Here is a 144,179-nt window from a genome sequence, read left to right on the forward strand (position 1 = left end):
TTTAATCAGACTGCGAATAAAAACCACTGAATATTATGTGTCAATAATACGTTATAGATGTGTTATAAATATAAAAAAAAGTGCATGCCCTTAGTTCATTGCATATTAGTTCAATAATTTCAATAACAATAAAATTTGAAGAAACTCGTTTCATATGATTTGACCGAGCTCCACACTAAAATTACGATCGAAATGAACATATCAATAAACTGGTCCTGTAGATTTAAAGATTCTGATAAGAATAAACGCTGAAACTTTAAGGTATGATTTCAGAAAACGAGCAAAATCATTGCGAATCATTATCAAAATTGCAAATCACGACATTCATGTGTCGTAAAGATTAAAAAGAATCTAGCATGCTCTAAATGTTGCTATGCGTAAAATACAAAGTCATATTTAATTCTTTTTATTTGAAAGGGTAAATAGTTCTACAAATTTTCATCAGAAAATAATTAACATTATCCTAGATCGTGGAAAACACACCTTAATAAGTTTGATATAAACTAGTAGTATCAAGGACTGCAAAGATGTATTGTCGTGTTCTGGAACAAACACGTGTTTAAGATGATAGATGGTACAATTTATGTATAATAATAAGCTGATTTCAAATATTAATTACAATTGATATTTATTTTGAAAAGTGAAATACATTAGTCAATGATAAACGTACTCAATTGTCAGCTAACAGTTTTGATATAAATATCGGATTTACTGATTTTGTATCTATATATAAGTGTTTTGGGAATAAACCCACGTATATAAGCTGTAGGTATTTCAATTTTGTTTTAAATTATCACGTGTTCTTAAGAGAAGAAAATACAGCTTCAAATTATATTGTCACATTTTGATATGATATGGTGATATAGATAAAATCTTCAAAATTCATTTCATAACAAAATTACTAAATGTTACCACGTCTTTATTTTTGCGAAAATTGACAGAGTATCAAAAGTTTTGTTTTGGAGAATTCTGTTGAAATATATTTGTATAAGATTGGCAAAAGGTGGATATTGTTTTTGGTTCAAATTGGTTTTACTAATACTGAAGAATCCTAGGTACTATGTTCACAGGATTTGTACTACGTGACTTCTGTCCTCTTATTAAAAATAATCATTCTAAAGGATTTTGGCCTAAGGTCAAAGAACATACACAAAAGATTAAACCATACAGGTATTTCCCCTATATGTCCTCATATCATGAAAAATATATATGTGTACCCTTATTCATATTTTGAATTTGACTTCTTTTACAAATATGTATTTTATATGGCAATTACACTACGGTTGTGGTTCAAACTAAAAAAAGTCACAAATATTGAGGATTGATAATGTTCAATTGTACACTAGCAGAAGGCAAAACACCTTTTCAACCTTTGACTGACAATTTGTTGATGCGACCTAGGAATTGGCATATTAACATATTTATGATATATATCTGTATATTACAGCTGTTAAAATGAATGTATTCATGCTTAAGCAAAATGGCACATAACAAATGTAGGAAAGTACTAAAAATGTTGCATAAGTTAGATTTTCAAATAAATCTTAAACCAAAAGTATCCACAACAAAGTTGATGATATGATACCAATTTTAGTGAGCCTTCCGACAATAAAGGCCTCTTCAATTTAAGTTGTTGAAAATCCATTTTTTTGATTATCGACAAACCCTCAAATTTGTTCTTGAAAGTGTTTCACTATTGTCGCCAAATTATTGGGGTACATAATTTATTAAAGATTACGCAATGGATATATGAAATGAATTTGACCTGCATGTTTAGCATAATTCATCATCCTTTGTTTCTTCATCTTACAAATTTTCAGAAGAGGGTTTCTAGTTGTTAGAAAAGGAAGTGAGTAGGGTAAACACGTTTCAAGACGTTTAATAATATGCCCTTGTATGAAGTAGGTTCACTTTAGATAAGTGATTCCTGGTATAAACCGGGACTTGACATAAATGACGAAAATATGTTGTCATATATATATATTCTTCGAGCTAACTGTATTTTTTTGTTGGAGATGTTTTTTTCAGAGAAAATGAATAAATGTGATGTCCTGTTAGAGGTTAATTTGGATTATATACGGGCGTCACTGATTAGTTTTTTGTAGACGAAACATGCCTGTCGTACACAATTCTAATTATTAATAAAATTGAGAAAGGAAATGATGAATATGTCAAAGCGACAACCACCCAACCATAGAGCAAACAACAGCCGAAGGCAACCAATGGGTCTTCAATGTAGCGTGAATTCCCGCACCCGTAGGTGTCCTTCAGCTGGCCCCTAAAAATATGCATAATAGTACAGTGATAATGGACGTCATACTAAACTCCGAATTATACATAAGAAACTAAATTTTAAAATCATACAAGACTAACAAAGACCAGAGGCTCCTGACTTGGGACAGGCGCAAAATTGCGGCGGGGTTAAACATGTTTATGAGATCTCAACCCTCCCCCTATACCTCTAGCCAATGTAGAAAAGTAAAAGAATAACAATACGCACATTAAAATTCAGTTCAATAGAAGTCCGAGTATCTTTGAAGAGTTTGTTAACAACCATTGGTCGATGCAACTGATGGTGGATGTTTCCTCCCCCATGTGATCCCCATCCCAGTAGTCAGTACTCGTATGTTGACATAAATTAGCAATGAAATGGTCAAAATTATGAATTTGTTTTTTCAACATTTTTTCATCAATAGTTATCAAAAATACCAGGATTATCAAAGGGGACGGATGAGTCTTTTAAAACAAAACTTTAATTACAGGTTTATATGATTAGTTTATATGCCACCCATGACATCATGTTTGCCAACCACTCAGCTTTGGATCCTTATTTTCATGATAATTATATTGACTTCATTTATAACATACTTTTTCCGTTAATAAGATTTATTAATTATTTAGAAACTATGGTTCAAATTTCACTCCCGGTTTTTATTGGAGTTCGTGTTGTTCCTTAATTATTATAATTGTTGATGTAAATGTCCTTTGGTTTTGTGAGTCTTTGTTTACTCCTTGGTTTTGATTGTTATTGTCTATTTTTTTATATGTTAATGTTTAGTCTCACACGGTGACTTATATTTTCTTAACCGCTTGATTTTAAAGCCAAACTTAAATGTAGACAACACATATTGTATCGTTTACATAATACAAACAGCTGAAGGACGCCTACGGGGTCGGGATTTTCACGCTTCATTGAAGACCCATTGGTGGCCTTCGGCTGCTGTCTGCTCTATGGTCGGGTTGTTGTCGCTTTGACACATTCCCCATTTCCGTTCTCAATTTTATCTCACATAGAAAAAAATAAAAAAAAAAAAATAACAAATAACAATAATATAAGGTAGTAAACACAACAGTTTATCAAAAGCAGTTTTATAGTGCAAACACGTCATAGAACTACAACATTAAAACCAAACAAACATAATATTGCTAGAAAGTAATTGTGATATGTACGCGTATTAAATAATATTGTTTTGTTTCTTCAAATCTTCTGTAACTATAAGAGGACGATTAACCGGGGATCAATGAAGACATCAGGGTCGCACAGTTTTTAAATATGTTTGGTTTCTGCAACATTTTGTAAAATGTCAATACCAAAGTATATAAATGCCATTTTAAAACAAAATGTCAACCTTTATAATAAACCAATTATAAATAACCATTGTTCCATTCTTAGTTGACAATCAATAGTGGGACAACAGCTCAAACTGTAAGGTGCCGTAATACTGATTTTTCCGAAGACTGACCTTGTTCAACGAGACTTTTGCATTCTAAATACTCACTAATGAGAAAAGGCTCATATTGAAGCGAAGACAGTCATCGTTTTTGCTTAGTTGATAGTGTAGTTTTAATAAAAGCCAACATTACTTGTTTCTTCGGCTTTTAAAGCAATCTAAAATTCTTGAAAACGTTAATGACATTACAGATTGTAAGAAAACCAGGATTGAAGTCATGAGCTGCGGACGTGGTGTCGATTCTAATTTTACTGGTGGCACACTTTTTTAGTCTGAATACAGATAGTCTAGATTAAGACTATCGTATGGGCGAATAGTTAACGTATTGTCTTGTCTAACCTGAATACAATACCAATAAGGTAAATTCGGTACATGTTTTAAAATTTATAAATCCACAAATATAATGGAATCTGACCAATGAAATGAAAATGTGCCCTAATAATAACAAAATAAACATTTTGCGATTTTGCACTTAGACGGATTTGTTGCCTTTGTTAGTCTTCTTAATCGACTCATAAGATTTAAAAATCGGAACACAATTGTGTTGCCTTAATTTACGTGTCAAAGTGAAGTAGATATGTGTGTTTTTAATTAAGCTGTGAACAAAGTCCTCTGTGGTCACCTCTACCACCATCTACTACAATTTCTATGTTATTCTTCCTAACTTTTATTTGAGTTTGTAATTTTGTAACTCTTGTTCTCTTATAAAGGACCAAGAAGATCCCATAACAATAGCATAATCACTATATCTTTTGTTAATTTCACATATCAGCCAATATATTTAAACCAAGATACACATAATAATTTTTTCATATCAAGGAGTACATTTGTAATGAGTAAATTGAGATCAGGAACATTACATAAATACAATATATAATGTTTTTTTCTGTACAAAATTGAAATCAACCTGAAATTCACATTTGTGCACATTCACATTCTAGTCATTGTCAGAATCAGTTTGTATCTTATATTTAGTGGTTAACACAGTAGTTTTGAATACTTGATAAATAGCCTGCTGTTTAATCCATATCGCACAACTTTGATGCGCACCCTTAATCATACCCTTTATCACACCCTTTATCACTCTTACCCTTTATCGCAGCCTTTATCACACCCCTACTAATTTTTTTCAGAAGTTTTGTCCCCTCAAAATGTGTCTTAAATAAACGGTCATTCGGGCGTGACGCAATTTATTGAATGAAGTCATTGTTTGAAATGTGACGTCACAAACGTAGAGTTTATTTTATATTTATGACATACGAAATGAAACTATAAAAAACAACTCGATAAAATACCATGATACAAAACACAAAAAAAAAAATGTAATAAACAAAATAATTTTATAACAACAGCACGCAAATTGAAAGGTATCCCAATGGCAGGTACTTCGAATTAGTAGTTGATCAGTTCTTTTAAAGCTTTTAAAACAAGACAAGAATAGAACTGAAGGTAACCCAGGTGCCAGGGATAAGAAAGCAGTTCATATATACTCTCCTGTTGAAATGTATGATAAAGCGTATAAAACATGGCAAAATATGTATATATTAATAAGAATCTTAGGGCAAAGAACACTTCATTTACTAAATTGATATGACCTCATTTAAAATCTTGACTTTACAAATATATGTTTTTTAGTTTTAAAGTGCGTTAAATACAAAATTTGGATCCTGGAATCTCTTATGAGTTTATTTAGTGGTTAAATTATTCATTTATTAAGTATGTGCATAAATTCGAAATCTAGACTTCTTAAGAAAGTTCGCTGCTCAGTCTAAAATTAAGAAATAATTCTTGCATGCCATGCTCTATGCTCATTTTAACATGGGTAGGCATTATATTTGTTAATATCTTAATACCGAGCGTTAGCGAGGTATTAAATGTTTACAAATATAATGCCTACCCATGTTAAAATGAGCATAGAGCATGGCATGATAGAATTATTTCGATTCTAATAGGAATATTTTGAACTTTTGTACTTCGAAGCGGACCTATAGTAGACGCTCGAAATGTCGCCATTTTGATGTGGTGAACAAAAACGTTATAGAAAAATCAACAGTTTATCAATAAAAAAAGAACAAAAACATTTAAACTTACTTTTAGAATGTTTTTATTTAATTTCCTAGCGAGCAACACCATAAAAAATGTCCAGTTTGATCTCTGGCGTTGTTCAAAATTCATTTGACGTTGCAATTTCAATTGTGACGTCAATCACGTGCAGCCCATGTTCTATTCGAATTAGAACATGGCTTTGTATCCAAAGCTAAAGAAGAACGTCATATTAGAATAAATAACTTTCCTTAACACTGCTGGATATTGTTGGGGGATTAATTGTTGAATCAAAAATAAAAATAATATAGGGGTCAATGTGCTTGTGTTTGAGATATAGCCATTGGAATTTTGACTAATACTCATTTTTTTTCTCATTTTTACATAAAGTCTGTTTCAAAATATGCCAGTTTCTTCAGAAGATTTTCCCCCTCAGAATGTGTCCTAAATAAACGGTCATTCGGGCGTGACGCAATTTATTGAATGACGCCATTGTTTGGAATGTGACGTAACAAACGTAGAGTGTTTTTATATTTATGACACTCGAAATGAAACTATAAAAAATAACTCGATTAAATACCATACAAAACACACAAAAAATACAATAGACAAAATAGTTTTATAAAACAGCACGCAAATTGAAAGGTATCCCAGTGGCAGGTACTTCGGATTAGTAGTTGAGCGGTTCTTTTAAAGCTTTTAAAACAAGACAAGAGTAGAACTGAAGGTAACCCAGGTGCAAGGAATTAGAAAGCAGTTCATATATACTCTCCTGTTGAAATATATGGTAACGCGTATAAAACATGGCAAAATATGTATATATTATTAAGAATCTTAGGGCAAAGAACACTTCATTTACTAAATTGATATGACCTCATTCAAAATCTTGAACTTTACAAATATATGTTTTTTTAGTTTTAAGTGCGTTAAATACAAAATTTGGATCCTGGAATCTCTTATGAGTTTATTTAGTGGTTAAATTATTCATTTATTAAGTATGTGCTTAAATTCGAAATCTAGACTTCTTAAGGAAGTTCGCTGTTCAGTTTAAAATAAACAACTTAACACTAGTGTATATTGTTGGGGTATTAATTGTTGATTCAAAAATTTAAAAAAAATGTAGGGGTCAATGTGCTTGTTTTCGAGATATTAGCCATTGGAATTTTGGTACGAAAATGTTCTCTCTTGATTTTTCAAAGCTTTATCAATGACGTGTCAAAGTTCTCAAAAACTATTAAAAATAAATAAATTTTAAAAGACGAATATAGCGAAATCCTTATTTTTTTTGTTGAATTATACCCGCGATCCCCCTTATATAGAATCAATCCTATTTCAAGTTATTGTATGGGTAACATTCAATGTCAGATTCAATTCTTGTTTTGATATATAAAAGAATAGTGTTCATATATTGAAATGCTCTGTTAAAGTAAAGTAACATTAACGTTTCGTAGAAACCATAATACAATAATATGTGGATTTCCGGACGGAAACGATGTACTACAATTTTTATGAGAATAGTTATCAAAGGTACCAGGATTATAATTTAGTACGCCAATACATTAAATTCTTAAGGAGTATTACACTTCTTAGAATTTATGATGAACTTATTTTAACTCATAGCATGTGATGGAAGTTTATTTGTGAACTTTCTAGTTAGATCTTAGGTACTATTTTTTTTATATATATATTTACAAATAGTTGGAATAGAGCTGTAATAATTTAAAAAAAAATTTAATATTTTGTTTGAGAATTTTATAAAAGACTAAAATTTTTGAAAATTTGATGTAAAATAATGGTTGCAATGAATTTAATAATCAAGCTAAATTCGAAGTTAGTCATGATACCGATAGACTTTTACTTCTAAAACAGATTATAAAAATATTATTTCAAAACATTACTTTTCTGAGCATATTGTAGTTATAAATAGTTGTTAAGGGGGCTCGCGGGTCTATATGATTTTTTTTTATTTAATATAGGATTTCGCTATATTTTTCTATAAATGAACTTTATCTAATACTTAATGGAAAAATGAAATAAAAAATGGGGTCACCATTCATTTACGCTCACAATCTGCCTTCAAAAAAAGGATACATTTTTGTTAATGATCTTTTTCTGTTGATCTAATTAGAGAAATAGCGGTAATATCGAAATAAAAAAAGAACTAAATGACAGAAATTTAAATTTTACAATTATTTAGTTTATGTACAGCTTCGACGAAAACAACAATAAAAATATAGGTCATCGATGATTTAAAAAAGATATTTCAATTTTAATGTCAAAATATGGCATTTTTGCACCAAAGGGAGATAATTTGGAACTTTTTTCAATAATATCTACATTTTAAAAGTAACCAGGGGTCAACACAAATTGATTTTTTGGAATGATTTTTGTATCATATCATAAAGTAACAACTACTAAAGGTAATGAATAAAATTTGTAATGAAAAATAAATGTTTAATTTTTATCTAAAAATCTTATACCCGCGAGCCTCCTTAAGTCTGGTATTTAAGTATTGTCGTCTAGGAGAGAATAAATACTACCGTTTTCCAAATATAGTATAGAATGAGGTTTAAGGTAAGAAAAAAAAAGCTGATATTATTTACTATAATTGATATTTAAAGTAAAGTAGATTAGTCAATGATATAACGTACTTACTTGTCAGCTGACACACATAACAGTACGTGATTTCAGATCAGTCCATTATAAGTGTTCCGGGAATAAACCCACGAGTATAAGCTGAAAATACTTCAAGTTAATTAAATTAGCAAGCCTCTTAAAGGGAAGTCGATATTATTTCATATTGTATTGTCAGTTTCGTGATTTTGAGGTATGTTGTACATGCACTGCATATTTCAATATTCCTTCCATAATTTTCTTCATGTGTTTAGAGAAGAGAAGTTTCTTGCAATACGCCTAATTTTTGAAAAGGCATTTATAAAAATATAACATTTCTGGACGTTCTATCATAATTATATGCCTTTGTTTTATGTAGGCACGCTTTAGAAAACTGATTTAATAGTACAAACGGGGTCTTTACATAAATAATATTTTTTTATCATACTGTTAAATGCAGGTTCGTGTTATTTATTCTTTAGTTTTATATGTTGTGTCATGTGTACTATTGTTTGTCTGTTTGTTTTTTTCCTTTTTAGCCATGGCATTGTAAGTTTGTTTTAGATTTATGAGTTTGACTCTCCCTTTGGTATCTTTTGTCCCTTTTTTCATGTGAATAAATAAGTAAACTTTCTACAGGAGGACAAGATATCTCTATTTTTATCCGAAGTAGAAGTCATTCTATCAACTTATGTACTTAACGGGATAAACAAACAAAAATCTTATACATTTCTTAAAATAGTCAAGTATAATATTCTGCAGCTATCCATATATATACTTCCCTACTGGCTTATCTAAATTGAAAAACCTAAAAAAATATTTTCTTCATTGAAGATGAAGAGTATTACAATGTATCATATTTTTGAAGCATTGATACTCGTCATGGCAACCATAACACGGAACGAGTGTAGTTAATAAAAATATCAATTTGAAGATGTGATATGATATAATTGCAAATATTTAGTAAATGGGAATGTTATTTTTAGAAAACTTTCTGAACCATTTCTTTCGCGAATAATTATCAAAGGTACCAGGGTAAAATTTGATACGCCATACGCGCGTTTCGTTTTCATAAGACTCATGACAGACGTTCAGTACAAAATCATAAGAGAGCAATACATGCATAACTTGAAGAGCATTGAGAACCCAAAATTTCAAAAAAAGCTGTGCCAAATACGACTTATGGAATCTTACCTGCGATAAAAATATCCTTAGTATTTCGAATAATTCACATTTTATTGAACAGTTAAATTTTAAAAATGACCATATAAAAAGGCAACAATAGTTTACCACTGTTCGATATAATTGATATTCATGTCAACACCAAAGTGCTGACTACTGGGCTGGTAATACCCTCTGGGACGAAACGTCCACAAGCAGTGACATCAACTAAGGGAAGCATATAGTTATCTCGCTTATAATTTGATACGCCAGACGCGCGTTCCGTCTACATAAGACTCATCAGTGACAGTGAGTGCAAGACTGTAAGATAGGCAAAAAAACCCCAAAAAAAAACGGAGCTATTCATGAGTCTAAAGAAAAGATAAAATTCAAGTGTTCATTAGATATCAGATCCTCAAAAATATTTAAGACTGCAATTTCCTACATTAAGACTGAACCATTTCCTGGATATAATTTGAAACCGGTCTGTCAGTTGGTCCCAAGTATCATCAGTGATAACCCTGAATTTTTAAGTCATCTTTCTGATGAAGTAGGTTAATCTTTAACGTTATAAGATAAGGTTTTAAGTTCATAACACAATTTTTACTGGTATACCCCAATTTTTTAATTTTTCATCTATTGTTTGTATTGCTTACGCAGTGCTGTCAGTATAAAAGGTATAATATGTGACTGACATACAAGTGCAATGTTCAGTGAGCTATAAAACCATGAGTATTCTTCTATTTTCTACTAGAAGAAATGCCTGTGATAAGTGAGAAATATGACAGTTGGTTTTCATTCGCTTGATGTGTTTAAACATCCATTTGAAATTTTCTAATTTGATAAAAACAAATTCCGTTTAAAGTTCGGTATTTCTGGTACTTATCTTTATCATCCAATCATCTGGGACTTGGAGACACACATGTTTGGTAAAGCGGGGTTTACACATTGCCGATTATTGCCCTCGTTTGAGATTAGACAGCGATACGACACGAAAAGTGAAAAATTTTGATTAATATCCTCAATGATCTGGAATGTCCTATCATTGTCTGAACGCAGTTCTTTAAGATCGTAACAGATTCCTACGGGCCGAAAAGGGTCCGAATAGTTCGGCGAAGCACCTCGACAGTTAAGTGCGTCCCGTAACATTCGATTTTTGTCTAGTCAGATTACAATTGTGCCTATGTCGTGACAGATTCTGCTGTATCGGATCAAAATTCTAACAATGTTCTGTGTATTCTGGACGATGTCCTATTGAACGGGAATGATCTGGAAAATTTTTTTATTGCTGTTTTTCTGCCAATTGAGTTCAGGTTGCCTCCAGATCTTATCGATTGCGAACCGTTTTTGCCAAAACCGTTCCGGAACAGTCCCGTTATTAATAAGAAGTCAATGATACAGACGTAAGAGTCCCGACAATTACAGAATACAATACTACTGACACCAGGCAAATGCGTTTGCAATGCGATAGAGCGGACCGTGATACGATTACGTTCCGACAGTACCTGGTCATCTCGAGTATGCCGACAGTTTCAAACGGATAACTTCCATGAGCGTCGGTTCACTGTCTAGTCACTTTCTGATCTCTGTCGGATTACATTCGGTAGAAACGGGACGCAGTCGTGACAGGCTCGGTCGAATTTTACCTTTTACCTGGTGAAATATACAAATCGGATTAGAAGCGGATTGAGAACGGGGATAATCGGTAAAAATTCGCTTTGAACGTGTGAATATCGACGCTTCCTGAACAATATATAATTGTTGTCGTGATTAAATTATTTGTTTTACAAATTTTAATTAAAGTTTGAACTTCCATCCACGATTTACAGGATTTTGATCCGACTTTTGACTAATTTTAATCGGGAATGGTCCTGTCAAGGACGACATTAAATATCATGAATGTGTGACCCCAGCTTAAGATCAGCATGACAGATTTACTACTTATAGTTTAGTAACTGCGATTGGTATGAAGTAGCACTAGTCGACGCAACTGTAGTACTACATCATAATGTATCTACGTTGAAGACTATTGAAGCGTATTCGCGTGGGACAAAGTTTAAAATATCTGAATATATTTCATATTATTCTCAAAAGCATACACCCGTTCATTCAATAAACTGTAGATCAAAACGTATCTATACCTACATGTTTAGATATACTGAGTGAAAGATAGTGAATTTTGGTACATGTAGATAGGAGTCCGGCAAGAACTATTCGTCTCATATTAAGTCTACAAATGAATACACCTCATTCCGTTTAACTAAAATAATATTAATAACACTACCAAACATTTGCTTAATCTCTGAGATATTAAATGTGTTTTTGGTTTTATTTGATTGGTCAGGTTGATGAAGATTTTTCAAAAAATTATTATGTTCCGGACCATATTATTATTTGGATCAAATTCGTATTCTCATATTCTCAAAACGCGTTTGATCGGACAATATACTTGTATGGTAATTAACAGGACGGACCATATGAGTAATTATAACATATATATATTTTTCGAAAATTAATTTTGCCTTTTCAAGAACACCCATCTCATTCTATAAACAACCCTAATACACAGATGCCCAAAACACACTATTTTCTATGTTCAGTAAACCGTGAAATTGGGGTCAAAAATGTTTTTTAGCATTTAAAGTTGAAAGATCATATTATAGGGGACATGTGTTCAAAGTTTCAAGTTGATTAGACTTAAACTTCACCAAAACAATACCCTGACCAAAAACTTTTACCTTAACCGGGACAGACGAACGAACGGACGAACAGTTTAGACACATAATTCTTCTCTACTATCGTAGTTGGGGTATAAGAAAGCACGAAATTATTATCTTTTTTTTATATTGAACATATTGTCTGACTATTTGTGTGTCTGTCATCTTTTATTCACTTAGATTCTATTCAAACCGCCCGTTAGTAAAACCACACGCAGTATGAACATGAGCTGTCTGCGCAGTTTTCTTAGTTTTTAAATTGTTATTTTAGAATAAAATTAGAAGAAATTATAATTACGATCTTACAATGACAGTAATATTAATAGAAACAAGATAACACCAATTGAAAGAAAATAAGTATTCACGTTCCTATAAATATTATTGTCATGGTAAGATAGTACTTATTGGAGCAAGAACACACGAACAAATAAATTAAAACATTAAGATTTTTGTTAAAGAAATTATGACGAACTAAAAACAAATTTATACACTAAAGAAATAAAAAAAGAAATTATTAAGTGTATGTGATTAAACCAATGAACTGATTGTTTTACAGTTAATTTAAACATTTCCTGAAGTAATTCAAAGTCGACAGATTACTAATCGTATAGTCAAATTAATACTGACCATCTACATTTTTTTTTATATTTCAGTAATAATCACTATATTGCAACAATGACTAAAACATGATTGAATAAGTCAACATTTAGATTTTTGAAAATCTTAATTCATGTTACACTTTTTCAACGTTGATCGTGCGAGCAACCCAGACCATATGAGTATATACGCAGATGGTCATGACTATACGCGTATGGTATATTTATATGGCCCGGAACATATACCTATCTACTTCTCTGGTGATAAAAGTAACAATCGTCATAGTCTTGTTTCCTTAGGGTTTCAGTTAATGTCTGTAAAATTAAAAGTAGATTAAATGTTTCATTTTTCAAATAACATTTATATATTCCATTTGTAATTTATAGAAGTCTGATTTTTATAGTTTGTTTTTATGATATACTGTGTCATATACACATCTGTCAAAGGTTACATGAATATTTGGCGCTAGAAAACCAATTTTACCCTGTCACATTTTGTATAAGTCAGGATATAGCTAATATTGATACAGAACCAGAAATTCCTGATAAAAAAGAGCCTCCTCCATGTCATTTAAATAAATTTGTCATCACTAAGAATTTTTTTTTAGATCAATTAAAAATCTTGAATGTTAACAAACCTGCTGGTCCTGACGGTATCAGTCCTAGAATTTTAAAAGAGGTTGCTAGCTTTATTTCTAAACCATTAACTAAGTTATTTAATATGTCTCTATCAGTTAAACAGGTTCCACTGTTATGGAAAATTGCACATATTAATCTTATTTCTAAAGGAAAAGGTAGTCCACATTCAGCTCTAAACTATCGTCCAATATCTGTTACTAGCATTGTTTGTAAGATTATGGAAAAAGTTCTATTTAAACATTTGTATAATTATATGAGAAGTAATAACCTTTTGTCAAAGTTAATTGAAATATATCACAAAATTATTAGTAATATGGACAGTGGGAGGGATGTAAGGTTTGTATTTTGTGATGTATCTAGAGCTTTTGATAAAGTTTGGCATAAAGGACTTTAATTTAAACTTAAACAATCTGGCATAAATGATCAGCTCTTATCTTGGATAGAGAGTTATCTTTCATATCGTCAACAAAAGGTCGTTTCAGAAGGTTTTTCGTCAACTCTAAGAAGTATACATGCAGGTGTCCCCCAGAGATCAGTTTTATGACCCTTTCTGTTTCTCATTTATATAAATGATATAGTGAATGACATTTCTAATGATATTATACTTTTTGCAGGTGACACCTCTTTATTTGTTGTAGTAGATGATGATCCTGCTGTAGCAGCTGCTTCTTTGACTGATGACTTGGATGTTATCTCAAATTGGGCAAAATCATGGGTTGTTCATTTTAACTCTAAGAAAACTAAAAATATTGTATTTACTAGAAGGGAAAGGGAACACCCACCTGTATTTTTTGGAAAAGACGGGGAAGAGGTTGAGAAAATAAATATTCACTGTCATCTTGGGATAACATTTTAGTCATCAGCTTCATGGAACTCGCATATTGATATTATTTATAAAAAAGCATGCTCTCGTCTATCTGTGCTTCGTCAAGTTAAATATTTATTAGATAGGAGTTCACTTATACGTATTTATTATGCTTTTATTAGACCTTTATTAGAGTATGGTGCTGTTGTATGGGGCAATTGCTCCCAGCACGAGTCTGAGCTTCTTGAAAGTATTCAGATAGACGCCGCTAGAATTATTACAGGCTTACGACGTAATTCCTCCAGACAAAAACTTTATATTGAATTAGGTTTAGAAACTCTGGAGAACAGACGTAATAAACATAAGCTTACACTATTCTATAAAATATTAAATAGGATGACACCTGCATACTTATATGAGTTAGTCCAGCCATATCTTCCCAGACAAACCCCTTATACTTTGAGGAATGAAAATAACACCTTTCATCCGCCTCTTGCTAGAACTAGCTCTTATTTTAATAGTTTCATTCCTTCCACTATAAGACTTTGGAATAGTCTTCCTTTGAGTTTACTTAAATCCCCAAGTTTAGGTATATTTAGAAGTGGACTGGAAAAGTTTTATAGGACCGATGATATATATAAATCTTTCAACTATGGGATAAGGAAACTTAATATAAGTCATTGTCAACTCAGAAATAATGCTAGCAACCTAAAATCTTATCTGTTTAATCAGTTCTTATCAGAGAACACTGTTTGTGTAAACTGTAATTACCCTGTTGAGGATAACAAACATTTCTTTTTCATTTGCCCTAAGTACAAAGATGTAAGACAGATCCTTCTTGATTCCATTAACTCCATTGCTGACAATGTTGATATACATATTGAATTATTACTTTTAGGAAACAGATTATTTTCATATGATATGAATATTTCTATTTTTAAATCTGTTCATAAATATATCAGTGACACTCATCGTTTTGTTTAAAACTTACTTATTTTTTGCTTCATTTAGTTTTATTTTTTATTTATTTTTTCTTCTCCACTTAAACATTAATTCATTTTATCCACTAAGCAAGCCATATATATAGTCGTGTGGTCTAGCGGGACGGCTGCAGTGCAGGCGATTTGGTGTCACGATATCACAGTAGCATGGGTTCGAATCCCGGCGAGGGAAGAACCAAAAATTTGCGAAAGCACATTTACAGAACTAACATTGTTGGTTTGATGTTTAGACGAGTTGTATATATATATATATATACAACTCGTCTAAACATCAACCCAACAATGTCAGATATATATATACAACTCGTCTAAACATCAACCCAACAATGTTAGATCTGTAAATTTGCTTTCGCAAATTTTAGGTTCTTCCCTCGCCGGGATTCGAACCCATGCTACTGTGATATCGTGACACCAAATCGCCTGCACTGCAGCCGTCCCGCTAGACCACACGACCACCTGGGCTCTCAAAAAAGGAGCTTTCGCTGGCCATGTGTTACCTTTCCACGTCAGTTTTAATCTAGCGGCGTACTACAGTACATGATATATAAGGCATGAAGATGTTATTGTTATTGATCAGCTAAATTATCTATAGTAAAGGATCCTACAAATTAATGTAAGATACAGTCACAGAAAATAATTGTATTCATAAGTACGTCTGAGTCAGTGACAACCCTACAACAGATGTATCCATCGGATCGCCATCAATGATAGTGATACATGGCTGTGTACATAATGTTTATACAACTCGTCTAAACATCAACCCAACAATGTTAGATCTGTAAATTTGCTTTCGCAAATTTTTGGTTCTTCCCTCGCCGGGATTCGAACCCATGCTACTGTGATATCGTGACACCAAATCGCCTGCACTGCAGCCGTCCCGCTAGACCACACGACCACCTGGGTTCTCAAAAAAAGGACTTTCGCTGGCCATGTGTTACCATATATATATATATATATATATATAGAGATTACTAATAAATCCAATCACCTGAAGATTGTTATTTAAACATGAAAGTACTAGTGAATTAAAACTATTCATACCGGAAATGTTGGATTTATTAGTAATCTATATATATTTCTATACACAAGAACATTTATTATAGTGATCTTTATATATATATATATATATACAACTCGTCTAAACATCAACCCAACAATGTTAGATCTGTAAATTTGCTTTCGCAAATTTTTGGTTCTTCCCTCGCCGGGATTCGAACCCATGCTACTGTGATATCGTGACACCAAATCGCCTGCACTGCAGCCGTCCCGTTAGACCACACGACCACCTGGGCTCTCAAAAAAAGAGCTTTCGGTGGCCATATGTTACCTTTCCACGTCAGTTTTAATCTAGCGGCGTACTACAGTACATGATATATAAGGCATGAAGATGTTATTGTTACAGATCAGCTAAATTATCTATAGTAAAGGATCCTACAAATTAATGTAAGATACAGTCACAGAAAATAATTGTATTCATAAGTACGTCTGAGTCAGTGACAACCCTACAACAGATGTATCCATCGGATCGCCATCAATGATGGTGATACATGGCTGTGTACATAATGTATATATAACTCGTCTAAACATCAACCCAACAATGTTAGATCTGTAAATTTGCTTTCGCAAATTTTTGGTTCTTCCCTCGCCGGGATTCGAACCCATGCTACTGTGATATCGTGACACCAAATCGCCTGCACTGCAGCCGTCCCGCTAGACCACACGACCACCTGGGCTCTCAAAAAAAGAGCTTTCGGTGGCCATATGTTACCTTTCCACGTCAGTTTTAATCTAGCGGCGTACTACAGTACATGATATATAAGGCATGAAGATGTTATTGTTACAGATCAGCTAAATTATCTATAGTAAAGGATCCTACAAATTAATGTAAGATACAGTCACAGAAAATAATTATATTCATAAGTACGTCTGAGTCAGTGACAACCCTACAACAGATGTATCCATCGGATCGCCATCAATGATGGTGATACATGGCTGTGTACATAATGTATATACAACTCGTCTAAACATCAACCCAACAATGTTAGATCTGTAAATTTGCTTTCGCAAATTTTTGGTTCTTCCCTCGCCGGGATTCGAACCCATGCTACTGTGATATCGTGACACCAAATCGCCTGCACTGCAGCCGTCCCGCTAGACCACACGACCACCTGGGCTCTCAAAAAAAGAGCTTTCGGTGGCCATATGTTACCTTTCCACGTCAGTTTTAATCTAGCGGCGTACTACAGTACATGATATATAAGGCATGAAGATGTTATTGTTACAGATCAGCTAAATTATCTATAGTAAAGGATCCTACAAATTAATGTAAGATACAGTCACAGAAAATAATTATATTCATAAGTACGTCTGAGTCAGTGACAACCCTACAACAGATGTATCCATCGGATCGCCATCAATGATGGTGATACATGGCTGTGTACATAATGTATATACAACTCGTCTAAACATCAACCCAACAATGTTAGATCTGTAAATTTGCTTTCGCAAATTTTTGGTTCTTCCCTCGCCGGGATTCGAACCCATGCTACTGTGATATCGTGACACCAAATCGCCTGCACTGCAGCCGTCCCGCTAGACCACACGACCACCTGGGCTCTCAAAATATATATATATATAAAACAAGTCAAAAAGGGTACAACATCACCATAAAATAACTATAAAATATACAAATATTAGATATTTCGGATAACAGATATCCTTCTTCAATAATAGCACGATGTCAAATGAATCATGTCAATTCAAATTGAGACTCTATCAAAATCTTGATTTATACAATTTAAGCGAACGCTGGAACAATTTTGAAATTTCCAAACACACCGCAAAGACTACAGAAATATGCCAAAAATAAAAAGTAGTTATTTACAATGTGAAATGGCACAACTTTAGATTTCAAAAGGATGTGACAGTTGAGATGTAATAACTGCATTGAGGGCAGTCCTCAAACAAAAAAATCAAAATAATCAAAAATGTCCTTACCGATCAAGGATGGTATAAATTAGACAACGGTAGGGCAATTACAACGGAAACTACATATTAAAGCCTTCCGAAACGAATAGCAGTCTAAAAGTGATTGAAAAAATAGGTTTTGTATATTGAGCTTAAATAATTGAACGTGGCAACGTACTTATACATCATCCCGAATCAATGAAAACCTGCAATTTAAACGGTAATGTTAAAAATAAGTTCGAACTGTAAAGCCAGTACTAAATCCGGCGTTGTTTGAAACAGGTGGTCACAGGAAAATGAGGGACTCGTTTTATGTTTTTTCATTTATGCCCTCAGGGGAGACTGTCCGTAACTTTCTTATCCAAAATCTTTCCCGAGCGACTCTGTCGACCTTCGACCAACACTCGTTGTGGTCTATGATCGTGATGGTAAGGTTTTTGAGATCAGCTTGTGTGTGTCCAGGTGATCTCAAATGACGACTTACGGGTAGGTCGGGCTTGCAAGTGTAGTCACTTCGATGACCATTCATGCGTTTGTTAAATGGCTGCTCTGTCTCGCCAACATACTGCATGCCACATCGACACTGAAGGAGGTATACAACATTCTGGGTTTTGCAAGTTACATTGCAATATATAGTGTACACAGACCCAGTCGAGTGGCAAGTGAATGTTTGGGTATTCAGTATTTGTTGACAAGTCAGGCAACGTCTGTTACCACATGACTTGCACCATCCTGCAGTTGAACAGCTTTTATTTGAGGAAACGTCAGCTCTAACAAATAAGTCTTTCAGACTTGCTGGTCTCCGAAAAGCTAAGACAGGAGGATTGGGAAAGATCTTGGATAATTTAGGGTGTTTGGCAATAGTTTGCCAATTGGCACGGATCAAACGTGAAAGGTTATTAAAGGCTGGATTGTATGTAAGAACAAACGGGACTATTTTGCTGCGCCTCTTCCGTTTGTACTGTAAGAGGTCATTGCGGCTGTTATTGTTAGCGCGCGCAAACCCCTTATCTATGTCCAATTTCTTATAACCTCGTTTTGTCAAAAATCCGCGAAGTTCCTGTAACCGTTTCGTGACAGCCTCCTCAGAGGAGCAAATCCGCTTGACTCTGAGAGCTTGACTGTACGGTATACTTTTTGTACAGTGTTTTGGGTGAAAGCTTTGGGGAGAAAGGTATTGATGTTTATCTGTGGGTTTACAGTAGAGGTCTGTTGATATGACACCGTCCTTTATAGATGTGGTTGTGTCTAAGAAAGATATCTTAGAGTCGGAAATTTCATACGTAAATTTAATTGAATGGTGGGCGTTGTTTGCATGTCTGATGAAATCATCCAGTTTTTGTTGAGATTCAATCCATTTCATGTCAACATCATCAATGAAACGGAACCAAGACAAAGGTTTGGATAAAGATGTTGCAATAATATGTTTTTCTAATTTGCCCATGAAAATATTGGCGTAAGACGGTGCCATTTTCGTCCCCATCGCTGTCCCGTTAATTTGAAGGTAATGCTCACCATTAAAGGTGAAATTGTTGCATTTCAGGACCAGAGTAAGCAGCTGGACTAAACATTCAGTAGGTGGTTCTAAAATGTTGCGCGAGTCCCATATTTCCCTACAAGATTGTATGCCGTCATCATGACGTATGTTGGTATACAATGAGGTGACATCTAAAGTGAAAAGGAGGGTTTCCGGAGGAAGAGGGTTCATGGATTCCATTTTACGAAGATAATCTGTAGTGTCTTGAATGTGGGAAGGAAGATTTTCTACATGAGATCTTAAATGAAAATCGACGTATTCCGAGATTTTCTCAGTCGGATGGCCGTTTGCGGATACAATGGGTCTACCAGGGTTGTTAACCTTGTGTATTTTGGGAAGAAGATACAATCGACCAGGCTTGGCATTCTCTGGCTTTAAATAACCAATTGTATCCTCATCTATGTGACCGTCATTGTACATGGTTTGTAACGCAGTGATAATTTTGGAGCTAAACTCGGAAGTAGGGTCATAGTCTAGCTTCTTATAAAATCTCTCATCAGAGAGCTGACGCACTGCTTCCCCGATGTAGTTAGCTTTGTCCATTATCACAACGGCACTGCCCTTGTCTGCTGGTTTTATCACAATATCATCTCGGTTTCTCAGCGATTGTATGGCTTTTTTCTCGTCAGGAGAGGTGTTGTAAAATTACGAGTACTTGTTGCTAGCTAGATGAACAACATCCGATTTGATTTTGTCGATAACATCTTCCAGTGTAGCAGATTTACTAGGTTTTGGAATCCATGAACTCTTCTTTTTAAAATGCGGAATTATGATTTCTTCCTCCGAGTCAGACGTGTCTGTGTCCTCCTCATTATCCACCTCTTTATCCTTGTTACCAAAATATTCTTTGATTCTGAGGGTTCTAGCAAAGTTATCAAGGTCATCTCCCAATTTCATATATATATATATATATATATATACAACTCGTCTAAACATCAACCCAACAATGTTAGATCTGTAAATTTGCTTTCGCAAATTTTAGGTTCTTCCCTCGCCGGGATTCGAACCCATGCTACTGTGATATCGTGACACCAAATCGCCTGCACTGCAGCCGTCCCGCTAGACCACACGACCACCTGGGCTCTCAAAAAAAGAGCTTTCGGTGGCCATATGTTACCTTTCCACGTCAGTTTTAATCTAGCGGCGTACTACAGTACATGATATATAAGGCATGAAGATGTTATATATATATTTCTAATGACTTATAAAGGATATTTGCATGTTTCAAGGTTCTTGAATATATGATGAGTAATTGCCTATATATACTTAAATATACTTTGCATTTAGTAAGTAAAACTGTAAACATTTATTTTCTCGTGTGGGCTCATAAGTAGCATGCTTGTTCCACTATATTGTATTATTTTAAATACAGTTGTTATAATTGAATTATACATTGAACATGTAATATGGAGAGAGCTTTTATAGGTTGTGCCTGTTGCTCAATCCTTTTCATATCTTAATGTTTAAAATATGTTTAAAATCAAAATAAGTCAGGCGCCTGAAACTCAGTAGTTGTCGCTTGTTATATGTGTTGTGTATATCGTATTTGTTTTTCTTCCATTGTTTTATACATAAATCAGACCATCAGTTTTTTGTTTGAATTATATATCATTTATAACTTGCGGGCCTTTTAAAAACTAGTGTTAATGTTGTGGTGAGGGTTTTGCTTATTGTTGAAGGTCATATGGTGGCAAAGAGTTGTTTACCTCGTTCTCCGTTTGTCAGTTTGTTTCTAGTTGAGAGTTGTTTCAATAGAAAGTATACCACCTCTTTTTTTTATACTTATCATGCAGTAGTGGTCACATCAATTTGAAACTTAGTATACTTAGTAAGGGAATTTCTTGCTGCATTGAAGACCTGTTGGTGATCTTTTGCTGTTGTCTGCTCTATGGTCGAGTTGTTGTCTCTTTGACACATTCATCATTTCCATTCTCAATTTTATGTGCATTATGATGAGAACTTTTTTTTAAATTCTTCAAATAAAAATTTTGTCGCATATTTTGCGGTTCACTGATAAGGTTTAAGGTTTGTTTAAGTAGATAAAAGATAATGTGAAAATAATTCCACCATATTTTTTCTAGGCACATCCATTTGAAACTTCGTAAACAGTCTCTAATTCAGTGGTTGTCGTTTGTTTCTGTAAATTTTAATTGTTTTGTTTTGTAAGATAAATAAATAAGGCCGTGTTTTTCTCTCGTTTATATTGTTTTATTTAGACTTTGCTCAGATCACACAGCAACCTATAATGGGCCTAAAATAACTAGGCTAAGAGTAAATCAATTCAAACAGGAAAACAAACGATCTAATCTATATACAAAGCGAGAAACATAGAAACCACACCAACAAACTACCACACAAAAGGCTCCTGACACCGGACAGGTGCATATAAATGCTGCGGCTAATAGGACATCAATTTAAATGTCACGAGTATAGAAATGTGATATGCGAGCAGGACAGGGTGTGTCTATGATAGAAAGAGAGTTTAATATTACCTTAGGATATGTACATGTACTTATAAGAAATGTTTACGTAAAGTCATGGTAAAGCTACGTTTGTTTTCCAGGGATATTCTTGAGTGACAATGCTTTTGGAAGTCGCTTAAAATCACCATTCACAACAATGACAGAAAATGAAAGTTAAGAAATAAACTTGCAAATTCAACAATATGAAGGCAGATTCACATTTGAAAAGAAAATTATCAATAAAGAGAAGTTTGGCAGCTATCATAAACAATGAATTGCAGAACACTCAAAACAATACATAAAGTACCAGCCATTGTTTTGGTTATAAAAAATAGTTTGTATGTAATTTCAAATTTGAATATTATTTTTTTTTACAATACGTTTGGTAAATAAAAAGTGAATAAACAAAAATACCGACCTCAATGGTACATTCAAATTGGAAAGTCCGTTATCAAATGACAAAATCAAAAGCTCAACCATCAAGTGAACTGTCATATTCTGACTTTGTACAGACATAACCTTGTGTTGAAACGGCTTGCCTACTAAATTTGGAATGGATAAGGTGTATGTGAAAAGGAGACAACAACCCACCAAAGAGAAATCAAACTGCCGAAGCCAAGAATGGGTCTTACAAAAGGTCTTGGTATCCTCCGATGAACTGTTGATATAAGACGAGTGGGATCCGTCACATGTAAGATTTTTTTTGCTGCATTATTCTAAATCAAGGTTCTGCAATGCTTGATAATAGCACTTCAAACAAGTAAAAGTCTGAAACTGCATTGATCTATAATCGACCTTTCTGATTTTAACTCGACTAGTCTGTTTTGGTCTGAGTTTTACTTAATATTACTCGACCCAGTCTTACTATCTCGACTGTACTGATTAATACTTGATCCTTATCCTGACTATTTAATATACTCAGAACTATTATTTGACCAGCCTAAAGCAGTCTTAACCATTTCTCGACTTTTACTCAATATTTGACCAGCACTCGACTGATTTTTTCAGTTTGAACCGTACTCGAACAAAGATCTGAACAATACTCGACCAGTCTAAACCATATTTGACCAATTAACCTACATAAAAAATACACCATTCTGTAAAACATTTATTACAAGAACTTTTGAATTCAACATATAAGCATTACATGAGTTTAAGAAAAAAAGTTTTTTCAACCTGTAAAAAAAACCTGTAATAACGTTTTTAAACATCAATAAAAACCTTCTTGTATGCAAAGTTTTAATTTTGACAAAACGTATTTAAATTTAATTACGAAAAATGTCTACTGCAACTTTGGAATACATTTTCTTTTCTTAAAGGTTATCAAGAATTGCTATGATAATTTTGTCAATATCAATTTATCAAATGATTGGTTTTACAAAACAAAGGTGTCAATTTTCAGGTAGCTTTTAAAATATATTTTGATAAAAAAAATGAAAGTTCTTGTTTCTTTTTAATGCAAATAAAGCAATTTATCATGAACATGTATATAAAAACATTTTTAAATCCAACCAGAAAATGAAAATGTTTGAGTTTAAATCAAAACAGTCAAGTAATGATATAGGCCATTTCAGACCTTGACTGGTATGTGGTGTAGTTGAATACTTCATGTGCAATAGTATTTGTGTAACTCAAGGATAACATTGAAACAGACTGATTAAGAAAATTAAGCGGAAATTTAGATATATCCATTGTGATGATGGACAGTGCTAATATCAATTGCATTAATTACCCTATTGATAAACTGAACAGGAAGGAAATTCCTCTTTTCCTCATGTAACGGTTCCGATCTTACTGGTTCAAAAAGACGAAAAAGAGCTACATCGCAAATTATGCTGACCAGTCTATATATTGGAGAAAATGTTATTAAGTCTTGTGTAAAATTTCTCAAACATTTTAGAAAATAAGCAGGCAGTGACAAAAGAATAGCTCTAATGTAATGTTACTCTAGCGGATAATGGAGATGTGAACGAAGGTCATCATAGATCCTAGATAAGGAAGACTTTTGTTACTTTGAGACAATGGAAATGTTTTTGCCAATGCCAACGCTAGTGTTTTGGGGTAGACAGTATTGAATATGTGCATTACTTTTACGTCAGGGCAGGATGGACTTTACAAATTTCCTACTCCTTTGCTGTTATAATTGCAATCATATGGCATTACAGAACCTAGTTCCCTTATACAATGTTGCTATCATTTCAGAAAAGAGTACTTAGTATAGAATATTGGTATAGGTGAAAATAGATATAGATACAATAACATGTGGCATAAGTGCCAATGCCTCTTCATCCAAGTCACAATTTGTAAAAGTAAACCATTATAGATCAAAATACGGTCTTCCACGCAGAGCCTTGGCTCATACCGAACAGCAGCTATACATGGCATAAAAGGCATTTGATACATATATCGGAAAAATCACGAAATCAAATATCTGCAAAAACGTAAGTTTTTTTTTAAATCTAAGAATATTGATACCCATGAAAATAAATGAATCCACAGTATTTATTTGTTGTTTTAGTGTTGTCTGTACATGTTGTTGTATGTCATTTACAAAAATCCCGAATATCTATCTATTCATATGATTTTAATGCAAAATTCACTTCTTTCAAAAAATATACTTGCGTTATTCGGTATTGATTGAAAAGAATACTTCAAACTTTGAATATAAACTAGAGACTGTCAAGGGCCTGAATCGCTCACCTGTATTTACGGATGCTTAGGAAATCATGTAAAATAAGGTTAAAATCATAATTTATAGTATAAGATATAATTAGATACTATAATCATATCTAAGATAATAGCCAAAAACTGCAAAATTTCCATAAAATTACTAACTCAGGGGCAGCAACCCAACAACTGGTTGTCGGATTTTTTAAAAAGATTTCAAAGCAGACATATCTAAATATGATGAACATTTTTGCCACCAGTCAGATTCTATCTAAAGGCTTCAGTTTCAGAGATAGAAACCAAAAACAGCATTTTACCCTAAGTACTATTTTTAGCCATGTCTGCCATCTTGGTTTGCGGGCAGGGTCATAGGACACATTTTTAAACTAGATACTCTTATGATGATTGTGGACAAGTTTGGTTACATTTCGTCACAGTAGTTTCAGAGGAGAAGATTTTAAAAGAATACAAAAATTTCAGAAAAATGGTAAAATTGACTATAAAGGGCAATAACTCCTGAAGGAGTCAACTGACCATTTAGATCATTTGACTTATTTGTACATCTTACTTTGCTGAACATCTTATTTTAATTTTAGTTTCTTGTTTACAATTTGGAAATTAGTATGGCGTTCATTGTCACTGAACTAGTATATATCTGTTTAGGGTCCAGCTGAAGGACGACTCCGGGTGCGGGAATTTCTCGCTTCATTGGAGACCTGTTGGTGACCTTCTGCTGTTGTTTCTTTATTTGGTTGGGTTGTTGTCTCTTTGACACATTCCCCATTTCCATTCTCAATTTTATTACTGCTGTTTACAGTTTATCTCTATATATAATAATATTCAAGATAATAACAAAAAACGCTAATATTACCTTAAAATTACCAATTAAGGGGTAGCAACTCAACTATAGGTTGTCCGATTCATCTGAAAATTTTAGGGCAGAAAGATCTTGACTTGATGAACAATTTTAACTCATGTCAGATTTGCTATAAATTCTTTTTTTTTTTTTTTTTTTTTTATTTGTTTTTCAGTAGTCAGGCTTTTACAATCCCTTTACATCACCACCTGACTATGGTGTTAAGACGTTTGATATATATATATATACAACAAAAAAATTACTACATTTTTTTCTTCTAATGTGAATATATATTATTTAAATATCAACATTATAATAAAAAGTGGAAAAGAAAACAATCCCACACACATACACACACTCTCGCACTTGCATTAACATAACATAAATCAACTTGTGTATTGCAAAGAAAAATGTTATCGTTGTAAAGATCTGCTCTTTATGAACTGTAAGTTTCATTTTTTACTTTATGTGATTTGAATCAAAAGTAATGGTGACTAATCAGTAAAAATGTAATCTTATGGGGCCCAGAATTTTTGAAAATAAGGTGTGGTACCATTTTTCTTTGCTATATAATGTTCATTTTCCTGATATTTTCTTATTTTTGCTGATAATCCTATAATACTTGGTTTCTTTTCATACAATTTACATTTGTATATATAGTTCTTTGCAATAATAATAATCAAATTCAACAGTAAACTCTCATTTTGAAGACCAAGAAAAATGTGCTTCTTAGATAATGTAAAGTTCACAAAATATCTTTTCAATTTTTGTGAAAAAGTTTGCCATATAAAATGTGTTATTGGACATTCATAGAATAAATGCTCCATGGTTTCATCAGAAACCTTACAAAAAGTACAAAGCTTTGAATCTTTAAGTTTAACTTTATATAAGAAAGTGTTAGTTGCAATTATTCTATGTAAAAATTTATATTGAAAAGTTCTTAAATAAGTGTCTTTACATGATTTTCTTAAAATAACATAATATTCTGACCAATCTGCAATTTCAATACCTAGTGATTCCTCCCATTGTAAGAACTTTTCTGTTGGCAGTTGCACATTTCTGTCAACAAGATCTTTGTATACAGACTTTGCCTTTTTGTTACACAATAATCTTTCCAAAAAATTATCAATACAGTTAAAAGTTTCAAAATTTACATGAGCAATCTTTTCTTTAATATATTCTCTCATATACTTTGGAATGTTTGCAATGAGACCATAATACTTTAAAAAATTATTTGCTATAAATTCTTTGGTTTCAGAGATATAAACCAAAATATACATTTTACCCCTATGTTCTATTTTAAGCCATTGCGGCCATCCTGGTTGGCTGGCCGGGTCAATGGTCACAGATTTTGCGTCCCCGAGGGCATCACCAGCCCAGTAGTCAGCACTTCGGTGTTAAAATGAATACCAATCATATGGTCATTTTTATAAAGAAGTAGGTCCTTTTTTTGCCTCAAACTTCTGGTTCATCTAACGAAAGATTTTGGACACTTTTTAAACACTGGTCATTTTTATAAATTTCCTGTTACAAAACTTTAAATTTTTCGAAAAACTTAGGATTTTCTTATCCCAGGAATAGATTACCTTAGCTGTATTTGGCACAATTTTTTGGAATTTTGGATCCTTAATGCTCTTCAACTTCGTACTTGTTTTGCTTGATAAATATTTTGATATGAACGTCACTAATGAGTCTTATGTAGACGAAACGCGCGTCTGGCGTATTAAATTATAATCCTGGAACCTTTGATGACTATATACACAACTGGGTCGATGCCACTGCTGTTGGACGTGTCGTCCCCGAGGGTATCACCAGCCCAGTAGTCAGCACTTCGGTGTTGACATGAATATCAGTTATGTGGTCATTTTTATAAATTTCCTGTTTACAAAACGTTGAATTTATCGAAAACCTAAGGATTTTCTTATCCCAGGAATAGATTACATTAGCCGTATTTGGCACAACTTTTCAGAATTTTGGATCCTCAATGCTCTTCGTACTTGTTTGGCTTGAAAAATAGTTTGATATGAGCGTCACTGATTAGTCTAATGTAGACGAAACGCGCGTCTGGCGTACTAAATTATAATCCTGGTACCTTTGATAACTATTAAACAACATACTCTAATGATGATTGTGACAAGTTTGGTTCAGTTTGCCTTAGTAGTTTCAGAGAGATTTTTGTAAAAGTTTAAGAAAAAATACGAAAACTTGTTAAAAAATCACTATAAAGGGCAATCCCTCATTAAGGGGTCAATTGACCATTTTGATCATGTTGACTTATTTGTAGAAATTACCTTGCTGAATATCATTACTGTTCACAAATTACCTCTACCTATTATAATATTTCAATTATGGCAAAATTTCTTTAAAATTACCAATTTAGGGTCAGCAACCGAACAATGAGTTCTGCGATTTATCTGAAAATTTCATAGCAGATAGATCTTGAACTGATTAACAATTTTTCACCATGTCAGATTTGCTCTAAATGCGTTGGTTTCAGAGATATAAACCAAAATCTACATTTTACCCCTATGTTTTAAAATTAGCCATGGCGGCCATCTTGGTTGGTTGGCCGGGTCAGCGGACACATTTTTAAAGCTAGTTACCCAAATAATGATTGTGGCCAAGTGTGGTTTAATTTGGCACAGTAGTTTCAGAGGAGAAGATTTTTGTAAAAATTAATGACGACGGACGACGACGGACGCCGGACGCAAAGTGATGAGAAAAACTCATATGGCCCTTAGGGAAGATGTGGTTTGATTGCCCATGAGACAACTCTCCAAAAAAGACCAAAATGACAAAGAGATTAACAACTGTAGGTCACCGTACGGCATTAAACAATGAGCAAAGCCTATACCGCATAGTCAGCTATAAAATGCCCCGAAAGGATAATGTAAAACAATTCGAACGACAAAACTAACGGCCTTATTTATGTACTTATTTTACACGCTATATATATTTGCTCGCTTCAGGAGACTTCAGTTTACAACCGTTCAATACTAAAATGCAACTGTATGAGGAAACTCAATCTCTACACTGAGAGTAGTGGGAGTACATGGAGAAAACCATCAACCTTCAGAAGAAAAACTGACTGACTGATTTGAGTCAGCCACAAGAGCATGATTCGAACTCACAACCTTAGCGTTGACTGATTAGTGACTTCTCTTGTTGAACTACTCAGACCACTCGGCCACAAATGCCCCGTGAATTGATTGTATGGCAGTATTATCATTTAAATCATAGTTCATTACAAAATCATGTAAATTAATATACATTGGTTTTATTTGACAAAGAAAATAAACAATTAACAAAGCCCGCATGTTTTTCTACACTGCTTGTTTATAACATAGTCTGTTGTATGACATCCGTGTATTATAACGTATTGACTGCAACTATGATAAGTATCCCAACAACCTAAAAAAAAGAAATATTCATTTTCTACATTTATTTATTCTTACAATTGTTTGTATTAATCGTTGATTCTTTTTCTGTACACTTGACTGAAACTGTCAAAAGTATTTTAGATAATAAGAACGATACTAAAAATGATTTGATATATATCATTATATTTCATCTACAAATTCATTTAGGCCTAAATCTTATTACTTTATATACCATTTTATCTTACCTCCTATACATTTCTAGGAATATGATTGGTTAAAAGCGTCCACGTGAAAACCGTGTATATTCAATATTAGGTTAGTAGGGAGGCAGGGCTTAATTCAATACACGGTTAGTAGTGGATTTACGACTTTGGCACTGTTTTTTTTTATTTAAAAGTATTAAAAGTTCTTTTAAATATTGTTATATCAAGGTTTTTGATAAAAAATAGTTATTGTTTGTATTAGGTTTTAGTACAGACCAATTGGAGAAGGTTCTTAAAATTGAACACTTGAACACTTTAAATTAGAGATAAGAAGATGTTATGATTGCAAATGAGACAACTCCAGTCTAAGTTCAACAAATACAGATAGTCGGTAAGATAAATTTGTTACATAGTGTGCTAGTGACCTAATATGATATATACGGGCTAAGTAAATTCTATTAGGGGTTCGGGATTCGCTCTCACACGATATGGAGTTTACTGACCCCGTTTATATCATATTAGGTCACTAACGCACTATGTAACTAATATTATCGGTCGTCCCTCTGTCTATATCGCTCTGTTCAGCTCTTAATATTATTCCGTATCATGTCTTTGTGGCGTCAAATACGTAGACCCGGCCTTCATAACTTTGACCCGGACTTATCAGCGACGTCATAATGTTTGAACCGACGTTAATAACTTTGACCTGAACTTATCAAATCATCTTTTGTGTGCTGGCGAAACAAAGCAAACACTTCCGAAACACGCAAATATAGCCCGATAAATCGATTATCAGATTATCTGCATATTGATATTGTAAAATATCAGCTGCTTGGCATTATATGAAGGCTTTTTGATCTCGTTCGCTACGCTCACTCGACAAAAAGCTTCATATCATGTCTCGCAGCTGATATTTTACGATATCAACAAGCAGATAACCTGTTAATCGGTACGTATCGTTTTATTCTTATTCATTGTTCATATTACAAAATCATATGGTTGGTTAAAAAAACTTGGTTTAATGTATATCTATAATTGAATTGTTATAATCATAGTTTGTTATTAATCATGTAAATTGTGTTTGAAAGAGAACAAACAGCTAATTTGGATCCTAATATCTGTATATAAAATTACTATCATTCTGAACTTGTTATCAATTCAACAGACATATGAACTTGTTAAACATAAAATGTTCGGTGTCAGTTAAAATTAATCTAAAAACAACATTTGAGTCCGTTTTATTATTGTTTAATACATGTTTTTTGAAATCGGAAGAGAAAATGAACCTCACTAACAATGCTTCATTGGTAGAGGCGTAAGTAATAATTATTATGTTAACACTTACTATGAGGAAGATAAGGCGTGAAACAGTTCTCTAATTCCCGTCTGTTACCAAGACATGTACCTGCGCATCGTCGTCTACGGTCACGGGTTCCATAACCAGATGTCGAAGAGCATCGTGACCATTGTGACCATTCTCCAAAGATTCCGCTCCCTACAAGTTTTAATCATATATAGTTCTCTATTTATGTCCCTTTAGGTGTAATACCACCAAATCATGGTATGTCACATCCGGTTGTATACGAAAGTAGGTCGAAAAAAATATTCCCTTGAATTTGACCGTTATAGGTAATTAATCCTACATTTTATTGCAGTAAAACTATTTCTGTGTCATAAACATGTCTTGGGTATTTCAAAACACCATTATTTTTTATTTGTGATTTCTATAGAAAATTTTGTAATCTTGAGGTTAAATGGTGACTAAACCTTGTGCACAAATAGAATAAGGGGAGAAATTTGATTGGTAAACTTCTAATGATGGTTATTTGCTTATATGCAATGAAATTTTATGTGAAAATTTTTCTGTAGAACTGGACAGGATAAAAATTTACTCATGCCAAGTATTTCTTTATTTGAAACAAAGATAAATTCTGCACAATTTTTTGAAAAGTGCAAATTTAACAAAGACTAATAGGGAAAAATCAATGGTGGTATTACACCGTAATGGATATGATACAAGCACGATTTAGGGTTTAAAATGATTTATATCTAACACCATACCAACACTACAAGGTATCAGTCTTAAAACGTGTATTAAGTGTCCCCTCAAGTTTTTCAATCTGTGCATTGTCTATTTAAAATTTTGGTTGTAATTAAACTGATGTCGAGTGTTCGTCAATGAGGCATAAACCTTAGGATGTACCACTAAATTAGATTTAAGAAATGCTTATTTCCGATCTTTGTCTTCCATGTTGAATGTATGTACTACCTTCCCGTAGGATGACATTATGCGTAGCTCTGATTCCTCGTCAGGATTTGGCGTAACGTATGAAGGGCTGTATAAGCGCTTAAACATTTGTATGAGGGTTCTGATTTTCAAATAATTTGGCCGCCAGCATTTAACTGTTATTATTTTTTTTTATTGTGCTGATGTTTTGAAGGCGGAATGACTTAATTATGATTTACTTAATATGCATTGTGTATGAACGTGTTTTTTTACTACAAGGATAGCAGTGGTTTTATTGCATTAATCTTTTATATATTTATATGAATGCGACGTGATAGCGGTATATCAGGTTCACAAGAGATTAACAGCTTGGAATTGAAAAAAAAATATACAAACGATGGTAAATGTTTAAAATGTCCTTTTTAATTGTTACATCATAAGTAAGTATGTCTCACGGATCCTTTGTATGGCCTACAATATAGCAGTTTCAATGAGATCTTTTGTGTTCATTCTTAATATTTAAATATAAGATATAGGGAAAACGGTAGTATTACATTTCCCAGCATTAGGTTGGCCTTTTGTGTACCAAAGACAGGTGAAGGAAGTCAACCTAGGAGCGCTGTGATTGGATGTAAGGGTACAATATATATTTTTTATTTATCTATGAATAACTGCAGTGTGTAAATTTACTAAATAATTTAAAAACTTATATCTTAAATATTTTCTATAGAATTATTTGAAAAGACTTTCAAAATTTCATAAATTTGGTGCAAAATGACGGTGGGCATGGATAACATAAACAAACTCCGTTTGAAATTGGTCATGATACTATTTGGCTTCAATTTTTAGAATACAGTAATAAAGTACTAACACCACACATAACTGTTTTATTCAGGTTTTTATTATAAAAACTTGTGAATTTAGAAAATGTTAGTATTGTCGCCTATGGCAGAATAAATAGTATCGTTTTCCCTGTAAGTTATTGTTACTAATACTTTTTTTTGTTTTAGGGCCATCTGTAGTCCGTTACGTGATTTTGGCTCTGTGTTGAACCCCATTGATGGACTTCTGCTGTGTGTTTTACTTTTGGTAGGGTTAGGGTCTCTTTAACATATTCCCCATTTCTGTTATCAATATTATAAAGCATTAAAAAGATTTCCATGAAATGAATTGTAAGAAGGGGTTAATGAGGTAGCTACATATACAAAATAGCTAGACACATGTGCGACCTATGCCAACGATATTAAACCATTACGGAAAAGTAAATGCAGTATTATGTCATATGAGTCAGTTTCTTAAATCGTATCATACAATCATATACAAACAGTTCTGGATAGTTATGGATACAAAAGCGAGACAGATAAGAAAAAAGAGGCTCTCAAGAGCCTGAATCGCTCACCTTATTTGTTTTGGTTAAATCTCTCATCAATGATTATTTTGGCTTTCCAATTTATTTAAATGTTCTTTGAATCGTCCTATTTTCTTCAAAAGCAAAAAAAAATTCATTTTCTCCTATGTTCTATTTTAGCCATAGGAGCTATGTTTCTTGACATACAAGAAAATAAAATAAAAAATTTATACTAAATACTCTGAAACTCATTTAGCCTAAGTTTGGCTGAAATTGATACAGCAGTTTCAAAGGAGAAGATTTTTTAAAGTAAGTCAACATGATGAACAAATTGTGAAAACAGTCTTTAAAGGGCAATAGCTCCTTAATGGGTCAATTGACAATTTTGGTCAAATGACTTATTTGTAGATCTTACTTTGCTCAACATTTTTGCCGTTAACAGTTTATCTATCTACAATACTAAAATTACGAGGTCCAATTTGTCAGCCGTCATCACATGAAAACGACGAATCAAAGAATTCAACTTTATATACAACGTATATAGTACAAAGGTGTAGATTAAAAATTACATCACCCCAGGCCCTTTTGTTTTCCATGTAATTAATATTGCCAATAATTAAGAAGTTCCGGATCGAGTCCGATACCGATACCAATAGTATAATCACCTGTTACTTATTACCTTAGCTGTACGTTCCGCATCAGACAGGGGCACCACCAAACAGTGTATGCAGGATTAATATGCTATATACACGGGTCATAATCACAGGGTTGACACTACCAAATTGTCAAATTTTTACCTATTGTAGTATTTTAATCAGTAATACTTTCTAAGATAACAATACGAATACTAAAAATCTGGACTAAAAAAAGGCGTATAGGTACAGTTTTCAATTTGTTAGCGGGCATGAGTGACGTAAAACAGCGAATCAAAGAATTCAACTTAATTTATAACTAATATAGGCACCATATAGGACAATGCTGTTGATTAAAAAATACTCCATTCCAGGACCTTTTGTTTTCCAAATAATTAGTATTTATCATGACCAATAATACTTAAGTTCCAGTTCGACGGGTTCAAACAGAAAGATTTGAAAGCAGAGAAAACTGTGTATCTTATAATCGGCATGATTTTATCAGATGGCAATACTAATACTAAAGTAAGGCTTGCGCATAGTTATATACTTTAATTCAGTCACGGACCCGCGATGTCACGGGTGTGTTCTAGTATCTATAATAATAATCAAGATAATAACCAAAAACTGCAAAATTTCTTGAAAATCATCAATTCAAGGGCATTATACCTGAAAACCCAGTTTCACAATTCGGTTGAAAATTTCAGGACAGGTAGACCTTGACCTAATAAATACTTTAACTTCTTGTCTTATTTGCTCTAAATGCTGGAGTTTTTGAGATATAAGCCAAAAACTGCATTTTACCCTGTGTTCTATTTTTAGCTATGACGGCCATGTTTTTTGACGAAATAGAAAATAAAACACAAACTTTATTGTTTATACACCCTACTGATCATTCAGTTGAAGTTTGGTTGAATTTGGTTGAGTAGTTTTAGAGGAGAAGATTATTTAAAGTTAGCAAATATGATGAACAAATTGTGAAAAATTTGTGGTCAATTGACAATTTTGGTCATATAAACTTATTTGTAGATCTTACTTTGCTGATAATTTTTGCTGTTTACAGTTTATCTTTATCTATAATAATATTCAAGATAATGACCAAAAACTGCAAAATTTCCTTAAAATTACCAATTAAGTGGCAGCAACCCGACATTGGGTTGTTTGATTTATCTGAAAATTTCAGAGCTGATAGATCTTGACCTAATGAACATTTTTATTCCATGTCAGATTTGCTGTAAATGCTTTCGTTTTTAAGATATAAGCCAAAAACTGCATTTTACCCCCATTGTTCTATTTCTAGCCATGACGGCCATGTTTTTTTCACAAAATGGAAAATAAAACACAATCTTTTTTCTAGATACCCCAAGGATCATTCAGCTAAAGTTTGGTTGTAATTGGTTCAGTAGTTTCAGAGAAGAAGATCTTTGAAATAGTTTACGACGACGACGACGACGAACGCCAAGTGATGGCAAAAGCTCACATTTCCTTTTAGGAAAGGTGAGCTAATAAAGGGAAGAACAGATAAAAGACCCACATAGCTGAATACCGCCCGCAATAGGAAATGGGAATAATAATCACTTACAAAATAGACAGAGGTAAGGTATGGCGGTGAACGAAATATTGGAAGCATACTTTTAATTGAGATTGTTAAACATCTGTCATAGCGATCAAAAAGGTCACAATTAAAAAAAATAGATAGCAAATATTTAATGCTTAATGATGAAAACAATTTAAGATTACTTCATTGAAAAAATATGCAAACACAAAATTCATACTTTTGTGAGATGCTATATTTTTATTAATCAACCTATTGGTAAAAACGAAAGATGAGTTTGTGAGATGTTGCTTAATCGGGTTCACTAAGGCCTAAATATTGGAAATATAAAACAAATGTATATTAGCAGTGTTTATTCTGCTGTTGTCTGATCTATGGTCGGATTGTTGTCTCTTTGACACATTCCCCATTTCCATTCTCAATTCTATCAAATATTTGTTGTTACCTAAAATTATATGAAAATATAATAAACAATATGTTTAAATGACAAATCAACCTTAAATATATTGTTACATCATAATGTGTGAACTATCTGCATCTTTCAATACTTATAAATTACATTTTTCTATAGACATAAATATAATTCTTAAAATACATGTATCATTTCCAAGGAGAAAATTCTAAGTTCAACACTTACCCGTTTGGCATGCAGGTAAGTTACAGAACTGTGCTTCCTGTCCATCACCGTAACATCTACCATGTCTACTACAATCCCTTGTACGAGTTCTACTTTCATCCCCACAAGTCTGTGTACACTGCGACCAAGCGGACCAATTTCTCCAGTATCCAATATCTAATCAGCAATTAAAATGATTAGTTACTCCTTCAACAACACAAAGAGAAACTTCAAATGCATTTCGATGATAAAATTGAACATAAAAAGTTCTACTTTTATCTGCAAAATTCTGTGAACAATGCGATCATGTCGACTAATATCCCCTGTATTTTGTATATAAATGAATCATAAATATTTTTCAAATTGAGAATGGGAATTGGAAATGTGTCAAAGAAACAAACTGTCAAGAGAACACAAAACTACCACGGAGGCGGGCTTCAGATGACCCATAAAATATGTAATAGTTCAATAACAATGGACGTCAGACTAAACTCAAAAACATTTAAATAAACTGAAATTAAAAAGCATACAAGACTAACAAAGGCCAGGGGCTCCTGACGTGGGACAGTCGCAAAAAATGCTGCTGGGCTAAACACGTTTAGGAGATGTCAACCCTCCTCCTATACTTTCTACCCATGGTAAAAAAAAACCACACAGCCATACACACAGTAAAACTCTGTTTTAAACATTCTGAGGCAGAATAAGTATCAAAGGAAACTAAGTAAAATGACAAAGATACGTATATTATCAAGGGACTACTAGCAGTTACTTACATGCCAGCTCCAGACCTCAGGGACCGTTCAATATTAATCAGATTGATGGGCTGGTGCATTATTAATAAAGTTTCATTAAAAAAAGTTAATGCCCATCATTTCAAATTCTGAAAAGGGCCTTGCCCATCTAAAAAAATCTATAATAAAGTCCTTGCCCGCTTAAACTTTAAACAATCAAAAACTATTTAGGTTCCTTTTCTGCTTTAACGTTTGCATGTTTTTGTCTTGAAATCAAAGAATAGACTTTGGTGTAAATACAAAATTTAAAATATGCTAGTTAATTCCATTTATATACATATATAGATATTTATGTGTGTATCAAACCCAAATATTATATTGTTTTTAAAACCAGCATGAATATACATGTATATAATTGATTTGATATTTACAGCCTCAGATACAACATGTACAATATTGATTTAAAATAAAGGAAATAATTCAAATTAAGGAACAATAAGTCTTGGACTAGTAAAAATATTATCATATGCTGAATTACTAAGTATTAAGTATTACTAAGTAAGTCTTATTAAGAGAGCATGTTTAATATAGTTCTAATATCGATGTCCCTTTATATGAGTTATATGAAATTCTAAGTTCATTTGAAAAAGTTATAAAATAAAATTAAAAACGACTATCCAATGATTTCGCCTAAACTGAAATGTTAAGCTTTTTTTTAACCTATTTATTAAATTCATAAGAATGACACCAATACAGCAAACTACCAAACAACTTATACCTGTAAGATCAATATATAAATGAAATAGCTGAAGGGTTTTATGGAAATCCAAGTTGATTTGAAAAAGTTATAAAAGAAATTAAAGATGACTGTCTGGATTTGGCCAAAACTTGGAAAACTTAAGCTTTTTCTTTTAAACCTATATATCAAATCCATACAATGACAGCAATACAACAAACTAACAAACAACTTTGTATTCTGTAAGATCAACAGTTAAATGAAATAGCCGTAGAGTTGTGATTCTTTTTTAAAGATGACTATCTTGAATTAGCCTTAACTGACAATTATTGTTGAGACTAGGTCCCTAATGTGTTTTGTACAAAAGAAATTTCCTACACACCGAAAAAATGAATAGCAAATATTTTCCAATAAAATAAGTTCTAGCACATCAAATATTCAAATTAAAAAAAAGTTCTCGCACATCCAAATATGTCCACAAAAAATTGCTTGCACCGTCCTATTTTGCACCGGCCCATCCATCTGATAAATAATTAACGGTCACTCAATTAAACTAATTAAGAGGTTATGTCTTTGTCATGTGAGAATAAAATAAAATTCCTCACGTTGGTTGTATAATATCATACCATCATAAAATATACGAGAAAAACCTAACCCGTGACATGCCAACAATTGTTTTGTTAACTCATTCTACGATAATTAAATGTTAATTATCTTAAACCGAATTTCTATTGATGAAATTGAACATTTGCATTATAGGTCTAGAACACTGTGAATTTTCTAAATTGCATGCTGTGTCAGCAAGTTACAAGCGCTTTTTAATTACCTTTTATGACTACACTTATTAATTTAAACAGCGAACACATATTTTAATACCAAAATACCAGAGGTTTTCATCCTGACAAAATCAACAATATTTAGTGTCTCAGTATGGTGTCTGAGTGCTACCTGTGTCACACATTATTCCTCGATTCAACATTTAATATAAACATAAATAGTAATCTGAATCTATTTGGAACAATTTTATTGAAAATGTTTGGTCAACACTCACCACATGCTGGTAAGTTACATTTCTGTGTCTCCTGTCTTTCGCCTGTACATCTACCATGTCTACTACAAACCCTTGTTCTAGTTCTATTTCCATCTCCACAAGTCTGTGAACAACGCGACCATCTCGACCAATGACGCCAATATCCTAAATGTAATGAATCATAAAAATGATAAGTAAATCAATCTATAACATGAAGAGTAACATGGAATTAAATGTTATTGAGGATATTGAACATATTCATTAATGGACTTATAGATCTTCAATTTGTTCACATTCTATGAACAACAAAAATATTTTGTTGATAAAAAATATTTCCCTTCTCTATTTATACTGTATAGTTTACAATAAAATTATTTTCATTTACTTGTATACATTATTCTATTAGGCGGCATTTTATTCAAGGTTTTGGTTGTTCAGTTACAATAAAGAACAAAAGAAACAAGTAAAATGACAAAGATACGTAGATTAACAAGGGGCTACAAATTGTCACTGTCATGCCAGTTCCAGACCTCAATTAAACTAATTGAAAGGTATGTCTTTGTCATGTGAGAATCACACAAAATTCCTCACGTTAGGAGTTTAATATCATACCATAATTAAATATACGAGAAAAACAAATCCCTCTCATGCCAATCAATGGTTTTGTTAACTCATTCTACGACATAAAAAGTTACTTAATCCGAATTGCTCTTCTTGAATTTGAACAATGGAATTAAAGGAATTAAACACTGTGCATTCTGAGCATGTTTTTAAAGCTTACATTAATTAAGTTGATCAAAGTATGACAAACCCGTTTCATGCGTTGTTAACAAAGTGCAACGGCTGCAAGCATAGTTAGCTAAAATTAATAGTTGAACAACACTAATCCACCAAAAAACAAAGAACACCAAAGGGGACTACAGGAAAATCACCAAATACAAAGAAGAAAACTCTAGGGGCAGCATCCAAAAAAACAGAGACGATTTACATGGTTTACTTAAATTTGCCAAAGATTTAGCCACAAACACCCATTTAAATGGCGATCTTTCAATAAAAGTGGGAATATTTACTATAACGCCACAAAACAGAGCACCATCACAGGTATGCACGTATATACATCTTCTTTCATCATCTTTATGGATATAATGCTAGAAAAACTGCCTAATAAAATGCAAGAGTTCTTAAAAGACAAGATGAAAATGGACCATGTCCCCACATGCTACGCTAGCTTATGTTAGGGGTTCTCTTATGTTATCCCTAAGAGTCTACATTTGGTCTTCTTTGAATGTACAAAAAAGACCGGTTTTTAAATTGGTCCCAGTTCCGAGCTCAGGTGTTCTCTTTGAATTTAAGTACGCTGCATATATAAACCAAACAGTTCTTGGGGGGTATTTGCTACGTATTGGGGTTCATTTACCATATGATATCTCTATTTTAAAGCAATTAACGGAGAGGATTGTAGCTTTCATTGCCTACAAATGAAGCACAGGCGTGCAAAAAATAAAGGTTCGGCGGTTTGTACTTTTATCCTGCCTTATCTTATCTGCGCAAAACATTCATACTATGGCCATGTTATTTCAAATTATTTGATTAATATATTTATCTTTGAATATAAAATAAGAAACTATTACAAAATTATCCGAAAAAGGGAAACGAAAGCAAGAAATTTTGAGGCATATATATTAAATAAAAACATTTTTTTTTTTATCTTTGATTAATTCATTAAAACAGCGTACACATATTTTAATGAAAGAACAAATAAAACTAGAGGCTCTGAAGAGCCTGTGTCGCTCACCTTGGTATATGTGAATTAAACAAAGGAAGCAGACAGTTCATGACAAAATTGTGTTTAGGTGATTGTGATGTGTTTGTACATCTTACTTTACTAAACACTCTTGCTGCTTACAATTATCTCTCTCTATAATGAACTTGTCCGTGTAGTTTCAGTGGTAAATATTAGTAAAAATTTACAAATTTTATGAAAATTGTTAAAAATTGATTATAAAGGACAATATCTCTATCTATAATAATATTCAAGATAATAACCCAAAACAGCAAAATTTCCTTAAAATTACCAATTTAGGGGCAGCAACCTAACAACGAGTTGTCCGATTCATCTACAAATTTCAGGGCAGATAGATCTTGACAAGATTTTAGCCGTAGCGGCAATCTTTGTTGGTTTGCCCGGTCACAAAACACATATTTTAAACTAGATAGCCTAATAATGATTCTGGCTATGTTTGGAAAAATTTGGCCCAGTAGTTTCAGAGGAGAAGATTTTTGTAAAAGTTAACTAAGATTTACGAAAAATGGTTAAAAATTGACTAAAAAGGGCAATAACTCTTAAAGGGGTAAACTGACCATTTTAGTCCTGTTGACTTATTTGTGAGTCTAACTTTGCTGAACAGTTTTGCAGTATACAGTTTATCTCTATCCATAATAATATTCAAGATAATATCCAAAAACAGCAAAATTTCATTTGAATTACCAATTCAGGGGCAGCCACCCAACAACGGGTTGTCCAATTCATCTTAAAATTTCAGGGCAGATAGATCTTGACCAGATAAACAATTTTACCCCCATGTCAGATTTGCTCTAAATGCTTTGGTTTTTGAGTAATAACCAAAAACTGCATTTAACCTACATGTTCTATTTTAAGCCGTGGAGGCCATCTTGGTTGGTTGGCCGGGTCAAAAAACACAATTTTTAAACCAGATACATCAATGATGATTGTGGCCAAGTTTGGATTGATTTGCCTCGGTAGTTTCAGAGGAGAAGATGTTTTGTAAAAGATCATGGAGATTTACGAAAAATGGTTAAAAATTGACTATAAGGCAATAACTCCTAAAGGGATCAAAGAGCATTTTGGTCATGTTGACTTGTTTGTAAATCTTAGTTTGCTGAACATTATTGCTGTTTACAGTTTATATTCATCTATAATAATATTCAAGATAATAACCAAAAACAGTAAAATTTCCTTAAAATTACCAATCCAGGGGCAGCAACCCAACAATGGGTTGTCTGATTCATCTGAAAAGTTTAGGGCAGATAGATCTAGACCTGATAAACAAATTAACCCTGTCAGATTTGCTCTTAATGCTTTGGTTTTTGAGTTATAAGCCAAAAATTGCATTTTACCCCTATGTTCTATTTTTAGCCATGGCGGCCATGTTTTTTTAATGAAATGGGAATTAAAACACAAACTTTATTCTAAATACCCTAGAAATCAATCAGATGAAGTTTGGTTTGAATTGGTTCAATAGTTTCAGAGGAAAAGATGTTTGTAAAAGATAATGGAGATTTACGAAAAATGGTTAAAAATTGACTATAAAGGGCAATAACTCCTAAAGGGGTCAACTGACCATTTTGGCCATGTTGACTTATTTGTAAATCTTACTTTGCTGAACATTATTGCTGTTTACAGTTTATATCCATCTATAATAGTATTCAAAATAAACAGCAAAATGTCCTTAAAATTACCTATTTAGGGGCAGCAACCTAACAACGAGTTGTCCGATTCATCTACAAATTTCAGGGCAGATAGATCTTGACCTGATAAACAATTTTACCCATGACAGATTGCTTAAATTGCTTTGGTTTTTGAGTTTTGAGCCAAAAACTGCATTTTACCCCTATGTTCTATTTTTAGCCATGGCGGCCATGTTTTATGATGAAATGGGAATTAAAACACAAACTTTATTCTAGATACCCTAAGAATCAATCAGATGAAGTTTGGTTTGAATTGGTTCAGTAGTTTCAGAGAAGAAGATTTTTGTAAAAGCTAACGACGACGGACGCAGGACGACGACGACGGACGACGGACGACGGACGACGGACGCCAAGTGATGAGAAAAGCTCACTTGGCCTTTTGGCCAGGTGAGCTAAAAAGGTTTTCATAATAACATATCAACCCTATTCATTGTGTCATCATGGCGTCTGAGTGCTTCCTTGTGTCAAGCAATACTCCTCATCTAAACATTTTATATAAACATAAATAGAAATCTGAAAATATATGCAATAATTTCAGTTGAAATATTTGGCCAACACCTACCACATGCGGGTGAGTTACATTGCTGTGTTTCCTGGCTTTTACCTCTACATCTACCCTGTCTACTACAGACCCTTGTTCGAGTTCTTCTTTCATCTCCACAAGTCTGTGAACAACGCGACCATGCCGACCAATGACGCCAATATCCTAAATGTAATGAATCATAAAAATGAAGAGTAACATGGAATTAAATGTTATTGAGGATATTGAACATATTCATTATTGGACTTATAGATCTTTATTTTGTTCACATTCTATGAACAACAAACATATTTCGTTTATTCAGTAAACTCTACCGAAAACGTTGATTAATAAATTAAACAAGACTAAAATGTGCTTTACCAGGTCTACATCTACATCTACATTCTACGTTGATCTGTCAAACTTGACCAATACTCAACGCTTCCGGTGGGCGCAAGAAAAAGAGTAATTTTGTAAAGTAACCAAAGAATATACAAGCGAGTATAAAGTATTAAAAAAAGTAAAAATAATAATAAAAGCAATGAATTAAAAAAGGGGGGGGGGTTCCCATTTGCTTTTCGTTCATCTGGCCTGAACCAATCCGGCTTCCGTGGCGGTACCAGGGAAATTAATCCCCGCCGGCACAGCTCCAGTCCATCATTTGACTTACTTGGCAAATGGGGGACTGCACAGATTAGATAGAAAGGATTGAAAGCTCCCTCTTGAAAGATACCAAGGAGGGAGCCTCAGCTATAGTTGCTGGTAGTAAATTCCAAACTGTCACTGTTCTTGGGAAAAAACTGTATTTGTAGCCGTTAGTCTTGGTTGAGTATTGCCGGAACTTCTTGGTATGTGATGATCTTGTTCTCGATGACATTGGTGTTAAGTATGTGTCGCATGGTATGTCCACAAGATCATTAACCACTTTGTAGAGTAATGTAAGCTGTAACTTAACTCTTCTGTTTTCCAATGTTTCCCAGTCTAGTTCTTCTAACATGCTGACCACACTACTGGTGTTTCTATAGCGGTTGGTGGCATAACGGGCTGCTCGACGCTGGACCATTTCAACCTTTTTAACTTGATCTTTTTGGTGTGGATTCCATACTGTTGCGCAGTAGTCTAAGTTGGATCTGACCATTGCAACATATGCATTTGTCTTGGTTTCGCTGTTGGATGTTCTTAGGTTGCGTTTTAGGAATCCTAGCATGCTGTTCGCTTTTTTAGTTACTCTGTTGATGTGCTGTTTCCAGGAGAGGTCGGATTCAATGTCGACTCCAAGGTATTTAGTACTTTTTGATCTTTCTAGCACTTGTCCCTTAAGCGTGTATGAGTGTAATATTGGTGAACGTGATCTAGTAGTAGATTGAACACTACACTTCTGTGGGTGGAAGTCCATGCCCCAGGTTTTTTCCCATTCTGCAAGTTTGTAAAGATCTTCTTGTAGTATATGATTATCAGCAGTAGATGTTATCGTTCTGTATACTATACAATCGTCTGCAAATAGTCGTGTGTTGGATGTTATGTTGTCAGGTAAGTCGTTGATGAAAAGGAGGAATAGTAACGGTCCAAGTACAGTCCCTTGGGGGACTCCGCTGACCACAGGAACTTTCTCTGAAGATTCTCCCTCAACGATGACTTGTTGGGTACGTTTGGCTAGGAACGATTTAATCCACTTGTGTGTTTGTCCTGTAACTCCATAGTGCTGTAGTTTGTTTAGCAACCGTTTATGTGGGACACGATCAAAGGCCTTGGAAAAGTCAAGGATAACCATATCAATCTGCTCTCCTTTATCTAGAGCTGATGCAAGCTCATGACAAAGCGTGATGAGTTGGGTTTCACAGCTTCGTCTTGCTCTAAAACCATGCTGACAGTTGGTAAGTATTTTGTGATTGTCTAGATGTTTCAAGGTGTTACTGACAATGATATGTTCCAGGAATTTACAACATAGACAGGTGAGTGAGACGGGTCTATAGTTACTAGCATCATATCTGCTTCCTTTCTTAAATATTGCTGTTACATTAGCTTGTTTCCAATCTTCTGGTACTGTACCGGATCTAATACTGGCATTAAATACAATGCATAAAAGGGTTGCTAGGTCGTCAGCACATTCCCTTAAGATTCTAGCTGGTATTTTATCAGGGCCACCTGCTTTACTTTCCGCCAAACCGTAGTTCCATGTTTAGTGCAAGAGTTGTCGTTCTTTTCACAACAAAGAAGTTATTTCTGAAATACGGGATTTAATTCCGGGTGTGCTTATTGAAATATTGTTATTATGGAATAAAACTATTTATTGTATATAATTAATGGTCATGCATATTTGTCAGTGTAACGATCGCGTATATGAGATCCGCGAAATGTAAGTAATTACGGGAAATAGTCCGTGATAATGACATCTTGGTTACAAACGTAAACAACTTGGGAAGTTGAAATTTAACTGTCCCAGAGATCGGATGCTTTTCGTTCTCCTAACCTATTTATTTCACGTTTGGCATTGTGAATTGATTTAAGAAGTAAAGTTAAGCTATTTTAGCATTTATTTACACATCTTCAGATATTAGTTGTGTAAAGAGACGGTGAATTCCGTTACACATTGTATTTGACGGTGGCGTTTTTGCCGTGAAGCAATTTTAGCCCAACCCTGGCCTAAGTTTGGAATTATTCATTTTATTATCGAAACGTATATTTATTGCTATTTTTATTTTTGTCTTAACACTGACATTATGCAGGTTCTTTGACTTGGTTTAAATTGTGTGAATTATATATTGACTTTGAAGAATTGAAATTAATATTCCTGCATACTAAAATATTTTATTTAGAACTCTTTGTTAATTTGCAGCCTTGTATACTATTCCGCTCGGTAGTTACATTTTTACAACAATATCATACCATAATTAAATATACGAGAAAAACAAATCCCTCTCATGCCAATCAATGGTTTTGTTAACTCATTCTACGACATAAAAAGTTACTTAATACGAATTTCTCTTCTTGAATTTGAACAATGGAATTAAAGGAATTAAACACTGTGCATTCTGAGCATGTTTTAAAAGCTTACATTAATTAAGTTGATCAAAGTATGACAAACCCGTTTCATGCGTTGTTAACAAAGTGCAACGGCTGCAAGCATAGTTAGCTAAAATTAATAGTTGAACAACACTAATCCACCAAAAAACAAAGAACACCAAAGGGGACTACAGGAAAATCACCAAATATAAAGAAGAAAACTCTAGGAGCAGCAGCCAAAAAAACAGAGACGACGCTTAAAACATCATGATTTACATGTTTTACTTAAATTTGCCAAAGATTTAGCAACAAACACCCATTTAAATGGCGATCTTTCAATAAAAGTGGGAATATTTACTATAACGCCACAAAACAGAACACCATCACAGGACGGGTATGCACGTATATACATCTTCTTTCATCATCTTTATGGATATAATGCTAGAAAAACTGCCTAATAAAATGCAAGAGTTTTTAAAAGACAAGATGAAAATGGACCATGTCCCCACATGCTACGCTAGCTTATGTTAGGGGTTCTCTTATGTTATCCCTAAGAGTCTACATTTGGTCTTCTTTGAATGTACAAAAAAGACCGGTTTTTAAATTGGTCCCAGTTCCGAGCTCAGGTGTTCTCTTTGAATTTAAGTACGCTGCATATATAAACCAAACAGTTCTTGGGGGGTATTTGCTACGTATTGGGGTTCATTTACCATATGATATCTCTATTTTAAAGCAATTAACGGAGAGGATTGTGGCTTTCATTGCCTACAAATGAAGCACAGGCGTGCAAAAAATAAAGGTTCGGCGGTTTGTACTTTTATCCTGCCTTATCTTATCTGCGCAAAACATTCATACTATGGCCATGTTATTTCAAATTATTTGATTAATATATTAATCTTTGAATATAAAATAAGAAACTATTACAAAATTATCCGAAAAAGGAAAACGAAAGCAAGAAATTTTGAGGCATATATATTAAATAAAAACATTTTTTTTTTTATCTTTGATTAATTCATTAAAACAGCGTACACATATTTTAATGAAAGAACAAATAAAACTAGAGGCTCTGAAGAGCCTGTGTCGCTCACCTTGGTATATGTGAATTAAACAAAGGAAGCAGACAGTTCATGACAAAATTGTGTTTAGGTGATTGTGATGTGTTTGTACATCTTACTTTACTAAACACTCTTGCTGCTTACAATTATCTCTCTCTATAATGAACTTGTCCGTGTAGTTTCAGTGGTAAATATTAGTAAAAATTTACAAATTTTATGAAAATTGTTAAAAATTGATTATAAAGGACAATATCTCTATCTATAATAATATTCAAGATAATAACCCAAAACAGCAAAATTACCTTAAAATTACCAATTTAGGGGCAGCAACCTAACAACGAGTTGTCCGATTCATCTACAAATTTCAGGGCAGATAGATCTTGACAAGATTTTAGCCGTAGCGGCAATCTTTGTTGGTTTGCCCGGTCACAAAACACATATTTTAAACTAGATAGCCTAATAATGATTCTGGCTATGTTTGGAAAAATTTGGCCCAGTAGTTTCAGAGGAGAAGATTTTTGTAAAAGTTAACTAAGATTTACGAAAAAAGGTTAAAAATTGACTATAAAGGGCAATAACTCCTAAAGGGGTACACTGACCATTTTAGTCCTGTTGACTTATTTGTGAGTCTAACTTTGCTGAACAGTTTTGCAGTATACAGTTTATCTCTATCCATAATAATATTCAAGATAATATCCAAAAACAGCAAAATTTCATTTAAATTACCAATTCAGGGGCAGCAATTCAACAACGGGTTGTCCAATTCATCTTAAAATTTCAGGGCAGATAGATCTTGACCAGATAAACAATTTTACCCCATGTCAGATTTGCTCTAAATGCTTTGGTTTTTGAGTAATAACCGAAAACTGCATTTAACCTCCATGTTCTTTTTTAAGCCGTGGAGGCCATCTTGGTTGGTTGGCCGGGTCAAAAAACACAATTTTTAAACCAGATACATCAATGATGATTGTGGCCAAGTTTGGATTGATTTTCCTCGGTAGTTTCAGAGGAGAAGATTTTTGTAAAAGATCATGGAGATTTACGAAAAATGGTTAAAAATTGACTATAAAGAGCAATAACTCCTAAAGGGGTCAAAGAGCATTTTAGTCATGTTGACTTGTTTGTAAATCTTACTTTGCTGAACATTATTGCTGTTGACAGTTTATATTCATCTATAATAATATTCAAGATAATAACCAAAAACAGTAAAATTTCCTTAAAATTACCAATTCAGGGGCAGCAACCCAACAATGGGTTGTCTGATTCATCTGAAAATTTTAGGGCAGATAGATTTAGACCTGATAAACAAATTAACCCTGTCAGATTTGCTCTAAATGCTTTGGTTTTTGAGTTATAAGCCAAAAATTGCAATTTACCCCTATGTTCTATTTTTAGCCATGGCGGCCATGTTTTTTTTAATGAAATTGGAATTAAAACACAAACTTCATTCTATATACTCTAGGAATCAATCAGATGAAGTTTGGTTTGAATTGGTTCAGTATTTTTAGAGGAAAAGATGTTTGTAAAAGATCATGGAGATTTACGAAAAATGATTAAAAATTGACTATAAAGGGCAATAACTCCTAAAGAGGTCAACTGACCATTTTGGTCATATTGACTTATTTGTAAATCTAACTTTGCTGAACATTATTGCTGTTTACAGTTTATATCCATCTATAATAGTATTCAAAATAATAACCAAAAACAGCAAAATGTCCTTAAAATTACCTATTTAGGGGCAGCAACCTAACAACGAGTTGTCCGATTCATCTACAAATTTCAGGGCAGATAGATCTTGACAAGATTTTACCCTGTCAGATTTGCTCTAAATACTCTGGTGTTTGAGTTATAAGCCAAAAACTGCGTTTTACCCCTATGTTCTATTTTTAGCCGTAGCGGCCATCTTGGTTGGTTTGCCCGGTCACAAAACACATATTTTAAACTAGATAGCCTAATAATGATTCTGGCTATGTTTGGAAAAATTTGGCCCAGTAGTTTCAGAGGAGAAGATTTTTGTAAAAGTTAACTAAGATTTACGAAAAATGGTTAAAAATTGACTATAAAGGACAATAACTCTTAAAGGGATAAACTGACCATTTTAGTCCTGTTGACTTATTTGTGAATCTAACTTTGCTGAACAGTTTTGCAGTATACAGTTAATCTCTATCCATAATAATATTCAAGATAATATCCAAAAACAGCAAAATTTCATTTGAATTACCAATTCAGGGGCAGCCACCCAACAACGGGTTGTCCAATTCATCTTAAAATTTCAGGGCAGATAGATCGTGACCAGATAAACAATTTTACCCCATGTCAGATTTGCTCTAAATGCTTTGGTTTTTTAGTAATAACCAAAAACTGCATTTTACCTCCATGTTCTATTTTAAGCCGTGGAGGCCATCTTGGTTGGTTGGCCGGGTCAAAAAACACAACTTTTAAACCAGATACATCAATGATGATTGTGGCCAAGTTTGGATTGATTTGCCTCGGTAGTTTCAGAGGAGAAGATTTTTGGTAAAAGATCATGGAGATTTACGAAAAATGGTTAAAAATTGACTATAAGGCAATAACTCCTAAAGGGATCAAAGAGCATTTTGGTCATGTTGACTTGTTTGTAAATCTTACTTTGCTGAACATTATTGCTGTTTACAGTTTATATTCATCTATAATAATATTCAAGATAATAACCAAAAACAGTAAAATTTCCTTAAAATTACCAATTCAGGGGCAGCAACCCAACAATGGGTTGTCTGATTCATCTGAAAAGTTTAGGGCAGATAGATCTAGACCTGATAAACGAATTAACCCTGTCAGATTTGCTCTAAATGCTTTGCTTTTTGAGTTATAAGCCAAAAATTGCATTTTACCTTATGTTCTATTTTTAGCCATGGCGGCCATGTTTTTTTTAATGAAATGGGAATTAAAACACAAACTTTATTCTAAATACCCTAGGAATCAATCAGATGAAGTTTGGTTTGAATTGGTTCAGTAGTTTCAGAGGAAAAGATGTTTGTAAAAGATCATGTAGATTTACGAAAAATGATTAAAAATTGACTATAAAGGGCAATAACTCCTAAAGGGGTCAACTGACCATTTTGGTCATGTTGACTTATTTGTAAATCTTACTTTGCTGAACATTATTGCTGTTTACAGTTTATATCCATCTATAATAGTATTCAAAATAATAATCAAAAACAGCAAAATGTCCTTAAAATTACCTATTTAGGGGCAGCAACCTAACAACGAGTTGTCCGATTCATCTACAAATTTCAGGGCAGATAGATCTTAACCTGATAAACAATTTTACTCATGAGAGATTGCTCTAAATGCTTTTGTTTTTGAGTTTTGAGCCAAAAACTGCATTTTACCCCTATGTTCTATTTTTAGCCATGGCGGCCATGTTTTATGATGAAATAGGAATTAAAACACAAACTGTATTCTAGATACCCTAGGAATCAATCAGATGAAGTTTGGTTTGAATTGGTGCAGTAGTTTCAGAGAAGAAGATTTTTGTAAAAGTTAACGACGACGGACGCAGGACGACGACGACGGACGACGGACGACGGACGACGGACGACGGACGACGGACGCTAAGTGATGAGAAAAGCTCACTTGGCCTTTTGGCCAGGTGAGCTAAAAAGGTTTTCATAATAACATATCAACCCTATTCATTGTGTCATCATGGCGTCTGAGTGCTTCCTTGTGTCAAGCAATACTCCTCATCTAAACATTTTATATAAACATAAATAGAAATCTGAAAATATATGCAATAATTTCAATTGAAATATTTGGCCATTACCTACCACATGCGGGTGAGTTACATTGCTGTGTTTCCTGGCTTTTACCTCTACATCTACCCTGTCTACTACAGACCCTTGTTCGAGTTCTTCTTTCATCTCCACAAGTCTGTGAACAACGCGACCATGCCGACCAATGACGCCAATATCCTAAATGTAATGAATCATAAAAATGAAGAGTAACATGGAATTAAATGTTATTGAGGATATTGAACATATTCATTATTGGACTTATAGATCTTTATTTTGTTCACATTCTATGAACAACAAACATATTTCGTTTATTAAAAATATTTCCCTTCTCTATTTATACTGTATAGTTTACAATAAAATTATTTTCATTTACTAGTTTACATTATTCTATTTGGCGGCATTTTATTCAATGTTTTGGTTGTTCAGTTACAATAAATAACAAAAGAAACTAAGTATAATGACAAAGATACGTATATTAACAAGGGGCTACAAACTGTCACTGTCATGCCAGCTTCAGACCTCAATTAAACTTATTAAAAGGTATGTCTTTGTCATGTGAGAATCAAACAAAATTCCTCACGTTAGGAGTTTAATATCATACCATCATTAAATATACGAGAAAAACAAAACCCTGTCATGCCAATCAATGGTTTTGTTAACTCATTCTACGACATAAAAAGTTACTTAACCCGAATTCTCTTCTTGAATTTGACCCAAATCACCAAATATAAAGAAAAAAACTCTAGGGGCAGCATCCAAACAAGAATGTGTCCAAAGTACACGGATGCCCCACTCGCACTATAATTTTTCATGTTCAATGGACCGTGAAATTGGGTAAAAAAATCTAATTTTCCATTAAATTTAGAAAGATCATACCATAGGGAACATGTGTACTAAGTTTTAAGTTGATTGGACTTTAAATATCATTAAAAACAAGCTTGACCAAAAACTTTAACCTGAAACTCACACTTTCATTTTCTATGTTCAGCGGACCGTAAAATTGGGGTCAAAAGACTAATTTTGCTTTAAAATTCGAAAGATCTTATCATAAGAAACATGTGTACTAAGTTTCAAGATGATTGGACTTCAGCTTCATCAAAAACTACCTTGACCAACAACTTTAACCTGAAGCGGGACAGACGGACGAATGGGTGGACGGACGAACGAACGGACAGACAGACGAACGAACGGACGGATAGACGGACGAACGGACGCAAAGACCAGAAAACATAATGCCCCTCTACTATCGTAGGTGGGGCATAAAAAACAGGGACGACGCTTAAAATATCATGATTTACATGGTTTACTTAAATTTGCCAAAGATTTAGCCACAAACACCCATTTAAATGGCGATCTGTTAAAAAAGTGGGACTATTTACTATAACGCCACAAAACAGAGCACCATCACAGGTATGTACGTATATTCATCTTTTTTCATCATCTTTATGGATATAATGCTAGAAAAACTGCCTAATAAAATGCAAGAGTTCTTAAAAGACAAGATAAAAATGGACCATGTCCCCACATGGTACGCTAGCTTATGTTAGGGGTTTTCTTCTGCTATCACAGAGAGTCTGCATTTGGTCTTCTTTGAATGTACAAAAGAGACCGGTTTTTTAATTGGTCCCAGTTCCGAGCTCAGCCGTTCTCTTTGAATTTAAGAACGCTGCATATATAAACCAAACAGTTCTTGGGGGGTATTTGCTACGTATTGGGGTTCATTTACCATATGACATCTCTATTTTAAAGCAATTAACGGAGAGGATTGTAGCTTTCATTGCCTACAAATGAAGCACAGGCGTGCCAAAAATAATGGTTCGGCGGTTTGTACTTTTATCCTGCCTTATCTTATCTGCGCAAAACATTCATTCTATGGCCATGTTATTTCAAATTCTCTGATTAATATATTTATCTTTGACTATAAAATAAGAAACTATTATAACATTATCCGAAAAAGGGAAACGAAAGCAAGAAATTTTGAGGCATATATATTAAATGAAATTTTTTTTTCATCTTTGATTAATTCATGAAAACAGCGTACACATATTTTAATGAAAGAACAAATAAAAAAAGGTTTTCATAATAACATATACACCCTATTCATTGTGTCATCATGGCGTCTGAGTGCTACCTGTGTCACACATTACTCCTCGATTCAACATTTTATATAAACATAAATAGAAATCTGAAAATATATGCAATAATTTTATTTGAAATATTTGGCAAACACCTACCACATGCGGGTGAGTTACATTGCTGTATTTCCTGGCTTTTACCTCTACATCTACCCTGTCTACTACAGACCCTTTTTCGAGTTCTACTTCCATCTCCACAAGTCTGTGAACAACGCGACCATGCCGACCAATGACGCCAATATCCTATATTAAATTAATGAATATTTTTAACGACCAGTAAATCATTCCACAACACAAAGAGCAGTACGACAGATTTTCTTTGATGAAATTGAACATTTACATCACTGGACATAAACACTTATCATTTGTCTGATATGCAAATTCCTTGCATTTTTCTTATCATTAATGACTACTATAATTCATTCACACAACGGTCACCTATTTCCATCAAAATTCAGTAAAAGAAAAATCACAAAAATCCTTAACTCCCAGGAAAAATCAAAAAGGAAAGTTCCTATTCAAATGAAAAAATCAAAAGCCTAAACACATCGAACGAATTGCTAACAAATGTCATATTCCTGACTTCGTACCGGCGTTTTCTTATGTAGAAGTGGTTCATTAAACCACTCCCTTGTATGACAGTTGCATCAAATGTCTTTATAAATGTATCTATAGACATAATATAAATATAATCATCATAGATACTAGAATTGAAATTTTTATAAATTTTACTCCTTTCGGTTCGTCAAACACCAATTTATTGTTTTATCAATCTACTACTCAGTTTTAGGAATAGAATGATATCTTAAATAGTATTATATATGTGTGTTGGAACCTGGTCCACTACAGACTAAAAGTTTGGAAATCCAAACAAAAATATAAAAGCTGTATCGAATGATAAAGTTTTTTCCCTAGATTGTTGCTTTATCAGCGAATTTGAAAATTATCTACAAATACGATATAAATTGGGTTTTTAAAGACAAATCAACCCTATATATATGGTTACATCAAAGAGGATGGACTATCTGCATACTTTATTACTTATAAATTACATTTTTCTACATTCATTGATAGAATTTTTAAAGTTAATGTACCAATTCAAAGGAGGAAATTATTCGGTCAACATTTACCACTTCGACATGCGGTTAAGTTAAATTGCTGTGTTTCCGGTCTTTCACCTCTGCATCTACCCTGTCTACTACAAACCCTTGTTCGAGTTCTACTTTCAAATCCATAAGTCTGTGAAGAATGCGACCAAGCGGATCAATGTTTCCAGTATCCAATATATAATAAATCATTAAAACCAAAAACACTGCTATACGCACAGTAAAACTCAGTTAAAAAGAAGACAGAGTCAGATAAGGAAACAAAAGAAACAAGTAAGTAAAATGACAAAGATAATAAATTAACAAGGGAGTAATATAAGTTACTCACATGGCAACTCCAGACCTCAATTAAACTGATTGAAAGGTTTTGTCTTTGTGATGCGGGAATAAAAAAAATCCATCGCGTTAGGAGTTTATATGAATAAACTCATCATAGATACCAGGACTAAATTTAGTATATGCGCCAGACGCGCGAATTGTCTTCACAAGACTCATCAATGACGCTCGAATTCAAAAAGTTAAAAACGCCAAATAAAGTACGGATTTGAAGAGCATTGAGGACCACAATTCCTAAAAGTTTTGCCAAATACAGCTAAAGTAATCTATGCCTGAGGTAGAAAAGCCTCATAGAACGTATGATAAAAAACTCGTTTAAAACCAACAATGCTTTTGTTTACTCATAGAAAGTAACTAAAACCGACTTTCTTTTGATAAAATTGAACATTCGAATATAAAGACTCAAACACTGAATTTTCTAATAGAGGAACGAAAGATACAAGAGGGACAGTCAAACTCGTAGATTGAAAATAAACGGACAACGTCATGGCTACAAATAAAAAGACAAACAGACAAATAATAGTACTGAAGACAAAACATAGAAAACTAAAGACTGAGCAAAACGAACACACCAACAACTCTGGGTGGTCTCATGTGCTCCGGAAGGGTAAGCAGACTCTGCTCCACATGTGACACCAGTCGTGTTGCTTATGTAAAAACAAAGCGGATAAATCGGTTAATTCAGTTGGTCACAATCGTGAAAAATTAAGGACATTGTTGTTACTACATGAGAAAAATATCCGATATTATCTGTGAAACGGTTATTCCATAACGGTTAACCAACTTGTGATACCGTCCGTAAAATTTACGGAGGGATGTTTTCAACTTCACCATTTGTTACCCTTTGGTTAGTAGCTTTCATGTTGGCATAAATCCGATATTTAGGAAATCATGATAGGAAATGCAAGCCCGGGTATATCGTATCAATTGGGAGATATATACTCCGTATACATGCACTGATGGAATGTTGCTACATAGAAATAGAAAGGTCACAATAAGGAAGTTAAAACCATCCCTATATCGTCAAGTTTTGTGTTCAACCCACCCTCATTGTCAATATCTAGATGTATGTCAAGATATGAGGTAGACTTTACTGTATCTGTAGTATATTTTATCTCTAGTTCGATGGGGTAGATTCACTCAACATAGTTACCAAATTTTGTATTATTTAGTGAGAGAACATCATCTATTTAGCGATTAGTAAAGTTAAACGAAATTGCTAGATTCGTATCTTTCTTCCTAAGACATTCCTATAAGAAGTCAGGTATGGGCTTTGCTCATTGTTGAAGGCCGTACGGTGACCTATAGTTGTTAATGTTTGTGTCATTTTGGTCTTTTGTGGATAGTTGTCTCATTGGCAATCATACCATATCTTCTTTTTTATATAGACTCGTAAAGAAACAAGTCGACAAGTACAGGCTTACCATTGGTTCACATTGGAATTCCGACAGTCTGTTGAAAAACACGTCCTCCAAACGTAACAAATATGTTGTATCTATGATGAGTTTATTGTCAATCAAAAAATTAAGAAATCTTGATAATGTCAGATTCATAGACTGTTTGAATCAGAGGAATTCTTTACAAAGTAGAATTTAACCCTCCCCAAGACAAGATACTTGTATGTATGTTTGACATCCTTTTTAATGAAACAAAGAAATACCAACTCTTTCAATTTGTCTTTCAGATTGAAATGGGAAATGCTTGTGGAAAGTGTAGAAAAGTCAAATTTTTTAATACTTTTGCAAGATGAGAAAGTCTTAGATTGTATGTAATCTAAAATATCTTTGGATATTTTTAGTATCCATATCTGATTTAAACCACCTATAGAATAGGCAGTTTAACAATAACTTTGGAGCCCGGCTTTGATTTCTGATAAACTAGATGTTTATTCTTCAGAAAAAGGTTTTGCGCAGCACTTTGATACCCAGCTTCCGTTGTTTGTAAAGACTCTAATGTAGTTTAGGTATCCAATACAGTGATGGAGGATCCAAATTGTCATGTCTGGTTGAAATTCCAAAGGAACATAGAAATTGATGTAGCGTAGATATTGATAAACCCATTTATGATTAGTTTCAAAATTTCAAATTTTTACAAACGATCTCACATCCGTACTCAATTTGGAAATAGTATCTACGTCTTCTCACGTTTCGCCCATTGCCTAAAATAATCCTCTACTGAATTCATCAGTATTTCGAAGTTGTATTTCCAATTGATGGATTAAGATTCACGATATTTCCGAAATTTGGATAACAAAATTCGCAGTGTTACTTTAATGTTGAGGTCTCCGATAATAACGTGGCCATCCAGATTATATGTTTATTGGGAACTAGCTATAGCACAGAGTCAATGTTGAGATCCTGCTAACGTGTTTGTAATTGGAAAACTTTAGTTGAAATTGGTTTGGTACAGGTATAAGAAATTACTGGTACAGTCTGATATTTAAAAGAAGGTGGTATTTCCGACTGAACTAATCTATGATGAAGGATATTGCCTAAGCTGACGCCATCCAGACCTTTGTTGCAAAGGAAAGTTTAAGAAAAAATCTTTTCTCTTTTCCATCTTTTCTAATGTGAACTGGTGTGAAAAGTCAGTGACACGCAATATCCGAAATGATAGCTGTAAGTTGTTATTGGTTTGAATGAAGGTTTGTAACAATGGTTTCCAAATATAAATTTAACAAAGAATAAAATTTTGAAACTGCTTGATGTTTCAGTAAATATATATAATAACCATAAACTATTATTTCATTTCAATTATCAATTCAGGAGCAGCAACCAAACAACGGGAGGTCTCATTCCTCTGAACATTTCAAGGCAGATAGATCTTGACCTGATTAACAATTGCACCCCAATGTAAGATTTGCTCTAAATGCTTAGGTTTCGGAGATATTATTCACAATCTACATTTTTCTACTATTTTCTTTTTTGAGCAATGGCAGCCACCTTGGTTTGAAGGCCGGGTCATCGGACTTAAACTAGATATCCTAATGATCAGTGTTGCTAAGTTTGACATTGCCATAAAATTGGGAGGTTTGGCATATCACAAAACCAAGTTCAACCCACCATTTGTTTTTTCTTGAAATGTCTTGCCCCAAGTCAGGAAAATTGCCATGGTTATATATAGGTCGTTTTTGTGAATGTTACATTTTAATGTTGTGCTTTTTTTGTCATTGTTCTCCTCTTATATTTGATGCGTTTTTCTCAGTTTTAATTTTAACCCAGATTTGATTTTCTCTATCGATTTATGATTTTTTAACAGCGGTATACTACTGCTGCCTTTATTTACTTGTTCTTTCTTTTTTGTTTTTTTTATAACTTTTTACAATAAATTTTTTACATAAATATAAAACACGGCACAAAGAATACAGCTACATGTATATATAATTACATACCCGTTAGAGGCCATTCACACGTGTGACCACATCCATTATTACAACATATTTTTCGGCCGTTACAATCCGTGTTATTTGAACACTGTTCAACACAGCGACTTTCCAACGTCGTTGGACATTCACGAGATCTTTCTGTTCAAAAGAAAATAACACAAATACTGTTGTGTATTCTTTACCTATGATATATTTTTTGAAACTAACTTATTACACATCTGAGCAATATAAAACTACTTACTAGAATATCATATGATGAAGTTCGTTCGAATGAGAAGATCTGACATTAATTTCAACCTAACATTTTGACAAAATCACTATCAAAATATGTTTCGAAAAAAGTATATAACTCCAGTTTCATATCTCTGTGTTTTCATATCAAAATTACATTTTTTAAACATATCGTAAATTGTTTCTCACATTTTTAAAATAATATTCTTGAAGTAAAGCAAAGACTATTACAATGAAAAAAATTTGGGTTTCGTGTCGAAATTGTTTTTCTAGATAAAGGAAACCCTTATTATACCTGTATATCCCACTTTACGTTCTTAGCAATACATGATAATTAGATTGCAGTGAATTCTTAATACAATATCTTTGTGCAGCTGTTCCCACGGTATATCAAAACAATAAATAAATTGCTTCTCTTACCTAATTTAGCTATGGTACAAACGTTATTAGTTGCAACGCATATTATCTCCCCTCCCCCGTTGTAAAATTCAAGTTCATAATATACAACTTGTTCATTTACAAGTTGTAGATTACATTGGATTAAACACTCTTTTTTCTTTATTTGGATCAGGGCGCACATGGGTTTTGTACAACTCCTAAAGAAATAAGGATAACAAAAATAAGAAAGATCTGTATATTTTATATTGAAGTGTGTTCGTTATAGATATTGTTGGGCACTATTCCCGACGCATGTCAAAAACTTTTTTTTTTTTTTTTTTTTTTTTTTTTTTTTTATTAATTTAGGTATTGTACGAATGTTAACAGTTTTTATTTGCCACATCATAGTATGTCCCCCTGTTGTAAAATTCGGGTGCTTAAATATACAACTTGTTCCTGTACCGTTTGTAGATTATATTAGAATTGACATAATATCAGATTATTACATGGCATTTTTCATATCGCATGTATTATCAGCCCTAGGTTCAATATCAACACAAGAACCGCATGGCTTGAGGGCTGATATTGACAGAGGGCCGATAATACATGCGATATGAAAAATGACATGTTATGATTTTTTATAATATGCTTCAACAATGAAGAAAAATAACAGATTCATATATCGATCCTTTTACGTGGTTCCCAAAAACAAGTTCAAAGAATGAAAAGTTCACGGACGTCGGACCCCAAATCTAGTAGATTCGATATGAAACCTTTCAATCAAATACCTCAACAGAGAAGAAACATACTTTGATATATACCAATCGAAAAAACAAAAATTCAGCAATAAACATAATGAACACTGTTTGGAAAAGTTAACCTTTTTTTTTAAAGTATCTTTCTAAATTATGTATGAAACTTTAAAAAAAATGCCTTTATCTTATAACATATTTATTTTTATTTATTATTATTATACACAATATACTGTCCAGTATCCGAATAATTGTTTTGTACGCTACTTTGTAATGTTTTTTCACTGAAAACTAACATAAAGGTGTATTTTCCGGAAATTGCCGAGTACTACCAAAATGCCATGCGATAACGCTACGGAAAGGCATGTGATAAAAATCGAAGCATGTGAAAAACTTTTCATATCAGTCCGCTAAGCACCAATTCAAAAAAATTGCAATTTACGTTAAGATAATGCTATTATCATACAGTAAAACTCATATGTTATTTAATCTTAGTATATGATAACTAATTTGATCACGTGAAATTTATTTCCGCATAATATGAATGCATCGTTGTGCGTTTTATTTTCCTTCACTTTCTATCCTTATGTGTTGTGATTTGATAGTGATAAAGTACTTTAATGTGAAGTCTATATAACACTCCGGTGTTGACCTGAATATCAATCATGTGGTCCTTTTTCTAAATTTTCTTTTTACAAAACTTATTTTTTTCGAAACAATAAGGATTTTCTTATCCCAGGCATAGATTACCTTAGCCGTATTTGGCACAATTTTTTGGAATCCTCAATGCTCTTCAACATTTTACTTGTTTGGCTTTATAAATATTTTGATTTGATCGTCACTGATGAGTCTTATGTAGACGAAATGTTTAATTGAAATTTAAAATTGATATAAATGTTAAGAACTATGAAAACGTATGACCAAATATATTGTGTTGCAGGTAGATAGCTCTACTGTCATAAAAATAAAACCAAGCACATACCTGTCAACACTGAAGATCCACTATTTCTTCTTGATTGATCTGTAGAAAAAAGTCGTAAACATTTTCATGTAGCGTTTTGCTACAAATTGTGATCAAACATTAATTTCTTCACATAAAATTTATTTTGGATAAAATGCATCTTCTTTCTGTCTTTTTTTGGGGACAGGGGGGGATGGGTTTTGTACTACGTCTCTAGAAATAAGGGTAAAATAAATAAGAAAAAGCTGTTTTTCAGTAATAAAAGAATTCATTGGATATCATTGTTACCTCTTTTTGTTAAAGTGATGTTCCGTTTAAATGTCATGTTTTCTATGTATTAGGTCTATTAACAGTTGTTTTAGGGTTAGCCAAATTTTACATAAGTTTTAACAATACTAGGTCTATATATATGCTGCTGGATTATCAACTACCGAGGGTATCATCAGCCCAGCATAACTGACATGATTAATAGAAAATTGTTAAAATAAGATTTGATTAGAAACTAGGGTTTCATTGACCTAAATAAATACTGGAAGATGTGATGTGAGTGCCAATGAGACAATTTGCCATCCAAATAATAATTCATAAAAGTAAACCATTATAGGTAAATGTACGGCCTTCAACATGGAGCATTTGCTCACACCGAACAAAAAGCTATAAAGGGCCCTAAAATTACTAGTGTAAAACCATTAAAACGGTCTAATCTATATAAAAAACGAGAAGCGAGAAACACATATAAATAACATAAACAAACGGCAACTACTGTACATCAGATTCTAGACTTAGGACAGGTAAGATTGATGTGGTTTCTTTTTTTATGTCATTTTGAAAATATAGTTTTCAACTGATTCATTTCTTGTACATCATTGGTTTCAAATACTGTTAATTCAGAAATTATTGCGTGCATTTATTATTGCGATTTTTGTCATTTAACGCTTAAATGCGATTTTAAGTATTACGATTTTGAAAAAAAATCCTTTTAATTCATATAAAATATTTCAAAATGCGAGTTTAAATAATTTCGTTTACAACTCTTTTGCATTTTGGCAAAAATAAAAACCTCGAAATAATTTCTGAAATTACAGTATTCGTCTTTGAGCATTCCCGATGAATGTATAATAATAAATGAACAATGTAAGATATATAAACTCGAAATTTTGAATAAGTATTCGTGTGTATTTTAGTTAAATTAACCATCGAGGTGACCTTCCGAAAAATGCGGATGGTCATATAACCCATTACAAACATAAACATAGATATGAATAGTTAGCACTCGTGCAATTGTATTTTTCTAGGTCTGTTTGATTTTATATAAGAAGATAACACACTATGTTTATATTCGTTTTCACTTGTATAAGAATGGGTTTTTGTAGATTGTATTAGTCAACCGAATGTTTTACCATTGTTTCAATTTCAATGTTGATATTAGTTTTTCTAGTTGATCGCACATAGTTAATGCGTAACTCATCTGTAGCTTTGAAATCTAATTGAAGTTCACATAAATACGAATTTAATGAGATCGAATTATTGACTTGCAAAGGAATAATTCAGTAACGATGTTTATGTCCCCTTTTGACAATATTCTCTCTCTGATATATCGAATACTGACCAGAATTGTACGCATCAGAAAATAACCCCTTTTGTTGAAATAAAACTGTATACTCATTGAAAAAAGTGAATTATTGTATTCATATTGGGATTAATTTATTACAGTTAAGTTATAGGTCTTTTGTGACATTCTTACAAATGAGTTTTGTTATTTATAAATTAACCTATACATTTAAGTGCCAGTCTTTGTAAGAATCAGGCAATTTAGGTAAAAATTAAAACATGATTAGAAAAAATCCACCCAGCTAATCATGCTATTCAATACTAACCATTATCCTGAGTTAAAAAGTATTAGTCTTGCGTTAGTGTGTGTCTGGTAATATCAAATAACTTGGTTAGAAAATTGGTTAAAATGATAGCAAATAACAGAGTTATCTCCCCTTATTCGTTAATTACTAGTGCATTTCAACCAAATTGTATCTTCTATTACCAGAAAAGAAAATGGAAATGAATGGTTTTTTTGTGCATAACTTCATATTATCAGTGTCAAATTGGGTGGGTTGTTTTTGTCATGTTTTCACCACTGCCTGATCCTTAGGCGGACTGGCACTTAAGATTCAAAATGTTTCTAAGTTTAATGAATATAAGAAGAGCTTACTTTCTACTAAAACTACTCGGATATGACAAATGAGTAGTTTTGACAAAAACCTATAAATGATAAATTTATTTGCCGAAATAATTAATAAACGCTACAACGGAGTTAACTGTGACTTCCAGTTTCTCAGAACTAGTGTTTATTATAGTGACCGCCCCCAAGTACAGGTCTTTCTTGATGTGTTTTTCTATTATAAGGTCGGGTTGTAATCCACATTTTTATTCTCAATTTAACATAATCAAAATTTATACTAGCACAACCACAATGATATAGTTTTTGAAAGACCTCTAAAAATATCTTCATTCAAACTTAGTTAATCTAATTATAATTGGGAACCAATGCCGATTTTTTGCTTTTTAACTCAAACCTTGAATTTAAACATACATATCAATAAAATGTATATCTAATTTAAACAAATAGTTTGTTCTCAAATTAAGTGTTAAGTTGAACATTTCGACGACAAAAATAAAAAACAATAGAAAACACAATACCGTGAACTTTAAGTACATACCTGTTAGAGACCATTCACACGTGTGACCACATCCATTGTTACAACATATTTTTCGTCCGTTACAATCCGTGTTATTTGAACACTGTTCAACACAGCGACTGTCTAATGTTGTTGGACACTCTTGCAAATTTTCTGTCATAAAAACAATATTACACATGATGTTGTATTTTCTTTTGCAAGAATATATTCTTCAAAACAAACCAATTTTATGTTTTAGCAAAATCAAACTATCCATACATATCATGAAGGTCATACGAATCAGATACATGTTTTATTACTTTTATCGAACAATTTTGGTATGCAGTATCGAAATATTTCCAATGATGTGTTGAGCTTTTGCAAATGCCATTTGATAAAAAAAAAAAACTTTTTGGATTGTCTTGGAGTTCGGTACTTATTCTACTTTTTGTCAATGCAAATTAAAGGATAATTATGAATTAGTATATACCGTTGATTGATTCTAAAAATTTCGACAAACCATATTGTTTTGTAAGTTGTTGATATGTTATATCATTTATATGTTTTGAGGTATAGTTTGACGTCCATAATGACTTTACTAATTAACATTATTAGGAGGCAGGAGTAGCTTGTCTCCAGTTGCGGAATTTCAAGCTACAGTGAGGATCCATTAGTGACCTTCGGCTGTTTCTACTCTTTGGTTGGGTTTTTGTCTATTTGACAAATTCTTCATTCCATTCCCAATTTTATTTATTAAGAAATTGAGGTTTCGTGCGCTAGTTTTTTGTTTGGGGGTAGTGGGTAGAAAATTTGGATGTCCAAGTCTACATGTGTTCTGATATATGACATTGCATTGTATTCTTAAAAGACCATCTGAATTATCTGAATTATCTGACCTTACATTTGAGTTGCCCTATTTTATTACGCAAATATGGAAAAAAATAATCAAACAAAAGTATAAAGATTTTTGTAAACGACAACCATAAATATTATAAAAAATGTCATTTTCTATTTTGAAAAGACAATTATAACACATGAATAACCTACCACTCTCAAAATTTGCACATTTTATAAAAGATCCAAACCGATTGTTTCTGGTATTCCAAAACCCAAGACGGAAAAGATACCCTATATACCGAAAATGTCATGAGTTGCATCACATTGTTGATAATTTTTTATTTCTGTATATCATTTGTAAAATTAATACCTGGCTCTTGCAGAGGTCTTCTTATTTGTGGCACTGGATCTACAAATAAACCCAAATAATATAAAATAATAATATGATTAACAGCAGAACTTAAAACCATTCTTCCTCATTATAACATTCAACATTTTTTTATACATTTTTCTACTTATATATGATTTGCTATATAAAGGCAACATTAGTATACCGCTGTTCAAAACTCATAAATCCATGGACAAAAAACAAAATCGGGGTAACAAACTAAAACCGAGGGAAACGCATTAAATATAAGAGGAGAACAACGACACAACACCGAAACGCAACACACACGGAAACGGACCAAGCAACAGACAAAACACCAAGAGAATAACAAATATAACATCAAAACCAAATACATGAATTTGGGATAGACAAGTACCGTGCCACGTCTTATCTCAATATATCAAAATTGCTATCAGAGTGCAATGCATTGTTAATGGTTTTAATCTGATGTGGTATGCCCTTGACAAGAAAAAGAGAAGGTTTGTACAGACGTCAAAAGTATTACATACCCACTAGTACTACATTGTGTATCTGTGGTTATCAAACTTTTTGTACCGTATATTGATCGTTGTTGTTTTGTTTTTTTTCATTATAAGGGGTGCCAAAATCAGTAAAAAATACTGATCTGGAGACATTTATTTATTGTTTTATATATCTAAGACCACTAACACATGTTGCTTATCATTTAAGACACAAACACGCAGTATTCGTTAAGAGTGGAGACTATTATTATTATGTTGTGTCTATTTGAGTAATTTTTGTCATAAATCTGTTGTCATCTTCTTTTCGTCAGGAGCACATGGTGTTAATAAAGTCATTATAATGGAGTGGCGAATGCTGAAAAAGTCAATTAGTTAACGAGTTTAAATTACCTAAATACCTCTTGGAATTTTAATGTCTTGAACTATCTTTCGATTATTCAGTTTCAGAAAAATGTTTGTCGTAAATATCAAATCTGGTACAAATGGCGCTAAAATCTTCCTTGATGTTACCCAACTTACAACGACTATCCCACTGCTAATTCGCTTGACAAATCTCATTACTTACCCCTTCTAAAAATATTTTGTGAACAAAATTGGTAAATACAGTTAAAGTAGTTATATATGTGAAGTAGTAAGCATCTGAAAATAGTTCAAAATAACGCGGAAAAAAATCATCGTTTTTAACCTGGCACTATTTCCACGTGCAGTATAGATGTGTATTAAAGGTACCACAGGAAAGCCGCCATATTATACTTCAATCGACCCGATTTAGCTTTTAAAGTTAATGCGTAAAAAGATAAATATTTGGCTAAATATCTGCTTTTATTAAGACTTCTAGTCCGGATGTTTGTCACATTAACTGAAGCTAATGTGATTTCTAGTTATATGCTCTTATTAGGCCATTTAGCGAAGATCATTTGTAGTCATTATCTACTTATTTCTTGTTCATTTTAGAATTTCCGAAGTCTTTAAGTTTTCAATGTTGTTTGGCATTGATGTTTATTCGTCAAAAAATATTCATACCCGCAATCCCCCTTAATTGACCATCTTTTACATAAGAAAATGATTGTCCCAAGTCATGAATATGACAGTTGTCACCTATTCGTTTGATGTGTTTGAGATTTTGATTTTGTCACTGGAATAGGGACTTTCCGTTTTGAATTTTCCTTGGAGTTCAGTATTTTTGTGATTATACTTTTTGCTTTTGTTAAAATAAAACAAAAACTTAATAAATGAATACATATCTGATGAATATCTAAAAAGCGTAAAATGTATAAACGAATTTACAAAATATATGTTAATCGAACCTAAATAACTTTCTGTCATTTTTTAAAATAAAAATACTTACTTTCAACTCTGCTTGGTGAAGCTTTAAAGCGATGTGTACTATCAACTGAGGAAAGATAAGAAACGAAAAAGTTTAATATAAGTTTGTTTTTATCAATTATAGTTTACAATGATAAATTACTCTAAATAAGGAATAACAGGCAGTTATCCAGTTGAATCATACACAAGAAATGGAAGTCCTAATGAGGTAGTGTAAAATACCCATATTGGTATATATACAGTGGTCACATTTTTTTTCGTTGTGCTCAAAGTTTAATGTAGGTGCATAATTCAGGATTTTTTGGCATCTTATGTATGTGTTTGAAATATATTTTAAATTATAGTATGGAACATCGAGATCTTTGTAAACTTTTGAATCAAAAATAAATTGTAAAACGTAATATGTAAAAATGAGTTCTTCAAACTATATGTTACTTATACATGAATTGTTTGCCTTCCGTTGTTTACAAATAACTGAAATACACTTGTCAGTGATGACGAGATAACATCTCGTAGCCCATCAAATGTGAAAAAGAGATGAACACTTTTTAAATAGTTGGGTCTTTCATCAATTGTTTTGATAAGTAGCTCCAAAAATAGAATAACAGGCTTCTATCCAGTTGAAATTAACCAAAAGAAAAAAAGAAGGTGAAAATGCCAGGTTGGTATATCTTTGTTGTTCGCATCTCTTTCTATGGTCTTGACGTTAAGTGTAGGTACATTTTTCAGGATTTTATTGCATCTTATGTACGTTAAGATCCATTAACCTACTGAGTTAGACTGTCACAAGGTGTATTCTAACATTAGCAACACAACACAACGAGTGCAACATGTTGATTAAGATTTGCGTACCTTTTCGGAGCAACTGTGATCGACCCCAGTGTTTTTGTGGGATTATTGTTGCTCAGTCTATAAGTTTAGTGGCAGCAACCCAACAGTGGGTTGTTAGATTCATCTGAAAATTTCAGGGCTGAAAGAACTTGATCTATGAACATTTTTATCCAAAATCAGATTTGCTCTAAATGCTTTGGCTTTTGAGATATAAGCCAAAAAAATTGCATTTCACCCCCAACGTAAAATTTTCCACTTTCAATTTAAATTAGCTTTTTCATTGATTACTTAAATTTATTTAACAAAAATATTAATTTTAACTTCTGCATTGATGAAAAAGCTGTGTTCTCTTAATGTTTTTTTTAGTATCTTTTATTTACTGGTATATATAATGGATTTATTTACGAATTTTCTCTTTAATACATGATAGTTAAAAATGTCTTTATCTTAATATTGATTTTGACTTCTCCTGATATTGTGTGGGAAATTTAATAATGAAATTAAAAAAGTTACTGACAATAGTTATCATAGGTTCCAGGATTTTAATTCAATACACCAGACTACAAAGGACTCATCAGTGACGCTCATATCAAAATAGTTATAAAGCCAAACGAGTACAAAGTTGAAGAGCATTGAGAACCAAAAATTCCAAAATTGTGCCAAATACAGCTGAGGTAATCTATACCTGGAATAAGAAAATTCTTAGTATTTTGAATAATTGATACTTTTGTAAACAGAAAATTTATAAAAATGACCATATCATTGATATTCATGTCAAATAAAGGCAACAACGACACAACATTAAAATGTGACACACACAAAAACGGACTAAGCTTTATACAAAATCCAATGAGAATAACAAATATTACATCAAAACTAAAATACATGAATTTGGGATAGATACACCGAAGTGCTGACTACTGGACTGGTGATACCCTCGGGGACGAAACGTCCATCAGCAGTGGCATCGACCATGTGTTCGTCATAGCAAGCCAATATTTTTTCAGATGAATCTAACCCTTTAAGATAAGTCTAATTCTATTGTGCTTACAGTATAGAAAGAAAAACTCGCTTGCTCGTACTTTTAAGATTTGTAAGGAAACTTAAAAACATTTTCACTTTCAAAAAAATATTAATGTATCATCCGTCATGATGAATCACAATGACAAAATATCTTTTTTGAAAGACGGTTATGTTCTTTATTATTTCTAAATCACGTACTTGTGAACTTTATTTCATATAACTTCGTCAAGTTACTGAATTAATTCAAATCATGGAATTATTCAAAATATAAATGAAATATTTCTAACCAGTATATTATGGTAATATTGAATAGCATACATTAATCATTTAATTATAAAAACCCGAGAAACACGTTTTTTAAATAATTTTTAAAGAAGGCCCTTTTCTTATACAACTCCTATTTTGTCTTCAACTTATCAAATATTTGGATGTTTAATGAATGGCTATTATTTATTTTGATTTTATTGAACCATAAAACTAATTTTTGACCCTTCACATTGAATAATCCGCGAAGCGGATTATGTAAAATGTGAAGAGTCAAAAATTAGTTTTATGGTTCAATAAAATCAAAATAAATCATTGCCATTCATTATAAATAAATTTCTATCAAAAATAAGGCTCAAAGAACTTTTTATATTATTTATATTAACAATAACAAGCGTACACACATGTTGGCGTATGAATACTCAACGTCAGAGTGGGCGTGTTGCCATCAAAATTGACAACATTGAAAATAAAACTAATAATTTTAACCAATCAGAAGACAGTAATAACATCAAATTTATTTATTTCCCAATATAAGCAAAAAGATCTACCATAAAACAACAACACAATGATGAGATTTACAAGTACCGAGTAACGACAAGTGGACATCACCAAAAATAGACAAGACAGTGCCTCTTGATTTCATCGATGTCAACTATCCTAACGTAAATCTTAAAAATATATATAATTTTTAAATTATGTTACCATCTATGATGCGAAATATACGTTTTTCATTTTAAATTGGTATGAAAAATTACCTTGATCTGCAGATGGTAGACATTCATGACGAGATAAACACGTATATCCATGAATCGATAGACTTACTGTTTCTACTGTGCCGTGGTCTGAAACGGAAATATTGTTTTTATCTTAATGCGTTGATTTAATCTTACTTTTTTTGTATCAATAATAAATGTTTGACATCTATTCAATTAATTTACATTTACTAGTATATGTATTGTATACGAACTTGCGAAGAAAGCTGAGCTTTGATAAATTAATTTAATTTATTGTTTGTCTGATTTATTGATTCATAAGAGGAGTCATGTTCATGTTTTTCTACATTTTTTTCTGAATTGAACTTCCCAAGGATTTTATAATAATTATTTCAACTTGCCCCTTGATAATAAATGTTGACGATAAAGTTATGGTATATAAGTTTGAAACTAAATTCAAAAAGGTAACTTATTGTTTATATGTTGTAAACAGATTCATTACATATCAACAATATTAAAGATGTTTTTTGAAAAAAATCATATTTCAAAGTAAATTGCCATTGGAAAAGGCTCAGATTTCTTATTCTTTATTAAAAGTCTGATTTAATTAGATAATTCAAATATCATTATTTCCAAATGAGGGAAATCAAACGTTGGTTGAACATGCATTAGACGTAAAATCTTAAACTTTAATAAATCAGTTTATGTCTTCTATAATTTAAATAAACATACCAAGACTTTTATTAAACATAGCTGTTGGTTCAAATCTCCATTGTCCTTCCGGATTTTCTCCCCACAGTTGAACTGTTAAAACAGTTATGTTCATATTTGTAGTAGGATCTAGACCTCTACCGGGAAGAATTGTAGATTTTGTGCCATACGGAGAAACTAGAACCCATTGTATCTGGCCAGCATGTATGTGGTTTACTTTTAATGATATTTCAACATGTTCTATATAATCAACAGCGCATTCAGTAATATCAACCACAAAATGAGTGGGGTCACGATTTAGTCTTAAATATAGAAAAATCGAATCATTTGTAATGGATCATTTGTACATCATCCTTACGTGCATTTGTAGTATATGACATTGTACAGTTTAAACATACTGTGGAGTATACATGTAAATATGTTTTTATTTTAATGAATGTAGTACGTTCATCATATTGGGCATTCCTTTGATAAAACAAACGTACAAATCAATGTTATATATCGAGATTGGAAAAAAACTATTCCTTTTAAAGTTTATCTTGTTCTTAGTTAACACTCAATCAAAATATTATCAGTATACTAATTTGCCTTGATGTATAATTATCAACTTGCAAGAGTCGTTTGGTTGTATAAAGTATTCTTCATTTACCCGTTAGATTATAGGTCTGTTACATAATTTACAGGTATGTTATAATGAAAAACTATATTATAAATAGAAGATATTTTGACTGAAATGACAAACATTGGCATATTATTCAGCATAAGAACAAATATTTATCAAGTTTGATTTCTAAATACATATAGAATTACTTACGAACTGTCAAATGTTTTTCTTGTAATACAAGTTTCTCTTGGTGGGACGTTACTCCAAGTTTTACTCCTATCAACTAACTTGCCAATATCAAGTAATCCAAATCCAAAGTATGATGATACTAAAATTAAAGATTGATTTCCAAATAAATCTTATGTTATACATGCAATATTGAAAAAAAGCAGAGGCATGTAAATATATTTAGGAAGTGGATTTCTCATCAGGACAACTGAAATTAAGGATCGACATTTTCAATCTTTTTTTTTATTAATGGAAAGCGATATATTTGTTTGTTGTCTTTTGCAATATCAAATTCATTTTAACTTTGTTGCTTTGTCAAAAATTCATTGTTTCCGATATTCTTTCATGATGTTGTACGACAGCAACGCATTTGTTTCATTCAAAAAACAAAACAAATCACACAAAACGTGTCTTGTTTGTTGTAAAAATAAGAAAATTAAACAAAACTTTATCAAATAAGTATTGCTATTTTTTGCCATTTATATATTTGAATGATTGAGTTATGTATATACTTGTCATATGTATGGTAATATATATATTTTTTTTTTTATTAATGTATGAATGTTAACTGTTTGATTTCACACACTAGTCAACATTTACTAAATTATATCATCGGTACAAGGACATGATTCGTAAATATAGCTCAACATGCAGACTTCTTATACGTTTATGTATTTCACATCCAATCTTTAATGGTAATATCCTTTATCAAGCACAAAAATGTCAGTATTCACCTCAGAAACTAACAAAACCTTTAAATAGACTTATTAAGAATGGATATAGTTACGATACAATTTTCAGGTCTTTCAAGATTGCATATTTTGACTTTAATATTGATTCACTTATAGGTCTTTGCATCGGAACTAAACACATTTATTTTAAAACCAGTTGATGGCATGGCACGGGTTATGTTCTTCTCATATATGTTATGATGTTATGATACTAAACCCTTAATGAGAGGGATTTTTACCTGAAATTCATATGATGAAGACATAATCATTCAATTAGTATAATTGAAGTCTGGAGCTGGCATGTCAGTTAACTAATAGTAGTCTGATGTTATTTATGTATTATTGTCATTTTGTTTATTTTCTTTTGTTACACCATCTGACATCAGACTCGGATTTCTCTTGAACTGAATTGTAATGTGCGTATTGTTATGCGTTTACTTTTCTGCATTGGCTAGATGTATAGAATGGTGGGTTGAGATCTCATACACATGTTAAACCCCGCCGCATTTTGCCCCTGTCCCAAGTCAATAGCTCATGGCATTTGTTAGCCTGGTATTATTTCTAATTTTAGTTTCTTGTGTTTAATTTTGAGTTTAGTATGGCATTCATTATCCCTGTACTAGTATATATAATATATATATATGTGTTTGTTTAGGGACCAGCTGAAGGACACCTCCGGTTGCGGAAGTTTCTCGCTGCCTTAAAGACCTATTAGTGATCTACTGCTGGTGTCTGTTCTATGGTCGGGTTGTTGCCTCTTTGACTCATACCCATTCCATTCTCAGTTTTACTGTATGCATGTATATTGTTTTGGGGCCTCAATGAAAATTAGACTAGTTCTAATTGAGGTACCCTCTTTGATTGAAGAATTTATTGTTATAGTTATGATTATTATGATTATTATTATTATTATTGTTATTATTATTATTATTATTATCATTATTAATATACAATTCAGTTTTTTTGTTCTCTCCGAGTATCCGCATGTACAATCCTTTATATCAATTGTAAGGTTGTACGGGTTTGACAAAAGATATTCGTGTAGAACATACACAATGAATGTTCGCTTGACAACACCTATTTGAATATCTATTCATTTTAATACATGTATAAAAAAATCTATTAAAAGGGTAATTTATTTCAATTTTTTATTCTTTAAAAAACTGTATGATATTTTGTATTCTTAATATTTACCTTTGATGTTTGCAGCATTTGTAAAGAACTTTGATTGATATGTTTGATCTTGGAAATCACTTCTTGACGTCTGTACCAGTAAATGCATAATGTCCCGATAAGTTAAAGCTGAACTGATAGAAAAGAATATCATATTAATACAATTGAATGCTATGGATCATAAGGGATACAGACACAATCTTATTTTCTATGTTTCATTCTTCATTAATATAAAAATGTATCTTTATACATATTCTATTTTCTTTTAATGATTGATGTGGTTTGTGTTAAGTTTGGTTTAGTTTTAAAAAATGTATGAGAGATGTGAAAGTTTGTTTTTGATTAATGATTACTTAACGTCCAATATCGAATATTTCAGGCATTTAAACAGTAACAAGTTCAGAGCATATCAATGTTGAAAGTTTGCCGCACAGCCCTATGTTTTGGCCTTTGAACACAATAGTAGTCGTGCATAGTCAGCTTTCTATTCTAGGATAAAAATTTCACGAAGGGAGTTCAAAGGGAAATTGTGTTGTCTTTATTTTCATAAATGCATCCCGTATGATCGAAATGCGCATCTGGTGCAACAAATTTGGTACCGTTGATTTTATTATGAATTTTAGTATGAAGAAAAGTGCGAAGTTGATAATTACAGAATAGCTGTTGTTATCCCTTCATGTCTCAATAAATTGAGTTCAAATTCCCATGAAAAACAATATAAATATACAAGTGAAAACAATCAAGTTCGAAACTATTAAACTATAATAATGACGAAAACGTTCACACACCTAACATTTGTAAACAAACATATTCATGCAAATATATTCGTAAAATTTATCAAATACTTTGAATTTACTTCTGTAATTTAATTTCGACTCATTACTGAAACTTCATAAAAGTCATAAAACATCTCTATTTATTTTTAAATAGAATGATGTAGATAAAGTTTATGACAAGTGTTTGTCTCATATTGTAAAATAACAATTCTTATACATTATACAATTACAAAATTATAACAAAAGTATGAGTTTTTGGTGGCCCTAATGAGATGCATTTACTCTTTGCATTGACACACTTACTTGGCACTTAAAGCAAGAGCTACAGCACCTGATACCATTGGTGCTGCTGCTGAGTTCTGATTAAAATTGAGGGTAGTTCTTCCTCCAATATCTGTTGTTTTCTACGGAATAAACATTTATTAATAGTGATATGTGTTTATCATATGGATATTTTTTTTCAAATATACATGTTAATGCCATTTTTAAGTAATGGGTAAAGTCGTTATAGTTTTCGTAACAGTTACATCTAAGGGACTTTGGATCCACATTTCTAAATATACACTAATGTTAAAACAAAATTCATTTACATTAAATTCAAAGTAGTAAACCAAATGTGGTGTTATTGCAGAAAACCAAATATTAGTTAATCAACAATATACAATTATTTTTGGTGTCACAGAGTTCTATAAATAATCATACAAACCACTTTATATAAATTCTCGCCCGCTTTTGCAGTAAAGGCTGCAACCATCATAGCACTACAAGCTTCGCCGTTTGGAAGTTTTTGAAGATTGTGCTGAATCCCTTTAAAGATAAACAAGAAATATAAAACCATATTATTGCTACATTATCAGTCACCCTTCTATATGAATTACATTTACCTTTACATTATTCATTTTTCATACGTTTTCTAATTTTGCAATTCACCATTTCATCATGAATATATGTTCAATACTGTTATTTAGACAGTTGATGACATTTTGATGGACGAAACTTTCAGATGTCACAGATTTCAGTAAAATTTTGCATACAACTTTGATTCGATGAATTATATACAAAAAATTAAAAAAAATCGAAAAATAATGCATTTATCTAATTTGTCATTTGAAATATTACTGATTGAATTCTTTCAAAATGGGTGAACATTTATAGAAAGCATACAAAATCGGCTAAAAACCTTCTAAAATTTGTCTTAAAATCACAAAATTTCTAATAATACTCCATAGATTTTTCTTCAAATACTATATGCTGTTGATACATTAATTTCCGTTTTAAAGGTGCGAAATAAAAATAGGGTCACCGACTTCGTTGTTACGGTATACACCATTCACAGTCGTGTTCTTTGTGATAAAATCCCCCCAAAAAAGTCGATATGATAGTAACGTTGTACCTTTTTGACTTTTTTTACAATCAACAAGGTAACAAATTGATAATAAGACAAATGACCAAGTCGGTGACCATATGATTACTTTATATCATTAAACCAGAAATTAATGCGCAAGCAATTTTCAGTTTTTTAAGAAAAATCTATGGAGTTGATTTAGACATTTTATGTTTTTAAGCCAAACTTTGGAAGATTTTACGCCGATTATATGTGCTATCTAAACAAATAATCACTCATATTGAAAGAAACCAATTTGTAATATTTCAGATTATAAAAGAGATAAATGTTTTTTTCTTCGATTATCTTTTGTAGTTCAACCAGTTAAGGTTGTGCAAAAGTTTAGAAAAATCTGCGGTATAGCCCATTCACTATTTATTGACCTAAACCGAACCTTTTGACGCAATTTTAAGAAAAAATGAGACGAAAGACATTTTGATTTTCATTTGATATCTTGACAGTTATCTGTAAACCGTTTACGAAAAGGTATTACAAAGGGGTTGAAATTTACAATGAATTGTTTTTAAAGTAAAATCAATGTATAATAAATTGAAAATTTGATGGTTTTAATACAAGTTTAAGGTGGTTTGGGTATCTTTCGCCATTTTGATTTGTAAAAAACAGAGACTTTAAGGACCAGATTTTCGATCAAGTTAGCAAAATTTGATGCAGTAATGCAGATTACTAATGTCAATTTTCATTTCAAAGAAAAGAAAAGAATTATAAGATAATCACTTATAAATATTTTTACAAAAGAAGATTATGTTTGGTTGATTTTTAAAATTGGTATTTTACGAGGATGTGACTCTTCAAGGGAATTTTAGCAAGTATAAACAAATTCCATTATTTTTATTTTACACTCCTATTCCACCTTAATTAGATATAGGAAGATGTGGTGTGAGACAAATCGCCATCCAAACAACAATTTAAAAAGTAAACCATTATAGGTTAAAGTAAGTATGTTTTTGGTGATTTTATGTGCTCTCTTCCTGTATATTTTATATAATAAGAAAGACAAATGCATTATTTTTAAATGAATTGTAGGTTAACAATTGAAAAACAAATATTTATAAAAAAAAAAAATAAGCGAATACCTGCTACAGAAATCACGTATCTATTAGTAACCAGTCTGTCATAAGAACAACTATCACGAAAGACATCTGTTTCTTCTCCGCCACTATTTCCAGTAGCAAACACATAAACAGATCCACGACCACGTCTTCCCTGGTCATATAAAAATACAGTACATCATTTATATCCAGTGTAATGCTAGATTACAACTTTCAAGCAAGAACCTTAGCTCATAATGACAGCAATGAACTCAGAATTTCGAATCGGGAATTTTCGGAGAGCCGACAACCTTGCTACGAACGTTTGCAATCATACAATTACTTATGTAATATAAGAGTTTAAATGTGTATAGGGTAATACAGTATATGCCTGAATCTTATGCAGATGAATCGATTTGTTAATACAATTTAATGATAAGAAGATGTGGTATAAATACAAATGAGACAACTATCAGCCGCAGTTTAAGGTAGATCGGGTATGATCTTTTTTTTTTTACCTAAGCGTCCGGTCTGTCTAGTTACAAAAATTCTTTTGTTTGTTTTAAGATAATTTCACCTATAATCATTCAATAAACAACAACATTCTAAAAACTTGAAAAGATTGAATATCAAAGAATGTTTGGGTATTTCACGAAAATGAGGCCCGTCACCCAGAACGCGAAAAGGGAATTAGACTATTTACCGAGTTTGTAATAACACAAACAACACGACGGGTTCAACATATGGAGCAGGATCTGCATAGCGGATTACCTGAGATCACCCCCAGTTACGGTTAGGTTCGGGTTGTTTAGATTTAGTTACCTTAGTTGTGTTATGAACTATTATTTGTCTGTTTGTATTTTTTCTGTTTTAGTTATGGTGATGTCAGTTTATTTTCGGTCTATGAAGTTGAATACCTCTCTTGTAACTTTTGAAAAACATTCATTGTATGTATCAGACACATCATTGTACTTTCTTGAACAATTCTAATGTTTCAAAAAAATATGAGTTAAACGAATAATGTTTTTTTTTATCAATTTTTTTTTTGGAATTTTGGTACCTCAATACTCTTTAACCTTGGATTTTTTTGGCTTTTTAACTGTTTTGGTCTGAGCGTAACTGATGAGTGTTATGTAAAAGAAACGTGCGTCGGCGCATTAAATTATAATTCTGGTACCTTTGATAACTATCATAAGGATGAATTATCTTCATGATATGGTTCATCAAGAAGAGATTCATCGCTTACTACAAATGAATATATTAGAAGTGTGGAATGCATATAACATCTAAATAAAGTTGTCTCATAGATATACACATTAATTCATTGTGTACCTTATTCAAGATAGACTTACATATCATTAAGGCTATGTATCGTATTTTGTAATATTTCGAGAGTAAGAGAAAAGGTAAAGATACCCAAAAGTGGTACTAAAAGTCTCATGTCGAAAACAAGCTCACAATGTAATTGTGAAAACCGATAACGTACCGAAAGACTAAAAAAATGATTGTAAAACCCGTTTATAAGAATAAACCGAAACGTCACATTCCAGGAAAAGAGGATGTTTTGTTAGATAATTAATAATAAAACCATAACAACAGTATTTTACTGTTATGTTTATATATAGTTACATGAGTTGTTCCGTATTCCAAGGCATGTTGTTGATTGGGAAGCAGAGGATATGTCTTAGTTCCAGTATGGAAGTTAGCAAAGCTACAACTGTAAACATCTATAACATCCCTACGATGTATAAGTAAAGCCGCATTAAAACTTTCAAATACTGCTGATGATGCTATTGTTATATCTACAAAGAGAAACAAAATGATTTTTAGATTTATTATGAACAAAATTGTCAAAATATATATCATGCTTCAGCACTGTTGATTGTTGATAGAATCATATTCAAAACAGTGTGGTCCTGGCCATTGATTGACGACCTAAATTATCCCATTGACTGGGACAGATTAGGTGAACGTTTGTCGGTAACAATCACTGCTCAATATGTACTTGTTAAAGACACTGAATCTGTGGGGTCACCAAAAAAGCAATTCGAAAAACGAATCCGGAATAATATGATGTGTTGATTTATATCAATAATATAAATCAAAACATAAAGGTTATTCCTGGATAATTTTTCGAATTATTTTATTATTAAAGGCGTTAAAAACCTTTGGTGATCCCACAGTTTAAATTCTATAATAAGTAAGAAGTGAGCAATGGTCGTTACAGAGAAACGTTCACCTAATCTGTCCCAGTCAATGGGATAATTTAGGTCGTCAATCAATGGCCAGGACCACACTGTTTTGAATATGATTCTATTTTCATTTCTTCTAGTCAAACGAAGGACACTGAATAACTCAAGAACGATTAGAATGCTCAAATTTCATAAATTTATCACAGAATATTTCTTTTTAGTGAAACTTTATCATGATTTGAATGATTTCCACTGTAAATAAACTTATCACATATACCAGGCTTATAATTTTGTAAGTCAGACTCTAGATTCATCTTAAAAGAGGGGCTGAAGATACCAGAGGGACATTGAAACTTATAAAACGAAACACAATTGTCAACTTCATGGCTCAAAAGGAAAAAAGACAAAAATAACAAAAAGAACATAACGTACATAATGACCAAACATAGAAAAATTAAGACTAAGCAACACGAAATTCCTACTAAAATTTGGGTTGATCTCAGGTGCTCCAGAAGGGTAAGCAGATACTGACCCTTATCTGGCACCTGTAATGTTGTTAATGTTAGTAAAAATTTAATCGTTTGATCGCAAACAGGATTGTCATTACGACATACGGAAAATATTCGGTATTATCTGTGAAACGGATATTCGTAAACGAATTCATGATGAGTCCATAAAATTAATGAAGGAATGATTTCAGCTCCACAATTTGGAAATCTTGGTATTATAGCTTCCGCGTGAGCAGCAACCCTCTGTCAAAGAAATCATGATAGGAAATAAAAGCCCGGGAAAATAGTATCAATTTGGAGATATATGTATGCAGGTGCTGATGGAATGTTGTTACAATGACATGGAAAGTTATTAATTGGAAAATTGAAATCATCTCTCATGTCGAAAGTTTTGTCTTCAGTCAGTCAATTTCTAAATGTAATTTAAGAAATGAGACAGACTTAACTGTGTCTTTTTTATCCTTTATCTCTAGTTCGATGAAATAGATTCGTTCAACATAGTTATCAAATGTTGAATCATTTAGTGATTATCTGAAGAACAAAATTGTACATTTTGGCAAGTGTTATAGACATATGTTTTTTTTATTTATTTAATCAAGGTATTGTTACTGATATCTGCAATGCCTTTATTGTGTAGTGATTTTAACTATTATGTTATAGCCACAATCCACAATCGTAAAGGAGTTCAATTCATTATAACGATATTGTAAAATAACCAATTATTCCTACTGAGGTAAATGTTTTATTGTGGTTTTTTTTCCATTTTTCATATTTTTATATTGTTATATAACGATACTAAAAAATCTACCATTTGCCTTAACAAAGTAACAATCAAAAAATATAACAAATCAAAATAATTGGAAAAGAAAATAGACAAAATAAAAAATTACAGATTGAGAAGACAATAATCGATGAGATAGACAACCTGTTTGTTGGCATGTAGAATATAGTTCAAATACTTATTTATGTCGGAACTCATCTAGTTTTATCATGGATAGACTAAAAAATGCAATGATGAACAATGAAAATACGTGAGTTGGAACCCTAGTCTTTCATTTGAAACTCGTTTTGAGAGGATAAAAAAGGAGACAATATCGAAAGTAAAAAGTTTTCTTAACAGTGGTTTGTTGATTCTTATAAAAATTATCTACAGTAGGAACAATAATCTGACGTCCGTAAGTAAGTTTGGTAAGGACCATTTTGGTCTCAATTATAAAGTTCAATGTTACAAGATAAAAATTATTTTAGATGATTTAAAGATATGTGATAAAGGTAAATAGAACTATCACTGTTAACCTTTTTATTTTAAAGCTTAGATAGTTACATTCCAAATAGGTCAATATAAAAGATTTTGGCGACATTTGACAAAATCTGCCAGATTGCAGCCATATTTAGGACCAGGAGAGCACAGGCGTCGACAAACTAAATACTCAAGCAGGACATATAAAATATCATTATAAACATCATATTCAATGATCTTTTTGTCGACGTTTGTGCTATGCGTTTTTTCTGTCCAATAACCAATGGAAATTTACCCATTTTCATAGATTTTTTTTGTAGAAAATCAAAATGAGTACTATTTGTGACGTCATAAATAGAACGCAGGAAGGAAACTTTTCAACAAATAGGCTTATTCCCTATATAGTCAATTTATAAACTGTATACTGTGATATTAGTCAATAAATTCTAATTTGTCATTTTAACTTAAAAAAAAAAAAAAAGGAAGTAATTTTAAGGTCTCATCGAACCAACTTCTTGGTTAAAAGTTGAAGAAAAAAGAAAAACTTGCCAGCAATTTCAGCTCCAAATGCAATTCCAACTATACCATGTCCATTTTGTTTCGCTGCCACAATACCGGCTACTCTTGTACCATGTCTTAAAAAGGGAAGTAAGGAGTGTTAATTATCTTAAAAAGTATTTCTTATAATCCGGTAAATAAATGATCTATTCAAATAATCATTTTAAAACCATATTTTTTTTTTTAAATCACGAACTGAATTACTGCCAAACAAAACATATGATATTGCAAATAACGGTTGCATATGAAACATATTTATTTGAGGTAACAGTAGTTGTTCAATTCTCCTAAATCGAGTGAGAAGACATTTAAAAAAAAAAAAATCCCCGGAACTGAGTGAACTCGAAAAAATTTAAACAGGGTCGGACAATATGGGAAAAATTGACTTCTTCAAACGGAAAGTGTTAATATTAAATATGGCAAGTTTGATGTACAAAATATTGTTGTTCAACAACATAAAAAATTCTGTTCCTGTAATTTGTCATGTTTCTCTGTCCTTGATTTTTCTTCCATTTATTTGTAATGTAGTCCTGTCATGTAATGTTGTCATTCTAATGTTATAATTATCATTGCCATCAAAGTGGGAGGTTTTGGAATGCCACAAAACCAGGTTCAACCCAACATTTTTAAAAATGTCGTGTACCAAGTCAGGAAAATGGCCATTGGTTTATTATAGTTCGTTTCTTTTCCTGGTACATTTTTAAGTTGTGTTTCTGTTGTGTCGCAATTCTCTTATCTTTGATGCGTTTCCGTCAGTTTTAGTTTGTAATCCAGATTTTTTTTGTCTCTATCAATGTATGAATTTCGAACAGCAGTATACTACTGTTGTCTTTATTAATAAAAAATCTGAGGTTTACTGAAAAGTCATTAGAAATTGGATTGAACATCTGGAAAAACTAATTATCAAAAAACTGAACCAATTCAAGACTACGTGAGTTGCATATTTTGTTGATCAGTTCAAACTGTAGATTTTTGGCTTACTTAAGTGATTCTTGTTTTCTACGCTGTATGATGTTGTGAGCAGAATTCCATCTCTGTTGAGGTTGTCCATTGTAACCATATCTCCATCTTCGCTGAGGTTGTCTGTTGTAACCAGATCGCCACCTTTGTTGATTGTGTCTGTCCTGCTCCTTTAAGATGATAATCATTATAAATTTATGAAATTTCAATATATATGCACTACCACAAAAGGGTACAAAACAGATTAAGTGTATGAAAAATCGAACATTAACCTATTGCCGAAATTATTTGAAAACAGAACTTTGATTCAGATACATTTGTTTGTTTTTTTTAAGATTCAGATATATTTGTTATAATACATAGAAATTTATACATGATGTTTTTTCACTAAATAATTCAAAATTTGGTGACTATGTTGAACTCATCCATCCCATCGAACTAGAGATAAAGGATACTACGGATACAGTTAAGTTGGCCTCATATCTTGACTTACATCTAGAAATTGACAATGAAGGGGGGTTAAAACAAAATTTTACGACAAAAGAAATGATTTCAGCTTTTCAATTGTGCACTTTCCATTTCCTAGTAGCAACATTTCAGCAGCACCTGCACACTGGGTATATATCTCCCAATTGATACAATATTCCCGTGCTTGCATTTCCTATCATGTTTTTCTTGGTAAAAAGTTGCTGCTCACACGGAAGCTATTAAACCAAGTGTTCCAAATGGTGAAGCTGAAAACATCCCTTCGTAAATTTTACGGACGCCATCACGAGTTTGTTGACCGTTGTCGAGTAACCGTTTCACAAACGATATTAGATATGTTCCTTACGTCGTAACTGCAATCCCCTTCCCTTAAATGAATGTGACCTACCGAACTAGACTATTAACCGAATTTGTTATCACATAAGCAACACGATAGGTGCCACATGTGGAGTAGGATCTGCTTACCCTTCCAGAGCACCTGAGATCAACCCTAGTTTTTTTGTGGGGTTCGTCTTGCTTATTCTTTAGTTTTCTATGTTGTGTCATGTGTACTATTGTTCGTCTGTTTTCATTTTTAGCCATGGTGTTTTCAGTTCATTTTCAATTCATGAGTTTGACTGTCCCTCTGGTATCTTTCGTCCCTCTTTTACAAAAACCTTTCATGCCACGGTGATGTAGTGTAAATCATGCTTACTATGAATAATCAGATACGTTTGGCTTGGCTTAAAAAGGGACCAAATCAGAGGCATGGAATATAATCCCGGTACTTAAACATTATCTTGGTGCATTTTATCAAAGAAATTATATAACAGTTTTCAGATTAACTATATAATTATTTATAACAGCTATATGTTTCGTACTATATATGGCTTTGTCTATAATTTACTAATATGATGACTACTTATGTGTCATGGCGACCGTAAGTATTCATAGATGGTGACACCACCGAAGAAGAGTAAGGCAGAAAACTACATGCAAACCACTGTAATTTTACTTCCAGTAATGAACGATTCTAATACCCGATGTTTTAACTCTGAAAAAGTATGTGTACTCGAACAAATACAGTTCATATTTCTTTCAAACTGAGCAAATGGATAGAAACGAAAAAAAATCCTATGATGGTAATACACAACAAACTTTTAAAAAGACTATTATGAGTTGATAGTATATAAATATGTGAAAGAGCAGGAATAAAATGAAGGTTTGGTGTTGTTGTTTTCGCGAAACAAGCCTTAACATATTTAAAGGGAACTGTACTATCTAAATTTGTCATACATTTTACACTTAACTTAAGCATGCATTAAAAAAAATTATGAAACAATAACAAGGACTTGATAAGATAACCAAATGTGACTTTCTACAATAAAATTCTGAATATATCTTTATCTTTAACATTTATGAAAGTAAACACAACTGTTGCGTTAAATGTCAATAAGAATAATTCGTATTAGACCTTGTAAAATTTGTATGGGGACGAACGTGTTACAAAACTAATAAGACATTACAAAATTATAAACAAATTCAGGTTCTTTGATAGAAAGATAGTGTTCTTACCACCTCCAACTGGCCTGCCCTGAAAATAAATTGATATAAAAAGTGAATGTTTTGTTTTATTGGAAGTCACAAATGTCTCATGCCATTGCCTAGTTAAATTTACTGTATTTTGCCTATCGTTTATCATGGTAGAAATAGAAAACTTTTGACACACATGTTCAATATGAGTCAATGATCTTCATCTTACTAGTATTTCAATAACATTAACGGTACCAATTTTTCTGCACCAGATGCGCATTTCGACAATACATGTCTCTTGAGTGATTCAAGTGATAAAATGTTTAATATATCTTAATAATTGTATGTCAACAAAAGACAACAATGTCACGAAGCTTGTTATTTGTTTCTAACAGATAAAATTGCATTTTTTACTTAGATATATAAGTGTTGACCTACCAATATGCCTCTGACTGTATTTTTCCAGCATCCAAATTTCTATTCTAGAAAATAGATATAATGATATAGAAAGCTGTGAAGCTATATAGGGTTCCAAAATATTACTGGTGTAAAACCATTCAAAAGGGAAAACAAACAGTATAATCTATATAGAAACACAAACGTGTCCCAAGACAACACAAAATGTTGAAAGTATGACGATATGTTCCCCTACAATTTCGTCCCCTTTAAGGAAAGTGTCCGACCAAATAAATCTTGTTACCGGGTTTTTTCTTACATGATCAATACGACGAGTATCCCATGTGGAGTAGGGTCTGTTTATCCGCCATTAGCACCTGATATCATCCACAGTTTTGATAAGAATCGCGTTGCTCAGTATTAAGTTTAATATGTTGTGTTTTGTGTACTATTGTATGTCTGTTGGTCTTTTTTTATTACCCGCGTCGTCTCTAGTCAAAACCCTTAAAAATCGGATCTCATATATATAGTGATTTCACTCTATTCATGATTAAAACAGGTCTATGAATAAGCGCAGCAAGGCTGTTCTTTGATTAGACAGAAAATAAGAGTATACACTTACAATGTTTAGATCTCTGTGGTCCTGGACGCCTTTGTCAACAACACCTACTGTCACTTCAGAACCATTTACACAATTTTCCCATGCTGGCAATACATTCATGTCATATCCATCTGGCCTATTATTTTTCTGTTGATAACAATTTATTTAAATCATGTACTAAAGGGTTATTCATTTATCAGAGATTGTACAGACTTTTAATTTGAAAAGTTATATAAAAAAAACACAAATGCTAGTTTTAAGATAACCTGGGAACAGTTAGTTCCTGATATATCATATATGCAGGCTCTATTATTGCAATACACTAAATCAATTATACCTAGAGTGTTTTTAATCCAATGACTAATAACTTGACTCCGATATTTATAAAATAAGAGAGTACCATGAACTTTACAAAGGTATATAAGTTGTTACAAAAAATAAAACCGTATAGATTTAGTTTGTATTATCATTTATACTAATAGTTACCAAAGGTACAATGCTTATAATTTAATACGCCAGATGCGCGTTTCGTCTTCACAAAACTCATCAGTGACGCTCAGATCAAAAATATTTTAACGCCAAACAAGAGGTTAAAACATTTGCTGAAATGCAATGTTGTCTACTTTCCTGTCGTAATAATTTTCGAAAATACAGAATTGTGAAAAATTTATTTGCAATTTTATTTTTTAATCTGAAAGAAAAACTTTAACCCCAAAAGATTGGTAGAAATCGTCTAGTTGCGATGATCAAGTCAAATCAATGATGATACACTGAATGATGTCGATTTGAAAGAAGATGGCTTGTACAATATTTATCAAATTTAATCATGTTATTTTATCATCATAAGGTAATTACTTATTGTCATATATTTATTTATACCAACTGTCTCGATTAAGATATCAATATATAACTTTAATCTCTCAAATGAATATCCTTTGTGCGCTGTTTGAAAAAAGAAGGTTTGTATGTTTGACACTAAAAACAATAGACAAAATAGCATTGATTTAACTTATCGATTCCGACTTAAAACTAACCTTAAACAGTATGTGAGTTGTCATATAAACAATTCATCAATATAAAATGATCATTTTGTTATGTGTTTACTTACAAGATACCACAATGCGTTCAATTCTGGATCGTCAATTCTTATGCTACATGTCGCACATTCCGTAAACTTGAAAATAAATTGTAAAAGTTATGAAGCCTAGAAAAAAGTAAAATTCCTGACTTGGTTTTGGCATTTTCAAATGTAGAAAATGGTGGATTAAACCTGGTTTTATAGCACTTACCCTCTCACTTTGGTGAAATCTCATCAAATTCCGTTATATGTACAAAGATGCGTGAACTAGAGACATAATAAATAATCTAGTCAAAATATGGGTACCGCAGTCATCAACGTGTAACAATTTTAAAAGGAACAATTTAACAGAGCAAAAAAACATCTATCTACAAACACATTCATTGATTCGCGTATTTGACGTCAGAAAATTTTATGAATGGATATATAAAAATTAAAAAAAAACATCAACATACTAAGAGCACTACAAATCAAAGGAGTAGGTCCAGTAAGACCCCTTTTTGGCCCCAAAATATAGCAGTTTTACAAAATTGTTAAAATGTAAACTTTTAGTTATTTACTGCACAGTAAAATGCTTCTGCTACATAAATATGGGCTGTTTTTGACAATACAATGCCCTTATATCGGATACTAGCACCATTAAGTCATGCTAAATTACTGAAATCTTCACAATTCTAGCATTTTAGTTACATTTTAGACGGTTTTCGTGTAAAACGAAAGTGGCCGAATTCGTGTTCATCCTTAATATTGAAATGTAAGTTGTATTTTACGATAATACATTTTTGGTAGATTTTTCATATTTCAGCTTGAATCGGTGCGTTTTTTTATGACTTAATCAGGTAAAATCTTTCACATAAACTAATTGATTTATATAAAACAGACAATCAAGTGTTTAAAAATTGTTCAAAATCTTTCGTCAGATGAACCTGAAATTTGAGGCCAAATTCGGCTCATACCGGACCTACTCCTTTGCATTTAATTGCATAACAAACATGTAAAGGGTTTTCAATTTTGCATTGGGTAGTCTTAGGAATATGTAACATCACAAAAAAAAATGAACTCCGACGAAAACTCAAAACGGAAAGACCCAAATCAAATAGCAAAATCAAAAGTTAAAACACAACAAACGAATAGACTTGTATGAAATTATTTAAAGAAGCTAATCTGAACAAGTGCCGAAGTTATCGCTCCTATCTTATTTTGTATCATATTTCATCCCACAAGATTTTATTAAATTGTTATATAATATGACGCATTTCTCAATGAAAGTATTATTGAAATTTGATATCGAGCCATATTGAGCATAAAACAAGTTCTATTCTGCTCACACGTCTTAACTTAGACCAGAAGATGGAAATTTTGAATAACGAAAAATTTTATAGCGGAACACAATGATCAACAAAAATATTATGTATTCATTTTATTGACAAATTTGAATTTCATTTGATCATTTGTATAATATATGGGTTTGATGGGTTTCGCATTGCTTAATCTTTGGTTTTCTATGTTGTGTCTTGTATACTATTGTTTGTCTTTGTATTGTTTTATTTGTCTATTTTTAGCAGTGGTATTGTCTTTATTTTCTATCTATGAGTTTGAATGTCCCTCATGTATCTTTCGCCCCTTTTTTAATGTATTTTTTTCTTTTCATTTTTAGTTGTATTTGCCAATACTCTCGTTATTTCTGTCGTATACTAGTATTGGTCTTTATTAATAGTATGGCATTACTATTTATTCCTAGCATTTATCATAGTTCTTGCGCAAATAAATCATTAACGATCTGATGTCAATTAAATGTGTTTCTTTTCTAAATTCAATAACCTCTCATATCTATTTAAATGGAACTGATCCAGTTCTTTTACAACATTGGCGTTCAAATAATCGGTTTTGAATGTTCCTGATGAGCTTAAATCCAGAAAAACGTGTCGGACGCATACTATTTATAACACGTAGTTTTCATATTGTGTAGATAGGCGTCGAGCAAAGAAAATGTACAAAAACGTGTATCTATAGTTGACTTTGTATTGTCTTTCTGTATGCATTATATTTGATAATATCTTACCCAAAGAAACTTGGAGAACCTAAAAAAATAGTGGCAGTATATTATAATAAAATAGTACTATGAGGAAGAGTGTCTGTAACTTGTTTTCTTAATTAGTAGGAATTAAAGCATAAAGGTATCAGTATATACAATAGCCTTTTAAGAACGTAGTTTTCATGCTTTAAGTATTGTTTTCTATTATCAAAAGTAACATTATTCTGGATCCGCGTTACTGCGTGAAAACGAATTAGAAAACACTCGTGATTCTTACAGCCTAAGAATAAATGTGTGCATATTTTAGTTTATTGTTTTCTATAATTAACCTAAGTTGAAACATTGTTAACATAGATTGATATATCGATTGTTTGGGTTAAATGCAATCTGCAGCACTTTTTTAATATATTATGAAGTATATTATGTGACTTACCATATCAAAATTACTCCAAAGAACTGTGTGCACTTCATCGTTGAAAGAAAGAACAGTATCTGGAAAATAGGAACATTGATATGCACTGGGTTTATATAGTTGACTATTATAATGAGCTTCGGCCAATCTAACAGCGCAAGAGCGAGGGAGTAACCGTGATGAAAGAATGTAAACACAGGTGCTCATGAAGGTAAATAAAAAAAAACCAGATTCTTAAAGAACGAATTAATACAACAAATCATGAATCAACTCTCGTAGAATAGTTTGATTAACAAATGAGAACGCATAGAAAATACATGGCTTTTTCTGTTGTACTTTCCACGAGCTCTGTTTCTATTGTTTATTAATATCACATTCTGATAACTTTCGACAACAAACTGGAAATTGAATAAGACTGCAAATAACAACTACCGAATGAAATAGTATGTGTCGATTGATTGATTGGTGGTTGCTTAACTTCCAGTGGCAAATATTTCATGCATATTCAGGACGAGAACAAGTTCACAATAAATACAATAGGTAGGCCACTGGAAAATGAGGGTTTTTTGGATAGGGACAAATTTTGCCTTGCAACAGACCACCTACGGACCCTTCAAAGAGTTGTTACAAGGTTTCCTAACGTGTAAAGAGCGTGGAACTCTCTTTACACGAGGCATCGGATTCAACGTCCCCCTTCTGACCGGACGTGACTGCGAACTTGATATATCCCGCACAGCCAAACGGACGCCCAACTTCGGCAAGCGTTTTACTGCCGGTCGGGAGAAGACCAAGTGACAATATTTGTTTACTTCAGTCACCCTTGGGGGAGTATGTGTCGATAAAACGTTATATGTGTAATAAATATAAATAAAAGTGCATGCAAGACTTAGTATGTGCACATATTGGTTCAATAATTTCGATAACAATAAAATTTCAAGAAACTAGTATCATATAATTTGACCTAGCTCAACACTTAAATCACGATCGAAATCAACATATTCCTATGCTGGTCCTCTACATTTAGGACTTCGAGTAAGAATAAAAGCTGAAACTTAAGGTATGATTTTCAGGAAAACTAACATATTCATTGCATTTTGAAATTCGTGACATGACAATACATTCATGTGTCGTGAAGTTTAAAAAAGAATCCCCCATGAACTAAATGTGGCTAAGCAAAAAATACAAAGTCATATTTAGTTCTTTTTATTTGAAAGGGTAAAATTTTCATGAATAAATAACTTACAGAATCCTAGATCATGGAAAACATACATCATTATAAAGTTAGATCTATAGTATCAATGACAGAAATATGTATGGGCATGTTCTTGAAGAAACACATGTATAAGAGGATAGAATGTGATACAATTTATGCATAATAGTTAGATGATTTCAATTACAAGTGATATTTAAAAAGTGAGGTAAATTATTAGTCAATGATAATCGTACTTACTTGTCAGCTAACAGTTTTGATATAAATATCGGAGTTACTGTTTTTGTATCTATATATAAGTGTTTTTGGGAATAAACCCACGTATATAAGCTGTAAATACTTCAAATATATTAAGTTATCACGTGTTATTTAGGGGGAGTCAACACTACATATTTTGATATGATCATGATGATATGATGATGATACAGATAATGTATTCCCAATTTATTTAATAAAAAATTTAATTTATGTTACCTTGTCTTTATTTTTGAGAAAAATTAGTATTAAAAGTGCTTTTTTTCATGAGAATTCTGTTGAAATATTTGTACAAGATTTGCAAAAAGTTGATATTTTTGTTGTTCAAATTGGTTTTATTGATATTGAAGAATCGTAGGTACTATGTTCATAAAAATTGATAAAATGAGCACCCTAAAGTATGTTAAACTGAACCCCCAAAAAAAGTTATATACACTGAAAATTAAACCATCCAGGTGTTTCCATAAATGCGTACATATCGAGAAAAACATGTTGGTGTATCCTTACTTATATTTTGAATTTGACTCCCTTTACAAGTATGTATTTTATATGGCAATTACATTATGGTTGTGATTCAAACTGAAAAAGGCCTCAACTATTGAGGGTTGACAATGTTCGATTGTACACTAGCAGAAGGTATAACACTTATTCAACCTTTGGCTTACAAATTGGTGATGCGACCTAGGAATTGGCATAGTTTTAATATATATATCTGCATATTACTGTGAAAACGGATGTATTCAAGCTAAGGCAAATAAGCAGCTATAAAATTTAGGAAAGTACTGAACATTTCGACAATAAAGACCTCTTCGGCATTATAATTATCTGCGCAAACTAATTGAAAATCCATTTTTTTTTAAATTTGTTCTTGAAAGTGTTTCACGACTAAAGCCAGATAATTGATGTACATAAATTACAGAATACCCTTTTCTTACATTTGATAAAATATTATACAGGTCTCTCATCAAATTATAGATTCAGAGTCAAAGAGAAACGATATTTCAAAAAGCAATATATATGAAATTGTTTCCTAATAAAACGACATTTAAGTTCAGTGTGTACATTACTTGAACCACAATAGGCACTGAAAAAAATAAATGTTTAATTTTTATCTACTTTTTATATTTTTAAAAAGCACTTGATAAAATTGAATAACTTCACTAACAGCATATTAATGTTTGGTTTACCTGTATGTTTAATTGTACGATAATCAGTTAAATAAATAAAAATACATTTATTAAAAATTACGAATCTAATATATGAAATGAATTTGAACTGCTTGATTAGCATAATTCATCATCCTTTTTCTCATTATCTTATAAGTTTTCAGAAGAGGTGCTTCTAGATGTAAGAAAAAGGAAGTAAGTAGGATAAACACGTTTCAATGCGTTTAATAATATGCCCTTGTATGAAGTAGGTACACTTCACATAAGTGGTTCCTGGTATAAACCGGGACTTGACATAAAGGACGAAAATATGTTGTCATATATATTCTTCAAGCTGACCGTTTTTTTTTCCTTGGAAACGTAGTTTCAGAGAAAATGACTAAATGTAATTTCCCGTGTTTGTTTTGTTCTGATTGAGATCATGACACGGTGATGACTGTTGTGTCCCCTCTTGTGACAATTTTACCTTTTATGTCTGTTTTGCTCACGCATCGTGTCAATATAATGTAATGTGACGCGACTGTCATACAAGTGAGAGATTCAGCGCTAAAAACTCAGGTTCAATCCACCAAATTCTTCATAAGAAAATGCCTGTACCAATTGTTATCAAAGGTCATATCGTATCATTATCATATCGAAATTTTTATAAAGCCAAACAAGTACACGTTGAAGAGCATTGAGGATCCAAAATTCCAAAACGTTTTGCCAAATACGACTAAGGTGATCTATGTTAGGAATATGACAATTGATGTCCATTCGTTTGATGTGTTTTATCTTTTGATTTTGTCATTTGATTAGCGACTTTCCGTTTTGAATTTTCCACGGAGTTCAGTATTTTTTTGTAATTTTACTTTTTATATGTTCTTTTCCGCTTGATTTTGTAGCCAATACTTTTATGTATACAACACAAATTGTATCGTTTACATAATCCAAACATCACATACAAAAAAAAATACACAAAAATACACAAAAAAAACAATAACATAAGGCAGTAAACACAACAATTTACTAAAAGTCATGCTGTACTACTACAACATTAAAACCAAACAAGTATTATATTGCTAGAAAATAATTGTTATATGTACGCATATAAAATAATAATGCTTTGTTTCTTCAAATCTTCTGACTCTACAAGCGGAGGGTTAACCGGGGATCACTGAGGCATTATGCATCTGAGTCATAAATAAATATAGATTTTAAATATTTTTGGTAACTGAAACATTTTCTAAATTGTCAATACCAAAGTAAATAAAGCCATTTTAAATCAAATTGTCAAGCTTTATAATAAAAATCTAAAAATAAATAATCTTTGTTCCATCCTTGATTGACAATCAATAAAGATATGCTAGAGACTGACTTTGCTAAACGTGACTTTTACATTTCCAATACGTATTAAGGAAAAACTAATATCATATTGAAGTGTAAACTCTCATCCTTTCTGCTAAGTTGATAATGTGTAGCTTTAATAGAAACTAACATTGCTAGTTTCCTCCGCTTTTGAAGCGATTCAAAATTCTTAAAAAAAAGTTGATGTCATCTAATATTTTAACAAAACCAAGATTGAAGTCATGAAATGAAAATGTGCCCAATTTGTTTTAGCGTTATTGTACTTGCACAGATTTGTTGCCTTAATTAGTCTTTTTAATCGATTCATAAGATTTGATCATCTGGACACAACTATTAACCTAATTTACGAGCCAAAAGGTAAATAGATATAAGTGTTTTCCTTCTACCCGTGAACAAAGTTCTATGTGTCCTCTTTACCACCATCTACTGCAATTGTCATAGTAATCTTCCTGAATTTTCATTGAGTTTGTGATGTTTGTCAGAATCATTTTAAATTGTTAATAGATTTACATGAATATGACCTAACGAAAATATAATAAGACTATTTACCGGATTTGTAATAAGATAAGTAACAAGACGGGTGCCACATGTTGAGCAGAATGTGCTTATCCTTCTTGGGCACCTGGATCACCCCTGGTTTTTGGTAGGGTTCGTGTTGCTTAGTCTTTAGTTTTATTTGTCGTGTCTTGTGTGCTATTATTTGTCAGTTGTCTTTTCATTTTTTAGCCATGGCGTTGTCAGTTTATTTTCAATCTATTGGTTTGACTGTCTTTCGCACCTCTTTTACATCTATCGTAATCCAACATTCAACTCTTCCCGTTTTATCATTATTAATTGCAGTTAAAGTCTAGAGAAAGGGGTTTGGATATTGGCACAATGATATAGAGAAAAAAATCAATAATGATATATTTTTTGTATCTGTTGTATTCCTAGTATTAAATAGGCTTTTTTAAATCAAAAGTTATAATTTTTATAGATCTGTTTTAATCTCAAGGTTGTACCTTTGATTCAAGAGAAAAAGTGTGAATGTAATACTAGTATATGATATAAATCTAACATACTTTAATATACAACACCACTTCCTTCAACACTTTAAAATTTATTTAGAGGGAAGTAATATCTAGTCTAGATGTCATTCACTAAATTGTCAGTAATTAAGTCAATATATGAAACGACGTCCTGTCATATAATCCCTTATGGTTGACGTATGAAAACTTCAGAAATCTTATTCCTGGTAATAATGGGATAAATAAAGGCAACAGTAATATACCGCTGTTCAAAACTAATAAATCAATGGACAAAAAACAAAATCGGGGTAACAAACTAAAACCGAGGGAAACGCATTAAAAGAGGGGCGAAAGATACCAAAGGAACAGTCAAACTCTTAGATCGAAAATAAACTGACAACGCTATGGTTTAAAAAGAAAATGACAAACAAAAAAATAAAAGTACACAATACACAACATAGAAAACTAAAGACTAAGCAACAGGAAACCCACCAAAAGCTGGAGGTGACATCAGGTGTTATAGCTCTAGCTTAAAACATAACGTATTTACAAATGGGGTTAATTATTCGTACTACTTTATAATAAGTTTTAATCATCAAAAGACATCATGCTTAAAACCCGAATATAACAGTACTCGGTATTTTATAAATAAAATCAAATGAGCAATATTTTTACAAAACATTAACAAAAATTTTAGAACGTATGTTTTCCTTTGGATGTGCGGAATGTATACGTTGAACTTAATTGATACCTTTTGTGAAGAGAACATCACACTCTATAGTACTAAAAGAAACTCTGACAAGAACTCTTTGGCATATCTAGTATGAATGTAAATACGTCAGTTATCATGCACCTATGCAAATACGCTTTATGTAAGTTGATATGATTTAAAGAAATTATTCATGAAATAGGTAATTCGCGAAATACTTGTCATAATTCTTGAATATTTGATTATTACAGACAAAAATACACATGTAAGACCTATGAAATAACTCTAAATGGCTCGTCTCCTTGCTTCCAGATACAAATTGAATGGCCGGATATTAAATAGTTTAAACTTCTACTTCATCTAATTGCGGTCGGTGTTTTTGACCTGATAATGGGATTTTCAATAAAAAAAATTGAAACAAGTAGCATAAGTACTTGAAGACAAGATAATTTATTTTAGCCCACCCCTTTTTTCTAAATCTGTTTTTTTATTTTGTATTCTATCAATTTTCAATTATTTTCGAGTTTTGCTGTATCATATATATAAACATGAATATACTAGTAAGAAATAATGTGTAATTGCTCTGTATTATCAATTCCATGTTCCAGCTGCAGCTGCAATATGCCACTGATATATTATATTCACAGGTTTGTAGATTAAAGTATTGGTACTTCATGTCTATTTGTATTACATTATACAACTTTTTTTTTAACTTTGGCCTCAAGTAAACTGAAAGTTGCTAGAAAACAAAGAAATATTGGTGCCAGCGTTAAAAATATATGTAATGTAATATATGGTAACAAACGAGGAAAATATTTAAACTAGATTTTATGTATATTAGCTAACAAAAAAAGCTTCTAAGCAGCTGTATGTCGTTGCATTACACAGACACAACTCTACATGACCTTCAAATGTTCACATTCATTGCCAGTTTAACCAAGAAAGTGATATTACAGTTTGTTTTTTAAAAAAATGTCCTCTTGAAATAATTGATATAAATAATAATTGATATTAACAATTGTTAATCCAAACTTTTACTACCAGAGACAGAAACGAAGCATATATAGGATCACATATTGTTATAATTAATTGATTAATTAAAACCAATCTAAATTTTGATCGGTCATTAAAGTGTAGTCTTAAGTACTAACTTGTAAGTAAACATACGTATTAAAATTTCAAATAATTCCTGTAAGTGTTCCAAGAATGAGCCCACGTGTGAACGATATACAAACTTCAACTTAAAAAACGTGTCAAGTATTGAATTTCTTTAATTCAATTAAAACATACACACAAAGGTACAAATATAGACTTTTTAAGTCTTAGATCCATGTTTTTTTTTTATTATAGTGGCTTTCAACTAGCTGTCAGTAACTGCGAGTACTCTAAGATCTGTACTTGTGTCTTTTTGTTGTTGGGATGTACAAGTTCCTAGCCACGTCAACTTGTATTTGTAGTATTTGTATTTTTATCCATCTTATGAGTTCAGCCATTTTAAACTGATTTTAATTGTTCGTTATTATATTGTACTCTGGCATTACTGTCCGACGTTAGTATATAAGAGGGTTGGGATCCCGCTAACATGTTTAACCCCGCCACATTATGTATGTATGTGCCTGTCCAAAGTCAGAAGCTTGTAATTCAGTGGTTGTAAAATGTTTATGTGTTACATATTTGTGTTTCATTCATTTTTTTTAAAAATAAACTAGGCTGTTAGTTTTGAAATGTTTTACATTGTCGTTACGGGACCTTTCAAAGCTGACTATGCGGTATGGGCTTTGATCATGATTGAAGGCCGTACAGTGATCTATAATAGTTGTAAATGTCTGTGTCAGTTGGTCTCTCTTGGAGAGTTTATCTCATTGGAAAACATACCATATCTTCTTTATATGTTTTATATTTTTTGCATAATATGATCCCCGTGAATTCAAATATGACAGAATACAAATTATGATTTTATGAACCAGACGAAAAATGATTACATACTAACAAGGTACATAAAATGTTAAATATACATACACACGCTAACAGTATCATGTTTTATGTTTGAGGGTATTTATGATTTTTTTTTTATACTAAATCAGTTGATTGTGTTCTAATCTATACCAAAAGTCTTTACTCATAGATGTAAGCTGCTTGTCTGTCATGTTCTTTCGTGATGTTTTGTAATTAATTAAGTCGAAAAAATTTCATCTGGTTTGTATCACATTTTGGTTTAATTTTCTAATAGGCAATTGTACCATGTAACTATTTTACAATGATCATTTACAGTAACTTCTCACGTTTTTACTATATCATATCAATTTTATTTAAAACGATATTTTTTTTAAAGAAATTGATCATGATTAATTTCGAGAATAGTAGTTTGTCGTTTAAACTTTGTTTTTATATTTCATCTTGTCATTATTTAATTTAAACATGTAAAATTTTAAAATAAAAAAAAAATATGCCTGAACGTCCATTATCACTGAACTAGTATGCATATTTGTTTAGGGGCCAGCTGAAAGCCCCTCCGTATACTGGAGTTCCTCGCTGCATTGAAAACCCATCGGTGGCCTTCAGCTGTTGTCTGCCCTATGGTCCGGTTGTTGTCTCTTTGACACATTCCCCATTTCCTTTCTCAATTTTATGATTTGAATTTGGCAATCATATGGGGACGAAGTCCCCAATTACGGTAGAAAAATCAATAAAAAAAAATTAAAAAAATTAAAAAAATCGGGAAAATTTCCCGAATTTTTCATTGTACTAATGAACTCAAAATCGTTAACTTTTTTTTTCAGATCTACTTCCTGTTCCGGTTTTCCCTGCATTTGCGCAGATAACTGTCTTGTTTGCATGAGACTTTGATTTTTTTTTATTTATCAGTCTAGTAAAATATAACATTGGATCTCAATACAAATTCAATTTTAATAATTGTTTGATAATATGAGGCAGGCATAATCTGTGAATGGGGACGAAGTCTGTATGTATTATTTTCCTAATTCAATCATGTTGATAACAGAAACCGAAATACCGTACGTAACGTTCCCGATTTTGGTTCTGTTGTTAGGGAATTAGCTGTGACGTTCTTTAAGTTATGACGTCATATTCGATGTAAACAAAAGAAACGCTTTCATCAGGTAACGAAACGGTTTTTTTTCATATCAAACAATTATTAAAATTGAATTTGTGTTGAGATCCAATCTTATGTTTTACTAGACTGATAAATATAAAAAAAATCAAAGTCTCATGCAAACAAGACAGATTTCTGCGCAAATGCGGGAAAACCGGAACAGGAACTAGATCTGAAAAAAAACGTTAACGATTTTGAGTTCATTAGTACAATGAAAAATTCGGGAAATTTTCCCAGATTTTTTTCATTTTTTTTTTCATTGATTTTTCTACCGTAATTGGGGACTTCGTCCCCATATAAAAAAAAAACGTTATCTGATGAAAGCGTTTCTTTTGTTTACATCGAATATGACGTCATAACTTAAAGAACGTCACAGCTAATTCCCTAACAACAGAACCAAAATCGGGAACGTTACGCACGGTATTTCGTTTTCTTTTATCAACATTTTGAATGAAAAAAATAATACATACAGACTTCGTCCCCATTCACAGGTTATGCCTGCCTCATACTATTTAACATTACGTCATCACAACTTAACTTCAACACTTGATAAATTGTGTAGACGGAAAAGTACATCATTCGGTAGTTCATCAAATACATAGAAACAGGAAGTATGTAGGAGTAAATCATCCCTTGTATAAAGTTGGTATACAATTCTTGGTAAATAACATGGTTTTACTTAATTACCAAACATGCTATTTGTATAACACGGCTGTCATTCGGTATATCGATAAAAATGATCGTGCAAGACAATTTCACGGTGATAAAGCATTCCAATCGGATCGTGAAAGATCTAGTATCGAATTTTGAACACAGTTAAATGCAATTCAACTGCAAAATCTGTGAAAATATCTTTTGTCATTGTTGAAAACTTTTATCAAAAGGCTGTCCAAGTTAAAATAAGAGAAAATTAAAATGTCTGTCAAAATTACTTAACTGTCTTATTATAAATACTGTGAACTAATGTATAATTGAAAGAAAAAATGTAATCGTTTAAGAATCATATGATAATAGGGCATATAATCTTATGCGAATAATAGAGAAAAAACACGTTTTGGATCTACAATTCAATGATATGACACAATGTATGGTCACATTCCAATAAATCATGATATATTGAAATCTAAATATTTTGTTTGTCAGATAGTACAGTAAAACGATGACGAAAGTTATAATCACCTTAAAAAGGCGAAAGATTTTTTTTTTTAAAGAAGTTTGTTGTTGTTTTTTATAGTCCAACTCGAAAGCAATACGTTACCATGCAGATAAATCCTAAAAGTGTGGGTCAATGTTGAAAGCCACACGGCTGCCTATAAATGATTAGATCCACGTCATTTGATGGGCCTAGGTATCCGAGTTGTAGAAGTATTTAAAAAAAAAAGTAAATTACTGTAATCACTAGCTACATTTGTGTAGTCAACACTGAGGTTGTTAGTTCGAACCCCGCTCATTCGGATTCACTCGACTCCAATCTTAATTGACTAGGATTGTTTGTTTTTCTCTCGAAGGTCGGTGGTTTTCTCCGGGCACTCCGACTTCTCCCATTTATAAAATGGCCGCCACAATAAAGCCCCAAAACGGTGCCTAAACGTGGCGTTAAAACACAGAAAGTCGAAATCGAAATCCCCTAATTTGGTTTCTGGATGATAATAAATCGTTATTGGCAATCATATCATATTTTCTTATTTCTTTATCATCAGAAATATAATTTGTTTCAACCTTTGAATAAATTTTAATTTAATTATTTTATTGAATTATGTGATATTTCATTTATAAAACCACATATTAGGACGTTATTTCACTTGAGAGGATAACATAACTTGACATCCAAGATAAGAAATAAAGCCTCCACCAGTAGCCTAACTGTCGAATACAAAATAAGTATTATTGATACTGTGATATTGCAGGCGTTTGTGAATATACTTTAAAACAATTTTCAGAGCCATTTGAAACATTGATATCGAACGAAATTGTCTGGAGAATAACAATTCGGTCATTCATAAAATCATAGAATATAATAACGGATATATTCATGATACATTATGCTATTTTTTTGGGTACTTTCTGAAATCGATTTAAAGGTATTCGTTGTTTTTCTGTGGTTAACAGGTCGAAATGTACTATTATATTGTTTATTTCCCGAGTGTTCTTGTATTTATTTGTACTGTATTCCTGTCATGTCATGTTGTCATTTTAGCGGTATTTTTTTTTAAATTGCCATTAAGCCCGAGGTTTGACGAGCCATAAAACCAAGTTAAACCCACCGTATTCTTAAAATTTCCATCGATTTTTAACTTTGTAACAGTGGTATACTACTGTTGCCTTTATCTATATGGATTTTTAATAAAATTCCAGTTGTGATGCTTCACAAGGTAGGAACAGCAATGATAAGTGTTTTAAGTTTGATGCTTGCAAACGTTGGACGTTGATACATATTTGATTATCTTATTTCCACGGGAGAATTATTCGGTATTTATGTTTTGCCTTTTAACTGAGGAAAGAGGTAGACAGTTTTAGAATAAGATTGTTTTAGACGTATATAAAAAAAAGTTATTACCATATATATATAAATGTGTAGACTGAGTATAAACACCAGTTTAATTTCTTTCACAGTGACCATAGAAATGTCCTCACTACGATTCAATTCAATCAAACAAGTGAAGACCTGTTGGTGACCTTCATGCATCTACCTACTGCTGTTGTTTTTTTATTTGGTCGGGTTGTTGTCTCTTTGACACATTCCCGATTTCCATTCTCAATTTTAGTCTTCATATTGATATGGTTCTTTTTTTTAAATATCAGAAGCGTAGGGTGAAAAGACAACAGATACATGTAGCTCGTTCATAATACATGTACATTACGAACAGCCACAGCAGGTTTCTGTCAAGTTCCTTGAAAATATAATTCACTACTCGTTGTCATCATAAAAGAAGAAAAAATTTGGACTTTGAGATATGCTAATATGCTTCCGTAGATATGTACAGACATCCTAACATTAATAACACCAGATCATTAGAAACAGGAAAAAAAATATGCAAACAGATCTCATAATCATGGATTTTGCCAAAGCTTTTGACAAGGTACCACACAACAGATTACGATATCAAATGAAATACTTTGGCATATCAGATAAAATCATAAACTGGGTCGAATCCGTTCTTCCAAACAGAATTCGAACAGTTCTTTTAGAAAATATGTCACCTTCAAAAATACCAGTCACTAAAGGTGTGCCACAGGGTACAATGCTGGGACCTATATTCTTCCTTATTTACATAAATGACCTTCCAGAATACATTGAACAAAGCAAAGTCCGACTCTTCGCAGATGACAACTGACAATTTACAGACAAATTAAATCTCAAAACAAAAAGAAGATCAAGAAGCCGCCATACAATGGGAGAAAGACTGGTTCATGTCTTTCCACCCAGACAAATGCAACATCATGAACATAACGACAAAGCGAACTCCAATGCACTTCTACTGGATAGGCACATATTAGAATCAGTCAAGCATGCTAAAGTGGGTATCACAATTTCTTCAGATTTAAAATGGAACAACCACATACAACAAATAGCTGCCAAAGAAAATAAAACTTTATGTTTTATCAGAAGAAATCTCAAAGTCCAGTCACAAAACATAAAAGAAAGGGCATACCAAATCATCATAAGAAGATAGAATACTGCTGTTTGGGACCCATCACATACAAGCGAAAAAATACGATCACTAGAAAAGGTACAGAGACGAGCGGCAAGGTATGCATGTAACAAACATCACAATACCAGCAGTGTGTCTGAGATGCTAGACACCATGCAATGGCAAACATTACAAGAACGCCAACAAAGAACAAGACTTATAATTTTTCAAAAAATTACAAACGAAAAAATTGCCATTCCATCGCAATATTACAAAAGATTCAGTCCATCACAGGATCCACCAATAGAGATGCTTTCAAACAAATCCAATGTAACAAACATATGTAGGAAGATGTGGTGTGAGTGCCAAAGAGACAACTCTACATTCAAATAACGATATATAAAAGTAAACCATTATAGGTTAATGTACGGCCTTCAACACGGAGCCTTGGTTCATATCGAATGTAACAAGCTATAAAGGGCCCCTAAATTACTAGTGTAAAACCATTCAAACGGAAAACGAACGGTCTAATCCATATAAAAAAGACAGCTACAAATTTATTTCTTTTGTCAAACAATTAAATACTGGAACAAATTATCCTCAGCCATAACAAAACACACCACCACAGAAACCTTCAAAGGTGCACTCACTCACGATGTACTCCTTGATACATATCCACACCTGAAGTAATCATGCGGCAAAGAAATATCCCTTAAATTCAATAAAATAAGAAATGAAATATTTAAAAACCGAAAAATCTAAAAATCTAAAAACAAAGTAAATTGTAAAAAATAATAATAAAATAATATAACCAATATACAAATATATGGAATACCAAAATATTGATAATCTGTGTTAACATGGTCAAACTGTATTTATAAATACATGAATTTTTTTTCACAGGCATGCGCCGAATGGGTAAACATCAGTATGGTGGTGGTATAATTCTGAAACAGATGGAGAAGGAGAAAGATAATTTCAGACTTTAACAAAATGCTTACATATAAGTGTAAGCCCGTGTCAACCGAAAGCTGAATATTTAGAATTTAATTCACATTATTCGGCTTTTAAAAAAAATCATTAAAAGAAGAAAAAATCTGGCCAGCCAGTGATAAGACTAAAATGTTCAAAACATACATACAACATCATAGCTAATGGCAACAAATATCTGGGCTTCTTAAAAAAGAAACTTAAAAACATCATGTCAGAACATCAAAACTCAGGCATAGCTGGCACTAGTCCGTCCTAAACTGGAATATTCATGTTCAGTATGGGACCCTAACACAGTTGAACAAACCTCAAAAATCGAGATGGTCCAAAGGCGAGCTGCCAGATATGTCTGTAACAGATACCATACCATCAGTAGCCCGACAGATATGATAAAGGTCCGTGTAACACTTATCAATTCAAAGTTTTAAAAAGTTTTGAAATATTAGATATTTGGAATTTTGATCAAAGTTTTAAAATATCAAAATTTCAAATTGTGTTAAAGTTTTGAAACTTTGAAATTTTAACCAAATTATTAGAGTATTAAAATTCTAAATATCGTTTTTAAATTTGATCAAACTTTTAAAATACTAAACCTAACGTGCAATTTTGATTATTTCACTTTTTGAAAGTTTGATTTTTTAAATTTTTGATTAAAATATCAAAAATAGAAAAGGGGCAAAAAGAGGGATACCCGTAAAAAGCGAAACGAAATAAAAGCGGAACGAAACGAAACAATATGAATTGAAAACATACTGATAATTAAAATTTTATGTATAAAATAAGACCACAGATGGACAGTTGTAAGCGGTGAAAATTGGATGACAAAATTAATATTTCTGAAAAGAAGAGAATTCCTTTAAAAACCAGACTTAAATGTACGGCTGTGATATTGACCATTTTACTTGCTGGTTTTTCTAGCACCCATATTTTAGGCGAAACAGAAGTAACAGTAAAAACTGAAAAACTCGCAGTAGATCAAATAATATGGTTAACTTACCGTAGGTTGAGCATGTATATATGTTTTCCACTAAACTCTAAGCAATAAAAGGCTCAAATACGGTGTATTATATCTTTTGATTTCTTTTTTTTCTGTTTTGCTCTACGACTTACTTTCTGCAATCATGTTGGCTAAAGAATATATCATTTCATGTACACTATGAACGATCATCTTAAACGTTTAAACTGTTCTTTGTAAGTTGTTGGCCCTAAATATTCAGCTTTGGGCGTTCCGTAAGAAGGTCGATCAAGAAAAGCGCTTCATGATACTTAATGCATGGTGTCTCAATTAATAATGTGCTAGTCCACAATGTGGGAGGTTTTTAATATTATATATATATCTTATTTACGCTGAAAATGAGAGTACTAAGATCCAATATTAGTAAATTGGAGCCATTGGGTATGCAAGATACTGTTACAATGTATCTAGGAAAACTCATCATAGATGGATACCAGGATATAAATTTTGGCGTTTTTGAGACAGACGTGCGTTTCGTCTACAAAAGACTTATCACTGACACTCGAACCAAATTAAGTTAAAAAGGCAAATAAAGTAAACGTTTAAATTCAACTTATAGCTCTGGTTTTGTAAAAGTTGAAACCTTTCATATCATATATAAACGTATACCATAAACATTATTTTCACGAGCATTCATATTTATGTTAAATAGTAACCGCTGTTTAAGCGCCCAACTTGCATTCATGTTTATGTAATAGTTGCCGCTGTACTGCATTAAGCGCCCATCTATCCATTTGTAGGTGTCGGCATTTAGAAAGTTGAAAATTGTTCTCAAAAGTTTATATCAGCGATAAATGGTAATCTTCTGGGGAATCCAATATTTAGATAGCCACTAGGGGCTTCGATAATGGTACATTAAAATATTCGCGTCCCCAATTTGATGTTATAATATTCTGTGCCAGCAGAGGACAAAAGAAAAATTCTCCAAGCCTTTTAGTGTTAAAGTGTTACACGGACCGATAAACATCCTAAACTGGTCAACTCTACAGCCTGTACGAACTGTGACGCCCGTATATGACACGGAAACCAGGCGTAAAAATCATACTTTATCCTGGCGGCATTGCAGTGTTTACAAAATGCATGCAGGCGTAAACCAGGCGTCAACCAGGCGTAAATTATGCGTAACTAAGGCGTAAACCAGGCGTAAAATTAGGCGTAATATTTAAATGAGTACGCCTGGTTCACAAAAAAATAGGCGTAATATGCAAATGAGTACGCCTGGTCAATAAATAAACCAGGCGTAATATCTTTACATAATACTACACTTATTTTAGTTCAGTGTATTAACCTTGCTGTGTACTTTTGTGTATTTGATACAAACTTCTGTGCTGTTGCTTTTATTTCTTATTGTTTGACAAAAAACTTGAAATATTAACCATTGAAGAAGCTTATATAGAAATAAATACATTTTATGCAGACAATGGCTCAAATAAGTTTAAGTTTAAATAAGAATTATGACAATTACTTTTTCTCGAAATAAAATTAGCATTTTAACTAAGTTGTTTTTGAAAATTATTGTCTTTTGAACTAAAATATAAATGACAATACTGCAATTTAACTTAAAGTAAAAGATTTTAGTGTTATTATCCAAGGATAAAGGTTTTGGGATTTCAAAAATTCTGATAGAACATAATACTAAATAACTAATTGTTATACTCACATTATTATTATTTACCATGTATTAATTACTACTTTCCTTTTATTTCACAATTTTCATTTATTTTTTTGATTCAGTATTTCCAATTTCAGATTCTTTCAAAAAGCAAAAAACAAGCAAATTATCACTGAATATATGAAGCTGCCATGTGTCCAACTCTTGCAAACTAAAGAGCCTAATTTTGAAAAAAAAATACCATGATCCTTTACACTTTAGCATTATGGGTATTTTTATTTACGCCCGTAAGAAAATTTACGCCCGTAAGAAAACTTACGTCTTGCTAATTTCAATTTACGCCAGGTGTACTGCTTTTTTCTACGCCCGTAAGGACTACAAATTTACTTTTCCTGCTCCCTTAGGCAAAAAAAACATTTTCTTATCGGGGGGGGGGGGGGGTGGGGGGGGGATTGGGATTTTTTTTATTTTTTTTTTAATATTTTGATGGCCTAGCTGAAAGAAAAAAAATAATTATGTTTTGCACTGTAGCTAAAAAAAATTATGCAAAATTTTGCACTGCTGAATTTGAGAATAGTGAAAATAACAACAGTTGAGATGTTTCACAGCAGATTATAAACATCTGTCCAGTCTACAGATTATGCTAAAATTTCTATTATTACTGTTTGTATTTTCCTGTAATAGTGTTTAATCCAGAAACATTTAAAAAACATTCCAAATCTCCCGCATGTATGCTACTACATTAAGACATACTTTAAACTGCAACTATTATAAACATGAAATGGTCCTTTTATAACAGGGATAGATATGGTATCAATAAGCAGTCCTGATTGTGTATGACACAGACTTGTATACCGGTAGTATTTTCCTTTGTATCATTCTGTATCATTCGTTATACCTCTTTTTTCAATGGAATGTCAGTTATCATAGTTGGAAACAGTGGATGTTTATAATTTGGAGCTACTCACTCTTTGCCATTAAATATGGCAATGGTGGCCACTCCAATTGCAGTATTAAAATTCAAGGACTGTGGTACCTGTAATACTGACTCAGTGAATATCATAATGTAGAAAGTGGGCTAAAAAAACCAACAGAGACAACAGCCAATGCCAGGATATAGACACTTGCACTTTGCATTTTACATCAAATAAAAAATAAAAATGAATTGTATCGTCAATTTTATGGTTTGGAGAAAAAAAATGTGTTTCTGTTCCACATTATAGGAAAAACAAATTTTGCTTTCCATCTCAAAAGAAAAAAAAAAATTATCGGAGGAAGGTTCTGAACAAAATAAAAATCCCAGCCCCCCCCCCCCCCCCCCCCCCCCCCCCCACGGATAAGAAAATGGTTGTTGCCTTATCTAGACACGTAACTACCACTTACGCCTGGTTTACGCCTTATAATTTCGTACGGGAGGGAAGAAGAACACGCACAAGATTAATAATGTTTTACAAAATAGTACATCAAATCGTAGATATACCATCTGCTATTCTCATACCATCAGACAGTAGAACCCGCAAAAACCATAATTATACCTTTAGACACATTTCAACTAAAAAAGATACATATAAATACTTATTTTTTCCATATACCATAACTCAGTGGAACTTATTGCCAAGGCAAACAGTCGCTGTCGCCACAGTCGACACTTTCAGAGAACAGCTCACACCAGCTGCTCTACACAAATTCATCTAACTCATTATTAGCTATTATAGCCTATGTACATAGTTTTAATCACAATTTTAATAAATTAAATTATGCACCTCAAATTTATTTCCAAATATTTTTGTTTTTGTTTTTGTAAATATATATATATATATACAACTCGTCTAAACATCAACCCAACAATGTTAGATCTGTAAATTTGCTTTATATATAGGCCACGCTGCGCGCGCAAACAGTAAATAATCTTCAGATCATTGAAGGACTACTGAAAACCTAAAGAAGAAGAAAGAAGAAGACATATTAATAGTTTTGAGGCCAATTCTAACCCTTTCATAACTTAGGATTTGTATAATGAAATGACACAGACACTTGACTGAAAACTAGAAATTATATACTGTAAATTCAGAAATTATTGCGTGCATTTATTATTGTGCTTTTGTCAATTTCAACTTAAATGCGATTTTAATTTTTACGATTTTTGGGAAAAGTCATGCTTTATTCAGTTAAAATATTACAAAATGTGAGTTTACAACTCTATCGCATTATTCGCAATAATAAAAACCTCGCAATAATTTCTGAATTTACAGTACTTTAATTCAATAAAGTAAATAAACTCATAGATATACCAGGACTAAATTTTATATATACGCCAGACGCGCGTCTCGTCTACAAAAGACTCATCACGGTGACGCTCGAATCCAACAAAGTTAAAAAGGCCAAATAAAGTACGAAGTTGAAGAGCATTGAGGACCAAAATTCCTAAAAGTTTTGCCAAATACAGCTAAGGTAATCTATGCCTGAGATAGAAAAGCCTAACGGTATTTAAAAAAAAATAAAAAAATTGTAAACAGTTAAGGTTGATCGGGACTATTCGTCGACTGCGCATAATTTAACGCATCAATCACAATGCACACGAAACTGAGTATGTGTCGTAAATTCGATGTTATTTTTTTAATGATATTTTGATTGATAAGACATGTTTTAAAAATCAATGTAGTTATGTCACTAAAAGAATATTTTCGTTATTATGCATATATTTGAAAGTCTCAAAATGAGATTTCACCCATTTTCACCATTTTACCGCCAACATTTGGGTTTTAAGGCAATTTTTATTCCTATTATCGGTAACCTATGTTTTTATTTGCTCATTCTTTGAAGCTATATTTCAGCTTTTTATAATACAGTTTCGTACAAGTGTCGTAGAGCGGGTTTTTTTTATATTCTGATAAAAATATGTCAACACTTCTATGTTCCCTATCATTTCATCGAAAAACAATGGTTCCTTTGAAATACCTGTTTTAAAGAAATTCTTGAGCTTAAATGGTCCATGACCCCCTTTTTTCGACCAATTTGATTCACTTTCTTTAAAGAATAAGATAACTAAAGATACTACGTATACACTTTTGACAGAAACTTCGAAGAGGCCCGAGGCGCCTTAATTTATAAATATAACCGGGCATATCAATGATAGTTCATGTAAGCACAGATATGTAATGTCACCATGCGTAGTCCCGCAGAGTTTAAACGTTTCATTCAAGGAACCCAACTCTTATATATATATATGGAAGAAGAAGAAGAAACGTTTGTACTGCAGCCAGGCATTTTTTTTTAGAGGCCTGTGCTTCGTGAACACAACTTTACATATATTCTCGTTTATAATTCATCATCATTAACTAGATAAACTTTATTTCATAAATAGAACTATTTTTGGAAGTGTTTGATCTTATCATGATTAATGTTGCGCTTCTCTTTTTAATAACTTTTAAATTCGGACTTTAGTGTTACCTTGGAGCATATCTCGACTAATTTACATAAATGTCGTGCGCATTAAAAACGGAAGTGTCTAGTTTCATTTTGTAGTTTACTAGTTATTTTTATTAATTAAAGTTTTTATGGAAAGGAATCGTTCAAGGCATCTCAGTAAACCCAAATTAGTTTTAATAGATAGCAGGATATCAATTAGTACAACCGATATCTTAAATTGAAATGGAGGGGTGTATAAGATTAAGTTATCCATCGGTGAGTCAGTCTTTCTTGGAATTATAAATTACACCTTTTCTGCAATTTTGACTTACATGTGTCATTGGTAAATTGAACCACAAGTTTCGTAAAGCTGTCAGGATTTGAAGGTAAGGACTAATTTTGCTGCCTGTGTAGCCCAATCATACGGATTAAGGGGCGGATCCGACCATTTTTGAAAGGGTTCCCAACCCAGGAAAAAAAGGGGGTCCAACTACATGTATATGTCCCCATTCAGTTGTATTGATTGTCAAAAAAAATGGGGGTTACAACCACCAGAACCCTCCCCCTGGATCCCCTATTGGGGTTGAACTATTAATACTGTAATATAATATAATAAGACTTATCATTTAATATGAGACAGGCATTTAAATGCCTGTTTCTAAATGGGATGTAGTCTGTATAAATTATTTTGATTAATTTAAACAATCGGAATTAATTAAAAAAAAAAGAAATGGAAATACTGTAACATTTCCGATTTTGATTCTGTTGTTAGGGATTTTTAAAAGTTGTGACGTTATTTTATATTCTCCCTGGCTATGTTCGTCCGAATATAAAGTAATTAATATTCTATGGCCTTAACAAAGAACAAACGACATAAAGTAGGTGTGCTACTCGCTATAACCTTTAATTCTATATAATACAACAATGTATGTACCACATACAAACATAATAACAATAATATCATAATTCCAATTACAAATTCACATTAAATCAACCGTGAATACACGTGTCTACTTTAGGCTATAGCGAGAGTCGATGGTCAGAAAGGTGACCACATGGGTTTTAAGTGTGGACAAATGGTCACATGTCATGAATATTCATGAACTACTTACGTACAAGGAACTAAATTTTATTTAGTTTTGACGCCATATTCAATGTTAACAAGGACACGCTGTCATCAGGTAATGTTTTTTTTCGTATCAAACAATTATTAAAAATGTTAGGAGGTTAGAATGGTTGGGGTTGGGCGTTTATAATTTTTTTTCTCTATAAAAAATAATTTTGATATACATGTATAGGCCTAGATAAAAAAAAACATTCTGGTACCAATAAAAAAAAAGCACAGGCAAATTTTGCTTTTTTGCTGGCTCTGATTATAATATCTTAGTTCAAGCTGGCAAAATAGCCTGTTACCAGTAAAATGGCTACATGTATTTTATCGGCACTAGCTACATGTATATAGTAAAATTGTTGCAGGCGCTGGAAAAATAGAAAATATATGTTATTTGGCTGGCATAAGCCTAGTAAAACTATATTCATGATATTTTATTTACTCTTTTGCATGTATAATAGTAAATTAGTGATAAACTGATAACTGTTGATTCATTTATTTTTATGGTTACCAATTTTTGTGGATTAATGAATACTTACGTGCTCATGGGTATTTAATTTTGTGGTTTTTCAAAAGTCTGCAAAAAACAAAAACTCTGGCATTGTTGAACAAGCCTTTTGGAAATTTGTCATTCAGTGTACTTTTAATTTTGTTGTTCCCCTTTACCCACAAAATCCATGAAAATTAGTATTCAACAAATAATAATCAATCCCACAGTATATGTTTGGTCAGATTAATTTTTTTCTTCTTCCAGGTGCAATATTGATGTTACAACTAATCAAACAAGAGGGTGTATTAAGAGTCAGAAGCAGCATATGATCTAATTTGGTGTTTAAAACTACACAATGGTCCTATTTTCCCCAGACAGCAAGAATTGGTTGTCATCTGTTTATCTTTGCATTTATTATATGTAAGTTAATAAACTATAATAAACCAATTCTTCTCAGTTGTAATAGCTTGGTTTATTGTAAAGAAATCTGATACATTTATAGACTTGTTCCCTGTCCTTTATCTGTTGGCCCTTTACCTAATGTTGAAAGGGAGAGAACCAGCCTTATTCATTTGTGCATTATATAATGGAAAGTTCTGGAACATTAAACATAAGTGCGCTGCCACATGGTTGTTTAACATGTTTAACATGTTTAAAACACAGAAAAAAATCTGAACTTGATTTTTTTTCATGTACATGTAGGCTCCATATACATGATATACATGATATATATTCATGTACATACCGTACATAGAAATAAAAGGAATGAAAATACACCCTACAGCAGGGATCTACTTACAGTATTAAACAGTTAACTTTTTACTGTCTATAACATTAAACAACCTCAACTTCTATTACTACTGTAGTACATGTACAACACAAATTTGTAAATGGTATATGTGTAGGTATAACAGTAAACTACAGGATTCAGATCTCTTAAAACATGTTTAACCCGTCACATATACATGATATAACATGTTTGCGTCTGTCCAATTTCAGGAGCCAACTGGCCTTTGTTATTCTTGTTTGTTTTTAGTTTTAGTTCATTTATATGTTTTGAAGTTTAGTATGAAGTCCATTTTCACTGAACTATGTCATGTTAGTACATTTTTGTAACAGTATTTTATTTAGAGTTCAGCTGAAGACCACCTCTGGGTGCAGGGTTTTCTTGCTGCATTGAAGACTCATTGGTAACCTTTAGCTGTTATCTGCTCTTTGGTAGGGATGTTGTCTCTTTGACCTATTTCCATATCCATTCTCAATTTTACATCAGCATATAATAACATGTACATGTATAAAAATCCCCCCCCCCCCCCCCAATAAAATTTGATTTTACATTAATTTTTGAGTTTATTACTATTATTATGATTCATTACACCTAAAGTCCTTTCTCTTAAACCTACCTTTATAGAAGATTTGCTTCCAATTGCATTACATGTATTTACAAAATGAAATAAATATTTACTTTATTTTAGGATATTCATACAGCTGTGTCAGGTATGTAAGATTTTTATCTGACTGATTTTAGGGGTTTCCCGTACAATGTCAAATACCATTCCTTGATCATGTTGATGTGATATACATGATATAGCAAAAACTCCCACATAAGCATATTTGGCATGAATAAATACTAATAAACATCTGTTTTGGATTATTTTTCAATCCAAATATATATATTAGAATATCATGAATATAGAAATAAGAAGATGTGGTATGATCATGATGATTGCCAATTAGACAACTCTTCACCAGAGGACAAATGACAAAGTTAACTACTGTAGGTCACTTCAACAATTAGAAAAATTAGTGTCACATTGAACATGTGGTAAGGCCCTGAAATGATAAATGGAAAAAAATTTAAAACATTTAAACAAAAGGACTGATAAATAAAATGTACAAAACAATTAGCAAAAACCAAATACATCTATACAATACACAGCAGCAAACGCCAACCACTAAATTACAGGCCCCTGACGTGGGACATGCACATACTAAATATGACAGGGTTAGACATATTCAGTGGTGCAAAACCCTCATTTAACCAGGGACAGTAGCTATATAGTCCAACAGTTACAGTACAATATAAAAACAAACTATAGGACCTTCCGATGAACCTTTTGTTTAGAAAAAGCACAACATTCTTTGATATACCCTGGGTTCTTCAACTTTCAATTCAGACACTGGTGACGTTTTTAGAAGTCAGAGTAGCAGCTGAAAGCTCTTGAATATGAACAAGAAGCATCAGACATATCCAGGCTGGGATTCAGGGGGAGGGGGGGGAGGCATTCTGTGGGTTGGAACCCTCCTTATTTTTTTGGACAATCAATGCATTTGAATTGGGACATGTAGTTGTACTTGGACCCCCCCCCCCCCCCTTTTGTCCTGGGTTAGGACCCCTACCCCACATTTTTAAAATTACTGGATTCGCCCCTGCATGTCAGACATCAGGTTACAAAATAGATACATGGAATCTTTCCTTTAAAAGATGTTTGACATAGCATTATCTGGCACTTTTACCATGCAATGATAGAATAATATTCTTCAGGTCATAAAATACCTTCTTTATATAAACATAACAGTAAATGGAAGCTGTTGATTCCTGAAATTCCAACATCCAGTCAGCATCAAGATTATATTTATTTAACCTTAATTTAAAAAAAATTGAAGAAACCTGATTCAATATGGTTATTTAATTATGATTGATTCTTATTTTGTTTTGTTCACTAGCTTGTCGAATCACAGAACTGTTATACAAACATTGAAGATGAATTATGGCCTTTACAGTGGTATCTGGTAAGTAGTACAGAGTAAGCAAGAGTTAAATGTATTGTCTGTCATCAGTATTTAAACTTTGAATTTCCGCATAAGAGCTTGTAACTGCTTATGCAAAACATCAAAAGCCTCGCTTTGAGATATTGTCATAAATCATTGTTCATTTTTAGATATTAGTAAAAGCTTGTTTTACCCAGAAAGATATTTTGCTTAAAAATTTATCTAACAAACAAAGGTCAGAAAAAGGTCATATTTGTGAAACAAAATCTAAAAGGTCAATGACCGAAATATATCATGGATTAAGGTCATGTGAAAAATTGTAAAGAAACTATTCTTTCATTATATTTATGCATGTTAATTGAGATTGTGTTATCTAATTGATATTTGTTGTAATGTTTTGTAAAGAATTCACTCTGATTTTTAGATAATCTGATAATGTATATGCATACAAATGCCTCTCCAGATAAGAACCTAATGGTATAATGAAAATAATATCTACCAAATTAATAGATATATATTTTATCAGTCATATTCAAATTCTCTTACTACTAGGGTGATATTCTGACATTTGATACACAAGACACAGTACTATTATACTTTATTTATACCATGTATACAGAATTGGATTTTGCGTGTCATATTATACGGAACATTTTCACAACTGAAACAATTAGGTCATTTTAAACCAAACTTAAATTATCAAACTTTATAAATGTGCCTTGTGAGAACTTAAATTTTCATTAATGGTACTTTTAAGGATAAATGTAATGTGAGCAATATTTGATTTCTTTGGAGACTAGTTGTTTCTCTAATGAGGAATTTCAGACTACAAATAATATGTTGATCTTTTCATTGCCTTATTCATAACTTGGTTCATAACTCTAAAATCATGAAAATGATATTTTATCAGTGAATATTATAAAATTTTGAATTAGTCATGGTAATATCATTGATGTTATGCTTCCTTGCAATATTATAAATAATCTAGGCACAACTCCTAAATCATTAGTCTACAACATACTCCATATCATTTTAGTATAACACAGAAGCAGACAAGTATGACATGAATGTTTTACCTGCCTGGGGAAGTTGTGTGAATGGTACTGGTGTTACAGTTGGCGTAGTGGATAAAGGTGTTCAAGATCATATTGATCTGAAAATTGTAAGTATTACAAGGTTATAAACAGTGGCTGTCTTATATTTCAGGTCTTGATGTTTTAGTTAGTTTGAGAGTTTTACCATAATCATGATAATGGTTTCTGATGAAAAAACTATGGGCAACGAAAGCTTTTCTCATCATTTGGCTTCTGTCATCATCATCCATGAAGTTTTTAAAAAAATCTTCTGCACTGAAACTACTGTCATGATTGTGCAACATTTGGCCATGATCATAATGGGGTACATGTAGCTATTTTTTTAAAATGTATCTGTTGACCCCGCCTACCAACCAACTAACGGTCATGGCTAAGAATAGAACAGACATGTAGGGGTAAAATGCAGATTTTGGCTTATATCTCTGAAACTGAAGCATTAAGAGTAAAACTGACATGGAATACAATTGTTAATCAGGTTTATATCTGTCTGCTCTGAAATTTTCAGATCTATTCTTCATAAAAAACAAGAAACACTTATGAACCACACCAACAAACGATAACCACTAAACAACAGGCTCCTGACTTAGGACAGGTGCATATACAAATGCAGATGGTTTAAACATTTTAACAGCACCAACCATTTAAAGATTGGTTTTAGAAAGACTTACAGAGCCTATACACACAAACAGAAATTATAATTATATAAAAGATAAAGGAAGTAAACATGGTAAAAGGCAAATATTATTATTATTTCACAGATACTGATTTATTTGAAATAAGGATATGTAGTAGGATTGCAAATGAGAAAACTATTCAACAAAGTGCAAGTAATGTCCTGACTATTTTACTGAAGACATTTTTGGTTCCATTAATATTTATATATTGGTCATGATATAATAATGTAGGTTTTTTGTGAAATAAGATATTTTGTATTCTTTAAAAGACAAAGTGCTGAAAGCGATCTTTTATGTGTCAAAGTATTTTACAGTTTATGTAAAAGCTTAAAAATATAGTATATATATGTCAATACACATAATTAACACGCCTGGTGATGTTTCATAGCCTGACCGGTTTCGGTCCAAAAGGACCTTCATCAGAGGCAGAATGGTGGATTGTTGTTTGCACCCTATTTATATAGATATGGTAACCAGCGGTTCAGAGTTAACTGGCGGTCCAGAAATATTCAGCAGTTCAAAAATAACCAGCGGTTCAGAGTTAACTGGCAGTCCAGAAATATTCAGCAGTTCAGAAATAACCAGCGGTTCAGAGTTAACCGGTGGTTCATTCTGATATTAATTCTGTTAATTATGTGTATTGGCATATATACTATATTTTTATGTTTTTACATTTCCCCTGCTGAAATACATAATTAATATGGCTTCTACTAAGGAAAGCTCCATTTGGAGTTAATGTGTTTAGAGACCACTTATGTCAGTACACCTTTACTATATTGCCTATTTTATAGTTTATCTTTTTTATTATTGCAGAATAGAAGATTTGATTTTAACAATGCTAATGAAGGATCAGTTACATCCTATCAGTAAGTAGCCAATTATTACTGTTTTTATACATTTAGGGGACACCTAATTGATATTATGCAAGGGGGTGAGGAAATTTTGCGGATTTACTATTACTTTTTATCTGTTGCTAACCTGCTACACATGCTTATTTCTTTTTCTGTGATCTTGATGGGGTAAATTTATCACCAATTTCTTTGTCTGTTGTCCAGGTGAAATGTTTCAGATTTTTACTCAATGCTGTGTTGTTTTATTAAAGGAATGTAACACCACAATTGAAATAAACCATCCCATATTAAATAAACAGGGTCTGCATGAGGTTGCTTTTGATATTCCTAGAAATGTAAAGTTATTAAGATATTTAATATTATCCTCTCATTGCCATGAACTTGCATCGAAAGAAAATACATTCTTTGGACAAATGCTTTAAGGAACATGTCCTTGTCCTTTTTGTACAGAAAATAACATAGATCTGAGATAGTGATTCCAAAAATACTTAAGGTGGTACCAAACACCTAGACTAAAATCAATTTGGCTTGCTTAATTTGAATGAAATTTTGACAAAATATTTACTTTGACCCTTTCATAAAATATAAAAATTTCAAAAAACTTGAACCACACACTTCATTGAAAAAAAATCATTGGATATCTTATATTAATAAGACCTTAGAAAAATGAGTTTTATGGATTTTGAAATATTCCTAAGTCAATTGACCCAAGAAAGTACCAGTTAAAGCATGCTATTGTTGTATTATAGTTGTAAGTAATATAAAAATAAGATGTCATTGTGGTATGATTGCCAATGAGACAACTCTCCACCTGTGAACAAATGATGTGAATGTTAGCAACTATAGCTATATATAGGCTTAAAACACAACTTAAAAAAGGCCATCTATGTATCAAACAAAGATAAACTTAAGTTTTTAAGATAACAGAAAAGGATACGTACGGTAAGTGAAAACTGTTATTGCATTTTCATTGACTTAATTTTGTTTACTGTTGAAGTTTTGTTTTTGCAGACATGGTACTAGAGTAGCTGGTGTTATAGGAGCTCTGAAGAATAAGAATTTTACAATTGGGATTGCTTTTGGGGCAGAAATAGCAGGTACCCAGTTAAAGAAGCATGTGTTGAGAGATTTTTACCCATATATAATAGCCCTGCTTACTGAACCTGGAGTATACATGAAGCTTTATGTTTGTTTGTTAGTTTGTTTGTTTGTTTGTTCATATATTGCATTGAACTTTTAAGCAACTCCTCCTCAATAAAATTTCAATGAAATGTGTGCAGTCCTTAGTATATAAAGAGATTTTATGCACCTCCTAGTTCATTATTTAATCAAGTTGATTTTTTGGGGCTGAGGGGTTTCTCATTGTAAATCAAAGATTTAGCTATCTATATTCTAATTTAGAGCAGTGGTAAGAATTTGTGAGCTTTGTGCACAGTTTAATATATTTGATTAAGGATGACATTATTTTGTTACCAGTAAACTGTTAATTAAGTACAAATTTTAGTTGGTGTCTTTTTTTTATATAATGAACTAAGACATAATGATATATATCTCAAAAAAACATGTAGTTCTTCTTATACAGGCTTTACACAAGAAATTAAGAAAAAATTATGCCATCTTTTATAGCTACATTTTTAAAAGGTCACCTGTATTTAGGAAAAACATGTCCTGTTATGTTTACCTGGTTCTGCTTTAGGAATACTTTTGAACCTTTAAGTGAAAGCCCACTTCACTCATAAGGTCAGTTTAATCTGGTCCTAAAGTTGACCTTTGTTATAATTAGGTCTTTCCACTTTTCCGTGGAAAGACCTATAGGTTTTGTTCTGATTTTTCTTTTTTTTTTTTTTCTTGCGCTGTTTCAGAAGATGTTGCTTAGTTTTTTTTGTATATAATATCATACAGTCTTCAAGCTTTTGAAATTCACCCTTTAAAAAGAAAAAAAATCTGTGTAGGAGTTATCTCCCCGACCACTGTTTTTCTTGTAATGATATCTACTTTGCAACGGTAAAAGAAAGCAACAAATTTATTTAAAAAAAATCCTCTTTACATCCTCAGGATGCAACATTTTATTTTGACTGAAGCTATCCAGAGACTCCATATGAGAGTTATTTCCCCTAATGCATTTGATGTAAGTGATATGCATTTCTAAGATAGTGATAGAGCCTCAGGGTCTTTTAATTTGAGGTCCTTGGATAAAAAAAAAAGAAAATTAGGTCAGGGTCAGAGTTCAAGGTCACATTCCTAATTTAGATTTTGGCTTTTTGTCACTTCTTTTCAAAACCGTACAAGATATCAATCACAAATATTTACTAAATTGTACGTTGTGATATGTTGTAACACATATACTTCGGTTGAATAGGTACACTAACATTAAACATGTTAAATTGGAATTTTCTTCCCTCTTATATTTAGAATTACACTTATGATGATATAACTCATTCACCATATACAAAATGATATATATAGAAGACCTAATGTCTTTTGATTTGAGGTTTTGGATTATAACCGGATTATAAATTGAAGTGACCTTGTGTAAAGTGGAAGTAGCTATTTTTTGTACTTTATTAATGTACAATTGTATAGAACCATATATTTTTAGAATCAGTGTCAGGTAAACTATAAAAAAAATACCAGAAGTGACATTTTTCAAACCGGAAGTAACAGATTATCTCCCTTAGTTAAAACAAATGTCTAGAAACCATAATTTTTTTTTAATCATTGTACAAACAGTTATCTTTTGACACTGTAAACAGCATTTCATATTTGTGTATCAAAATAGATCTTTTTGGGTGGAACGACTTCAATTGTTCTCTGAAAAATTGTTTTTAGGCTTGTGACTGTATTTGATTATTTATTTATTTTTAGATATAAAGATAGCTTCTACAGCTGTTTGGGATACGTTTGATGTGAGAGCATTTTATCATCATATGCAAAGTATTGAGGTTTACTCCTGCAGTTTTGCTAATTTTCATACTGGCACTAAAACATACAAGTTAGAGAAGAATCAAGAGGATGCATTCATAAACGGAACTACTGAGGTAATTACCGTATAGCAGGTTATTTTCGCGGGTGTAAAATTTCGCGATTTTCATTGAACAAGGTATATGAAATATTTTGGCGGTTATTATTTTGGCGGATTAAAAACTTTTATTAATACCTTTTAATGTACACCTTTAATTTGGCGGAATTTATTTTGACGATTTAGTTCTGTCCGCGAAAATAAGCGAAAATTTGCACCCCGCGAAAATAACCCGCTATACGGTATCTCCCCTTGAATAAAATTCATATAGGTATTACTTTTTCTGGCTTTTTAGGCATAACCGACTAACCTTTTAGAAAATCTGTATAAATCAAAGAATTCCATGAATTATCGAAGCATTCTAGAAGGCATATTTTGCTCTTCCCATAATTGAACATAAATAAATATTGATGTAAAAACATGCTTAACATACCAAGACAGTTTGTGGTCAAGTTAAATAATTATGAAAATGTAATTACTGTGGTGGAAAATAGGGAATTGATCATTGTTCATATGCCACTCAGCAATTAGGGAGGTTGAATTATCATGCAACAAGTATTTGTGGATACAAGCCACAGATAAATATTGTAGATCTATATCTATTTTATTTGTATAATTGATTAATTGATAACTTGATTATTGAACAAATTCAATAAGTCTTACTTTTATTTAAGGAACTTGCATTTAACAAATTATGACCTCATTCAGTTGTTTGGTTATGAATGGTGCTACCAAAACAAATCATTAATTAGCCAATCAGAAGATATACAATGTATTCATATTTTACCATAGGTGTGTACTTACAGGGTTTGAAGAACTTCATGTTATAATTTGCATATTTTCATTCCAAGTAGGTTAACAGGTGAAATGAGGAGAACATTAAAGTACATTTACTGTCTTATACATGAGCCTCTGGCCTTTGCTATTCTTGGATGATATTTAGTTTCTTGTGTACATTTCAGAGTTAAGAATGATGTCCATTATCACTGAATTAGTAAACAATTTTGTTAAAGAGCCACCTGCAGAATGCCTTCAGGTTCAGGAGTTTCTCACTGCATTGAAGCCCTGTTGTTGTCTGCTCTTTTGACAGATTGTTGTCTCTTTGACACATTCACCATTTCAATTGCCAATTTTATTATCTTTTTCATTGCTTACTTTATATTTATGCAAATAATCTTTTCTGTAATTTCAACTGGATTTATTGAATTTTCAGGGCAGAGGAGGCCTTGGATCTGTCTATGTTTTTGCTACAGGAAACAGTGGTGATGAAAAAGATATAAGTGTAGATAGCTGTGCTTATGACAGACTGGTTACCAATAGATATGTTATTTCAGTAGCAGGTATATACACAGTTTTTATATGACTGCATAATATTGAAAAGTTTTTAGTTGTATATTGGTATCACCTTGGCGTTGTCGTCATCTGAAGTAATTTGATTTTCGCGCTCTAACTTTAGTAAAAGTAAACAGAAACCTATGAAATTCAAACACAAAGAGAGCCGTGGTGTAGTGGTTAGTGCATCCGACTACTAACACAAAGGTTCCTGGTTCGATTCCCTTTTGGGATGAAAATTTCAGGAACTAAATTTTCGGCTCTCCCTTAACACCATTTGCGAGTATGGTCTTGAGGAAACGATGATAGTCCGTCGGAAGGCGACGATAAATGGCTGACCCATGTTAAGAGAGAGCCATATCTCTTGCACGTTAAAGACACCCTTGTAGATTTCGAAAAAGAGTAGGCTAATGCCGCTACAAGGCAGCACTCGCACCCGCAAAGTGGAAAGGGATTAATATAAGTTGCAAAACTTGTTTCCCAATCCACTCTAAATGAATATGTTTAAACTAAACACAAGGTTTATGACCATAAAAGGAAGGTTGGAATTGGTCCTAACAGTTTAGGAATAAGGGGCCAATAAGGGCCCAAATAAGCATTTTTCTTGGTTTTTGCACAATAACTTTAGTATAAGTACTAAACAGAAATCTATGAAATTTTAACATAAGGTGTATGACCACAAAAAGAAAGGTTGGGATTGACTTTTGGAGTTTAAGTCCCAACAGTTAAGGAATTAGGGGCCAAAAACAGGTCCCAAATAAGCATTTTTCTTTGGAATTATGGTTCCAAGGAATTAGGGGCCAACATGTAAGTCAATATTAAGTCTGGTATACTACTATCCTTTGAAATAACCTAGTCCTACAGACATAAAGATTGGTTAGCTGTTGGACTAGTCTACTCTTGAAGTAGTGTAGTTTACCTAACCTTAGAATGACTTCACGGTTCAGCTAGCAAGCAAGGTAACCAAATATATTACCTTTGCCTACACACTCAATGGAATCAGGTGTAAAGCATGGGCTTATGTTGTTATGCCTAAACCATCTATAATATAAAATTTTCATTTAACATAAAATTCTTATAAATTTCCAAAGATTTGAGTTTTAAAACATGTAAAGCTGATGGAAAATATTCATTTTATAAATCAACATTTCTCAAAACTAAACAGTTCACTTTAAAAAAAAACACAGAATATGTTTTCCTTGATAGACATACATTTAATTGATATAGAAATATTGTATTGTCATATAACTTGTCATATAACTTTTGAATTTTTAAGGTGAAAACAGGTCACACGAAACTAATTGTATGAGTAGTTTTAAGTATATGCTAGATTAGTTTGAACTTAGTCTTATTATGCCAAACTTGGTGTGGTTATGGTGTTTTGACACAATGTTTTATTTCAAAGAACTCTTATACTGACATTTTGTTTATCTTGCCAAGCAGACAGCTTATTTTTTATGCCCTTTGGGCTAGGCGAAGGGCTTTTTAAGTGTTATCCTTGTACAATCATACATTTTTACATCCCAAATATATAAAAGAAGATGTGGTATGATTGCCAATGAGACAACTCTCAACAAGAGACCAAAATGACACAGAAATTAACAACTATAGGTCACCATACAGCCTTCATCAATGAGCAAAACCCATGCCACTAAGTCAGCTATAAAAGGTCCTGAAAGTATGTTTTCATTCTCTAACTTTAGTTTGTCTCAATCACATGTTAAGAAACTTATACACAATGCTTATTACCATAAAACACATATCAAATTATAATTTGAGTGGCATCACTTTAACAGATCTCTAGTTATGTTCCTTTATAAACTTAAATGTAAGTAGGGGCAGCATCTGATATGTGTCCCATGGACACATTCTTCATTCATTTTATTTATGATTCATTTAATAAGCATAAGATAGCTATATTGATGCATTATTTTGATAGAGTACATAAGAACCAAATGTGAAACACATAAATAGCTTTGAACCAACAGAGCCATTTGGAACCAAATGCTCATAGACATTAGTCTTTTCAAAGAATACTCTACAAGACAAGTCCTTACATCTATGTCATGCCAGGTGAACTATTTTTTTTTGTAGGTTTCTTTATTTTTTAAAAAAACACCTGAGTATATATATGATATTTTCCAGGAATACAGCATGATTTAAGTAAAGTTCCGAATGGAGAAGCTTGCAGTGCAATGATGGTAGCTGCTTTCACTGCTAAGGGTGGAGCCCAAGATCATAAAATAGTATGTTTAATACAGATTCTAAATATTCAAAGCTTAGACACAAATTCCATCAAACCTGCTTAAGAGAGCACCTGAGCAAAACACTAGTTATAAGACCATTAATTCAGGGTCCCTCTGTGATGCATTTCAGAGAGATTAAACCTGTATTAAAAGACCATCTCTTTTAAGAGACCACTTTTTTGCTTGCCCTTAGGTGGTCTCTTAAACTGGTTTCACTGTACATCAAAACATGTTTTAACTCCCACATTTCAAAACAAGTTAAACAATATCTTTTGTTTTCACTAGGCTCAACTGGACTTCTTTAAAGAAGAAGATAGCTCAGTCAGATCTTAGTCATAGTTGTAACAATCATTGACCGTGATTCTTGATTTTCAGTTCAGTAAATGTTATTAATATTGTGAATGCCTAAATCATGTAGATTAAAGGGGCATTAGCTGTCAAATTCGATTTTTACAGATTTAAACTCAAACTCTTATAATTAATATTATTTGATTTAGTGAATTCTAAAACTTTTTTCCTAATTAAAGAGATGACCTGTTAGACTGCCTTTTGTCATGTGATTAATTCAAACATAAATACAAATGTAAATAGACAGACAATCATGTGCAATTATATACATGTACCAAACTGACTATTTTTTTGTAGGTAACAACAGATGTTGGGAATAAATCTACAGAATATTTTAACCAGAACTCAGCAGCAGCTCCAATGGTGTCAGGTGCAGTAGCTCTTGCTCTCAGTGCCAAGTAAGTCTATATTAGAGCATTGTATTTTAGTTTTATGAAATGCTTCCAATAAGGCTTCTAATGGAGTTTTTGTTAACATTTATTTCTTCTGTCAAATTTTTTATGAATTGGGTCATTTATCTATGTCATTTTAAGGAAAATTTATCTCAATTTTGCCTTTAGAACGATTCCCTTTGTTTGACAAATTACATTAAACACAATTTTTGTTCTTAAGAATTCAGAAGGACCCAACAACTTTTGGGAGATATTCGTTTGCGCCAAAAATATCTCCTTTTGCACCACAACTTTTTTTAACCAAAACTATGCAGTCAAGGCAATTACTGAAAACTGTAATATTACATTAAAATGTAATATTACACAAATCTGTACTATAACATTTATTTTAAGGAAGTAGGGGTTATCTCCCATAAGTTGGTACAAATTAATGCTATGTTTGCACCACCTGTTTTAAATTAACATAGTATCATTTGCACCAAAAATAGAATATAAGATAGCACCAATTAAAAGAAAAATTGTCTTGCCTCCTCATTTATTTGAGCTTGGAACAGGTGGTTTAGTACTTATCTTGTAGCTTCACTTTATATATATGGTCCAAAAACACAAACATTGAAGGATGGGATCAATAAACCAGTTCATTGTAATTGTTGTGGAATACCTCGTCTTTATTATTGATAAGTCTTATGGTAGAATGGATTTTAGCCCATACCAATGAAGGGACCAAAGCACTATTATTAAATATGTATTTATCATTCATATGTATGATAGAAAGGTGTACAGATAAATTGGTGCAAATGAGTCTGAATATTGGCAAAATTGATACATTTAAAAGAAAGAAAAAAAACCGGTGGAAATGATATCCCTAAAAAACAGTAATTGGCGCAAATGGACTCCTGCCTCAGTTGTAATCTTAAGAGAATTAGGGCCTCAGTGGCCAAGGGGTCTTAGTAGTTCAACTTCTGTAATCACTAGCCAGGTAACACAGAGGTTGTGAGTTATAACCCTGCTTGTATTGGTGCACTAGTACTTGTATCACCTCTTAATTAACAAAATTGTCAGTTTTCTTATTGAAGGTTGACGGTTTTCTCAGAGGACTTTGGTTTCCTCCACCAAACCCCATGAGCAGATATGATATTAATTGAAAGATGTTTTATAAAATTTGTCTGAAAGTTTTAGTTTAATAAGGGTAGTTTGTGGTCACATAAACTTGAAAATTAGTACACATGATTTAGAAAATTTTGTAATATGTTTGCCCAATAGAGGTTTAAACAGAAATTCCACAATCCACTGAACATAACAGGCTCATAGCCAGGAATTTCTAGGGGAGGGGTGTAATATAGACACACAATAAAATCATACTGAACTTTAACAGTCACAATTTAAACAGAACTTCGACTTTGGTAGTGGTTATTTGTTTTGATGGGGAGGGGTGGGGGTTTATGAACCACTTGAACCTCCTTAGCTATGGTTTTGCATGAAAATGTTTTAGTTTTAGAGATCATGGTGTCCTATATATCTTGTTTTCCTTATGGTTCTAGAAGCAAGGTTCAATTCTGTTGGTAAATTTTCCAAAAATTTCTCAGAATCTACAAAGGATATTTTTTTTCAAATCTTAGGGGATTGATGATTGAAAGACCATTTATAAAAAATTCTCAGTTGATATTAATTGATTGCAAATATTGTAGTATAAGTAGCACCTATTTTCATTCATTTTTCTGAACATCTTAAGTGATAGTGTGTGGACAATAGAACCCCCCCTCAAACAACCTCATTTGGTTCCTTCACATGTAAAACTTGGCCTAGAGAGGCAGTTATCATCTATCTGTCACCAAAACTTCACTGAAACTACAAGAAAATGTGTGGGATTGATCAAAACAAAAAAAACAGTTGTAGCTCAATTTAATAGAAGTAGTTTGTTCTTAAACAATAAAGGGATAGATAAATCTAGTTATCAAACCAGGTTACTATATATATAGTGAATACTAAGCCTTTGCTCCTATTATCGATTCAACTTTTCTGTCCAACATATAACTGGCTATAAAATGATAATGACCTTTATACTTAATCATGACAAAACTTTCTATTCATTTTACTGTATGATTTATATTTCAATTATATGTTAATATTTCAAGTAGTCAAGCACCTTATTGAAAAGTGATCTCTTTATATTTATTATTATTTTTCAGTCCCAAACTATCATATCGTGATGTGATGCACCTTCTTGTTCACACATCTAGGGGAGATCTGCCTGGATTTAAAAAAGGAGGAAACTATTTTAAAAAGAATGCAGCAAACTTATCAGGTATATTCAGAGGAATGCCTTGTTATTATATTCGTTTTTCTCCAAGTCAAATGAAAACATACTGACCAGCTCTTCCCAAGTTGAAAAAGCGCAAAAAATAAAAATTTATAAAAATTATAGAATAACAGTGAAATATATAAAAACATAAAATTAGTTTTAATAAAAAAAAATTATGTAGCTAAGCATTTTAATGCCACCACCGATGCTGTAGCGAAGGGGTATTTAGTTTTATCCTTGTCCATGTTGTCCATCTGTTGGTGTGTCCCAGAATTGGTTTCCCTTCTTTAACGTAAGTTTTCCTCAACCAAATGCTTTGAAACTAATTCACAATGCTTATAACAACTAAATACATATCAGGTTTGAGTTTTGGTAGCGTCATTTTTACAGTTCTAGAGTTATGCCCCTTAACAAATGGAAAAATTGCAAAATTTTTTGTTTCTGTTCTCTAACTTAAGTTTGCCTCAACCAAATAGTATTAAACTTCTACATAATGCTTATTACTACAATATACAGATCAAGATTGAATTTTGGTGCCATCACTTTTACTGTTCTAGAGTTACGTCCTTTACAAATGAAAAAAAATCTTAAATATCAATCAAGTATTTCTTTTTTTTTTAAATTGGAGTTATCTTCCTTTGTGCATGATTATAGTTGAATCAACTACAATCAATGTTTTTAAAATCTTTTAAAATTGTAGTTATCTTTCTTTGTACAGAATGGTAGTTGAATCAACTACAACCAATGCTTTATACAATGCAATATTCAATTTTAATACCAACTGATAAATTAAAGCAATCTTCACCATTCAGTGCTTACAAGCACTTTGTTTCTGTTCTAACTACATAATCTAATGAAATGTATATATGCTTATTATTACCACTTATCTCAGTTTAAGTTCAAATTTTGGCAGCTTTACTTTTACAGTTCTTGAGGTATGTCCTTTCATAATGTTGTATGCTAGCAGGGGCATCATTCCTCATTTACTTGTTTTTAATTTTCATTTCAGTTCACAAAAAAATACATACAAGTAAACAAATGCCTACAAAGAATGTCAATCTTCTATTATTTTGATAATAAAAAGAATTGAAAAAAGTATGTCTTCAACGATAGCTACTTTGTAGAAATATCTTGCAGAAACTGTGTTTTTTTTTTTATTAGTTTCCTCATATTTTGGATTTGGCCTGCTGGATATAGGAGCACTTGTTCAAAGGAGTCAAGTTTGGAAAAACGTACCAGCAAGGAAGAGCTGTAATTCAGACATGAGGGATAATCCAGGGTATGTATCAGTAACAAACAAGCTTCTGGAGCATTTATGTACAATGTACTATTTTCTAGTATATTTTGTATAAACCATATAATGAAGTTATGTCCCTTAACAGGTTTGTTTCTCACTTAGATGTTTTTAAAATACAGCATATTTCTGAATGATGTAAATAAGGTGTAGGATTTTTAATGGCTGATGCTTAGTAGAATAAAAAATTGGAAATGAACAGTTCAAATGGGCACTGTCAAACAGGTAATTGTCCTTAAATGACAAATTATGCAGAATCTCCTAACGCAAAATGATCAGCAGTACAAGATCTATGAATAAGTGAACCTGATGTAAATTGTCAATTCTAACATGACGTCCTTCAAACGCTTTGAGTACACACCTGTGGTAAAATATGAATATATTGGTTGGGCTGTTACGATTGTACTCCCACGTCATATGATTGTTTATGAAGGAAGTATACGACGTCATAGAATGATGACGTAATAATTTAAGCCTTTTACGGGAGAATACACGCTTCTGATACCGAAAATCATCACAAGAAGGATACGTAAAGAAACGATGCTAAAATGTGGTATAAGCTCTTTTTTTTATATACATAGAAGATATATAAGTAAAATATCATTAAAATTCATCGAAATCTATCTAAATATGTTATTGTAAATAGTTTGAGCATGTCACTAATTCTGTTTGCTCCGTTCTTTACCGCCAATCTAAAAGTGCGTTAATTTATGGGAACGGCAAATATTTGACTCCACCTAGAGCGCTTCGATCCAAAAGAATTGCCGTATTTGTCTTATTAGAATCGAGATAATTCATGGGGGCTTGAATATATCTAGATTTTACAACGGGTTGTCCCTTTATGCCGATATTTTACCCCTCGCTATCGCTCAGGGTAAAATATTTGTCATAAAGGGCCAACCCGTGGTAAAATCACGATATATTCAAGCCCCCATGAATTATTTCTTAATTAACTCTTTGTAGGATTATTGCCCTTTATGTAACATGCTTAATAGTGATAGTATTTATCAATTTTAAGCTCATCTGGCCTAAAAGATTATTAAGTGAACTTTTCTTATTACTTTGCACCCTAACTCTGTCAGTGTCTTCCATTGTCTTTAATTTTTACAAAAAACTTCTCCTCTAAAACTACTTCACCAAATTTAATCAATCATTGCTACAATCCTCATTAGTGTATCTTGTTTAAAAATTGTGTTCAATCTCCTTGTCTGCTGACATGGCTAAAAATAGATAGTAGACCTTGTTTTGTCGATTTTCTTTAAAACTTCTATGAATAGAGAAAATATGATGAATCAAAAATGTTCAAAATTATGAGTTGTGTATTAATCTCAAAACTGTCAGACAACTTCTTGTATGATTAAATGCTCTTAAATTACCAATTTGACTGATATAATTTTGGTTTGCCTATATCTAAAAGACTATACCTTTATAGTCAAATTTCATCATTTTTTCTTAAATTTGTGTAATCTTTTACAAAAATCTTCTCCTCTGAAACTACTGGACCATATGTAACCAATCTTGGCCAAAATTATCACTAGGGTATCTAGTTTAAAAAAATGTTTTCGATTACCCAACCTGTCAACCAAGATGGCCGACATGGTTAAAAATAGAACATAGGGTAAAATGCTGTTTTTGTCTTATATCTCTTAAACTAAAGCATTTAGAGCAAATATGGGGGGGAAGTTTAATTGATAATTAGATTAAGATCTATATGCCCACAAATTTTCAGACAAATCCCACACAAGTTGTTGGGTTGCTGCCCCTGAATTGGTAATTTAAAAGAAATTTTGCAGTTTTTTACAACCGCAAAAATTGAAAAATTTTTGGTTGTATATTGGTAACACGTTGGCGTCGTCGTCGTCGTCTAAATACTTTTAGTTTTCGCACTCTAACTTTAGTTCAACACAAAAGAAATCTATGAAATTTAAACACAAGGTTAATAACCATAAAAGGAAGGTTGCGATTGATTTTGGAAGTTTTTTTCCCAGCAGTTTAGGAATAAGGGGCCAAAAAGGGCCCAAATAAGCATTTTCTTGGTTTTCGCACTAAAACTTTAGTTTAAGTCAATAGAAATCAATGATATTTACACACAAAGTTTATGACCATAAAAGGAAGGTTGGGATTGATTTTGGGAATTTTGGTCCCAACAGTTTAGGAAAAAGGGTACCAAAGGATCCAAAATTAAACTTTGTTTGATTACATCAAAAATTGTCCGAATACTTTTAGTTTTCGCACTCTAACTTTAGTTCAAGTCAAACATCAAAAATTGTCCGAATACTTTTAGTTTTTGCACTCTAACTTTAGTTCAAGTCAAAAGAAATCTATGAAATTTAAACACAAGGTTAATGACCATAAAAGGAAGGTTGGGATTGATTTCGGGAGTTTGGATCCCAACAGTTTAGGAATAAGGGGCCAAAATAAGCATTATTCTTGGTTTTCGCACAATAACTTTACTAGAAATGAATAGAACTCTATGATATTTACACACAAAGTTTATGACCATAAAAGGAAGGTTGGGATTGATTTTTTGGAGTTTTAGTCCCAACAGTTTAGGAATAAGGGTTCCAAAGGATCCAAAATTAAACTTTGTTTGAATACATCAAAAATTGAATAATTGGGGTTCTTTGATATGCCAAATCTAACTGTGTATTTATATTCTTAATTTTTGGTCCCGTTTTCAAATTGGTCTACATTAAAGTCCAAAGGGTTCAAAATTAAACTAAGTTTGATTTTAACAAACATTGAATTCTTGGGCTTCTTTGATATGCTGTATCTAAACATGTGCTTATGATTTTGATTATGGGCCCAGTTTTCAAATTGGTCCAAATCAGGATCCAAATTTATTATATTAAGTATTGTGCGATAGCAAGAAATTTTCAATTGCACAGTATTCAGCAATAGCAAGAAATCTTCAATTGCACAGTATTGTGCAATAGCAAGAATTTTTCAATTGCACAGTATAGCGCAATAGCAAGAAATATTTAATTGCACAGTATTGCGCAATATTTTCAATTGCACAGTATTGCGCAATAGCAAGAAATAACTAATTGCACAATATTGGACAATAGCAAGAAATTTCAAATTGGAGTTATCTTTCTTTGTCCAGAATAGTAGTTGAATAGACTTGAATCATTGTTTTATACATCATACAATGTATATTAACTTTTGCTACCAACTGATAAATTAAAACAATCTTTACCATTTAATGATAACAGGCACTTTTTTTACATTTTAATATTTTATGATGTATTTAAATGAGTTTTTATTATTGTTTCAAACTCCATTAGAAATTTCAATTGAGATCAGTTTTGGAATAAGGGAAAGCGGGATGTGAAAAAAAAATGGGGGGGGGGGGGTGTCAATTTTTCTCATTTCAGATTTCATAAATAAAAAGAAAAATTCTTCAAACGTTTTTTTTCAGAGGATTTATATTCAACAGCATAGTGGATTGCTCAAAGGCAAAACAAAATTTTTAAGTTCATTATACCACATTCATTCTGTGTCAGAAACCTATGATGTGTCAACTATTTAATCACAATCCAAATTTAGAGCTGAATCAAGCTTGAATGTTGTGTCCATACTTGCCCCAACCGTTCAGGGGTCAACCTCTGCGGTCGTATAAAGCTGCGCCCTGCAGAGCATCTGGTTGGTTCTTATCTTAATTATTATATCAGATAGAGCAAATCTGACAGGGGGTTAAAATGTTCATTGGATTAAGATCTATCTGCCATCTAAATTTTCAGACAAATTTGACAACCCGTTGTTGGGTTTCTGGCCCTGAATTGGTAATCTTAAGGAAATTTTTGGTTATTATCTTAGATGTCATTATAGTATCTAATATTTAAGACTATTAATTATGTTTTAACCTTATTTCACATGATTTACAAAGCATAAGTAAATACAGGTGAGTGACACAGGCTCTTGAGAGGCTCTAGTTCATGAAATTTACAAATATATTTTATCAAAATGTAGGATCGAGAAACAAGCTTCACACACATCTTATATCAATCATATTGGTTTTTATAAGTACATGTGTATGTATCCCTGTGATGAGAGTTGTAACTGGGAACTTTATCAATTGGAAATTAAAACTGAATTGATTTTTCAGTCCTTATGCACTTTTTTGAGAAAAGAAAAAAAAATTCTTAAGGGTACTGTCACAAAAAATTGAGTTCAGTGGTTCACAATTAAAACTCTAAAATATATTGTTGTAGTTGTTAAGTTCAATTGAATTTTAGATAATTTTAAACTCCCAACTTTAATCAAATGTTTTGATATAGAAGGTGCAGATCTCATTGGTCCTAATTGACTCCATGATGAATTCTTGATTAATGAAATGAAATAACAATAAACAACAATAAATTTCATTATTGTCAACCTTTCTACATGTTCTAGCTGTTCTTTTGCTTATTCTGTGTATGTAGACTATCAAAAGATACCCTCCAAAAATGGCCGTCTTTTCCTTTGGAGCCCTTCAGCTCTTTGATTTATCATTTTTGTGTGTTTATGCATAATGCAATGTATCTGAAAAACTATCATAGATAGATAGAGACTCCAATGAATTTGGCGTATGTTGTCTTCAGTTATTGTTGTCTGCATTAACTTTTTACATTTTGAACTTCTTCTTTGGCTTAATTTTAAGAAAATATAGAGAGAAACTGTAAGCATAAGAATTATCAATAATAAAAGATCAATGAACAAAATAAGATTTATGTCAGAAAACTATTCTTGTCTACATTGTTGGAGAATGTCCTTTATGCTCAAAGATGGAGGTGAGCAACTCAGGATGTATATATATCCTAGATCCTTTAGTATCTAGATAATTAGATCCTTTAGTTTTCATTTTTGGTCGGTAAAGAAAAACTGTAAACACTCTATATCAAAATACATTGGATTTATCCTTCCAAACGCAACTCAAGTGGCTGAAAATTTATAAATCAAGCACAGCCAAACAAATACCTCACTTTAGGAAAGTTGTATAATTATTTGAAAACAAACCTAGTGATGATCACATTTCTATACCCCAGTCAACCCTTAGAATGGCAGCAACAAAAACAAAAGTTCAAAATACACTTTATTAAGAGATCTATTTTCCACTTTATCCCATCTAATCTGTATTTTTTATGTAAAATTTGTTTATTTGAGTAATTTTATAATATCTAAGATGAACAGGTAATAGTAATATATAGGGGAGACAACCTTACTGGTAATAGTGAAATGAAGGGGAGATAATGTTACTGGTAAGTAGTAATATGGAAGGGAGATAATCATACTGTTTTATATTTTTCAGTTTTGAGAATGTTTTAGTTAATGTAAGATTGTGTGCCATCAGTTACACAGAACATGTTGAAGTAACACTAAAGGTAAATTACCAAAGTGCTGGACAAATACAGTGGGATCTAATATCACCTTATAGAACTAAATCTACAATACTTCCAGGCAGGTTGTTGGATTCAACAAGATATATGAATCTGACTGTCTTAACTGTTCAGATGTGGGGAGAGAACCCTAATGGATTCTGGAGATTAGAACCTACAGCTCGTTTTGGTAGCAATTTAGGTATGTATTTACTGTATATGTAATTTGTTTGTGTTGTATTTATTTTCAAGAAATTTGCGATAGGTATATTTTTGGCCAAAAAAGGTACAAATGAATACAAATGCAGCTTTGAGGTAGCACAATACAAAGATTTTAAACCTGTAATTCCCCAGTTTAAAATGCTGTAACTTTCTTTATAATGCTCGAAAATTTATAAAAATGGTGTTTATGGATAGCTAACAGATTACTCTTTTAACTTAATGCTATGTTTGTATTATACAACAATTATGTAATCAATTATAATGTCAACTGTGTCTACAAAATTTTATAAGAAACTTCCACTTTCAATTGAAATTAACTTTTTCATGGATACCCCAAGAGGGTTTGATTTGATTATATGTTGTTCCTAGAGCCATGGCCTACAAAAGGGTGTCTCAGATATTGGATAGAACTTATAGATCAAATTTTCCACCAAATCAAACATTATCTACTTTCAGTGGTAAAGATGTTTACACTAATTACAGATTTATGAGAGAATGGAAAACAATAGTTATAATTTGAGACATCCTTTTGTAGCTGCTGCTGTGTTGATTAAGATTTCGTTAAAATTTCCTGTATAGTTATAGAGATGATAGAGCTAAATTCATTCAAGTGAACTGACCAAGATTTTGCCATTAATTGCATTATAATTGATTACATGATGATTGAATAACAAAAAAAATCCATTCATTTCAAAGATTAATGTTTTATCTATCTATGTTCCAGACCCTAGTATGAGTATTTTGGCGGTACGCGTACGGTCTGGACCATATGCATACTTTTTCAAAATACTCATATGGTCGGACCATAAGCATGAGATTCTGACTTATATTAAGAAGTTGGTCAAGTTTATTAGATACAAATACATATAACAGATCAACATAACTTAACTCTCAAATTAATTTAAAATAGTTCAAGGTCAACATAACACCATTATTTATTCAGTGTTTTTATGTTTCAACAGTCTTACACTATTAATTGTCATGTTTCTCACTTTTAATGTTTAAATAGATGGAGAAGGAAAGAAGAGACTTACAAAACAAAAACACCTACACTGAAAATGAAAAAGCAATGATGTAAAACAAAACAGTGTATAACTTGCTCAAATCCTTTTTCAGATGGTGGTAGAGTGGAGCTTATCAGTCTAAAAATACATGGGTTTGACTGTTCATTGTCTGACTTAAGATGCTTAGAGCCTGCTGTACAAGGTAATTAGATCTGTCTATATACAATGTATGTGGAAAATATGTTTACTTTGGGAAATTGTACCATGTCCAAGACTGTTTTGTACACTCTTTACCTGGGTGACTTTCACATTTTTTGTTTCAAACTTTTGCAATTTCAGTTTTTAAAGCTTCCAATACAAATATTTTGATAGATCATTTACTTGCATATATATTTCTAATAACACTGCAGTAAATGCTTAAACTATACAGTTGTCGTAACATGTGTTCAGAATAAGACCCTATCATAAATCAATACTGTCACCAGCATTTTGATTTTGTAAAGAAGAGTGTTTTTGATTTTTTTTTGTCTCATCTTACATCTTATGTAAAAATTTTGACATCTTTCAGTTATTGATTAAAAAGAGGGAAAAAAAGCTGACATACAGAAGTCTATAAAAAAATGAAAATTACTGACCCACATGTTAGATTGGTGAAATTACAACTTATTTAAATATTTAATGTATTAAAAAAGTATCTATTCTAACAGAACGTCTGTGAATACCTTGAAGTCATATACAAAAAGACCCCCTTCCTGTGAGTTGTAAACTTTTGCTTTGTATTAAAGGTTGGTTAGGATTAAGAACTTAAAAACAATAATGGTCATTTTTTCATTTTCATATTGAACATGGTTCATATTAGGCTACTTATGCCATCAATTAGTACAATATATCATTGTTTTCTACTTTTTAATGACATAACAATTGTTTTGCAGACGATTCGTTTTTCACCTTACCACCCCCATCTGAAGTTACTACAGATATACCAGATAAACCATCTGAAAATGCTAAATCTATCAATTATGCTGTCATTATAATAGTGGTGGTAGCATCTATATTTGTAGTCCTTATAGTCATACTGTTTATTCTCAAGAGAAAGAAAAAGTTGTGTTTTAAAGAAAGATTGAGGTATGTTTATCCTTTACTTGTATAAAACTAATTACCTAAAATAAGGAAATATATTAGTGTTGGAGGGGGAACTTTATTATTTAAAAAAGTATATTTCATGTATACAGTTCATGTCTGTCAACGATAATGGTTTGAAGGATAGATGTATTTTGCCATGTGTGAATTAAAACAAGACAAAAAAATGATGCATAGAATTCACAAAAAGTATTTATGTTTACAGAAGTTTCTTTGGAATATGCATTTTGTAGAGGTATTTTATACCTGTATTTTGCAGATGGTGCCTAGCAATAAAAAAAACAGTACTTGGAAGGAAAATAGTTTTTGAAATTGATGGTACTCCTTCTTGAATTTTTATACGACCGCAAAATTTGAAAAATTTTCGTCGTATATTGCTATCACGTTGGCGTCGTTGTCTGCGTCGTCGTCGTCGTCGTCCGAATACTTTTAGTTTTTGCACTCTAACTTTAGTAAAAGTGAATAGAAATCTATGAAATTTTAACACAAGGTTTATGACCACAAAAGAAAGGTTGGTATTGATTTTGGGAGTTTTGGTCCCAACATTTTAGGAATTAGGGGCCAAAAAGGGCCCAAATAAGCATTTTTTTGGTTTTCGCACTATAACTGTAGTTTAAGTTAATAGAAATCTATGAAATTTTGACACAAGGTTTATGACGACAAAAGAAAGGTTGGGATTGATTTTGGGAGTTTTGGTTTCAACAGTTTAGGATTTAGAGGCCAAAAAAGGGCTCAAATAAGCATTATTCTTGGTTTTCGCACAATAACTTTAGTTTAAGTAAATAGAAATCAATGAAATTTAAACACAAGGTTAATGATCACAAAAGGAAGGTTGGTATTGATTTTGGGAGTTTAGGTCCCAACAGTTTAAGAATTAGGGGCCAAAAAGGGACCCAAAAAAGCATTTTTCTTGGTTTTCGCACCATAACGTTAGTATAAGTAAATAGAAATCTATGAAATTTAAACACAAGGTTTATGACCATAAAAGGAAGGTTGGTATTGATTTTCGGAGTTTTGGTCCCAACAGTTTAGGAATAAGGGGCCCAAAGGGTCCAAAATTAAACTTTGTTTGATTTCATCAAAATTGAATAATTGGGGTTCTTTGATATGCCGAATCTAACTGTATATGTAGATTCTTAACTTTTGGTCCCGTTTTCAAATTGGTCTACATTAAGGTCCAAAGGGTCCAAAATTAAACTTAGTTTGATTTCAAAATTAAACTTAGTTTGATTTTGACAAAAAATGAATCGGTTGGGTTCTTTGATATGCTAAATCTAAAAATGTACTTAGATTCTTGATTATTGGCCCAGTTTTCAAGTTGGTCCAAATTAGGGTCCAAAATTAAACTTTGTTTGATTTCATCAAAAATTGAATAAATGGGGTTCTTTGATATGCCAAATCTAACTGTGTATGTAGATTCTTTATTTTTGGTCTTGTTTTCAAATTGGTCTACATTAAAGTCCAAAGGGTCCAAAATTAAACTTAGTTTGATTTTAACAAAAATTGAAATCTTGGGGTTCTTTGATATGCTGAATCCAAACAGGTACTTAGATTTTTGATTATGGGCCCAGTTTTCAAGTTGGTCCAAATCAGGATCTAAAATTATTATATTAAGTACTGTGCAATAGCAAGTCTTTTCAATTGCACAGTATTGCGCAATGGCAAGAAATATCTAATTACACAATGTTGTGAAAAAGCAAATTTTTTTTTAATTAGAGTTATCTTTCTTTGTCCAGAATAGTAAGCAAGAAATATCTAATTGCACAATATTGTGCAATTGCAAGAATTTTTGTCGAGCCTTCGACTTTAGTCGAAAAAGCGAGACTTAGCGATCCTTCATTCCGTCGTCGGCGGTGTCAAAAATTATTCACTCTGTGGTTAAAGTTTTTGAAAACTTAATAACTTTCTTAAACTATACTGGATTTCTACCAAACTTGGACAGAAGCTTGTTTATGATCATAAGATAGTATCCAGAAGTAAATTTTGTAAAAATAAAATTCTATTTTTTCTGTTTTTTACTTATAAATGGACTTAGTTTTTCTGCGGGGAAACATTACATTCACTCTGTGGTTAAAGTTTTTAAAATTTGAATATCTTTCTTAAACTATACTGGATTTCTACCAAACTTGAAAAGAAGCTTGTTTATGATCATAAGATAGTATCCAGAAGTAATGTTTGCAGAAATAAAATTCCAATTTTTCTGTTTTTTACTTATAAATGGACTTTTTTTTTCTGAAGGGAAACATTACATTCACTCCGGGGTTAAAGTTTTTTAAATTTAAATAACTTTCTTTAACTATTCTGGGTTTGTACCAAACTTGGACAGAAGCTTGTTTATGATCATAAGATAGTATCCAAAAGTAAATTTTGTAAAAAAATTAATCCATTTTTTCCATATTATACTTTTAAATGGACTTAGGGTTTTTGCCAGGAAACAACACATTCACTCTGGTTAAATTTTTTTTAAAATTTAATAACTTTCTTATACTATTTTAAATTTGTACCAAACTTGGACAGAAGCTTGTTTATGATCAAAAGCTAGTATTTAGAAAGGAAATTTTGTCAATATTTGGTACCTGTGTATCTGTATTTTACTTATAAATGGACTTCTTCCAGTTAATTTTACATACAGTCTGCAGTTAAAGTTTTTCAAACATTTATTCAATTCATAAACTATCCTGAAATTTTCACCAAACTTGGACAGAAGCTTCTTACAATCAAAAGATAGTATCAAGAGGATTATTTTTATTGATTGTTTTCCTCATTTTTGTTGAGCCTGGGAGTTACAGCAAAAGTAGGCGAGACACTGGGTTCCGCGGAACCCTTACAATTTTTTTTAATTGGAGTTATCTTTCTTTGTCCAGAATCAACTTAAATCTTTGTTATATACAATATACAATGTATTTTCACTTTTTACTACCAACTGATAAATTAAAATAATCTTTACCATTCAGTGATAACAAGCAGTTTTTTTACATCTTAATATTTTATGATGTACTTAAATGAGTAGTTATTGTTGCAAACTCCATTAGAAATTTTAATTGAGATTAGTTTTGGAATAAGGGAAAGGGGGATGTGATTAAAAAAATTGGGTTCAACTTTCTCATTTGAAATTTCATAAATAAAAAGAAAATTTCTTCAAACATTTTTTTGAGAGGATTAATAAGTGAATTGCTGTAAGAGAAAACAAAATTTTAAGTTCATTAGAACACATTCATTCTGTGTCAGAAACCTATGCTGTGTCAACTATTTAATCACAATCCAAATTTAGAGCTGAATCCAGCTTTAATGTTGTGTCCATACTTGCCCCAACCGTTCAGGGTTCAACCTCTGCGGTGGTATAAAGCTACGCCCTGCGGAGCATCTGGTTTAGAAATAGAAAGAAATTAAATTTGAAGTATTTTGAATCAAAACTTTCAAAATAAAAACAACATTATCGTGGTACAAAAAAACAATTAAAAGACAGATGTTTGCACTCTAACATATCCATCTATCTGTTTGTCCAACCATCAGTCCGACAAATTAGTTTTCAACACTTTTTTCTTGCTTGAAGATATTGATTTATTTTCATCATTATCAAGGGTTTTTTTGTTCTGTTTTGATGATTTCATCTAGAGTTATGGTCCGTTGACTTCACGCAAATTTTCTGGAGTTGGTTTTACAAAAAATATTACATTTGGTCATGCTTGAAGATATTGTTTTTGATAATTGGTATGTAGTTTTAAAATGGTAAATTACTAATGAAGTATACATTTTTTTCCATTTCTGACGATTTTGTGCAGAGTCAGGTCCTTGGACTTATAAAATTCACCCAATTAATTGGTTTTCCTTTCTCTGTTTGGTCATGGTTGAAGATGTTGACTTGGTATATGTATGTAAAGTATTTAACAACATGACTGTCGTGAATATAGACCAAGAGACTTTAGATCATTTTCTTATGTAATTGTTTGACATACTTTCGCGCACACTATTGTTAATGTAACGTAATGTTATTGTTACGTATATCTCTTATCTTACGATCATAAAGCATCTAAACTAGCAAGACGTTATTTTTCCTCCACAACAAAAGTGAATAACCCTCAAGATATTGGTGCCGTGACGAAAACCACAACTAGAGATGAGTTAGAAACTCAAAACAGTACGAGCCGCACATTGACAAGCAATAATAAAACTACTGAAAACAGCAGACCCGACAGAAGAACGGCATCAAAATGTTATCAACCTCAGATCCATGATTGAGCTCATCAAATCCAAGAAGAAGACATTGTTTGACCTCAATGAGAAGATTCTAGAATCTATTGAAGAAGAAGAAGACCTGGACCAAGATATTGAAGAAGTTGACAAATACGAGTTAGATATTCAAATTGGAATAATGAAAATTGAGAAGATCCTAAAAGAAGTAAGTCAAGCTAAAAATCAATCAGCTCTTAACCCTAATGCATCAGAATTTATATGCAATAACCCAAGCGTGCAAGAACATTCTAACCAGATAATTTTCAACTCAGAGCAAACAAGCCTAAGCCAGTCAAGCATGCCCACCTCCACAGTGTCAAGTCATTATAACAAATTGCCTAAACTCAACTTGCCAACTTTCGACGGAAATCTACTAGAATGGTCAGCCTTTTGGGATTCCTATAATTATTCTGTACATGAAAATCCTTCATTGAGTGATGTGCAACGATTTAATTATTTAAAATCGCAACTTTATGGAGAAGCTAGCTAGTGTATTTCGGGAATGCAAATGACTAATACAAACTATAATCAAGCAATACAAATTCTACACGAGATTTGGCCAACAACACAAAATAGTAAACGCATACATGCAAAATTTGTTAAATTTGCCTGCACCAACTCCCGGAATTAGGGGACTGAAATCCTTCAGTGACACAATAGAAAGTAATATACGTGAACTAGAAGGAATGGGTAGATATCAGGAATCGTACGACAGCCTATTAATACCGCTTATACTCAACAAACTGCCATGTTTTGTCAGACAACATATTACTCTAGACCACGGTAATGATGATTGGGATATTTCAAGTTTACGCAAAGCAATAAAGAAAGAAATTTGTATCCAAGAGGCCGCTAACGCCAATCCTATTGAAACCGATATTATCCCTGACGCATGGTTCGTGACAGAAACAACAAATAATGGATGGAGTTCAACAGGGTCTAAATATAGTAACAACAATAGTTCAGTTAAGACAAAAAGGCTGTGTTTGTTTTGTCAAAACCCGCATCACCCAAATGAATGTACAAAGATCACCGAAATAAACGCCTGCACCCAAATCGTAAAGGAAAAACCAGTTTGCTTCAACTGTTTTGGTAATCACAAGGTTTCGGAATGCAAGTCAAAATACAGTTGCCGAAATTGCAGTAAGAAACATCATAGTAGCATCTGCCGTAATAATGTACTAAATGAAAACTTCCCTTCAAATAAAAATGAAGCCGTAACAAAACCTGTCAACGAAGAGTTACAAAGTACCACAGAAACAAAGAGCACCGCTATGCATTCTGCCATTACAGCACATACCGAAATTCTATTAAAAACCGCTGTAGCGCCAATAGTACAATGATGAAAGTGTTATGACTAACATTCTACTCGATGAAGGCGCCCAGAATTCATTTATTTCTCAAGAACTAGAAGAGAAACTCCATATCAAACCAACTGGTATAGTAAGCATGCAAATTTCTGCATTTAGTGGGAAAGAAGGTAAGGTACGCAACCTGGAGAAAGCAACATTATCCGTTGAGACAGAAAGAAAAGAAAGAATTCCAATGGAAGTAATTATTGTTCCAAAAATTGCTGCACTGATACATATGAAGAAACGAGTAAACATTAACAGCTTGCCCTATTTACGAGGATTACAACTTGCCCACCCAGTCAAGCAGGATGAAAAGTTTTCCATTTCACTTCTCGTTATGGCAGACTACTACTGGTCTTTAGTACAAGATGAAGTTATTCAAGGTGACGGACCAACAGCTGTTAATTCCAAAATAGGTTATTTGCTATCAGGACCACTGAACACAGATATCAATACTCAACAATGGACCTCTACCATGATGAATGTTTAAGTGGTGCACAAACCTGAGGAGTGCAATTTACAAAAAAAATCGGGAAATTAAGTCGAGTGGATTAGAGACGGATTCTGATGAAATCATACAAAATGCACAAAACCTAATGCTTGAGTATCAAAACTCTAGCATAACATTTAAGGAAAATAAATATGTCGCAAAACTACCTTGGGAACCACCACCACTACCAAACAATCGAGTTAAAGACACCATATCATTTTGCACAACTGGGATAGATTTTACCGGACCTCTACACATCAAGGATACATCTCATCTTTTACACGGAAGGATTAGTACGACCACAGAGATGCACAACAACAAACACAACGCGAATATTCAACAACTTGATACGATCACAGCAAACAAACTATTTGAGAGAAAAGGACTTTTATTAGACCTTTCGCAAAATGTTGGTCTTATGAATATTTTACCGGATTACGAGAATATCATTGAGCCTCTGGAAAATATACTGCACAAGTTAACATGGGCGATGTAGTTCAATGGACTTGTTCGAGCAGCAAAAGTTCGGACTTCTAGAGAACTAGGTACCACACGACCAATTGTGAAGTTATATCCATTAGAACTATAGTAACTGTTAAAGGATCTTTGCGAAGGACAGTTAACGTAAAGTGAAATTACAAGAAACTTTCAATGTGATTCATTTATAGAACTTTAAAGTTTTGATTAATTATCATTTAAAATAATTTTGATTATTATGCATTTTGAGGCCCTCAGAATGTCGTGAATATAGGCCAAGAGACTTTAGATCATTTTCTTATGTAATTGTTTCCCGTATTTTAGGGCACACTATTGTTAATGTAAAGTAATGTTATTGTTATGTATATCTCTTATCTTACGATCATAAAGCATCTAAACTAGTAAGACGTTATTTTTCCTCCACAACAAAAGTGAATAACCCTCAAGATAATGACAAATTACAGATTAAATATAGCATTTTGTACCAGTTTAATGAAATTACAAGATTTGTAATCAGCAAGTAATCATATGAATGTAATCATAAAGTAATCTAAAAGTAATCATGATTACTCCTGTGTTTGGCAAGGTAATTGATTACATTACGATTACTTGTAATCAGAAATGGCATCATTACTGATAACATAGGATTACACTGCAAAATGTAATCGATTATAGCTGATTACGATTACTGATTACAATTACCCCATGTCTTCAAGAGGGGACTATGTATTGCCATGCAATACTATCAGAATGTTTGTTAAACATGTAGTTTCAGAACAAAGCAACCTTTCATATTCAGAGAAGGACATCATTTCTTTTCTCATGTTCATTAGTCGCCTACCGATGAAGTCCAAGGGAACTTTAGGTTTGCACTCTGTCTGTCTGTCCATCTGTCAGACAGGCAAATAAGTTTTCAAGACCTTTTTACTTCATTCTTGAAGATATTGATTTGATATTTGGTGTATTGTTTTATCATGACAAGTTACAGTTTAAGATTTGATCTTTTCTCTTTGTTCAATTTAAGCCCTTTCCCTATAATTATTTTATTTATGAAATACTTTTACTAAATTTTTGTTCAAAGGGAAATAATTCATATTTTAAAAAACAAAATGATATTTTGAATTTTTTCCTTTTTTTGTGTAAATTATTTGAGGAATTTAGTGAAAGGTTTCTTTGTCATTCTTTAAGAAATTGATTTGATAATTAGTATTTAGTTTTTATCATAACATGTTGTTTATCAAATTATCAAGTTGGAATTTTATTCTGGTCTGATGATTTTATGCTTATGGTCATTGGACATAGAAAATTCACGTAAATAATCAGTTTTCAGCTGGGTTTTTTCGTCATGCTTGAAGATTTTAACTTGATATTTTTATGTAGTGTACACCATGACAAGTAATAGATCAAGTTGGAATTTGTTTCCATTACAATGAATTTTAGCTGGTAGGGGTCTATGTATTGCCATGCAATACTCACAGAATCCTTGTTTAATATGTGGTTTCAAAACAAAGCAATTTTTAAGTATTGTTTCACATACTGTTCTTTCAAAATAATTTTGCAACAGTTTACCAACTTCAAACTTCTTATAGATACAATGTATTTGTTTTCATTTGAAGTGAATTCAATTATGAATAATATAAAAAAATAAAAGAAGAACTATGCACCAGAGATAAAATTACATATATGCAAACAACTACATTGTATATGCCTTTTAAAAATGAGGGAAATGCATACAGTAGTGTATAGAAAGCTATAAAAGATCCCAACCTGATCATATGTAATACAACTCAAATGAGAAAACTAAGAGCTTGATTAAGAAACAAAAGAGTAATTGTGTACAATTTGGAAACTAGTATGACGTTCATTATCAATGAAATAGTATATATTTGTTTAGGGGCCAGCTGAAGGAGGCCTCTGGATGCAGAAATTTCTCGCTACATTGAAGACCTTTTTGGTGATCTTCTGCTGTTGTTTTTTCTATGGTTGGGTTGTTGTCTCTTTGACACATTCCCCATTTCCATTTTCAATTTTAAATTAAAAAATATGATAAAACAGAGAACAATGACAAACTCTAAATTACACGTTCGTGAAAGAACTGTATAAAATGTAAAGAGGAAAATCATGTTAGTGAACAAATTAAATCTGAGGTTAACTTTTATAATTCTCTTTGCATTGTAGATCAGAAAAGTACTCAGCATATAGAATATTCCTCTGAAATGTTAGTTTTTAGAATAAAGAAATACATTAATTACATCTATATATGTATAAAGTTTCTGTTGAATAATGATAAAGAAAAATGTTTGAATTTCTACTGCCAACTGATACTTCACTGGGGTAAAGCTGATGACCGTAACTGCATTCACGGTCATCCCAAGATGTCGGATGAAAAATTAGGTCAGTATTTTTATTGTCTGTTAAGGTGTTTCTACATCATTTTCTTTACAAAGCATACTTTGATACGATGTAAATATATAAAAGATTTACACGGAAGTCACAAATCTCTACCGAGGAACGTGTATAAAGCGGGAATTTGGATTTGAAAAAGTCGCGAGGATGACCGTAAATCGTAATCGAGATGACCGTAACAGGATTAGCGATTCATAACAAGGCTGACCGTAATTGGTTAAAAGATGACCGTAAATTGTTAAGGATGACCGTAATTTATAAAGAATGACTGAATTTAAAAGGATGACCGTCAATTGAAAGACATATCCATATTTGTATGCATTGTTGTTTGTTGAGTTTGTCGCAATAGAGGCTCGGTTAGTTCTTTTTAACTGTTTAGCTTGTAGTTGGAGGCTACATATGACGAACCATGTATTTGAAGCACGTCTGATTTTTGTCTACCTTTAGGATAATGTTGTCTTAAAAAATTACACCTTTGTTAAGCCAATTTAGTCTTACTCAAATGATAGATGAACCTAGTACTCATTTTACTGAATCGTCGTCATCATTGTTAGACCTTTTTATAACAAATGATGCTCACATAATAAATTACTGTGGAGTCGGGCCACCTTTATTAGACCAAATACGTTTTCACTGTCCTATAATTAGTCTTTTGAACTTTCCAAAATGTCGTCAAAAAACTTTTAAGTGGAAAATTTGGCTATATGATCGTGGAGACTATGACAGATATCGTAACATTTTATCTGAAAAAAATTTGGATTCCGTAATAAACTTAAATAACGTTGCACAATTTACAACCGCAATAACAAAATTATCATAGAAGCTGCTGAAAATTGTATTCCAAATAAAATAATAACTGTTCGCAAAAATGAACCTCCATGGCCACTAACAAATGATGTTAAAAAAAAGATAAGGGAAAAAAATAGAATCCACAAAAAGGCTAAAAAATATAATAACTCATCGGTGTGGTGAAAATTTAAGAAAATACGAAATGAAGTAACTAGTTTAATAAGAAAATCGAAGGATGACTATAACAACAATTTGATTAAAAAATCACGAATAGTAACCCGTGCACTACTAATTGGTGGAAAACGGTTAAATAAATATCCGGATCAAAAACATACGACGCAAGTGTACCCCCATTAATGGTTAATAACAGCTTAATATTTGATGAAATCGAAAAGGCAAATGAATTTAATCGATTTTTTTCTTCCCAGTCAAATATTGATGAGTGCTGTGTTACCTGAAGAACTTCATAATATTAGTGATGACATTAGTTATATAGAACTTACTGATACTGAAGTTGAAGATAAATTGAAAATTGTTAATCCCTCAAAATCTTCTGGCCCAGACCTCATAAGTCCCAAATTGTTAAAAGAAGCATCTTCTGTTTTAAAGTATCCACTATGTAAACTATTTAACTTATCGTTAAGTACGTATACTTTTCCAGATCAATGGGAAAGAGCAAATGTTACCCCAGTTTATAAAAATAGTAAACCGTTGACGTTAAAAACTATAGACTTATTTCCTTGTTAAGTGTAATATCAAAGTGTATGGAACGATGTGTATATAAACATGTTTACAATCACTTTATGCGCAACAATATTTTAACGAAAAATCAGTCGGGCTTTACACGGGGGGATTCAGCAGTTATTCAATTAATTAACATTTCGAATGATTATGGGAAGGCTTTAGATAGCGGTAAAGAAATAAGGGTAGTATTCTGTAATATAAGTAAAGCGTTTGATCGAGTCTGGCATAAGGGTCTGCTATTTAAACTTCAACAAGCGGGCGTTACTAAGGTGTTTTGAAAATTATCGTAAAAATAGAGTCCAGCGGGTGGTTATTAATGGTTCAAGTTCCGAATGGTTACCTGTAAATGCAGGCGTCCCACAAGGGTCCATTCTAGGCCCTCTCCTTTTTTTGATATTTAGAAAAGATATTGTAGAAGACATTCAAGCTCAAATTAAGCTATTCGCAGATGACACTTCATTATATATTATGGCTGACAATCCAACATAAACAGCTAAAATTTTGAATGACGATCTAGATAAGATTTATAATTGGTAAAAAAAAAATGGCTTGTTAATTTTAATGCCCAAAAAACTGAAAGTATGATAATTTCAATAAAAATAAATACACCCTTTCATCCTCCATTAAATATGAACACCAAAGAGCTACAAACAGTAAGTAAACACAAACAAGGTGTCTTTTTTTCTAACAACGGATCCTGGAACGACCATATTGAATATATAGTTTCTAAATCTTGCAAAAGAATAAATATATTGAGAAAAATGAAAAATGTCCTTCATAGATTTTGACTTGAAAAAATTTCGCCAGATTCTTGAAAATGCCGATGTCGTTTGGGACTCTCAAAATCAGAATTTGATTGCTAAACTTGAAAGTATTCAGCTTGACGCAGCGCGTATCGTCACGGGGGGTACTAAACTTACCAGTATAAACAATATATATATATTGAAACTCGATGGGAAAAAGTATCTGAAAGACGACGCAATCACAGACTTACTCATTATCACAAGATTTTGAATAATAAAACTCCAGATTATTTAAGAGACTTATTGCCTGATTTAGTAGGCAGTAGGCATGATCATAATACAAGACAGAGAAATAATATTTCACAAGTCAACACACGGACCCGTTTATATTCTGAATATTTCATCCCTGCAACAACAAAACTATGGGACACTCTTAACTTAAACATAAGAAAATGTGAATCTTTATCATTATTCAAAAAACAAGTTAGTACCCAAAATAGTAAGACCCCAGCGTATTATGATATAGGACATCGTTTGGTCAAATTCTTCATGCTCGCTTAAGAATGGATTCAAGCTCAATGAATTCTCACCTTTTCCTTCGTAACCTAGTAGACTCTCCAAATTGTCGTTGTGGTGATGTAGAAAAAAATTCTCACTTCCTGTTATCTTGTCCTATATATATACTAATTTAAGAAAAGAACTATTGGATTCTGTTTCAGTTCTTCCTGTCCAAGTTAACACAAAAACTTTGCTTTTTGGATCAACAGTACTCTCAGATGAGCAAAATGGTATTTTATTTAGTTTGGTGCAGAAATCTATTATTAAAAGTAAACGTTTTAACCCTTGATGGTAATGCTTCATCACTCAATAGGAACCAAAGCATTTCACACTATACATTACAATAGTTCATGTTTATTTTTTTTATCATTAAATTTTTTCTTCTTTCACCTTTTTTATCTTCATATATTTATTACAGAGCATGCCAGTATTTCTATTTATTTATTGTTCAATAAGTGTATTATTTTTGTAAAGGAGACAGATTTGTAAAAGCAAATTGCTTGTTTCTGAATCCTGAATATTATTTCCTTTGTATAATATCGTATCATGATGAATTATCTGAATAAATATTGTTAAAACAAATGTTGTCTTATAAATACGTCTTTCATCAACACGATTAATTTTTTGATACAAAAAAGGTAATACAAATACGGATATTTCTTAGAAATGACGGTTATACTATGAAATGTACGGTCATCCTTTATAAATTACGGTCATCCTTTCGA

The 144,179-nt window shown here is 32.2% G+C and overlaps 3 protein-coding genes across 6 annotated transcripts in view; 1 reads left to right on the forward strand and 2 right to left on the reverse strand.

Moving 5' to 3' along the window:
* Positions 1 to 15,043: 15,043 nt before the first annotated feature.
* On the reverse strand, positions 15,044 to 20,353 carry LOC134705730 (uncharacterized). The gene is made up of 2 exons (XM_063564450.1): positions 19,278 to 20,353; positions 15,044 to 15,164 (listed from the first exon to the last, which is right to left on the reverse strand). The coding sequence occupies exons 1-2, from the start codon at positions 20,351 to 20,353 to the stop codon at positions 15,044 to 15,046; spliced, it is 1,197 nt and encodes a 398-aa protein (XP_063420520.1).
* Positions 20,354 to 29,052: 8,699 nt separating this feature from the next.
* Positions 29,053 to 88,106, reverse strand: LOC134707064 (neuroendocrine convertase 1-like). 3 transcript variants are annotated; one of them, XM_063566547.1, is made up of 29 exons: positions 88,002 to 88,106; positions 86,573 to 86,631; positions 86,167 to 86,185; positions 84,135 to 84,200; positions 83,048 to 83,173; positions 82,468 to 82,511; positions 82,072 to 82,090; positions 80,053 to 80,201; positions 79,063 to 79,148; positions 76,202 to 76,374; positions 74,618 to 74,747; positions 72,846 to 72,946; positions 72,443 to 72,543; positions 71,385 to 71,497; positions 69,442 to 69,559; positions 68,649 to 68,929; positions 67,959 to 68,045; positions 65,105 to 65,149; positions 63,257 to 63,295; positions 62,092 to 62,223; positions 59,399 to 59,437; positions 57,062 to 57,193; positions 52,328 to 52,471; positions 50,127 to 50,270; positions 42,305 to 42,448; positions 38,275 to 38,418; positions 35,778 to 35,933; positions 30,724 to 30,873; positions 29,053 to 29,206 (listed from the first exon to the last, which is right to left on the reverse strand). In XM_063566547.1, exons 2-29 carry the CDS (start codon positions 86,608 to 86,610, stop codon positions 29,097 to 29,099), a joined length of 3,030 nt encoding a protein of 1,009 aa, XP_063422617.1. In that variant the 5' UTR covers positions 86,611 to 86,631; positions 88,002 to 88,106; the 3' UTR covers positions 29,053 to 29,096. The 3 variants fall into 3 exon arrangements, with proteins under 3 accessions (XP_063422617.1, XP_063422618.1, XP_063422619.1); XM_063566548.1 differs by lacking the exon at positions 65,105 to 65,149; XM_063566549.1 differs by lacking the exon at positions 38,275 to 38,418.
* A 17,973-nt stretch (positions 88,107 to 106,079) lies between these two features.
* Positions 106,080 to 144,179, forward strand: part of LOC134707065 (neuroendocrine convertase 2-like) — a 39,900-nt gene continuing 1,800 nt past the window's right edge. Inside the window, exons 1-16 of one of the 2 annotated variants that reach the window (XM_063566551.1) lie at positions 106,080 to 106,400; positions 107,880 to 108,035; positions 109,091 to 109,112; positions 110,343 to 110,408; positions 111,424 to 111,549; positions 112,969 to 113,021; positions 114,018 to 114,103; positions 115,872 to 116,044; positions 117,239 to 117,365; positions 119,503 to 119,603; positions 120,249 to 120,349; positions 122,533 to 122,648; positions 123,807 to 123,924; positions 129,230 to 129,498; positions 130,635 to 130,724; positions 131,455 to 131,647. In XM_063566551.1, the coding sequence (XP_063422621.1) occupies positions 107,971 to 108,035; positions 109,091 to 109,112; positions 110,343 to 110,408; positions 111,424 to 111,549; positions 112,969 to 113,021; positions 114,018 to 114,103; positions 115,872 to 116,044; positions 117,239 to 117,365; positions 119,503 to 119,603; positions 120,249 to 120,349; positions 122,533 to 122,648; positions 123,807 to 123,924; positions 129,230 to 129,498; positions 130,635 to 130,724; positions 131,455 to 131,647 (1,706 nt within the window). In that variant the 5' untranslated portion in view covers positions 106,080 to 106,400; positions 107,880 to 107,970. The remainder of the gene's footprint in view (positions 106,401 to 107,879; positions 108,036 to 109,090; positions 109,113 to 110,342; positions 110,409 to 111,423; positions 111,550 to 112,968; positions 113,022 to 114,017; positions 114,104 to 115,871; positions 116,045 to 117,238; positions 117,366 to 119,502; positions 119,604 to 120,248; positions 120,350 to 122,532; positions 122,649 to 123,806; positions 123,925 to 129,229; positions 129,499 to 130,634; positions 130,725 to 131,454; positions 131,648 to 144,179) is intronic. The other variant, XM_063566550.1, reaches the window with a different exon arrangement.

Source organism: Mytilus trossulus, chromosome 2 (assembly GCF_036588685.1).
Source record: "Mytilus trossulus isolate FHL-02 chromosome 2, PNRI_Mtr1.1.1.hap1, whole genome shotgun sequence".
In the NCBI taxonomy this organism is placed as follows: Eukaryota; Metazoa; Mollusca; class Bivalvia; order Mytilida; family Mytilidae; genus Mytilus; species Mytilus trossulus.

What these genes read in the sequence shown, in the direction of transcription:
- LOC134705730 (XM_063564450.1), bottom strand. Translation starts at nt 20,353, where the DNA reads ATGGACAAAGCTAACTACATCGGGGAAGCAGTGCGTCAGCTCTCTGAT. An exon ending in AAATTGGACATAGATAAGGG is followed by an intron (nt 15,165 to 19,277) that starts GTTTGCGCGCGC and finishes CAACATTGTCAG; the next exon opens with CAATGGAGTTAATGGAATCA.
- LOC134707064 (XM_063566547.1), bottom strand. Translation starts at nt 86,610, where the DNA reads ATGAAGTGCACACAGTTCTTTGGAGTAATTTTGATATG. An exon ending in TGGAATACGGAACAACTCAT is followed by an intron (nt 74,748 to 76,201) that starts GTAACTATATAT and finishes TTATATGACCAG; the next exon opens with GGAAGACGTGGTCGTGGATC. An exon ending in GCGAGAATTTATATAAAGTG is followed by an intron (nt 72,544 to 72,845) that starts GTTTGTATGATT and finishes TTTATTCCGTAG; the next exon opens with AAAACAACAGATATTGGAGG.